Here is a 143,869-nt window from a genome sequence, read left to right as displayed (position 1 = left end):
AGAAAAATTTTCAGAAGACTGAACAATCTGGGAAGGAAAACATCATCTCTGTGGTTCTGACCTACAGAGAGATGCAGGAAGTGAGCATTGCTGGGATGGCTCAGGCACTCAGGATGTGGGAAAGCAGGATAAGGAGCCCTGCTCCAGGGAAACCAGCACCCAGACAGAGCTGCGCACCAGGGTCCATCCAAAGCGAAGCTCTAGCGTCGGTCTCTGTTGTCTTCATTTCTGTCAGTGCTCATTTGGCACCTGCCTCTTCAGACCTTGCTGTAGGACTAATTCGACTAGTTTTGCAGGGGGAATGTTAATGTCCCCACTGCGAACCATGCTCACTTTCGGTCATTCCTATCTGAGGGGACCATAGAGTGGGATGGATCAGAAGTTTGGCATGGAAATTGCTGTTTGCCCCTAGATCTATAACGTATTCGTTTCTTTGGAGATCCAGGGTGGATTTCAGAGGAGAATTTGGTATGGTATGAGGTGCCTATTAAAAACATACCCTAAACATTTAAACTCTCAGACAGTAGCATTACAGAACAAAGCATTATATTTCAAATCTGGATCAACAGTCACAAATACAGAAATTTCTCCGAACTCTTAGGGATGCTAGAGGAGGAATTAAAGTCATTTGACGCACGTCAGGTGGACTTCTGCTGAATTCAGAGTGTTGCATCTGGTTGACTGGCTACGTTTACTGAGGCTTATATCCATTTTTTCAGGAGGAAATGAATTGCTAAAGGGCAATTCAGTAGCTGGATCATCCTCTGGAACCTGTTTTCTTCATCGTTTTAAACAACAGATGTTTGCAACTTTAAGATCTCACTCCTGAGTTACTTGGGGGTACATCTTGAGATCAGGGTTTCTACAAATGATAACAATTATTTGGGAACTTTCTTTTTTTTCCATCTGGATTCTTTTATTCACAGTTGCATTCCTGACATATTTAGTAAGCACCTACTATATGCCAAGCAGTGTACTAAGTGCCAGGATAGAACAGTGAGCAAAAGCAGATATTACCCCTGCATCACAGGGCTATCAGTCAATTGGCAAAGACAGATGTCAGTCAAAGGATCACATGAATATATTAAATGACATCTGTGAAGAGGCAAAGAGGCAGAAGGGTATGGTGCTCTGAAGTCATACGATGATGGCTCATGTTTATTGTTTTTATGTTCTAGTACTATTGCTGTTATTGAGCCTCTCTAGTAATCCTGTATTACAGATGAGATAACAGAGGCACAGAAGGATCACACACCTAGTAAATACTAGAGCTTCAGTTCAGACCCAGACATTCTGACTGTGGAATCCTGGCCCTTAACTCATACTTGGAAGAATTGAGCCCTGGAGGTCCAGGAGCGCTTTTGTGATGAAGTGGCAATTGAGTCATGATCTGCAGAGCAACTTGGAGTTAATTAGATAAAGAGATGGAGTTCCAGGCAGAGGGAACACTATGTGCAAAGGCCCTGTGGTTGGAGGCCATACTGGAATGCCAAAAGCAAAGAGAAGGCTGGAGTGAGAAGAGGTTAGTGGGGAGAGACCATTCAAGACATTGACTTGTGTTCTCCTCCCAGTATTCTTCCAAATGGACTATGATTTTATGTTGGAAGCAGCCTTTGGAGAGTGCCAGGTGAGCTGTTTAACTTTCAGAGAGAGCAGAGTTCATGTGGCAACTACTTAACTCATAAAGGATTTCCTCCAGAGGTGGCCAGAAAAAGTAAAATCTATATTCTTTAGCAGGCTGAGATCTGTTGTAGAAATCATTGCTCTCAGTAGCCTAAGATGACAGAACTTCAGCCAGAAATGGCTGCATGATGGAGACAAAGACACTACAGGTAGGCTGAGAGAGAGGGCCCTGGCCATGCCCCCACAGAATTCTCATCTCTTCTCCTGGTGCTTATCTGTCAGTGGGAACAGTGGCATCTGCCATCCCAGAACATGTGCCCCTCACCTTTGCTTACACTGTCCCCTCCACCAGGGGTGCCATCTCCCACTTCCTACTCCAAATTCTGCTCATGAAATTCTACCTCTCTTCAAAGTGGTGCTAAGATGCAAGCTCCATGTGTCCTTCTCCTGGCCCTTAGCCAGAGGAAGGCTCTTACTCCTTGCATGTTAGCAGAATATTTTTATCCTCCTTTTGTAGCATTTATCACGTTTTTCCTTATATTTCTGTCACTCAAGCTCATGCCTCATCCCTCCTGAAAGACTGTAAACTCTGGGTCTCTGTGTGTGGGACCAAACGGTCCCAGTATCCCGTAGTCTGCCTAGCACAGTGCGAGGCACGGAGTTGATTTTCAGTAAATATTTGTTAGATGTTGTTAGCAGGCTTTGCCTCTTGTCCATCACATATTCAGCCCTTCTCTTTCTCAACTCTCAGTTGTGAATGAAAGAAAAACCAGGTCAAAAGCAAATGAGAGAATGTATTGGCCTATGTAGTGAGAAGATTGAGATCCCACTTTCAGGCATGGTGGGAACCAGGGGCTCAAATGATGTGGTTAGGACCTGATTTCTCTCCACCCTGTGCCTGTACTTTCCTGTATGTTGGTTACCTCCTCAGGCTCTACCTGGTAGCAAGATGGCCACCAGACATCATCCTTTCAGGTTCAGACTCCTTGGCAAAGAGAAAGCACCTCTCCTCCAATAGGCCAGCAAAACTCTCAGTTCACCTCACTTGATCTGACTGAGTCACTGTGGGCCAGGGACTGCTGTGCTGATTGGTCCAACTGAGTTGTCTGCTCTACAGCTGGAGCTGCGGGTGGAGCATGTGGACAGAAATGGAGGAGGTGGGAACTGGGCTACCTCCCTGGCGGTAAGGTAACTGGATGCCAAAAGGCAGAACCCCATTCTCCCTCTATTCTTCTAGAGGGCAATAATGGGACCCCATTTGAGAAGTTAGGTGGGAGAGTGAACCTCCCTGTTTTGAAAGAGTGGGAATAGCCAGAGAGGGAGAGGGAGGATGATTCAGTCCCTTATTTTAGGTCCTAACCCATCTCCCCAAAGACCTGCAAAGGAAATCCCCCAATTTTTAAAGCTGGACGAAGAGTGAGGAAATGGAGTTAAGTGAGTCCCTGAGGCTTCTTCCTTGCTCTTTCTCAGCCAAAATGAAAAATTTTGTCCTCTAAGGGAGGACTTCCATCCTCTGATTAAGAAGGCAGAGATTCCTCCTGTCCTGGGAATTTCTGCAGCTCTGTGTGGTCATCACTGTGACGGTCTCTGGGTGCTGTGAATTCTGGAGTGGGATTTGGGGGAAAGGCGTTCAGAGTTCCACAGGTCCTGGGACACAGTCACACTGAAATTGTTGAAAGGGCTGCCCCCCCTGCTGAAACCTTTCCTCTCTGACCTGCCTCCTCAGTGAATGGGGGACAATTTTAGGAACTCTGGGGGTCTTTACTGATGAAGGTACAGAAAGGCTGCCAGAGATACCCCAGGGCTGGGCTTGACTATCTGACAAATGCCTCTTCTCTGCCTGGCCCGTCTGCTTCCCGTGTGGCAGGGACCTTGCCAGCTTTGCTCGCTGTCGCCGATGCCTTGGGCTTCATCTCACTTAATTATCCCAATCTTTGAAGAAATTGAGATTCACTAAGTTTCACAACTTTGCCCAGGGTCACTCAGGTGACAACAGGTTGACCCCAGTTATCTGATCCTAGAACTTGTGCTCTTAACCATTTTGCTGGGCAGCCTAATCCATCTCTGAGGTATCTGTGATCCTCACCTCAAAATGTTATCACCTTGGGTACCCATTTCTCTTTCTAGAAGATGCTCTGGCTTTTGCTCTGGACTAATTTGAGAGGCTGGCTGCAATGAGATGCTGCTTCCTCAGGCAGATCTTGCTCAGAACTCAGCTTTGCTTGCAAGCCTCTCCCCTTCTTAATTTAAAGCTCAGATGTGCTCAAGCTGGAGTTGATAGTGTTTCTCCACCAGTCAAGACAATGAAAATGCATTTCTGGCATGGTTTGAATTAAAGGAGAATTTCCCGTTTTTCATAAACATTTACAGTAGTTGTGGATGCAGAGTTGAAAGGTTTAGGGTTTTGGTGTTTAATTAGAAACAAATGCCCGTTATGGTCCTGTTAGCAAGAACGGCAGGTCTCAGATTATTAGGATTATTACTATTATTTGTGCCTGCATTTTGATTTTTTTTCTTTTCCCTGCAGCATCCAGGGCAGGTTTCCCCAAGGTGGCTAGGTGTGGGGATTGGGGTGGGGGTTGGGATCCATAGAATCACGGCTGAAGTTTATGTCTGGGAGCCAGGGCTCTGGGCCGGCTTCAGGCCCCACTTTGCAGTGAGCCCAACGCTCCCTTCCTTCCTTTCCAAGGGTGGTATAAGCTGAAGGCTTAGTGGGCAGAGCAGCTGCAGCCTCTCTTGGGGCCTTGAGGACCCTGGTGCTCCAAGCTGAGGCTGCCTGTGCCCCCAGGCTCAGCCCTAACTTGATTTAAAAGGGCAGTCTGCAGCATGGGGCACGTGTGTGGAAACCCAGCTTCCTGGGAAGCAGCAGAGAAAATTCACAGCCATGCAATTTGCCAGTGGCTTTGTTTTGTCTTTGATGGAGATTCCAAGGCTGTTCCTGCAGGAGCAGGAAAAAGAAACAGCCAGTCATAGCAGCCTGAGACCCTTCATACCCCAGGAGAGGATGTCATCCATTTGGTATCTCCTGAAAACTGGCCTGTGTCTCCTGTCATAGTCCCTAAGAAGCTAGCTACAGCCTGGCTACTAATCCCTTGGGGCCCTCTGTGCATCTCGGTCTTGAAAAACTTAATAAAAGGATAGAAAATCCTTGAAAGTCCCTTCCACCTGTTAAGGATATCATGAGCTCCCATAAAACATTGTCTTTGAATATTTGGTGAGAAAGAGGCCATCTAGTTTATTCATAAGCAATTGAAAAGGTTATAGAAGTTTACAGGCAAAAAACTCTTGAAAGCATTTCAATCTATCAGTCCCATTTTACAGATGAGACAAGTGAGGCCCAGAGACAGGAAGTAGCTCACGCACATAATCACAGATGAGAAGTTGGATAGCCAGCCCAGTCTAGGTCCTCTGCATCCTGAAACACTGCATTCTGTCTCAATATACAAAGAGTTGGGCATATTTTGTATTATTTCCTCTCAGATACATTGAGACACTTTAGAGAAGATACTGTCTTCTTTTTACAGACCTAGGCAGGATTACATTATTTTCCCCACAAAACAGTTATAAAAGCACTATTGCATGATTCATTATAGAAACTCTGAAAATTTTAATCAAGTTTAAAGAAACTAAAAGTCGCCCAATATTCCAACCTCATTCAGACACTTTCATTACCATTAGTATGTCCTGGTCTCCTGTCCTCTTTTTTTAACTTGGAAAATTAGACTTTAAATGATGCAGAGGTTTGACTGTAAGGTTTAAGTCTCAGTGCTGTCATTTCCTAGCTGTGACCTGGGGCCGATTACTTAACCCCACAAAGCCTTTTTGTTCTCATGGGGTTTCATGATGAAGAAACAAAATTATTAATGTAGGGCATTTAGCACAGTGTTCAGTGTATTTTATAACTCGTTGTTATCATCATAAGAAAAATAGAAAAATCTGGAAGCCCCACAATCATAATAACACAAAATTATTAAGTTACAAAAGCCAAACAAAATGACGCTAAAGTAAAAGAATGATTACAAATTATTCAGCCACTCAAGAAAATAATTTAGTCGGTTGGTAGGTTTTTAACCCTAGTTCCTAAATCTGTTTGGACAATTAAAAAAAATTTTTTAAGGAAAATTATTAGAAAGCAGCATAAAATGAGCCCCTGTATCTCCTACTTTGAGGAAAACTCCATTCAAGTGTTTTTAAACTGACAGAAATGGTATGAATGTTGGTGTGGAATTATAGGACCTATATACCATTGGGACATGTTCAGGGGTCCCTTTCTTCTCTCTTTTTTTTTCCCCAAATTCTCAGCGTAGGGTTAGTTACACCAGGCAGTTTTAATAGAACAAAGCCATGTAATGAACTTTTCACATAAAGTGGATTTTTTCCATGATTCACTCACTGTACCTTGTTTATGAAGCTTGTAAATATGGTAGATTAAATGGGTCCCTTTCTCTAGTGTGCAAAAGTCCAAACCCCTCAAAGCCAGAGAAGAAGAATGAGGGGGAGGAAGAAAGGGAGGAGGAGAAAGGAGGAAGCAATAAACGATGGGGAGTGGGCAGGCCCAACATGAAAATGAAAATAATGTACGTACGGCTGTGGAAAAATAGAGAGTGATTTCCAGAGTAGAAGGTGCAAATCTTGCTACCTGCCCCCACCCCCACCCCCACCCTCAGCCCTGCCAAGGTCAATTTATGTGCAGACTTACTGGAGCATAGAGGAGACTTCTCACTAAGACCATGAAAATTGTCCTACAAATCAGACCTCACCTTTCAGGCAGTAGAGATTGGGCCCTGAGCCCTGGGCCTGTATGCATTTTGAGAGGCCAGATTGCTCTGAGTTGAAGAGGGGACCCCACTCTTTAGGGTGCAGGTGACACGGCATGCACTGTAGTTTAGAAAAGAAGGCTAGCTGAAGCAAATGCAGCAACTTCTTGATCATTGTTGAATCTGAATGATGGGCATGTGGAGGTAGTGATGCTTAATTTTACATGTCAACTTGTGTGGGCCATACTGCCCAGGTATTTTCAAACATTATTCTGGATGTTTCTATGAAGATCACTTTTTGATAAGATTAACATTTAAATCAGTGGACTTTGAATAAAGCAGATTATACTCCATGACATGGGTGGGCCTTGTCTAATCAGTTGAAGGCCTTAATAGAACAAAGACTGACCTCTAGTAAGCAAGAAGGAATTCTGGCAACAGATGGCCTTTGGACCCTGGACTAAGGTTTAGTGGGTTGCTAAAGCTGCAGAGGGAGCCCAGTGGGTGTCTACCATTCTCCAGGCTGCAAGAGTGATAGTCGCAGAGGCAGCTGCCGCCTTTTACCACTGTTAATCCTGCTACTGAAAATGAAATTTACCAAGGTGCTTCAGCTGCCTGAGTACTCACTGAGTACTCACTGGAAGGACTCTATACATTAAGCCTATATGTAGAAAGGTATGTCTTTTGCAAGCAGCTGGCCACCCAGAAAGGATAGCCATCTGGAAGTAGTCTAGGTCACAGGCTCTCTATCCTGTGCAACTTACTTCTTCTGGGACCTTGGCCCAGTCATTCTTATCTCTGAGTCTCAGTTTCCCCATCTGGAAAGTAATAATACCTGATCTAACAGCCTTGCAGGGCAGCTGTGAGTTTAGTGATATCAGAGCTCATGAATGTGGAATGACTTTGAAAAGTTACAAAAGCACTAGGGGAAAAAAAAAAAAGGTAAGGCGGTGTTTGCTCCGCATCTGGTTTCCATATTGTCTCAGGCATTTTGCTTTGGGAGAGCAGCCTCGCCACAGAGACGACTGCTTAGTTCCAGGTTTAGGCCTCAGGGTTCCCAGTGGTGAGAAGAATTTTTAGATAATGAGAATAGCCAGGGCATGGAACCCTACCCTTCATCAAGTCCTCCTGCGCAAGAGACCCTATTTAATCCTCACGCCACACTGCTGGGACAGAGGGACAGGTAATCTTGTTCCATTTCATAAATGAAGATCAGACACTGGAGGTGATGGCTGGTTTGAGTAAGTGGTGAATCCAGGACTCTCATGCAACCAAATTCAGCTCTCTGTTTTACACAGGCCGTGCTTTTCTGTAATACATGAGTATGGAGCATGGAGTTTTAAATCCAGGGTTACTTTAGAGATGAACAATTGGATTTTTTTTTAACCTGCATGTGTGGCATCTGAAACATCTGATTTTGTTGCCAAGATTTAAGAATTTGGTGGTTCCCATGAAAATTTAGGTTTTTAGATTCTCTTGAGAAATGGACAATCTGGCCACTGAAGATTTCCATGTCTGAAAAACAACATGGATTGGAACAAAGAGCTGGCTGCCCCCTCAGTTGGTGCAGGAATGCTCCCAGTTTGCCACTGTCCCTTTCACTCCCAAAAGAGGACTGTTGCCCCCCTAGTGCCTAAGCAAACACTGTACACTTGTGACTCCTAATTTGAACCAACCTTCTCATTTGCAAATGAGAAAACTGAGTACCAGGGAGGCTGAATGACCCACCCTAGGACACACAGCTTTGGGATGTTAGGATTGGAACGGAGGGAGAATTTGGCTGCCTTCACTCCCAGCTTTGACACACTTTGCAGATACATGTCTGTCAGGTCTATGAGAGAGGCTCCAGCACGACCATTTGTTTTTTGCTCTTTTTTTTTTCCCTCCCCAAAGGAGAGGGTTCAGGTGAGAGCAAGCATGGCAGATGGAGTGACAGGCAGATTAGGAGGAAGTGTGGAGACTCCTTTAGGGAAGAAAAGTCCATGTCACTTTTGCAAAGAAATCAATCAACTCTGTTTAACCCTTTTATCTCCTGCAACAATTGACAAAACAGTCAATTGGTAGAGTAGTTCCAAAATGATTTATTAGCACAAAGGTAATCTGAAAGGAGAAAAATAGCTGTATCTCCAGTAGTAGAGCGTTGCTGTGCTGGGTAGGACCTTCCCCGTGAGGCATGTCTGGGGAGGACCATGTCTTGCCCACAGTATTCACATCAGCTGGTAACCACCAGTGCCTGGGCTCCAGGGCATTTGAGCACAGGCATCTGAAATCCTTGTGTTTTCTATTTGGAGGAGGCCTCTGGCTGTCTGTGAAACTGGCCGCAAGCTGCTTCTCGGCCCGTCCTGCTGACCTATCAGAGCCTCATCAGGCATCCCCGGCCTTTGCCTAGGCCTGACAGCCTAGAGGAAGTCCCCTGGCCCTGGCTCATGGAGTCATCCAGAGCAGAAAGTTCTGGATGAAGACTCAGGAGAACTGGCTTCTGTTCCCAGCTCTGCTCCAACTAACCCAACTCTGCTGTCTGATCTTAGGTCTTTGATTTCTCTGGCTTGCAAATGTTTACTGAATGGCTTGTAGACTACCCTCTTCCAGAGCACAAATTCTTTGGCAATTTGGTTTGACAATTCTTTGAGAGGGCACGAGGAATCCAGCTCCATTGCCTGCGTCTGCAGGTTTCAGGATCCCCAGGCCTCACCTCTCCTTCTCCCTAGTAGAGGCTACACTGGCTTGTTTTTCTCCTCCAGTCTCTGAAACTTCCTGGGGACTGAGCATCTCCTGTGGCTGAGGGTTTGTGTGCTGCCCCAAGGAGGCAGCGCTCATCTTCATTATTTCCAAAGAGAAGCTGCCCGAACAACCCTGAGACATTTTATGAGAAAGAAGACCTTAAACTGGTTTTCATTAAATGTGGCTTGATGGAGGCGAACCGGAAACATCCACTGGAGCAATGGCAGCCTTTCAAAGCCCCCCTGCAGAAACGATAAGCTATAAAAACAAATGGCCCAGCAACAGAACAAAAAACAAGGCTCCAGGAACATTTGCTGGGCTGCAAACACGGCCCGCTGGGCCCTACCCCGCCTCTCAGAGGCTCAGCCGTCAGGACCTGGCTGCTTCAGAGGATAACAGGAGCCAGGGTGCTTCCTGCCCCAGGAGATTCAGCGATGGGGGAGCAGAACAGAAGCAGGGCAGGGCTGAGCAGGGAGTGGGTCTTAGGCATCAGCAGACCGTGGCATTCACTTTGTGCCGGGTATTGTCAGGGCTCTTTACATGCATCCTGGCTTCTCCCTGACTCCCCTGTTGAGATGCACTATGTCATTCCCATTTTGCAGCAGAGGAACAGAGGCTCAGAGATGCTGAGGATGTCCTAAGATCCCAGGGCTGAGTGAGAAAAGCAGGACCCAGACTCTCATTCTCCGAACCCCCGAGACTCCACCTCCCTTGAGGAAATGATCACAGACTTAAACTGGCTTTCAGACTTCCGGAGAGAAAGCCCTGGAAATCATGGAACCCAAGCTCCCTTTTTTCCATGTCAGTTGGAAGTGACACGGTTTGGGATGGGGAGGAGACTGCCCTCAGCTGTCAGAGAGACCCAGGCACACACACATATTCCTTCCTCACCACTTACTGGCTCTTTGCTTAGACAGTTCCCCACTCTCACTGAGCCTCAGTTTCCTTATCTGTGACAGGAAAAGAGCCACAACACATGGTTTTGATTAGTCTTATCACGATGGTTACATAAGATTCATTCAACAAACGTCTGAGCACATTCTATGTGCCAGGTACTGTGTTTGGCCCTAGAGATATAGCAAGGAACAAAATAGACTAAAATTCCAGCCCTTGTAGGGGCTGGATTCTGGTGGAGGAGACAAGAGAGACAATAAATATCATAAGGAAGTGATGCCGTGTGTCAGAAGATGATGTAAGTGCCTTGGAGAAAAATGCAGCCCAGAAGAAGGGGTGGAGTGTGAGGGTGAGGAACAGTTTAATAGGGTGGTCAGGGAGGGTCTCATTGGAATGTGATTTAGAGCAAAAACTTGACAGAGGTGAGGGAAGAGTGCTCCTGGCAGAGGGTACAGGGAGGGCGAAGGCTCTGAGGTGGAAGCAGGCCTGGTTTATGAAGGAACAGCCGCAAGGCCAGGGTGTCTGGAATGGAGACAATGGTTAAATGCCTTGCACAGTGCCTGGCTCCCCGTAACTGCTGCCTTTGTTCTTGTTTTCATTATATAAATTAACAATAGTCAGGAGTCTGGACTACCTCCCCATAGCCATCCGAAGCTTTTCCTAGGCTGCCTCTTACCTGCGTAGGTGCCGATGCTGCCTGGTTCTGGGCCACCGGGTCCTCACTTCCCACTCTCCCCTCCTTCCATCTAGTCACTTCTGGAACAACTACTGAGGGCCCCGATGTGTGCTGAGCCTGTGAATGCTCAGAGACCCCAGGGAAGGCACTGAAAATAGGATGAGGGGACCTGGGCACCCTAAATGCGGTTCTCTACCTCCTCTGCCCTTGGATTCCTCCAGGAACAGGGGAGTGCCTAGCTATGCAGCCACCCTCAGCCACACCCCAGAACTCTGCGCTATGCTTCTGACAACCCTGGCGGGAGGACCCCAGCCCAGTGGGCCATATCTTAGCACAGCCGGGGTAAGCACAGCTTGCCACCCTCTGTTTGCTTCTACCTTGGACTAGATTCTGTCCATCCCATCTTTTGTACTGTTTCTGCTCCATTGTGACACATACAGAAATTCCTTCCTGGAGGACAGAGGTTTGCCGATACTGAGTACTCCTTGTGGAAGAAAGTTGCCAATGGGAGCAGATTGTCCTTGGCAGTCCCACTGAGAGGATGATGAGCTGCTTCTCAGATGCTCAGGCCTGCCGCACCATGACCCATCCACCTGGTCCCACACTCAACGGCCCCAGTCCTTTTGCAGCTGTAGAAATTCAGTAGGACATCAGGGTTTGCTGAACATCCTCAGGTCTCCCTGCTTCTCACCACTCCATCCTTCCATCCCTCCCTCTGGAGTCATATCATCTGATCTGCCTCCTATAAGGAACCCTTTGGTTGCCATTTGGAGTTTGCAGTGCAGATGGGGAGGGTGCAGGGACTGGAGTCAGGGAGCTCTGTTAGGAAATCATGCGGGAGTCTAGGAGAGAGATGTGACAGCTGTGGCAGTGAGGATGGAAAATATACACTGATTTCCAGAGACAGTATGAAGATAAAAGCAGCAGGACTTGGTGACTGATGGGAGAGAACTCCTTTGGAGAAAGCACTCATAAAGCCACGAAAATGATAACCAACAATACAAATGAAGGTTCACTGTGACAGTAGAGAAAAGCAGGAGCTATTCTATGATATGTGAGTCATATAATAGTGATAACCAGAAAAGATGTGTACGTATACCTTTAGTAAAGACAAAAATGGACGTCAAATTCACATCTGGCACTAATCCCCAGACCTTGGGCAAAGTAGTTAAACTTTCTGGGACATATTTCTTCATCTGTTTCGTGGAGATAATAACGAATCCTTTTTCATGGAACTGTTTGAGGATGTGATGAGGTGACAGCATAGCACAGCGTCCAGCACACTGTGATGCTTTGTATATTTTTGTGTTGAATGATGGTGATTGTTGTCTCCCCCATCCCCCATGCACCCACTAGCCCCCTGGTAAGGGTCTCAGAAATGGTTCCTTGACTTTAAGCTGAATTCCTTAATAAATCCAAGGAATATCAAGCAAGGAACCAGCACTTGGCAAATATTTTGGAATTCAGATTTATCCTAAATGACTCTGATAAGTAAGAGGAAAATAAACAATCTCTTAGGAGATAATTTATAGAAGGATGCCCCTCGCTACCCCATCCATTGATACGGAGGTGGGGGAGGATTGGCCTCTTCACAGCCAGAAGCAAAGGGTAGATGTGGTAGAGTGGGGGGAGGGGAAGGGGAACAAATGGCAGATCCGTCACTGATAAAAGACTGTTGCTGAGACCCAATAAACCCTGTAGCCAGTCCCTGGGCCATATGTGTGAGTGGGAAGGTCACCTTCTTTTTCATCTTATGAGCCATCACCCAACCGAAAAGGGAGGGCCTTGGAGCTCAGGAGGGAGTCTAGCTCTAATGGGGAGGCTGAAACATGGAAGTTAGAGGACTGAATTACATGCTCAGACAGGGGAGTCCCAGTAGCTCTGGTGGTATCAAAGATCCATATCACTTTCTAAACCAGCCCCCTACTGCTGTCCATGGCTCCTACCACATAGGCAACCACGTGTAGGCCCAACTGCCTAGCCCTGCCCCAGCCATCACTGACTGGATGAGGGTGGGGCACCTGGTTGCGGACCTGTGTCTTCCAGGAACAAATGGGCCCATTAGGTTCTTATTCTTGGGATTCTGAATTGAGGGGTGGTCGAGTTGATTAGCCATGAGAGGTAAGGCTGCAAGGCTGGCAAAGCAAGAGAGGCCAGAGCAGCCACCACCTGCAAGCTGAAGCTGTGTGGATGCAGAAAGTGTGAGGAACCAGAAAAGGAGGTTCCACAGAGAGGATCCAATGGCACAGAGACAGCGCAGCCAGAGAGAGGAGTGTCGTGCTGCCCCAATCCTGACACTTGTCAGATCCTCTAGACCAGCAGAATGTGTCCCCAAACTCCCATTTTCTTGATTTAGCATAAGTGCCTCCTGATTCTTACAACCAAGGTTGACCACATGCTGTATGATCTGCATGTCCCACCTCCATGGTCTTCTCCCAGGGAAGGGAAACTGGAGGGTGGCCAGGCTCCAACCCGCCTGAGGCAGTGTAGCCTTGTTTATAACCCGCTGGAGCTGAGCTGGGGAAGCGCGGCAGTGACCTGACCGCTCACTCATCTTTATGAGAACATCCCCCACGTGGGAGCCTTCCCTTTTTCATGAGGATGTTTTTCTTGATGTCCAGCCGAAACAGTCCCATTTTTTATTTCTTCCTATTAGTCTAAGCTCTGGCCCTCAATATTACTGGCTGATACAAACCCCGTCTCCCTAAAGCTCTCCCTCCAAGTTCAGATATTCGACTGCTTACATGTGGATAGCCCTCCGCTACGGCTCCCCTCTCCAACAACTCCCTAACAGCCCTTGTTGTTTTTTCAGTCTTACTCCTCCAGTTCCCCCAGAGGTGAGGTCTGACGGAGTTCAGGGATGGATGGAAGGACAGATTAAAACACAGAGCATGAAGGAGGTGAGGAGGGCAGGCCAGGATAAGGGGTCCTCTCGGGCTTGCAGAGGAATACCAGGCATGCGGAAGTTTTGAGCAGATGCGGGACCTAGGAGACCACCCCAGCAGTCAGAGCTCCAGAGGGATCTCTAGAGAGTGTTCCCTCCGCTGAGGGACAGAAGCCAGGAATGACTAGACATGATTGTGTAGGAAAACTAGATGCCTTTCTGCATGGAGATAGGATGCAAAAGGAAGGTAAGTATGGGCCACAGTGAAATCTAGTAGAAGACTCAGAGAAGTCTTTGGACATTGTTTTTTGTGTTAGGCAAAAGAGATGTGATCTGCTGTTAGACAAGCTGTGGGTCACGTAGACAAAAATTTAGATGAAAAGGTGACTCAGATCAGCTGAGAAGGGACAGAGGGGAAATGATCAGGGTTTTTCATTTTTCTATGAAAGGAGATCACCATCATCTCTCTCTCTCTCTCTTTTTTTTTTTTCATACTGTTCTTGGCTTTTTTACTGCTAGAGTAATTCCCTGGGGGAGAAAAGTTTTGTGGAACGTGTCATGGAGTCACTGATGGTTGCCTTTTCAAGGCATGAGAGAAAGAGCAAGAACAAGATTGAGACAGGGAGATGAATTTTTGTTCTGATAGTATCCTGTAGTTCAGAGCAGAAAATAAATAATACAGGGGCCAATACTCTCCTCTTCCATGGCTGGTATCACCAGTACCGCTCAGCTTTCTTTTCACTGAGCCACGGTGAGTACAGCTCTCCAGGCAGCCATTAGCACTTTAATGAGACGTATTTGCCATGTTGGGCAGTGCTCTCTTTTTGATACAGTCTTCCATGGTCTTAGAATTTCGGTGTTAAAGTGGCAAAGGGAACGGTGACCACTGCTCTTCCTGTACTGAAAAGAACCAGAGCTAGCATCATTTGTAGAATATAGTGGAAGGAACCTAACTCTGCAGACTTGGGTTCAAATCCTGGCTTCATATACAAGTCCTGTGATCTTGGATACATTTTTAGGTTTTCTGAGTCTCAATTCCACCATCTATAAATTGGGATTTAAAATATGGACTGAACAGGATTGCTGTGAAGATTAAAGATGGTGCATGTCATTGCTTTTCACGGTGCCTGGAAAACAGTAGGTGCTCAATAAAGGGTAGCTTGACATGAAAACTGAGGAAACCCTTAAAACTCTTTCAAGTCTTTTCACTCAACGTAGTGTGTTTGAGGCTGAATTGATTCAAACAACATTGACTTGGCACTTAGCACATTGACGTGTCTATTTTCAGTGTTTATGAAACTAACCAGGGCAAACACATTCCTGCTTATATTATTATCTGGAATCAAATGACAGTCCTTGTCTGGCTTTCTAGACAGTCCATTTTGTGTAGACACTGAGCTGTACAATTTTTGGATTCTGTGGTATGTGCTGAGAAATGACCAATTTTTATGTTGGAGAAGGCAACATAAAGATTGTGAAAGTTGCTCTTGATGAATCGTTAAACTGTCCCATGGACTTTCCTTACCAGAGATAATCAGATGCACAAGGCAGATAAGAGCAGAGAATGGGAATGACCATTCCTAGCTTTTGTTTACAATGGAAAGTCAATGACTTTTCCTCTAGGATCCCCCAGCAGGGCTCTTGGCAGCTAGGATGCAGGGTCCAACCCTAGCAAGCACCAGTGGCACAACTTGACAATCTCAGACCTCTCATCAAAGCTGTGGTTTTGCTAGGACCTAAGGGAGAGTCAGACTGTTTTTGGCTGGTCCAGGGGCTTTGTAAAAGTAAGTTGTTTGTCGTCTTACTTTGTAAAAGCGTGGAATTTGAAGTTCTGGCCAAAAAAAATTAGCAACCTTGTACATTGCATGTAGCTTGCATAACACATGACAGTTTGGGAGGTTGATATTTTTCAAAACTTGGTAACTTCACGGCTTGATGTCCTGAATGAGGTTGTTTTCTCTCAGATAGCATTTCAGGAATGGGGACTTTTGATCAGGAGGAAGACCTGAGCTGAACCCAGACTTGGGACTTAACTTTTCTGAAATTTTATTACAAAGAAAACTTCATATATATATTGGCTTCTGCACATCTGCACCTCTTGCTTTTCTTCATAGAGTGGGAGCCAGACTATAACAAGAGAAGCTGTTATCTGAAAGTCCCTGCAGAGTAAGGAACAGCCAACTCTTCTTACAGGACTGCTCTGGGTGCCTCCCAGAAAAGGCATAAGCTTTGCATAAGCATTTGGTCTGTGGGGTGCTGGTCTGAACTGACCTTGCTCTTTAAAGGAACAAAGACAGTTCTTTCCCAGAGAAGAGGATTTTGACTTTAAAAGCAGCTATTCATGGTAGAGTCATTGTGCGAATGTGGCTTTGAATGTCACTCCCAGGAGAGTCTGATAAAGAACGTTAAAGCTGGGAGGGGCCTTCAAGATATGGGGTTCACCTCCCTCATTTTATAGATGGAGAATCTAAGACCTCAGATAAAAAGGCATGTCCTAAGCAAAAACAGCAAGTTAGTAGCCAAGCTTTCATTAAATCTTATATTTTCTTCTCCCAAGTGAGGATAGGCTACCTCCTACCCCTACCCCTGTGGCCAACCACCTCAGCATTCATATTTTGTGGCAAATGTCAGCCTGAAATACCACCATCCTAGTCCCCTAGCTCTCAATCTGGAACATCCCTACCACTCCAAGCTGTCATTAGCCAGAGTAGCAGAGCAAGTAGGAAATGATTCCCATGTAAGAAAGAGGCACTTCTTCTGATGAACTGGCCCCCCAGTCTCCCAAGTGCACATCACGTCAATTCCCCAAGTATGTCCTGTCTCTGGCTTAAAACGCACAATCTTTTGAGGATACTGCGGAGAGGCACGTTGACTTATTCCAATTATGGGCTTGAAGACCATCCATTCTGTCTCACTGCTGTATTCTCATCTCTCAGGTAGAGCAATGAGGTCCGATCCATAGGGCGCTGGCCTGGGAATATTGTGATCCACCCTTCTCTTCCTCCAAGGTCCCTGTAAGATGCTCTTTCTGGGACTTTGCTTATAAGGCACAGAATTCATCTAGCATTTTTCAAAGTGTATTCTGAGAAATTCAGGTTCCATAGGAGCATAAAAAGTTTACTTAGAAAAGAAATTCTCCCCAGGGTGTATTAAATCAACGTTATTTATTTAAAATATGTACTTTAAAATATCTTTAATTTATTTCAATAAAACATTACTTAAATAAGTATTCTTTCTATAAAATCACATAAATTTGGCCAATTTGGGACTAAATAAAATTAATATTTCGTTCATTGTAGAACTTAGCCAAACCTTCAATATAAAAAATATGCCTTAGAAAATCAGCAGACAGGCGTGAAATAGTCACTGTTTCTCAAACTAATGGTCTTGTTTAATCAAGTGCACTGCCTCAACTTGACAAATATGGGGCAGATGATCTCTCAAGCCATGTGGAGTCCTAGCACTGTGCTTCTGCCCTGCACTTGTCCTTGATACATCTAGTAGCTTTATTTTCTAAAATAATAGGTGGACCCACTTCCAGGTTTTTCTCTCTCATTATCAGGGTGATTCTGTTTGCGTTTTCTCAGCTTATGTTTTTTCAGATGCAGAAAATTATGTAATTAGCTGTGAGGTCTCAGGCCATCATTTGGGAAACATTTCCCACTTAAATTAAAGGCTCTGCACGCCCACCCAATCCGTAATTGTGTGGATCTTTCAAAACTCTCCGTTGGCTTCATTTAATTGTTAAACATTAATTTAGTAGGGGGAAATCTTCAAAGAAGGGGTAGAGGGATAGAGGAAGCGTGGCTGGTAGGACAAAATATTAATAGGCTGGTTAAAAGCAAAACAGTAATTCTTCCCGTCTAAGCTTGCAGCCTTTGGTCGGTGGAAAAGAAACAATTGGTTATTCCGGGATTATGTAGGTTTCATTGACTTAAAATGACCTAAAAGCAGCCAGAGGGGGATTTACTTTGTCTTTATTTTTTTGCCTGAGGAGACAGAAAGAAAAACAGGGTTTTGTTTTTTAAAATGTGTAAATGCAGTTTTCCACGACGGTTTCCAAAAGTGTTCGTTAAAGAACGCGATGCTATTCGACAAAGACCAGAATTAAAACGGAAAAATCCCATTTTGCCAGCAGTGTTGCTCTTATAGCTATTTAGCTCAGCAAACTCCAGCCCCGTCCCCAGTGCAGGGCAGGACTCGACACCTTCGTGGGCATCTGAGTTGAGGCCGGAGATGTGTGGGGTTGCCATGGTGATCCCTGTCAACAAAGGTTACCCCTGGTGGAACCTCTTTGGCCTCGTGACCCACACACAGAGTTGGAATAATAGACTCTGTAAGTGGCTTCTGCTCTGCAAATAGAGACAGGGCTGGAAATCAATTATTAATGAGCTGGGTGACATTGACATTCATCCACATTTAATAAGCACAGCCCGGCAACCAGAGGAGAGCTGAGTTTTGCCCAGTAAAGTCTCATGGGTTGGTGCGGAATTCTGAGAAAAAGAAAAAACTGAGGGCAGAAACCCAAAGAGAAAGAGATAATGTCTATAGCCACTAAACAGATTTCAGTTATTTAGATTTCTCTGCTTGACATTCCGTTTGATATCACTTTTTATCCTAAATGGACTCAAAGGATTTGACAGGCTGACCATACAGAACGTCTTCTCCGTGCTGCCTCCCGTATGCCTAACCAGAAAGAAAAACCGAAGGTGGTGGGCTTGTCCACAGTTTGGGGGTAGGGGGCGGTTTGCACGTTCTGATGGACTGAGAGGCAGCACCTTCATTTGTGATTCAAAAACTCTTTGCTTCATTTTTGGACTTCTTTGCAGAAAAGTAAAATGCTAATGTAACATTTGGGGGGGAAAAAAGATGTTGAAATATGTGTCCTCATTGCCTGTGTTCTCCATGCAGAATAAGCAGGACTTTGGTTTCTAAGGCTTTCTGCAGAAATTACTCTGGTTTGTGTTTTTAATTTCCTTCCAAGGCATCCTGCGATTTCTTTATATCTGAAATAGTGCAAAGAAAAGCTGCATTTGCGCTGAACTGGAGGCTGACCCAAACTACACATGCAGACTTTCTGAGAAGAAGGGCCTTGTTTTATTTAAAAACATGCTTCTGCTCTAAAGTGGGAGTAAGGGGCAGAGACACGGATAATTTTCTGGAACCACTTCACACATTGGTAAGCTAGGACCCAAAAGAATGAGCTGACTATGAAATTTGCTCAACTGAACTTCGAATTAAAAACGCCAGCCAGTCAGCCTCCCTTTGGCCCAGACTTTGTCAGGTGTTGGGCTTGGCATCTCACCTTTTGATACTCTAGTGTTTTCTAGTGGTTTTTCTGGAGTCTGTCACTTCAAGGTGGAGGATGGGACCATCATTCACCTCTATGCTCCAAAACTGTCCCAGCTTCTAGGACTGTTCTCTCAGCAGACTTGTCATTTCTAGACATTGATTGCTTGTGGCACCCAATGTGGCAGTGATGGGAGATTTCCCAGGGAAATGAGTCTGCTGGCCGCACCCGTCTGCAGAGAGTTACTGGGCCCGGTGAAGCCTGTCCCACAGCCCAGCATGCTGACAAAGGAGGCAAAGGTGCTCAGCAGAGACTGGAGTCAATTAAAGGCTACGACTTGGGAAAAGCCCTTCTTGCATCTCCCTTTTTAATCTGGACCCTTTACCTTTTGATATTCTAGACGCTTTTCTCTTGCCCTCTGTCAGCGCAGAATTTTTGAAGGTGACTGATGTCTCAGGCCAATAATTACATATGGCAAAAGTTCTTAAGCTACAGGTTTAGATGCCTCTAATTTCAAGGCAAAAGCTTGAGGTTTCACAGTCCCTTCCTGTCGGGCAGGGTGAGGCAATGGGCAGAGGGAGCTGGGAGGCCATCAGTGTGCTACTGAGAGCAGCCCAGGGCCTGCCCCACTTCAGCAGCGTCTCTTGATATCTGAGTTGGATGGTAGAGGCTCACCCACGTCGGCCATTGCCCACACCCTGTGTTTAGTTTCCTGGGAGTCAGGAAGTTCCGATTCATTACTACCAAAATCTTTTAAGTTTCAGCTTTTATTTTTCAGTCTGTCAGTTTATGACTTTAGTTCCTTAGACAGAGACTGACAAATTTGGATTTTGTCAGACCTTGCTTCAGGCCCTACATCAAGTCAGCTCAGTGGACCGAATATTTATTGGGCATATACTATGCTTCAGTCACAGTGCTTGGGCAGAGCTGTGGACTCTGTGGACAGGGTACCTGTTCCCATGGATGGGCAGTGTAATTGGGAAGCACCAGAAGGGGGTGTGTGGGTAGGGGCACCTTGGAAGCAAGGGCAAGGGTCATCTGACATAGACCAGGGGACTCAGGGAAGGCTTCCTGGAGGAGAAGCTGCTGTCTGACCTGAGCTGGAAGGGTGAATTTGACTTTATCAGGTGACGAGGAAAGGAGAGAGAGAGGTCAGAGAGCAGAAGCAGCTGGATGATGAAAGAAGCTGGAAGAAGTGAACTGGTCTTTCTCCTGAGAAGGCCAACGGGAGCTATGGAAGGGCCTTACACAAGGGAGGGGCTTAATCTCTTTCTGTTTTAATAAATTCACTGTGGATGCACTGGGGACAATAGATTGGAATTTGGGACTTAAAATTACTGTTCTGTTTGATAGCAAGAAATGGAAGCAGATCCCCGTAGGCTAGGGGAGATGGTCCCTCTCCTTCCCCAGATCACAGGGCAGGGAGAGGGCAGGGAGGGGGCAGAGACCTCCCCATTCATGTGCCTGAGCTTCACATCTATTTTAGCCCCTCTTTCCCACTGTCTGTGGCTCACCTTGTCACCAGACCCTCAGTTTCCCCAAATGCTTGTGTCCTGGGTGTAAATCTTTTGCTCCAGCATCACTCATCATTTGTGGCATGGGATAGACTTCCACTGTCTCCTCCCCCCTGCTCCCAGCCTTTCTTTCTAAAAATAATATCCCCTGGCCTGCACGGGCTCACACGTGCTTTTGGCCGTCGTTGGATTTGGAAGGCGGTTGGGTAGTAGAATTCCAGCAGGTTGGCTTAAGGTACCCATTTATTTTTGAAAAGTAGTTTCCTGCTTTCCAATATTCCAGAGGCTATTTCCCCTGTCATTTAGAAGCAGGGCCTGGTGAAATAACAAGTCAGGCATGATGGGGAATGTGTGTCAGCCCCACTCGGAAACCCGGGGAGGAAATGAAGCTCCAAGCCACGGAAATAACCTGGGGAACTCCCACGCGATGAAATACTACATCCTGATGCACTGGGGGTGAGTTACGGCCACACGTGCCCCAGGCTGTTTCAGATGCAAGACTCCAGCCGCTGCAGTCTTTGGGGACACTTCACCTCTCCACCACCAGGTCTCCCACTGACTGTAATGCTTAACTGTTTTCTCTTCAAAGCCATGGGGACCCCCACTGTGCTGTTGGGTCCTGGTTCTGAAATGACTGGAGAACCTTGTGCACCGTGCCTGGTGCAAACTTCAGATTCTACACTGACTCCGAGAATAAGAAGCAGAATTCAAAGGAGACTGAAAATAATGCTTCCTAGTGTTTACTGAGCTATTACTTTGTGCCAGGCTCCACAATAGGTTCTTTAGTCCATGTTCTCTGCAAATCCATCCAGCCAGTGAGGAGTTCGTCTTATCCTTTTATAACAGAAGAAATGGGCTTGGAGAGATGATTTAACTTGCCCAAGGCACCCAGCCAGTAAGTGGCAGAGCTGGGGTTCAAACCTGACACCTCTGATTGTAAAGGCCACATTATTAACTGGCTTATTGTGCCATCACTCACCCACTGGGTGGCCCCCTCCTCTCTGGGCCTCACTTTCTGTACATCATCAGGATGATATGGAAACTTTGGTTCCTAGGAAATCATATAAGGAACCTCAAAATGTAGAAGAGAGAAAATGCAGAGCTGTCCTGGATGAAGGGTGGCTGTATGAGAGTCAGGGGGTAAGAAGAGACAGGTCCTGAGACTCTCAGCAAGTCACCTCCCCCACAAGGGGCACACACGTTGCTGTCTTGTTGGCTCCAATCCTGACCTCCACACACCAGCCCAAATGGAAGAAACTGCCTCTGGGTTTCCTATCTGCTCCCCTCACCCAACTTCCTGTCTTACCCCCTCTCATTTTCTCTACCCTTCTTTGCGATCTTCTACCCTTTGGTTCCTTTGCCTCCTCTTGTCTGAGGTAAGAGTCATATAGAGAGTAGGATCAGGATTGGGATGGGATGGGAGTATTAACAGCTACCATACAGGATGGCGGTGAGGATTAAATGCCAAAATACACATCGTATACTCAGCCTGTTGGCTGCACAGGGCACTCAACAAGTGGTAGATCCTGGTATGATTAATTTGAATCCCATTATAAGAACGTAGAGGGGAGGTGTTGATGTGGGGACATTTGAAGGGTCATGAGCCCTGGTTAGAATCTGCAGTGCTGAGCTCCTCCCTCTGCCCCACCCCCGCCTCCAGAGTCACAGAAGCACTGAGAACCCTTCTTGGGCTCAGACCATGTGCCCAGGAGGCCTCTGCCTCTGCCTGGCCACTCCTTCCTGTGATGCCCCTGCCAGACTTCACTGTGTCCCCTGATGGATGCATCTTTTGCTGACCAAGAAAATACCCCTGTTAGGCGAGAAATGCACTTTGGGAAGAATCTTACTCTGAGCTGCTCCCAGCCGTGACTAGGGCTTTGCAGTTTAGCCTGTCCTGTCAACTGGGAAGACTTTTTCCAACTCATGCCCCAGGGTTCTAGGGACAAAGGAAGGGTTTAAAGGGATTTCGTTGGGAGAAGGGGTCTTTCCTGCCCCATCGTGAGCCCTGTGAGAGCAGCAACCCTGTATTTCCTGATCGCTGCCGTAGTCCCAGCAATGGGTCAGGCCCCCACGAGGGGTTCATTAAAATATTTGGGGATAAAAGGAAAGGTGAATTGATTGAGAGCACTGCACAAGTGAGGAAGGAGCCCCACACCACCGTTATGTCCTGGAGGTGGGAGTGCAGCTTGAGAGAGCCCTGCGGTCAGGCTGGGTTTGAACCTGGCTTCAGCACTTAATACCCATGAGATTCTTAGCAATGTTTTTGACCTGTTATGTCCTTGGTGTTCTCGTCTCTCAAACTAGGATGAAAAGAATATGTACTTAAGAGGAGCTTGAGGGGAATTGATGAGTTAAACATAGAAACAGCCTTAGAAACTGCACTTGACACCTGGCTTGCTCTCAGTATCATCATCATTATTATACACTTGTGATATTAGAGATGTTTGTGTGCTTTTTGTTTGAGGGCAGAGATGGGTCTTACTGAGTTTCCAGTCTCAGAACTAGCTCATGCCTAGCACATAATAGGAGCCCCTTTTGCTGGTGATGTTTGTAATGATAAAGGGAAGGTAGTCATACTGTGTTGGTCCTTAGGGCAGAGGGAGAGACCTGTACAGCTGGAGGGACCCTGATCAAAGCATTGAAAAGTTGAGCACCTTAACCCAGGTCTCCCTATGTCTTAATGTTGATGCCGGGACAAAGACGCAGGTCCAGGCAGGACTAGAAGTTAGCCCTGTGGTTTTTCCATACCTGTGGGGGTTTCTCGAAGTCACAGTTACTTTGAAATGGCCCTCACTATCTTTATACCACAAAAAAGATCTGAAACACCTATGGAGGGCATGTCTGCAGCTCCGGCAGAAATCTTTATGGCCCTGGAGTCGTGGTATGAAGCAGCCTGGGATATAGAATATCAGCATGGAAAGGCTGAAACCTGGAGGACAATCTCCCTGGGTTTCATTTGCCAGTCTTTTTACAACCATGATTAATGACTCTGAAATTTACAAGCCTCTCATTCAAACAAGTGAGAGGAGCCCCCCACCCCACCCCGCAGGTTTGCTTTGTGCCTTAAAACTCTTCCAGTATGTTGAAACTGGAAAGAGAAGAGGCATTCTGTTGTTACTGTTGGTGGCCCAGGGGAAGCCTAGCTTTCGAAGAATGTCAGCCAAGCAGGGGAGGCAGTTTTTATCACTGAGCTGGAAGCCTGAGCCTGGCTGAGAGTTCCCATCAGCAGGTTGAAATCAGGGGGAAGACTTACCTCCTCTCCTGACTAGATCATGAGTATCAGTGATTTGTGCATGCTGTTGTATGCCAAGCCACTCTTTATCATCTTTTTAAAGGGGACTGAGAATCTTTGGGGACCTCTCTGTGCTCTGACATTGTGCTAGCAGGAAGTCGAGAGGCATTACTATGAAAAATGGCAGCAAGGATGCAAATGCACATCAGGGGCAGATAGTGGGTTGAGCAAACACATTAATGTTCAAGGGGTAAGGGAGGAGTGGCCTGTCGTGTGGAGGGATCAGCTTCCTTTCTTGAGAAGCTACTCCCAATGACTGCTTTACAAGATGGGAAACTTTGTGCTTGCTTTGGCAGGGGTTCCTGCTTGCAATTCAAGGGTTGCATCGATTCATTCCAAGTGCTGTTGGTAAGGAATGGGAGTCTTGCCTTCTGGAGAATTACTGCTCCTTAAAGACATCCTTGCCAGCAAGCCCAGCTCAGGGAGTAGCAGGCCAAGGCCCCCAGGGTGGATTATTCACTTAATAATCAGGTCTTTCCTCCTGGTTCCTTGCATGACTCCCCTCCCCTCAGCCTATGCCTCTATCAAGGCAAACATCTAATCAAAAGAATGCAGGGGCAAAGGGAATTGGAAAAAATCAGAGAAGGGATCGGCACAGAAATGCAACATAATGAGGTTCTGAGAAGACTTCAAAAGGTCAGTTGGGCTCTGGAGCCCCATGTGATGACCTCACGATCAAACTATTCCTTCGTAGTCCTGTTAGAATCCAAATTGCTCACGTGTGAGCCGGAAAGGTGTTCCGGTGGGAGCAAAGCCCACCCCCACCTCCAACTGCTGCCTGCAGTAATTGGGCATCGTAACTCTTTTAACACTTGGATTTGATTTTCCAGGGAAGACAAGCCAAGTTCCCGTGCATGGGTGCTCTATTTCCATCCATCCCTTCTGTCTGATTTCCCTGCTCTTGAGGCCCCAGCCTAATGCAGGGAGGCAGTGTGGCTTTTGATGCCAATAATCTTGGAGATCTTTGCTCCTCAGCTGAAAACTGGGTAGAAGGACATTTCTATAGGCTCTGACTGCAGGAAGATGAGCCAAGGGAGAGATGGGGCTGTTATTGCAGATATTTCAGGAAGTGGCCGTGCTGTTCTCCAGGCCCAGATGCCAGAGATAGATCAAGATGAGGAGGATACATATCAGATGCTTTGACCGCACCAGGGCTGGCCGACCCATAGATCACAGCCAAATCCAGCTCCCGGCCTACTTTTGTTTTATTGGATCACAGCCACACCCATTCATTTACTTAGTGTCTACGGCTGCCTTCATGCCACAGTTGCAGAATTGAGTAGTTGTAGCCCTGACCGTTAAGATTCGCAAAGCCTAAAGTGTTTACTCTCTGACCCCTTACTATCTTGCCAACTCCTGGTCCACACTGTGGTTTTCATAAACCTGTAAATTCCATAAGTCCCAGAGTAAGTTATACTTACTTTGAGATCAAGTGAGATGGTAGCAGCAGCTTCATGCTCCAGTTGCAAGCATGCCCCACACGCATTCCTTGAATCATTCATTCAAGGAATGCTTGCCCTGAGATATTATCATCAATGTCATCATCTTCATAGCCCCTTCCCCTAAGGAACTCCCAGGCTATAGGTCACAACTACTGTGGAGAAGAGGAGGCTTCTGGAAAAATCATTATTAAAGCAAGATAAATCCTTTGTTCTCATCTAGTCCAGTGATCCAGTTTTACAGATGAGGAAGCTGAGTCTCAGTGAAGGAAAAGGTCTTGCTCCAGATCACATGGTGAGTTAATAGCACAGTTGGAACCAGAACCTACGTTTCCCAAGCCAGGGACCATAGATTCCAATAGATGGCCGAATTAATTCAGCCATGTCCTCTAAATTTGGTCAGTAGCAACCAGTGGCCTTGGCACCATTTTGGGGGGCAAAAGTTGACTGTGTGACTCAGCAGTTTCTTCTTCTAAAGAGAGTCGTGGTTCTTAAGTACGGCTGATTGCAGTGATTATTCACATAAATTGCACCTGTCACTCCTCTGCACAATGCCAGACCAGGGGTAACGTGAGCTCCTTGTAAAAAGAACCTGTTTTTTTCAGGGTGATTATAAATTAGATATGAATGTAGGCTTAGGATCCTGGCAGACACTCTCCCAGGGAATTCCTTATCTTGCATATATTTGCAGAGTAACCTTTGCAAAGGTTAGGCTACTCTTGGAACTGAAATGCAACTTTGAAGTTAAAAAATTCCAAGATATTTGGGAATATAATAATCCCAATTCTCTTTCCTATACAACTTTCTGTACAACCCCCACTGACTTACTGTTTAAGGAGTTGAAACATGAACTGGACTCCAAAGGGCCATCCAGAGCTTCATTGGAGAACTGACTTACAATATGTGAGTATGTCTTGGGGTCAGAGTGTTGGTTACTTAGTTTCCTCCATGTTTCAAGAATGAAATGTTTGTGACTGACGTGATTTGGCAGATAAGGAGAGAAAAAGCCAAAGAACCCGAAGGTACAGTTGAAGAGTGAACATGCATTGATAGCAAACAAGACAAGATCACAGTGGCTCTGGCCTTGGGATCCCACCGCTGGGATCTCCATAGGCAAAAACAGCTATATCAGCATCAGAGATCAGTTCTGGCTTCTGCTTCTTCTGACTCCCTTATTAGCTGTCCAACTCCCTTGGACATCACTTCTCTGAGATTCACATTTCTCATCTCTTTACTGAAGGCAGTAGTTCTCAACTGGGAACAATCCCATCCCCCACCCTCCAGGGGACATTTGGCAGAGTCCAGAGACATTTTTGGTTGTCAAACTAGGGTACTGCTGGCATCTATGTGAGTAGGAATGCTGTTAAACACCCTTACAATTCACAGGACAGCCCCTTTCCCCAACAAGGAATTATCAAAGAAGTATTGGCCCAAAAAGTCTGAGGTGCCGACGTTGAGAAACTTTGATTTACAGGAAGGGACTAGACCTTGTTCATCATTGTATCTGTCCCAGGCAGTACCATATCTGGCATACAGTGGCACACCCAAGAAATATCTGTTGAACAAATAAATATATGAAAATATACAAATACATGAATGATTGAATATTATACCTGCCTTATGAAAGTACTTAAAAATGTTTACCAAAAATAGAATCTATGCAGAGTTCCTGGCACATAGTAGGTATTCAGTAAATGGTAGCTCACGATGATGCCAATAACGTTTACCTGAATTTGCTTCATGCTCATTTTAAATAAAAATTCACTTGTTTTCATCCTTCGCCAAGATAATAGGCAGTCTGTGCAGGCAGAAAGCCCAGTGGGGCTTTTACAAATATTGGTTTACAAAGAATCTTTTTCATCTTGTGTTTTCCAGATAGGTAAGCCAAGGGCCACTTGGTTGTGCCTTCATTTCCGCTTGCTCTGGCAGCCTTTTCCTAGGCTGGGTTTTGTTTCTCTAAAATTATTGTTTCATTGCTTTGTTCTGAAGGAACCTGTTGGTTAATATTAATGCATTTTTATCTTGGGCCATTTCCTTCTGGTTCTCTTTTCTGATCTGCCATCATATTTTGCTTCATCCTTTTTAATATCAATGCTGCTTGCAGAGCACTTTTATGTACATCTCATATCTGAGCCTCAGAGAGCAAGACTGGGGGGGTATTATCATCCCCACTGGACAGATGGGGAAACTGAGGCTCAGGAAATTAAACAACTGCTAGTTAGTAGCTTCTGGTTCCTCCTTTTTGCCCCCGCCTACAATTTGAGAACTGCAAGAGATTTAGGGACAGAGGTCAGAGAAGGGGAGGTGACTTGCCCAGACACACACAGGAAGTGGTGTCCAGGCAGATCTCCTAACGCTCCATCTGTCTTTTTCGTCTCAGCTCTTACTACCCCCACCTATTCCTAAAGATCATTTTGCAGTTGCGTCTCTCATTCATTTATTCAGGGAGGAGTCATTGAATGCCTTTGTGCTCTGTCCTGATGTGATAGGAAAACTTCTGGGTTTGGATTTTGTTCTGCCACTTATCACTAGAAAGCATTTGCCTGAGTTACTTAACTGCTGTGAACTTTAGACTCTTATCAGAAGTGGAGATGACCACCCTTGACCTGTGTCACAGAGCTGGCATGACAGCCAGTAGTGATCAAGGCAATAGAAGGGGTTTGCAAAGTGAGATCTTAGGAGGATTTCTCCACCCTCTCTTCTCTTCCTCTGCCCCTCTCTCTACGTCTACAACTGGTCAATATTAATACTTCTGTTATACTGGCACATGACTGTTTAAAGAAAAATAATGATAAATTGTGGTGGCTAATATTTATTGAGCCCTTATTACTGTCAGCCACTCCACTGAGCACTTATCTCATGTAATCCTCCCAGCACTTCTGTATTTTTAGCATCTCTATTTCATAGATGAGGCAGCTGAAGCTCAGGATTGCACAGCTAACCATGTGCCAGGTCAGGTTTGAACTTAACTTCCCTTAGATTAAAAAGCTTATGATCTTCATTCATTTACTTACTCATTTCTTAAGAACCTTCTAGTGCCACGTACAGTCCTTGGCACTGAATAGCTCTGCAGATGCTTCCTGAATGCCCACCCTCACCCAGGCAGGACCAGGGGTGCAAGGCATCTTCTCCCACACGGGATGTAGGGACATGTGTGCTCCTGATGGCCTGGAGTCCCATCAGCTGTGTCAGCTGGTGTCCCTGGGAAGTGGATAACATTAGTGCTTCCAGCTGGGAACAGCTGATCAGCACAGAGGGCGGGCCCAGGAGGCTGAGCTGAACCACATGAGGAAGTCCTGCCTGCTGGCAGCACAAGCACAGCAATTGTCTGCAGATCCCCCCTGAAGACTCTGGCCCTGGGACTGTCGGTCCCCTTGAGCTTCCTGAGCCACCGCCTGCCAGAGCGTACTGTTAGGGACTTTCACCCCTCCTGGCTCATCTTCTGGGGTTTCTTCGGGACAAGGTTACTTCATGGCCTGAAGACCACACGTATTGATATGTCTGTAAAAACCTGTTGGAGCTTTCATAGTGCAAACACAACTGTTGCCTGTGCACAAATATTGACTTTTGGTGCTAACTCACAGATGGCCACCCTTGGGAGAGGCACAGTGCAGGCTGTCAAGCAGGTCAAAGGGCGCCAGAGTCAAGGGTAGATGCTTCTTAGATCTCTGATGACCCTCTCCCGCATGGACCCCAGTGCTCTCAGCACCCAGGCAGCTTGGAGTTCTGGTGTTGCTGGGAGCAGTACAGCAAGACTCCATTGTGACTCCTGTGTGAATTTGCTAGACCTGCTGTGACAAAGTGACACAGACTAGGTGGCTTAAAACAACAGAAGTTTATTCTCTCAAGGTTCTGGAGTCTAGAAGTCTAAAATCCAGGTGGCAGCAGGGCCACACTCTCTTTGAAGGCTCTTCCTAGTTTCTTGTGGTTGCTGGTTATCCTTGGCGTTCCTTGACTTATAGATGCATCACTCCAGTCTTGGCCTGCATCACCACATGCTGTCCTCCTTGTGTGTATTCTCTGTGTCTCTGTGTCCCAATTTCCCTTGTCTTCTAAGGACATCAGTCAGTGGATTAAGGCCTACCCTGATCCAGTGTAACCTCATCTTAATTTGATTACATCTACAAAGACCCTATTTCCAAATAAAGTCACACAGGTACCAGGGATTAGGACTTAAACATCTCCTTCTAGGGTACATAGTTCAACCCACCCATCGGGTTATTTTTCCCTTAAGGAAAGGATATGCACCTCCCCACAGCCTTACCAGCCACCTCCATCCAGCCTCCACGTGACCCAAAGGGACCCTCCTAAATCATGCATCTGGCCAGATCACTCCCCTTGCATGGTATCCCATAGTCCCAGGGAAGCATCCAATCCCCTGTGTGCCTAGACTTGCTTTCCTTAGTGCCTGTAACCACCGCTTCACCCTCTACATTCTGTGTTTGACTGTCCTTGGTACTTGCCATTCTCTGAGTAAGCCTTGGTCTGGCTCTCCTTCAGGCCTTTACATATACTGCCCCTTCAGTCAGAAAGCTCATCCTGCCCTCTTCTTCTGGTAACTCCCACTTCTTATTCCTCACGTCTCAGGCTGGAAGTCATCTCCTCCAGGGAGTCTTGGCTGACCCTGCCTGACACTGTATCAGGGGTTCCAGGCTGCCTCTGCACCCTGTTCCCCCACCCCCAATTGCCCACGTTAGCTCACACATCTCATTTACCTGGCTGTACCTCCAACTTAGCTGTCAGACTTTAAGATCAGGGTCTATGTCTTACTCTCCATTGAATCCCACTCATGGCCAGCAAAAATAAATGCTTCTTGAATTGAATAACCAATTGAATGAATGAATAAGAAAGAAAGCAGAAAGCAAAAATAATAATAATAGTCCAGCCACCTTCCTAATTTTGTGAAAATTAAAGGAGACTGTTTCACCTTTTTGCCAATGACTACCTGACACCAAATTTAAGCAGTGTCAAATGCTCAGAGAACTGATGGTCCAGAGACCATTATTATGGCAGGATTTGGTCAGGACTGAAGGTAAACCAGGAGGGCAGTTCCTAAGGGAATCTTGATTATTTGCTGGAGATGTCCAGCCTTTGGCTTTGCGGAAGGCAGCTGTAGTGCCGATGGCCACCTTTTGTGTTTTCGGCCCCATTTCCTTTCTCGGCAAAGGTGAAAGGCAGGATAAGTGGCTAAACTGAGCTAATTTCTCCTGCTTTGGCACACGTGTGGTGTAGCTTTTTTGCATGATTAAACATATTGGCCCTCTGAAGAATAAAAACTGTAATCGCCCCCCCCCACATTGTGTTTAGCCAAAACAAGCTGTGAAAGAATGTAAAGTATATCACTTTGTTGGCATCAGTTCATAAGTGAGTCAGTGAGCTCGCTCACATTTACCACTAAAATTGGATTCTAACCTCCCAAAAATTTATGACAACTGCTCCTTCTTGTGGCTTAAATGTTGACATATAATTAATTTAGGATTTCTTCCCGAGGCTTCCTGTCCAGGTTTGTACCTGCCACAGAAATATCCTTGAAAGTTTATCTAACAGCTGGAGTCATGAAAAAAACCCTCCTGAAGCTTTGTAAAGTGGGTGGGCTTTGCCAACAGGAAAGCCCAAGGAGAATGGGGGAGGCTGCCAACGTGGCTGGCTGCCGGAGCTGCTGCAGGTCCTAGGCAAGGAATTGGCAGTTTGGGGGAAGCGTTGGGTTCCTTCTGCCACTGTTCCTTCCAGGCCCCTCTAATGTGCTCCCTCTTGTCTCTGCATACTTCCTTGCATGAAGATGACCAGGTCCTGGTCCAGCCCATGAATAATAACCTGGGCACGAACACCCCAGGCTGGTGCTTTCCACACTCTGGATCAAGCTAGTCCTGGTGCCCATCTCTGTACACTGTAGGACCAGTGTAGAGGGGAAGGTGACAAGAACTACTGGCAACTGAACACCTGTTACATGTCAGGCACTGATCTAGGGGCTTTAGCAGCAAGCTCTATTTATTTAATGTATTTTTATTGAAGTGTAGTCAGTTTACAATGTAGTATCAATTTCTGGTGTACAGCACAATACTTCAGTCATATAGGAACATACATATATTCGATTTCTTACTCTTTTTCACCATAAGTTACTACAAGATATTGAATGTCATTCCCTGTGCTATATAGTATAAACTTGTTTATCTATTATATATATATATTAGTTAGTATCTGCAAATCTCAAACTCCCACGCTATCCCTTCCCACCCACTAACCTTGCTGGTAACTATAAGTTTGTTTTCTATGTCTGTGAGTTTGTTTCTGTTCTGTAAATACTTTTTTTTTATATATTCCACATATAAGTGATATCATATGGTATTTTTCTTTCTCTTTCTGGTTTACTTCACTTAAAATAACATTCTCCAGGTTCATCCATGTTGCTGTAAATGGCATTATTTTATTTTTTATGGCACAATAGTATTCCATTGTATAAATATACCACAACTTGTTTATCCAGTCATCTGTTGATGGACATTTAAGATGTTTCCATGTCTTAGCTATTGTAAATAGTGCTGCTATGAACTTTGGGGTGCATGTGTCTTTTTGGATTTATACCCTCTGGATGTATGCCCAGGAGTGGGATTGCTGGATGATGTGGTAAATCTGTTTTTAGTTTTTTTGAGGAATCCCCATACTGATTTCCATAATGGCTGCACCAAACTACATTTCTACCAACAGTGTAGGAAGGTTCCCTTTTCACCACACCCTCTCCAGCATTTATTGTTTGTGGACTTTTTAATGATGGCCATTCTGACTGGTGTGAGGTGATACCTCAATGTAGTTTTGATTTGCATTTCTCTGATAATTAGTGATATTGAGCAGTTTTTCATGTGCCTATTGGCCACTCATATATCTTCATTGGAGAATTGCTTGTTTAGGTCTTCCCATTTTTGGATTAGATTGTTTGCATTTTTCTTATTAAGTTTTATGAGCTGTTTATATATCCTGGAGATTAAGCCCTTGTCAGTCTCATCTTTCGTAAATATTTTCTCTCATTCTGTAGGTTGTCTTTTTGTTTTGCTTATGGTTTCCTGTGCTGTGCAAAAGCATTGTAAGTTTAATTAGGTCCCATTTGTTTATTTTTGCTTTTACTTCTATTGCCTGGGTAGACTGCCCTAGGAGAACATTGCTGAGATTTGTGTCGGATAATGTTTTGCCTGTGTTTTCTTCTAAGAGGTTTGTAGTGCCTTATCTTAGTTTAAGTCTTTAATCCATTTTGTGTTTATTTTTGTGTATGGTGTGAGGGAGTATTCTAACTTCATTGATTTATGTGCAGCTGTCCAGTTTTCCCATCACCATTTGCTGAGGAGATTGTCTTTACTCCACTGTATTTTCTTGCCTCCTTTGTCAAAGATTAATTGACCAAAAGTTTGTGGATTTATTTCTAGGCTCTCTATTGTGTTCCTTTGAGCCATATGTCTGTTTTTGTACCAATACCATGCTGTTTTGATTACTGTAGCTCTGTAGTATTGTCTGAAGTCCAGGAGGGTTATTCCTCCAGCTTCATTCTTTTTCTTTAGTAATGCTTTGGCAATTCCAGATCTTTTGTGATTCAATATAAATTTTAGGATTATTCTAATTCTGTGAAAAATGTCCTCGGTAATTTGATAGGGATTGCAGTAAATCTATAGATTGCTTTGGGTGGTATAGCCATTTTAACAGTATTAATTCTTCCAATCTAAGAACATGGGATATCTTTCCATCTCTTTAAGTCGTCTTTAACTTCTTTAGTGAATGTTTTGTAGTTCTCCACATATAAGTCTTCCTTCGTCAGATTTATTCCTAAGTATTTTATTTTGGATGCAATTTTAAAAAGGATTGTTTCTTTACTTTCCTTCTCTGATACTTCATTGTTAGTGTAAAGAAATGCCACTGATTTCTGTATGTTAATATTGTATCCTGCTACCTTGCCAAATTCTTTAATCAGCTCTAGTAGTTTTTGTGTGGAGCTTTTAGGATTTTCTATATATAGTATCATGTCATCCACATATAATGACAATTTTACTTCTTCTCTTCCAATTTGGATCCCTTTTATTTCTTTTTCTTGTCTAATTGCTATGGCTAGGACTTCCAGTATTATATTGAATAGAAGTGGTGAGATTGGGCATCCTTGTCTTGTTTCAGATTTCAGTAGAAAGGCTTTCAGCTTTTCACCATTGAGTATTATGCTGTCTGGGTTTCTCATAAATAGCTTTTATTATGTTGAGATATGTTCCCTCTGTACCCACTTTGGTGAGAGTTTTTATCATAAATGAGTGTTGAATTTATCAAATGCTTTTTCTGCATCTCTTGAGATGATCATGTGATTTTTGTCCTTTCTCTTGTTGATGTGGTATATCACTTTGTTTGATTTCCATATGTTGAACCATCCTTGTGTGTCTGGGATAAATCCAACTTGATCATGGTATATGCTCTTTTTTATGTGTTGTTGGATTCTGTTTGCTAATATTTTGTTGAGGATTTTTGCATCTGTATTCATCAACAATATTGGGCTATAGCTTTCTTTTTTGGTAGTATCTTTTCCTGACTTTGATATCAGGGTGATGGTGGCTTCATAGAATGAGTTTGGGAGTATTCCCTCCTCCTCAGTCTTTTGGAAGAGTTTGAGAAGGGTGCATATGAGCTCTTCTGTGTATGTTTGATAGAATTCCCCAGTGAAACCATCTGGTCTGTAACTTGTGTTTGCAGGGAGGTTTTTCTATTGCTGATTCTATTTCACTTCTAGTGATCTGTTCAGATGATCTATTCTTGATTCAGTTTTTGTGGACTACATATTTCTAGAAACTTGTCCATTTCTTCCAAGTTGTCCAATTTATTGCCATATAGTTGTTCATAGTATTCTCTTACGATTTTTATATTTCTGTGGTGTTGGTTGTAATCTCTCCATTTTCATGTGTTATTTTATTTACATGCTCTCTCTTTTCTTCTTGATGAGCCTGGCCAGAAGTTTGTCAGTTTTGTTTACTCTTTCAAAAAACCAGCTCCTGGTTTGATTGATTTTTTTCTATTTTTTTAATCTCTATTTTATTTATTTCCTCCCTGATCTTTATTATTTCTTTCTTTCTGCTCACCTTGGGTTTTGTTTTTCCTCTTTTTCTAATTCTTTTAGGTGGTAGATTAGGTTGTTTATTTGAGAGTGTTCTTTTCTGAGGATGGCCTGTATCGCTATGAACTTCCCTCTTAGGACTGCTTTTGCTGCATCCCGTAGATTTTGTGTCGTTGTGTTTTCATTGCCATTTGTCTCAAAGTATTTTTTAATTTCTTCCTTGATTTCATCATTGACTCATTGGTTTTTTTTTTTTTTTTTTTTTAGTAGCATGTTGTTTAGTCTCCATGCTGTCGGGTTTTTCTCCTTTGTTTTTCTATGGTTGATTTCTATCACATTGTGGTCAGAAAAGATGCTTGAAATGATTTCTATCCTCTTAAATATGTTGAGGCTTCTTTTGTGCCTGAGTATGTGGTCTATCCTAGAGAATGTTCCATGAGCACTTAAAAAGAATGTATATTCTGTTTTTGAAGATGTAATGTCCTAAAAATATCAACCAAGTCCAACTGTTCTATTGTGTCATTTAGTATCTCTGTTGCCTTAGGACTTTCTGTCTGGAAGACCTATCCAATGATGTTAGTGGGATGTTAAAGTCTCCTACTATTATTATATTCTCATCAATTTCTCCCTTTATGTCTGTTAGTATTTGTTTTATATATTTAGGTGCTCCTATAATGGGTGCATATATGTCAATGATTGTAATATCTTCAGCTTGTATTGCTCCTTTGAATATTATATAGTGTCCTTCTTTATCTCTCTTTATGGCCTTTGTTTTGAAGTCTATTTTGTTTGATATGAGTATTGCTACTCCTGCTTTCTTGTCATTTCCATGTGCATGAAATACCATTTTCCATCCTCTCACTTTCAGTCTATGTGTGTCCTTCATTCTAAAGTGGGTCTCTTGTAGGCAGCATATTGTAGGCTTTTGTTTTATTATCCAATCCACCACTCCATGTCTTTTGATTGGAGCATTTAGTCCATTGACATTTATAGTAATTATTGATAGATGTGTGTTTATAGCCATTTTGAACTTTGTTTTCCAGTTGACTTGATATTTCTTCTTTGTTCCTTTCTTTTCCTTTTTGTTTTTCTTCTTGTGGTTTGATAATTTTCTTTTGTATTAACTTAGTTTTTTTTTTTTGGTTTTTGTGACTCTATTTTATGCCTTTGATTTGTGGTTACCCTGTAGCAAGCTCATTTTATTTTATCTTCTCAACTACCAGGAGTGGTTAGAATTATCTTCACCTTGTAGATGAAAAAGCTGAGGCTCAGAGGATTAAGTGATTTTCCTATATCAAACTACAAAGGGGAAGAAGTGGTAGGCAGTTCACGTGTGCAGAGCTTCTTTTAGATCCTGTCTCGATGTAACCTCCTGAGCTAGACAGTGCTACCCCTACCATCCACCCTTAGATGGGAGGCCAAGGGTCCATGAATGGAGTCACTTGAATAGGTGCAAAAAGGTAAATGGTGCCCCAGCTTGTGCTGCTACTTAGCATGGCTGAACCAGTCCAGGGCTTACTCCCCACCATGCTGAGATGCAGGCAGACCCGGGTCTGAGTCCCGGCTTCCCTATTACATTCCAGCTAGCCTTCCACAGGCCTATGAGTGAGGTGCCTTTGACCTTATTTTGCTGGTTCCTGACAGCCTTGCTCCAGGAGGATCTGGACATCACTGGCCACTGACCCAAGAAACAGAAGCAGTCAGTGAACAAAAGATATGCAGCTACTTCCAGTCTATGAGTAGGCCTTCCATAAGCCCAGCCCCAGTAAAGGGTCCTAGTTTGGGACAGTCTGAAAAGGCAGCCCAGTTCTATGGCCAGGAAGCTTACTGGGTGTAGGTGAGAAAGACGATGTCTCAGTCTCACATTGACACCTCTCACCTATGTGACCTGGGGCCAGCCCTTTTCTCTTTCCAATACCTCTTTACATGGAGCAGCCGAACTTCCTGTGTCCCAGTTCTGTTAGTGTTGTGACTTTGGGCAAGTTACTTAACTTCTCTGGGCCTCTAACAGGAGGGGAATAATAGTGCCCAGTTAATGGGGTGATTGTGGAGATTAAGTGGGTTGGTATGTGTACATCAGTGGTTCTCAACAGGGAGTAGGTGTAGGGTTGCCCTCCCAGGAGGCTTTGGCAATATCTGGAGACATTTTGTATCGTCATGACTTGGGAAGGGGGTGCTTGCAACTGGCATCTGATGGCTACAGGACAGGGATGCTGCTAAACGTTGGCCAGAGCACAGGCAGCCCCCACAACAAAGAATCATCCAGTCAAAATATCAGTAGTGCCAAAGTTGATAATCACTTCTGTAAAGCAGTTAGGATTATTCCTGGCATGTAGTAGGCATTTGATAAACATTTGTTATCATCAAGGATTCACTTCTCCCCTTAATCCACTGACGTAGTTATTGGACACCCACTACATGGAAGGCAAATAAAAAAATACTGCATGGGCAAGACATGCACATTCTGTCCTCATGAAGGCAGCTGAGGTTATAGTCAGACATTAATCAAATACTAACCCAAATGCATGACACCATATTGTTTCAAAGCAGGAACACGTAGTGGGAGAGGTGAGAGAGTGCTGAGGGGAAGCTAAGCAAGGGGATTGAACCAGGAACCACAGTCAGGGAAGGCCCCCCCTCCGAAGAAGTGGCATTAAATGGACATCTAAGGACAAGCAGAAGGCAGCCAGGAAAAGGGTGACAGGGAGAGTACTCCAGGCTGAAGGAGCTGACCTGAAAAAACCCTGAACAGGGACCCAGCTGATTGCCTCCACCTGCGGTAGGAATCCGTATTCATAGATTGGTGCTGTCAATCAGGGATTTGCTGTGCTCTTGCAGGGGTTTGTAACATTGCATGGGGCTGAATCCTCAGGGAGTTCTCTGCAGAAAAGCCAAGGCTGCTGGTGGATCCCTGGATCCCCTGGGAACTGCTGGGGGACTTCGGAGTCCTGCCATATTGGGCTTTGGAAGTGGCCCCAAGGGATCCAGAATGTACTGATGTCATGCCTCAAGTGTCCCCTTTGTCATGTCCCAGCAGCTTGATCTCTCGCCCTGTTCTTCCCAGGGCATTTCCTGGCCTTCAGTCCTGGATGCCAGGCCTGTTTTGGAAGAGTTAAACCCAGCCCCCACTTGCCAGGACTTTGGGATTTAATAGGGAAACTTCCAGCTAGTTCATGTATTATGAAAATGCGTTTTCCCCTCTTTAATCTTCAAAGTGACCAGCAACAAAAGCAGCAGCACAGGAATTACCTCTCAGGGCACCTCCACATCTAAGTTGGAAACATTTGTGATAGCCAGAAGCCTTGTAACAGATGGGAGAATGGATCCATCTGAGGGGCCCACTGTTAATGCTCTTTCAATTACACTAGGAGCCCATATGTCCCAGTGCTGATTACAAAGTTCACTTATATCCCTGAGCAAGAGCTGGATATGGAAGACCCAGGGCTACAGCCATGATGGGCCTTGTGCTACGTGCAGACCTACAAGGGCAGAGTTTGGCATGGAATTTAAACATAAATTCAAACCAGAGAGCATGTCTGCTTTTTAGCACTGTGCAAATGTGATTGGCCTTAGATTCCCTCAGAAATAACCTCTGGTTTTCTCAAATGTTTCATTCTTTGGAGAGGATGTCATTGTTTCCCTATATGGTGGTCCACTGGGCAGTGGGCTTCCTGATCAAACTGTGCATGTGTATGTTTGTGGAGATGAATTGTGATTTTAGAGGCATCTTGTTCTGTGAATGTTTCTTAACACCTACACTGTGTAAAACATCGTAGGTACTCAGTTGGGATCTACCATTATGGAATACATACTTGGACTTGAGGATCATGTTTTTGTTGCCTGCTTCCACACATACATCTAGCACAAGGTCAGTGGTATTGTAGATACTACAAAAACCCTGTCCTTTTTGACAAAGCAGTTTTAGGTTAAATAGAAATCTCATGGATGAGAAGTCAAGTCCCACCAATGCCAATGGATTTCATGTCAGGATTTCCCCAGGCCTGTCAAGGTTACCCATGAGTCCTTGTGTGGGATGGAGGAATGGCAGTAACTCAGCAGCAGACATCCTGGCTATCACTGGGGGAAGCTCTGATGAGCAAGTCAAGCCTTGGAGTTCTACTTTGCTGGTAAAGGCAGAGCCCCTTCAGTAATCTTTTTAGCATCCTATTCCTTCAAAGACAACCTGGACCCCAAAGCCCTTGTGCAGCCAGAAGACATATGAATATCCCATCAGTTGCATAGAAGCAATAGGTTGGAATCCTCCAGATAGTTCACTCAATCTCAGAATGATAAATGATCAATCATTGCATTCCTCCTAAATAAAATTAAGATGTTAAGATATATTGCCTGGGGCTTCTGCATGGGATTTATCCAGTTGAATTTCCAACAGAAAATGTATTGCTTTGGAATTGCTGAGAAAGGGAGACATTCTGGGTCTATGTTAAAGCAAAACTTTTGACAATGGAGAAGAATGCTTCAGACATGTTAATTTTTTTCATATTTAAAAGTGATTAATCATCCCAAATACCATGAAGCTGGAAGGCCACAATACAAAGTCTTGAAAGGTAAGGAAGATCCATAGGCCTTGATACTCTGAACTGGGAGTTGTTGAGGGAGCCTGTAGGTGAGCTCATGTTGACAGACAAAAAGCCCAACTAAAAATTCATTTGAAAGGACAGAGAGTCTGGGCAAAACCCTAGGAATACATAGAAATCCACAGACTTACTTTTCAATTAGCACAGAGCAAAAGAAGAGAAGAAGGGGGAGAAAGAAGTAGAGGGGGAAGAGGAGGAAGAAGTTATCGAAGAAGTCATTCTCTACCTATAGGTAGTAGGCATATATACACCACCCGAGATACTACTTCCTTGGAAAGTCTTTCCAACTCTGTTGGCAGATCAGGTCAGGACCCCAGTTTGTTCCTGTAAACTGGGGATTTGATGTTCTAGTGTGTGCAGTTGTCCCCTGGGCCCACCGCCTACTAGCTGTGTGACGTTGACAGTGTAACTTTACCTCTCTGTGCCTGTTTCTAGAGCGGTATAATGGATTACAAATAGCAGCTTCTTCAGAGTGTGAAGACTGGATGCCAAACATCAGAAGTGCTGTGCTCAGTGCATGTTGGCAGGTCGTTCTTCCTCCTTGGTACTTAATGCAGTTTTAATTAATTAGTCACGTGTTAAGTTTAATTATTTGTTGAATGTAATGTCTGACATGTTCAATAGATGTTCCATGAAGTGAGAGCTAGTGCCTATCTCCTTCAGCCATATGTCCCCCGTACCTAGCGTGGTTCTTAGTAGATGCTTTCAAAATTGTGACAGAGACAAGGAATTAAGGAAGGATTCTTGTGCTTCTCATAAATATAGCTTGAAGACAATATAAAACCCGAACTGAATTTACCTTTGTGTCCCATCTAATAACCCATTTCACTTCCAACTCTTTGTATCAAAATGAGGTAGCTTTTTGCCTGTTCCTTCATTTGCAGAGGGATGTGGATTAGGGCCCAGAGGGTTCAGAGACCCTGAAAATCTCTGAAAGAGACTTCACTCAGCTGGTTGCTGCCTTGTGTTTACATATTTCCCTTTTCCCTTTTCACCTACCAAAATCTCCCCTCCCGTCAAGAAAGCTAGTTTCTTTCGTTGCAGGAAATTCTGATTTGGTGTTGCTTAGAAAACATAAAAAAGTTTGAAATAAGTTGAAATTAAAGTATAGTTATTCAAATGCAAAACTCCATTCAGCCCCTATCTGCCAAAAAGAAATAGTTTAAAAAATGATTTTCAGAATCACTGACAGTGCTGACTGTGTTTATGGCAGTGGGGTTGCCGGCCTTCGGCAGCCGTCCTTGCCGGTGTGCACCCTACATTCAGAAATTAAACAAAACCACATTGAACTTGCTGCATTAGCTGTTGCCACACAGGAACGCTGATGGGCTTAGTGAACACCACCAACCCAGGCCAGAGTGTGTCAACAGCTGAAGGACCGACCTAGTTCAGTTTGTGCTTTGCCCAAGTTGTTCCAAGTTTAATTCTTTGCAGCTTACTTTTCCTGCTGTTTTGGCCTCTCTCTCCTACACTATGTCTTAAAGAGCCTAACAGCCCACTCAGCCTCATCTGGCAAGGCCATGGGGGCCCAGGTTAGGGGTTGGCAGATGCAGACACCTAGTCTCTCTGGTCTGATGATCGGTTAGACTAGGGTTTCAGAAGGGCAATTGGCTGTCCTCTTCCTCTGCCTCCAGCTTTCTTTAGCTGGCTACTTCTAAAATTCCTTCCCAAACTAGCCCAACCTGAAGTAGATGCAAAGAGCTTCTTGATTCTCCACTCATCTGGAAAAGTGGAGTCTTTCTGCTCCCCTGCCCATACAGGAAAGCATGCTGCATAGTGTTTGCCGCTTGACTCTGAGTGCTTGCATCCTACCCGGGGCTTTGGCTCTTCCTGAGAAGTGAGGTCAACTGTCTGTGTTTCTGGGCAGATGAATTGAGCAGTGAGTTGCAGAACCTTGGTGGTGAAGAGGTTAAATTGCTTACCCAGCCGGATCTGGGTTTTCCTGCCCGCACTTGCTCCTGGCCTCAGGCGGTGCCTGCTGTTTGGGGAGGGGGAAAGGGAGGTCTCGCCTGGACCCAGGTGGCCGACAGGCCAACCATGTTATTAAGAAACAGGGATCGAAAAACCTTGATCTTCAAAAGAGACCCCTAATTAGTCACCAGCCCCAAGAGTAAATGGCATTCCACCTCAGCGAGGCAAGGCGGGAAGGGCGCCTTCAAATCCTGGGGACTAATTGCCATTATTGGCTCTACGAAGATCCTGTTGTAAACACTTGTCATCCGAGCCACTTCTGGTCGGCAAACTTGAGATATCAAATGGTTCCTTCATGTTTCAAATTCTCCCAAATGCCTTGCTGGGCCCTTTTTCTAGGAGGGCAGCTCACTCCTGCAGAGGGCAGCTCTCTCAGCACCCAGGCTGGAGCAAAGCCTCCTCCTCCCTCCGATGAGCTTTCCCAAAATCATCCTAAGGTGAAATCCTTGTCAATAAGGGATTTGAAAACCTATTTTATTCTCACTTGAATTTGAAAATGCAGTCTCAAAAATAACCTTTAATTGCAAACAGAAAGGATTTATCCTGAAGCTAATGGGGCATAAGCTTGGGACCCCTCAAGTACACAGACCTTTTTTCAGGCCCCGGGAAAGGCATTAGCAATGTGTTCTTGTGGCTATATAGTTTGGTCAAGTTTGAAACAGTCAACTATTTGTCAGTCTGTTTCTAAAAGGGGACCCGCCAAATGGTATAAAACCAAGATGTGCTCTGTAATGCTCCATGTTTCTTACCTTTTGCATTGTGCATTCTCATTGCTTCTGGAGATAAGTATTATCTCTCTGTTCTTAGACTTTTTGCTTCTTGGTCCTCTTTGGCATTCATGCAGGAAAAGGCACACTTCTTCAGGCCACGTGCCGGATAATAGGTTTTGTCTAAGTTTACTCTTGAACTAGGGAAGTGTTTCAAGACCCTGGATCCGTTCCCTTCAAGGGCAGCCTAGGTAACACCAAACTCAGACAGTGAAAGAGGTCAGCCTGGAGAGAGGTTTGGGGGCCATGGGGATTTGAGATTGTGGCTCCCTGGACCACTGGGATTCTATTATCCAGACACTCTCACGGCAGTAAGTATGTCAGAATGAGAGAAGGAGGAAGGAAGCAGTGAATACTTTCTGAATATTCTTGTGAAACATGAGTTTTCTTTTGACCTTTAAGATCGGCTTTTAGCAAGCATCTAAGGGCCCTGAGGTGCATTTCACCCGTACATCCACTGCAAACTACGGTGCAGGGCCAAATGTCATGTAACTTCAAATAGCTCCTTTCTCCAAAGCTGAGCTCCAGAACCATTTCTTGAGAGAGATAAGGCATCACCATTACTCAGCAATAATTCCTTTGTGTGAACAGTGCAGGGCGTGACAGGCAGGTGGAAGTTCTATACACAAGGCTTAGGATATTTGCTTATAGGATTCCACTGTCTCCATGATGAAAGCCAATGGTTTTCCCTCTATAGGTAACCTAATAACCTCAGACAACTGTGAGGACGCAGAGGTACTGGCCCTCCCCCGGTGAGGTTCTTCAGGATGACATGGGCGTTCCCCCAACCCCCGCTCTGGGGACAGGCCCTCTGTTTGTTGGCTCAGCCCTCACCCCTGATGCCAAGTGTAGCATCCCCAAAAGATTCCCAAAGTGTTATCTGAACCTGTATGTTTCACTGATTTGAGATGTTAGAAACTGTATGCCAAACTTTTGGTTATTTTAACTAGTTCAGGAAAGAAAGACTAACATGGGTTTTGACAACAAACAAAACCAGTTTTTGTTCTATCAGTTATGTTTAAAAGATTCCAATTTCAAACTAAACACAATGTGTGGTTATTCTGTCAGCAATTTATACAGCCACCGGGGCGCCACAACTACACACTGCATACATCATTGTATTTTTAAAATGTACTTAATGAACTTTTTTTTTCTTTTCTAGTAACTACTTCATTGCCTTAAATGAATGCATTCCAATAGAATTTGTAACAAATGACCACTTTGTGTTTGCATTAATGCCAAACACGTTTAACAAATTTTTAACAAGGAACCCTGGCAAAATGCCAAACTCCTAGAGGGACACTGAAGGAATGCTATAAATTTAAACTAGATTTTACCTTTTCACTTAGTTCAGCGAATGTCTTAGGTGTCTTGCTATCTCAGGATAGTGACATTTCTATTTCATGTCAGATAAGTTGTACATTTTCATTATTTTTATACCTTAGGCGATACCTATTTCCACAAGACTTTTAATTCCAGGCAGCGGTGTCTGAAGTAATATGATGGTAGCTTAGAAATAGATCTTTATTTCTGCAAATTGTTCCTATCTTTTGTGGGTTGATAGATACATGTATGCATATACATATCTTACCAAAACATCTTACAATATGTGATCATCTACATCTCCTACAATCCTTATCTTACACAGTCAACCAGTTAAATGCGGAAGCAATCGATTAGACCAATGGTTCTCAGATGGAAGCAATTTTGCCCCTCACCCCAGGGGAATTTGGCAATGTTTGGAGGTGTTCTTTCTGTCATGATTGAGGGAGGGAGTCATGCTATTGGCATCTAATGGACAGCAGCCAGGAATATTGCTAAACATCCCATCATACAGGACAGACCCCACAACAGAGAATTGTCCATCCCCAAGTGTCCATAGTATCAAGATCAAGAAATCCTGGAGTAGAGTGACAGACTTTTGGCATATAGGCAGTCTCTCAGGTGAAAAAAGGTATTATGTTAAGGAAAAATTACTACTAAAAGCACATTTCTACTCGACCAGTGCTTTTAACAATTACACAGGGTACCTACACTGATGTTGAGTGACAGATTTCTGATTTTTACTTCTGTTACCATCTTCCCTTGAAGAAAAGAGAAAAGAGAGACCATGGGAGCCAGGCATAAAGTGTTGACTGAGGTGGTGCTGGGGTGGTGGTGGCCCAAGTGTGGGGCGTGCGCAGGCCAGCCGACTGGAGCCAGAAGCTTCTCTGGAGAAGGCTGCCAGGGCCATGGAATGGTCTCCGAGGCAGGGCTCCAGGCAGGCAGTTAGTTTTAGGTGTTTCATGGGCAAGCACTTCTATCTTAATAGCTATGCAATTATTTTAAGGTTAAAAAAAAAGGTATATTAGTCAAATACTGGCTCCGCTATGTTATTAAAATAAATCATTGTTTAAGAGGAAATTTGGTTTTAGAAAACTTTTTAAGCAAAACTATGAATTCAGTGTGACAGGTGTTATGGAAACATTACAACCACTGGGACAGTAGAACACAAAGGCCTGAGGTTTAGGAAGTCCTAGCCTTACAGGAAAGAGAATGGGGTCTGGAGTTGAGAAGATATGGTTTTAGATCAGGCCCAGGAAGATGAGGATCTGACCAAAAGCATTCACTTCCTGTAAGCTTCAGTTTCCTCATCTGCTAAGGGACTGTTGGCCAGGTCAGCGTCACAGCACTGTCGGGCTTGTTGGAGCTAACTCATGCACAAGCACAGAGCGCCCACCGTGGCAGACAGCATGCACAAAACGTTAGCTGTGAATCATTCTGACCACAATGATAATGGTGAAAATAAATTCGAAGGAGGCACAGCAGTATATGTTGCCACTTTGATGGGCACATCTGAATCCATCTGAATCCCTTCATTTACAACCCCGTGGGTGATTTGCACCCCTGCACACAGAAACGGGAAGGGGAAGATGAAGATGAAATCTGGAGACTCTTGGGCCCCTCCCAGCCTGCAGGCTCTCCCAGCCCAACGGCAGTTTGCAGTCAGGAGCTGAGGCCTTGCTGGGCCCACCCCCATCCCTGGCCCTTTGGGCTCTGAAGTGTTACATTTTATTGCCCTATGGAGCTGCAGGAGGCCACTCGCCAGGTAACATGTTGCTCTCCACTCATATTTTTGAATTATGGTTTCAAGGTGGTTGCTCCTATCAAGAAAATTAAATGATTTAACATAATTTGTTGCCACTTTGATCACAACAATAATAAATAAATCTTCATGAGGAAAACGGGAAACCCATTCTGCCCCGTTTTAAAAGATGTTAAGTAATAACACAGATGGAGTTATAGATTTTTTTTTTTTGAGTAGAAACAACTCTACTGGGTTTTCCTGGGAGCAGAGTGCGTAGTGGAGTTGTTCTACGGGATGCCCGCTGCCCCCAGAACCAACAGCTCTTCTCTTCAGACCATTGTTAATTAGCTGATCAGGGGCTCACTTTTATGTGGGCACCATGTGCAGTGTCAGAGGCGTCCAGAGCCGCTGTGAATGTGTGTCTGTTTTTGTACCTGCGGGCACACTGCACACATTTGGAAAGCACATGGAGTGTAATGGACATTAACCCAGATGTCAAAAATAGCCTGCGTTTTACTACTGTTATTAAACAGTTTCCCCTTTAACCCCACCGTGTTTACCAAAGACCCCTTTCTCCCAGCCTGTTTCTGCAAATCACTACTGAAAGGGCAGGAGAAGAAAGCTGTAATCCGGCAGGTGTCTTTATTCCAAAGAAAAACAGTCCGAAAGAATATTTGTGAGATACCACACGCTTACAGCCTGCTCTCCTGAGGGTGCTTGTCCTGGGGCGGAATCTTACTCAGCTCACCCCACACCCCCTGCACCCCCACCCTTGCACACCAACTGCAGGATGTCCTTTGAAAAAACAAGTCGAGTATCAATCCCATCCAATTCTGATTTTTTTCACAATGGGAAATCACTGTGATACCAATAACACAGTCTCTGGTTTAAAAAATCCAAAATGTGCAACCAAAAAAAAAAAATTCTAAGGAAAATGTTAAAACACCGCCCAGAGATAATTATTAACAATATGCTGGTTTATGCATTTACAAGGGTTTATGTTTATGTGCATCAATGCAGAAATGAGATTGAACTACACATATGGAATTGCAATCTGCTTTTTTCACTGAAAAAGTGTGGACGTATTTCCATATCAAAAAAATAGATCAAAATTGTCATGTAGTCAATAACTCTTAAGCAGACCTATTACTGCTCCCTGTTAATTTCTTCCAGGCACAAATTTTTAAAGTTCTCATTTTCGTATTTACTTATGTATCTCTTTGTTGCCTGTCTTACTCCTGAAAATATGGGCCCCACAGAGCATACATAGATTTTTATCTGTCATTTTTACAATTACGTCCCTGGCACCAAGCATACTGCCTGGCACAGAAAGGAGCTGTATTAGCTTTCTATTGCTGTATAACAAATTACCACAAACTTAGTGGCTTAAAATAACATCCATTTATTATCTCATTGTTCTGTAGGTCAAAAGACCGGTCAGGCTCCGCTGGGTTCTCTCCTTAGTCTCCTAAAGCCAAAGTCAAGGTGTGGGCCAGGCTGGATTTAACCTGGAGGCACAGGAAGCACCCACCTCTGAGCTCATTCAACTTATGTTTCTTAGTTTCTTATGGTTGTAGGACTGAGGTCCTGTTTCCTTGTTGGCTGCTAGCTGCAGGCCGCTTTTGGATCCTACAAACAATCTCAGATCCTTGCCCTCAGCACAGCAAATCCCTCTCCTGTTTCAAATTTCTCTTTGTCTTCTGCTACCGGCAAGAGAAAAGTCTCTGCTATTAAAGGGCTCCCGTGATTAAATTAGGCCCACCCACTCTCTTTTGATTAACTTAAAGTCAACTGACTAGTAACCTTAATTATATCTATAAAGTAACATAATCATGGTGTGAGATGTTCACAGTCCCAGTGCCAAGGATTACAGCAGGAAATCTTGGAGTGGGAGTGGGGAGCTTACGGATTCTGCCTGCTTTAGGTGCTCTCTAATACTTATGGAAAGAGTGAGTGAATAAACTTGTTCTGTGAACTATGCATGGCTCAGGGGATGCCAAATGAGCAAGACTGGCCTGACCCTCATAGAGGTTGGAGCCTAGACAATGTTGTTCAGTAGAAATATATGGCAAGCCATATCTGTAGTTTTGAGTTTTCTAGTAGCCACATTTTAAAAGAGTAATAAGAAAGAGGTGAAATGAATTCTAGTACTATATTTAATTTTATCCAGTATATCCAAAATATCATTTTAATGTGAAATCAGCAGGGGAAAAAAAACTCAAATTCATACTAAATCTTTAACATCTATTGTGTATTTTACATTTATAGCACATCTCAAGTTGGACTAGCCATATTTCAAGTGCTGAGTTGCTACCATGTTGGACAGTAGAAGTCTAGGCAAGTCACCAGAAGGGGACAGCACAATACGTGTGAGACTTCCTGTGCCACTTCCCACACTCCGGAGGGTAAGGAAGGACCTCCAGGGAAGGAGTGACATCTAAACTGAGTCTGAAGAATAAGTAGGAATCGGTCAGGTCAAGGATTAGTGTGACTGCATGTCAGAAAGACAAGTTTGTGAAATGAGGAGGAAAGAAAGCTTTAGGACTGCAGAAGCAAGCTCAGCTCAGAGGGAACGTGAAGCATGGAGCAGGGGAGAGAGAGAGGGAGGCCAGCATGGCCAGGGGTCCATTCCGAGGGCCATGGGATTGTAAGTGAAGTCTGTAAAGAGGGAGTGCACTATGAAGCGGGTGGTGGTGTTGAAATGTTGGCTGCTCGGTGAGAGTACAGAGCAGGGGCTGTATGAGAGGACAGGTGGGGATGGCTAGGGCTGCCAGAACTGTCCAGGTGAGGGAGGGTCGGCCAGAGATTTTCTCACAGTGGGTGGCTGCCCAGATTGCCTCCTTGCTGGAAGCCATGATTCCTTATTCAATTTTTGTTTTAAATCTGTGCATATATTGGCCCCTGAACAAGGGATCATCTGCATTTCCAGCTGCTGCCAACGTGATCATTTGGTGAATGGACTGTCTGATTAAAGGAGTGGTGACAGTTTTTGAGAGTTCTCTTTTCCACAGCATAAGCCTTACCCCAAAGCAGTGCACGGCAGTCACGAGGCACTGTATTCTGCCCTGTGACCTGTTACTCAGCTGGAAATCTTTCTCTCCACTGAATAAATGATTGTTCTTTGCTACTTTATCTTGGAAAAACATCAAGGACATCGGACATGTGCTGTAATTGTTTTTCACTCATTTCCCCATCTGTAAAATAGGACCAGTGCATTTTAGTACTTCTTTGGGTTTCTCTTTCCCTTTTAATCATGTGGCCTATCAATATATTGGTCAGCTCTTTAAAAGGATGATTAAGAAATGCTTAATGCACAAAAGAATTAGAGCTATGCGCAGCTCATGAAGCAGAAAGCGTGCTCTGACTTACAATTTTCATACAAAGTTTGCAGAGATTTTATGTGCCAGAATGAGTAATATGATCTGCTCTAGGAACTCCCTAGCTTTCTGGCTCTGCAAAAGTCATTTTTTTGCCCCGATTCAAGTTTCTTAACCAGAAGGGTTACACCAAACTCCTCAGAGTATGAATTAGCAGAGTTCATCCAAGCCACATATTTCATTTGCACTGTTTAATGAGGGCTCAGAATAACTGCCTACCTGTGCAGACGTTGGGATCTTTGGTTCGCTCATTAGTCAGTGTGACTCGAGAAATGCTCTGTATCAAGCACTGAATCAGACAGCTCAGGCTAGATATAAAAAGTGGCTCACATGTGTGTGTGTGTGTGTGTGTGTGTGTGTATGTGTGTGTGTTTGATCTCTCCTCTCTCCGCCATAGTCCCCAGATAGCCGCCCTACTCCCATGTGCCTGGAAACTCCCAAACTGTTCAAAGGCCATATGTGAATGATAATGATGTAGGCACACAAAGTCGAGCATCAGTAGGGAAGAAAGTCATCATTCGAATGTTCGAGATGGGATGGTTCTCTCTTCTTACCCGATTTGCTGTTTCTTTCCAAGCTGCAGTTATATTCCACACCCAGGGACCCTGATGGGGACAGTGAGAAAACTTGGGGTGCTCCTGGATATGGATGACTGCTGCATTTATATTTAAGGCTAAACATATACACACATGCTATGGGATGTGGGGATGACAGCCAGCTTTGTTTCACTCTGTTCTCTTTAAGGAGATAGCCATATTATTTTTTAATTATGCTTTTATTGTGGTAAAAAATACATTTAAAATTTACCATTTTAGCCAGTTTAGGTGTACAATTCATTAGCATTAAATACATACACAGAATTATACAACTAACACTACTATCCATTTCCCATTCACTACCCCAGACAGAAACTCTATACCCATTCAAAGATAACTCTTCATTCCCCTCTCCCCTCGAGTCCCTGGTAGCCTCTAATTTATTTTCTACATCTTTGAATTTCTCCATTTTAGATACTTCATATAAGTGGCATCATACAGTATTTGTCCTTTGGTGACTGGCTTCTTTCACTCAGCATGATGTATTCGAGGATCATTCGCGTTGTAGCATGAATTAGAGCTTCATTTCTTTTTAGGGCTGACTAATAGCATGTTGTATGTCTGTACCACCTTTTGTTTATCCAGTCATCTGTTGATGGACACTTGAGAGTTTGTTCTGCCTGTGGTTATTGTAACTAATGCTGCTATGAGCGTTTATGTACAAGTTATCTGTTTGAGTATCTGTTTCCCACTCTTCTGGGCATATACCTGGGAGTGGAACTTTCAGTATTCTTTTAAATTGTTGCTCTTAGTTGGTTTGTAAGTGAATGTTAAGTTTTCTGGTGTCTTGACCATCTTTAACTCTCTAATGTCTACAAAGTCAAGTTTAAAAACCATACTCTTTGTAGAAAACTGGAGAGGAAAAACTTGACATACAGTCTGATTACATAGAAATAACCACTGGAACATTTTGGCTGATTTCCTTTTAATTTCTTTTTGCACATCAAGAGGCATCTACACCTGTATGTGAAATATTTTGAAAGTGGCCTCTTCTCAGATGTGTCTGCAGGACATAGCTGAACTTTCTGTTGACTTTATCATTCTTCTGCGCTTCTTCCCCATCACTGCCACCCGCAATCCCCATCAGCCCTGACCAAAGAGAGTGGTGGAGGGTTGGTGCAGGGGCAGGGGAGTGTCTGCCAGGATTATCTCTGAGATGCCTGCCCGTTACTTTCCCTGCTAAATTGTGTGCTTTCTTGTTGCAGCTATCAGAAGGGCTGACTAAAGGGGAAATGCAGCTCTGCAGCAATACTCTGATAATCTATTGCAGCACAGCTCCCATCACTGTCCATCACCACCTGGAATGCTCATCAGGACCGAAGAGGAATTTTTACTTTCATTATGAGCCCGATTCTTTTCGACTTGATATTTCCTTCATCACCTTATGTCCTTTCTCACGGATGCAGACCTGTTGGAAAGGAAGAAAGCACAGGAGGAGAAAATGGTGGAGCCTCCTTTTTTTTTTTTTTTTTTTTTTGGTCAGGATTTGGATATTTCAAATGCATTCATCTCTTCGGAATGTCATTATTTGATAACATTTTACTTACGTTACTTAAACATCACTGGATAAATTTGAACTCCATGGGATTTTTACTGTGGATTCAGCTTCAATTGGACAACTAGCTTCATCTCCTGTTTCTCTGCCGGTTCAGTCTAAGTAGTCATTCCTAATGCATTAGATTATCAAAAGGTGTAAATCCTGTGAGTGAGTGGTGTTGGCAGTGCTTGTATGCCAAGATGCATGGAGTGTTTGACAGAAAAACCAAAACACCAAAAATGGTGAGCCTTTACCCTCCTCTGTTTCTTTAACCCGCTGTGTGAAGAACTACATTTTGATGGTATAACCAGTAGTTACCTCTGGGCCAGGTTGGAAATGAAATCAATTTTTTAAACCACTAATACTTGCCAAGAAATCGCCTTATGAGAACATGGTTGTGTGTCTCTGACAATGCATGGCACATCTAAATTGATCATTCATAGTTCTATCTACCCTGTTTTGTACTGGGGAGTGGCCATAGCCTGAGGCACCTGCATATTTCTGCTCTGTGTGTTTCGTACATCTCCCGCGGCTGAGATTCGGCCGAGCCTCAGACTCTTACCATTCCCGTACATGCAGGTCTCCATGAAGAAGCTGGGGCTCATTCACATTCAAGATCCAAATGCTGTGCAAACAGTGTAAGCTTAGATCTTCTGTAAACGAAGGGTCATTTCTCATTTTTTGAAAATGTCTCCAATGTGGATTCCAAAACATTTTCAGCATCAAACATGAAAACATTGATGAATGAGGAATAATCACAAAAGCTGTGTATCTGTATATAGCTCTACACAACATTTTTGTGGTACAGAGTCATTTAAAGCACATGCCAGGGAAAGAGACCGAATTTTGCGGTCTTTTACATACAGTGACTTGGTACGAAGGAGAATTAAACTCCTACTGCTTCTTCCTCTGAAGATGAAAAAAAAAATTCAAGTTCTTATAACTTCATAAAACTCATGATCAAGTCTGGCAAACATGTGCAACTCTTATATTGATCCATTTTCTTGTTGATGGAAGAAAGCCTTCCACGTGTATGCAAGTGGGCGATGAAAATCTGCATTTTTAAAGGACAAACAGTGAATTTAAGCATGAGTGGCCTTAATATAGTTGTCTTTTTTTGCTGCTGTGGAAAGGATTCTAAGCAGATGTTCCTGAAGTCTTGCATTGATTTTAGTCACTATTATTACTTTTTAAAACGTTGGTGCAATTAATTCTGGACCTCTCCTGTGAGCCATAGAGATATTTAAAAGTCAGACACCTTATTTATCTATCGGGGAAGACACAACTGTGTCTGGGTTGCACTGTTCATCCTTGGTGCATTAGGAGTAATATATTCAAGCAGGTTTCTTGCTTCTGGCTTTGTTCTTGTTGTCAGTCAGTATCGCGAACTGTGTGAAGCTTTCGTGTTGCATAAGCAATCCAAATACATTCATGTTTAAAAAGTTTGTCCTTTAATTATCAAAGGGATCTAGGTCTTGATCGGAGAAATGAGCAGAGTTCTTCGCAAATGTATTTAGTACATTTTGGCATAAGGTCGCTCTGAAAACCCAGGCCACACAACTCGTCCCCATGAACAGTTTGGGTGTCCTCAACTAGGGGTGAGGTGGCCTCACTGCCTCCTACAGTCAGGTCCTCATCTGAACTCTGCCTCTGAATACTTGAAGTAGGAAATAAGAAATCCACTAGGGAATATAAGGTCCTAGAAACAGAAAAAGCAACCTACTGTGTATACTTAGCAATTTCCAAGTATGTGCCAATTTTGTCACAGCTGTTGTTTGGGGGGATCGTTTTTTGCCCCACGTTTGTTGGTTTAAAGTATTACCAATCTAAACTTTCTGGGAGCATATCATTTAGTCCCTTAAAAATTAAACTCTGTCTAACATAGCATCCTTTCTCATTTCATATAATATTCTCTCATTTGGGGTGGGGTGAGTTACCAAAAAAAAAATCCCTTTTTACATATTAAAAATAGTCTCTGTGTTTACGACAAACACTGTGATGTTGGGAAGACGTTTCCTTTGCGCAAACTTTAGCAGGTTTCCCCCTTAATCAGAATGAAGTTGAAAAAAAGTTGAGGCTAACGTTTAGGAGAAGTTGGTCTTCTTGCTTTGTGCAAAAGCAGGCTTGTACTTTATACCCCATTTGATTTCGATGTACAGTCTCGATTTTGTATTTAATGATTTTTGTGTATCTAGTATGCACGTTAACAGCGTGTCAACTTTCATTTGAAAGTGGGTTTCCATTTACTTTTTAAACAGTGTTTATGACGAGACCTCAAATGTGTTGACAAAAGCTCTATCTGAGATGTTTCTGTGTCGAGTGGCGTTTGAATGCTGCCAGGGGTCAGTGTATCTAATTCCCAGAGACCCTCGTTTGATAGTGCTTCTTGTAATATTTCTCCAAGTGAGTGGCATGTGGGTTGTGATATTGACCATGTGATTATGGACTTCGATATGAACAAAATAAATAAAACTAAGGAACCCTCAGAAACTACCAGTGGGCATGTAGTAGCCAGTCATTGTAACCTCGTGTCTAGTAGAAGTACAGCGTGCAAGGTATGTACAGTTCATAAATTTGTTATCACGTGTATGAAAAGTACTTTGTGCTGATCGCCTTATTTATATTCATCAAATAAACTTTGTTTCTTTCTGAAGTGAGTTCCTTCCATGTCAAACAAATGCTCCAATTGTGGTGGTTTCTAATCTCGTTTAGGTCATGGATCCCCATTTGAGGAACCCATGGACTTGAAGATAAAAGAAAGAAAAAGGGAAATGATGGACTGACTTTACTGGAAGAGCCAAGGTGTAAATCTCCCCTTAGGCACAGCTGGACCTAGAGCTTGTGCTGTACTAAGAAATTAAGCCATTGGTGGCATCCTTCCTCCTCCTCTACCTCTTTCCCTTCCCTTTTCATCTCTCTCACAATTCCTCCCTCTTTCTCCATCTCTCTTTATCCCTCCCTCTCTTCTTCCTTCCCACTTTTTCTCTCTTCCTTTTTTTCTCCCCCCCTCCTCCTCGCTTCCTCCTTGTTTACTCCTGCGCTTTCCATGAGGTTGATGTCAGTCCCTGCTAGTATCTGTCTACTTAGTGGCAAAGATGACCCCCAACAGCTTTGAGTATTCTTGGACTTTAGAGGAGAGATGCCTCTCTCTCCCAGCATCCATCTCAGCTCCCTGGAGGTCCGTTTTAGATCATACACCTGATTACCTTTTTCAAGGGAATTGGGAGGGGAATGTGTGATTGACAGCCTTACTGGATGTTGGAGGTGCAGTTTCCAAAGGAAAAAAAATGGATTCTAGGCTAGAAGTGAAAGACAAGGAAGCTGAGCAGGCAAACACAATAGCTAGTCCTGCCATCACTTGGATGCATGCACAGAATCATCCAGAAAAATACACAGACAAAATCATCCATGCAAGGGCTCCTCAGCTTTTGCAGCTTATCTGTGAATCACAGTGGAGAACCAGCTCCTGGTTTCTTTAGAAGTTTGAATTATACTCCAGGAAACAAATGATCAGTTCTTACCATTGTTGCAATTAAACAGTAATTGAGTATTAGTGCCAGAAAGTATGCTGAATGTCATGTAACCCAATATCCTCATTTTACAGATGGAGAAACTGAGGCCCAGTCAGAAATAACTGATCCAAGCGTACCTGGTAAGTTCATTGCAATCCAGGACTGTCCCCACAGCTCCTGAAATGGAAATATGTGTCCCTGAAGACCCTCTGGGGAGGAGGGGGTGGGACAGAATCTACCCTGAGTTGGCCCTTGACAACACAAGGGAAATAATCATTTGGTTTCTGTATATGATGGATTCCAAGCCACGGGATATGCAATTCTCTCACATTCAGGCACATTTTGGGCAACCTGCAAAGTCATTTGCCCTTTTCATTATGAATCCTTTTTTTGGGAAAAAAACTTTTGTTGGACAAGAATTTCTTACCTCACAGAACTTCCTGAAGGAGCCGGCTTGCCTTCAGGCTGGATTATAAGAGCCCAGCTGGCCAGATGGAGCTGCTGCTTCTTGACCCACAACCCAGTCCTTTTGGGAGGAGAGCTGCCGCCTCACACCCTGCTGCACCCCACGCAGGCCCACCCGTCCCTTTCATTCTGCTGAGGCACAGAGACTTAATTTTGGCCTAAGGTTCACCTTAAAAATCCGCCTTGACTGCTTCTGGTATCTGTAAACTGCTGTTACAAAAGATGGGAGAGACATTCTAATCTTGGGATCACTGATTTGTAATAATAAGGATTGATAACAAGGAAACAAAGATAAATATCATATTGAACGTTACTGAGCATTTGCTAGGAGCCAGGCCATGGCATGATGGACTTGTTTAAATGCATTTAAACCCACTCCTTCATTCTTGACTGCAGTCCCATGAGGTGGGTCCTGCCATGATCCACATTTCACAGTGAGGGGAACAGGGGCCCACAGAGATGACCAGGAACGGTGCATATTTATAGCGCATTTACTTGGTGCCAGTGTTGTGCTAAATGCTGTCCTTACGTGAGTTCATTTATCCTGATGGTAATCCCGTTAGGGAGGTATTATCCTCAGGTATTAATATTATCCTCACTTTACTGACAAGGAGAAGCAGGCCCGGAGAGCTCACATCCCTCATGCAGGATCCCCCAGAGGATATGCGGTGAGGCCAGGCTTCGCACCGGTGCTCAGCAAGCCCTCTGCTTCAGGGATGCATCAGGCCACAGGTCAGATGGGGGACGTGTGGGGCTGGGATTCAGATCCTGTTCCTACTCACCAGCAGTGCTTCCATGTTGCAAATTTGGTCTCCAGCACAGCTGTACAGCTCACAGGGCCTTCAAGGAGTTTCTTGCTTCATCAGTGCCACTGTCAGCCAAGAAGACGAGAGAATGGGAGTGTGGAGCCTAGAGGAATTCAGGCCACACGTGGAAGGAAGTCCCAGACAAAGCTCAGCACCTTGCATTTAAACCTGCTCTCCACGGGCCTCTCTTGTTTCTTCTAAGCCCTTGGTGTCTGGGCATCAGCATCTGATCTCCTAGGCATCCATGGATTTGCAAGGTGGAGCATCTGGTGACAGGAGACTGGACAGATGTCCCCAGGTGGGAGAGGGCCTTGAGTACCAGGCTGAGGGGTTGAGACCTAATCCTGTTGGCCATTGACTCTCAACTCCAGTAACTTGTGTGCTGCTTGCCTGATTCTTGCTATGTCTGAAGACAATACGTAGTCTGAATTAAGTACTTTCTTCAATAGGCTGTTTTATGTAAATAAATTTACTTTAAGTAAAAAGTACCACAGTCATAAATGAGGAAGTAGGATGATTTTCCATACATAGCCATCACCAAATATAAGAACAATCAACATAGTGAAAGTAAAAGCAATAAAGATAAATTATCAATAATCAAAACAGAGTTCTGAGTCTGAAGCTTTCTCTCTCTTTGTTGAAAAGGGAAACTGGCAAAGGTGAGAGATGTGTTTGTAGGGCTGAACAGAGTTTCTTTTCGTTGCTGAATCAGAAGGATTAAAAATGGTCCATGAAGGAAGATTTCACTCTCGCTCAGGGATATTTCAGACTGCCTGTGACCCCTGTAATCATTTCCAGGACCCACTTTGATCTCTGAATTTTAGGAAACCCTCCTGCAGGGACAAAAAACCAGAGGCGGATTTTTAAATAAACTTGATTTTTAGTAGGATTTATTTTTTTAGAACAGTCTTAGGTTTACAGAAAAATTGAGCAGATAGTAGGGAGAGTTCCCGTATAACCTCCCATCTGCACAGATGCAGTTTCCTCTACTATTGAGATCTTACACTCGTACGGTACATTTGTCACTAGGGGAACACACGTTAATGCATTGTTATTAACTCGAGCCTATTCTTCATTCAGATTTCTTTAGCTTTTACCTAATGTCCTTTCTCTGTTCCAGGAGCTCATCCGGAAACCACATTCCATTTAGTCGTCATGTCCCCTTAGGCTCCACCTGGCTGTGAGTTTTTCACACTCTCCTTGTTTTTTTGTTTTTTGTTTTTGTTTGTTTGTTTACAGCACAATGTCCCAGTCATGCATATATGTACCATATATTCGTTTTCATATTCTTTTTCATTAAGGATTATTACAGGATATTATTATAGCTCCCTGCGCTATACAGAAGAAACTTTTAAATTGGGTTATAGTCAGTTTACAATAAAAATATGGAATGCTTCACAAATTTGCATGTCATCCTTGTGCAGGGGCCATGCTAATCTTCTCTATCATTCTAATTTTAGTATACGTGCTGCCAAAGCAAGCACCAGAAGAAACTTTTTTAAAATCTATTTGTATATAGAATGGCTAACATTTGCAAATCTCAAACTCCCAAATTTATCCCTTCCCAGTGCCTTCCCCCTGGTAACCATAAGATTGTTTACTGTGTCTGCAAGTCAGTTTCTGTTCTGTAGATGAGTTGTTAGTATCCTCTTTTTTTTTTTTTTGGTTCCAAGTATGAGTAATATCATATGGCATTTTTCTTTCTCTTTCTGGCTTGCTTCACTTAGAATGATCTCCAGGTCCATCCATGTTGCTGCAAATGGCATTATTTTATTCTTTTTTATGGCTGAGTAGTATTCCATTGTATAAATATACCACATCTTCTTTATCCAGTCATCTGTCGATGGACATTTAGGTTGTTTCCAGGTCTTGGCTATTGTATATAGTGCTGCTGTGAACACTGGGGTACATGTATCTTTTTGAATTAGAGTTTCCTCCAGATATATGCTCAGGAATGGGACTGCTGAATCATATGGTAAGTCTAGTTTTAGTTTTTTGAGGAATCTCCATACTGTTTTCCATAGCGGCTGCACCAAACTATACCCCCACCAATGGTGTAGGAGGGTTCCCTTTTCTTCACACCCTCTCCGGCATTTATCATTTGTGAACTTTTTAGTGATGGCCGTTCTGACTGGTGTGAGGTGATGCCTCATTGTAGTTTTAATTTGCATTTCTCTGATAGTGATATTGAGCATTTTTTCATGTGCCTAGTGTCATTTGTATGTCTTCGTGATCTTGAAGTTTTGAGGACGACAGGTCAGGTATATTGGAGGCTGCCCCTTTTCTAGGAGGTGTCTGATCTTTTCTCATGATTAGACTGGGAATGTGGGTTATGGACAGAAGACTACAGAAGTAAAATGCCATTTTCATCACATCATATTAAGGGTGTATACTGTCAGTGTGGTTTTGGCTGTTGATGCTTACTTTGATCGATAACCTGGCTGAAGTAGTGTTCGTCAGGTTGCCCCGCTATAGTTACTCCTTCCCCCTACTTTATGATAGATGCATAAAGTGCAGAGATAAATGATTAGAGCTCTGTCTTAGATGGAACATTCTGCTGGCTGTGTAGAGGATGCACTGGCTAAAGGATAAAAAAAAATCCCCGAAGTCTTTCGGACCAAAATTGTCTAAAACAACAATCTATTGTTTGGTCTATTGCTTAGGCTATTTTTCTCTTCCAGGTGGAAATACCTTTGCCACCTGTAGCCGTGCCTTCCCCTGTGGGATTACTTCCATTATCTACGGCAGAAACAATCAGTGTGAGTGGCGTAGACCACTTTCCACGTGCAGGGCAAAGTCAGCATTTCTATGGTTTAAAAACAGATGTTGTCTGTGCTAACACTGTGACTTCACTCGGGAGAGAAACTGCATAAATTCAAGACAAAACCTCCATGTCTGCATAACTGCAGCTCACTGGTTAAGGAGGTTATGGCTATTTGAATTTGAGAGGAGAAATAGGAGTATTTATTTGAATAGGTATAACTGTTAGAATTCTTATCTTTTGCAAGTAGTCCCCTCCACCACCAAAGAAGAAAAGAACAAAACTGTAAGACAAGGCAACTTGAGCAAAAATAAATATATACACATACAGATACATTCACAAATATGGCTTCACGCAGTGAGCAGTTTAGAGGTAATGGGTTTCAGAAGTGGCTTGTCCCAGGGGCTCAAATGACTGCTCACCCTCCTTTTCTTTGTTCTGCTTCCTTCGTGGTAATCCATTCTTGAGCACTGTCAAGGTCTCAGGTGAGACCCCAGGCCCTACGTCCCTCTCCCTAGGGGAGGAGTCACGTTCTCTTCTCCACTAGGGATGGACGCGACCTCAGTCTTGCTGATTGAAAAGGGGGAAAGGTTATACACTCACATAAGAAGGAAAAATGGATGCTGAGAAGGCAAATGTCAAAGGCACATAGCAGTATGACACACTCACAGCAAAACATCGTTAGAGACTGGTTTGTTTTTCCTTTGAGTAGGGCCCTGACCCAGAAAGGAGCATCAGGACGTACGTTCAGGTGGAAACAGCAGTATATTGGCAATCACGACATCTCAGCCAAAATCTCAGTTTTATAAGAATTTTGCCACACTTGCTCTGTGGTCACATGCAGTCAGGTAGCTGCGTGCACCCTCTTTTTCTGAGTGTAACCAGTGGGAATAACATGATTCCTAACTACCTGACATGGGATGCAGGAACATAAAGTGAGACAATTGAGAAAATGTTTAGAAATCTTTTTTTCTGTTTCAGTTTTTTTTTTGTTTTAGCAATTGAAATATAATCTACAATGTTTCAGGTATACAGCAAAGTGATTCAGATATAGACAGACAGGCAGATACTCTTTTTCAGATTCTTTTCCTTTATAGGTTATTACAGGATATTGAATACCGTTCCCTGTGCTATGCAGTAGGATGTTGTTTATCTGTTTCGTATGTAGTCGTGTGTATCTGCTAATCGCAAATTCCTAAAAATATTTTAACAACAAAGCTCTCTTCATAACTCTAGCAAAGTCCTGAGTGACTTGGTTCAATTTTTAAGAACCTGTTTCCAGAGAAGGAAGTCTTCCTCCTTAGAGGCTCAGCTATAAAGGATTCAGGTGCATATACCAAGCAATAGATTTGAGGATAAAAGCTGTCGAGAAGGAACTATTGCTATTTGCCACAACATAGATGAATCTCACATAATATGAGGTGAATGCAGGGGGACACAAGAGGACACACTGTGTGACTCCATTTATATAAAGCTCAGAAACAGGCACATTTCATCCAAGAAAATGTTTCTGGGATGCTGGTGATACTCTGATTCTTGACCTGGAAGTTGGTTACATGGTTATGTTCGGTTTATGAAAATGTATCAAGCAGTATACTTAGGATTCGTGTACCTTTCTGTCTGTATATTATGTCTCATTGAAGAGGTTCATCCTAAAAAATGTCATTAGGCATGAATCCAGTTTCAAATTACAGAGGCTGGAAAACTAGGGACTGTGCTGACTTTGCCCTGCACTTGGAATGAATTTAGGCTTTGGATGTTTCATATCTGGCCAGTTCTGTGTCTTAAGGGATTTTTCCCAGGGCAGTAATGGTACGCTTGGAGCCTGGGGACTTGGGGAAGTGTTCAATATTTCTCCATTGTCCTTATTTCTCTCTAAAAGGCGACACCTGGCCAACTTCACCCAGGATGTTACCTATCTGATCCCAGAATGTGTATTCTCTGGGAAGGTTAAAATCCTGACTTCATCACAGCCCAAAAAATGACCCTGGCCTGGTTACTTAGTCTCTCTGTGTCTGTCTTCTAATCCTAAAACTATAATGCATTCCCAGAAAATTGTGATTTAAAAACAAAACAAAACACAAGGATCAAATGGGCACTTAACACAATGTCAGCCATGCAGTAGATTCTGAACAAATGGAACTGATAAATATTATTACTAGCAATATTATCACAAATAATAGAAATGTTTAATGAAATATATAATGGATGATCGCTTGTGTACTCCCAGCCATTGTCTCACTAGAATTGTTGCTGAGCTGGTCCTTGTTCAGATCCCATTTGCCATATCAGTGTTTTCTTCAACCACCTTTAACAACCAGTTACTAGATCTGGATGTTGGGGGCTGTAAATTTCCCTGGTAATTGTTGCCAATGGCAGGGAAGGAAAGACTTGTGTAATTACCACTTGTATTTCAACAAAACACGTGATCTCAAGTCAAAAGCAAAGGTTTTGGACAATAAAACACCAGAGTTTTAAAATGCAGGAAAGAGATGCCCAACCTGTATGATAAGAAATGTGTGCCTGGTTATAAAACAGAAAAAGGACTGATCCCAGTGTGGCAAAACACCATCAGAAGCCTTTGCACTGGCAGGACCATGTCCTCTTTGTCTCCCAAATGCTGCACACATCTGGACGGAGAATTTAGGCTTTAGGATTAGCCATGGGTTGGTTGGGAATCAGTACCTTGCCTCTGACCGCAATCCATGGCCTTGGTTTTCAGTGTTCCTTTGGTAATGTTGTTGCCTTTCTCAGTTTACCGTGGTTGTTTGAAAAGGATGCCAGGCTGTTCAACATCCCTCAGACAAGGTAGCTTAATGGTTTCCATGGCAATATCCTAAGACAGCAATATATTAGGACGTGTAAAAATGTTAAGACATCATAACTCCAATTGGAAATGCAGAAGATAGCCATTTGCAAGATGTTGGACTTAGACCCTGGACTCTAGTTGAAGATTCTTTGGTATCCGAGCATCATGTTTTCAGTTCATGAGAAAGGAAGTTAAGATGGGTTACAGGGAAAGAATTTCTTGCCTTTGGACTCGTCCAAAGTGTTTCGATTATTTAAGAAAGAAGTTAATGGATAAGCTTTATATTTTTTCCCCTGCAATGTCGGTATATTAGCAAGCTAGCGTTCTTGCAGTAGGCTTAGGTCATTTGTGTTTCGGAAGGAGCTGTCCACACCAGCACAGGACCAAGGAGGGTGAGAATATGTTGAGCAGGTCGAGCAGTGACAGGGGACAGAATTGGAATTTATTAGGATGGCCAGTCCCAAATCTCCTGGACTTCCAGAAATTATAAGATCATGGGAGAAGAATTTCTCCAAGAGTCTTATTTGGCTGGCCAGAGAAACTGAAATTCAACAAATCCAAAAGTGATCAGAGTGAATTCTTAAAGAACAAGCTCAGAGCATGGCACGTGGCCATTTCTAAAAGTGTAGATGTCCTTCTACCAAGTTAATGAAATGGGCCTGTTTTCCTTCTGACAACAGCGGTTTCATTGATATCTCATGTTGCCCCAGACCAATCAAAATTGGTAACAGAGTACTTGATCTCAAATAACCTAAGACTCAAGTAAGCAGAAGGAAATAAAAATTTGCTCCAGGTATTTATGGAGGGGCAGGGCCTTTTGCAAAATTGTTCAAGAAGAATCATTAAGAGCATTTTCTCCAGGAGACCAATTTTCTGTGCACATCTCCTTGCAATTGTTAGTAAAAGCATGGATTCTTCCTGGCTCACTGGAAGTCTTCTCTTTTCCTAAGCTGTGACTTTGGCTCATATAATATCACCTACTGTCAAAAGTATCCCGCTCAGAAGAGTCCGGGGCATTTGACTGAAGAGTGACAATAAGGGCAAATTGCAGTCCAGATTTTGTGCAGCTCCGAAATGGTTTATGTTCACCTTTTCTCAGTCTCAATATAGGAGTAAATTGCAAGATGCCCCCTAAACCTTTTTATGTGCTGCAGCTTATCTGTGAAGAAAAGAAAACACGAGCAGGACTGCTGTGTAGAACAATTCTCCCTTTATCCTACAAAGACGGCGCTTGTAGGTGTGATTGAATGTAACAGAGCAGGTAAAATAGATACCACGTTTGGAGCAAGGAGCTGTATTTTCCTTCAGCCAATATTTTTGACAAACCTGATGTCAGCTGGGACGTTGGTATGAACCCAGTCCATACAAATTCAGGCAAACACAGCTGCAGAAATCTCCTTTAAAAGCCAGTCATTTTGTGGTGAGGGCATCTAACTGGATGTTAGCACACAGTGGTAACTAGCCAGTCAGTCTGTATGTTTGATTGGAATTTCAGAAGATAATTGTTTCATTTCCAGGTCTGTCTCTAGGTCACCATTTGACCTTGGACTAATTGCTTAATCTCTCTTGGCTTCAGGTTTTCTATCTTGAAAGTGAGAAGAATAGTAACATCCAACTACCTGTCTCATCCGGGTATTGAGTGGATTAGTGGGGTCATGTTTGTAAGGTCCTGGAGAATTCCCTGGAGAGAAACTTCCACCACGTACTTGTTTCTGCCTGGTAATAGTTTAGAGCCATAGATGGGGAGGGCTGCATTTGTTGGGGCTGTTATTACAGACAGATGTTCTCTGCTTCCTTATAACTAAAGAATGGACACCTTTTGAAAGCAGAACTTTTCATGATTAGGAACATTACTGGTGCAGCAATCTGGAACCCCTGTGGTAAGCCAAGCCTTCTCCTCTAACTGAACAGTCTGCAGAGCTCCAGGGAGGGCACCATGGTTTAATGGCTGCTAGGAATGACCCAGAATATTTCTGCTTCAGTAATAGATAGGTTGCCTTTGGGGTCAAACAGATGGGTTTGGTCCTGCCTCTGCCACTTCCTGGCTGGGTGACCCTAAGCAAATCTTTCAACCTCCCTGGGCTTCAAGGCTGTTGGGAGCTTGACCTTTAGGTAAAAAGCTTAGCACCGTGTCCAGCATATGGTAGGCTCCCAGGAGCTATTACCTCTGTGAATAGTAAGTGTGACAGTGACTGCATGGATTCTCCAGTGCCAGGAAAGAGTGTAATGAGTACTAGTCCTCCATTAACCAGAACCTAACTCATCAGAGCTTGTGCTTAACCAGAGCCTGGCTCGTCATGGCTCTCTGCTAACAACACCCTCATTTTGTGATCACTTTAGATTTAGCAGCAAATTGAGGAATCTACAGAGAGAGATCAGCTATTTCAAATTTTATTCCTGATGGGCACAGGAAATGTAAGTTCCTTCTTTCTCTCTCCTGAGTATTTGAATTTAAAGGCTCAAATTAAGAATTTAATTTATTTAAACCATGAATGTTTACAAATGGAATTGCATTGGAGAGACCACAGAAACAGAGGGTCTACTTTTAAAAGACAGTTGCTGACTTCCGTACTGATAGTCCCAACTATGTCAAAGCCAGATGTCCTGTAGATGTGGACATAGGTTGCAGGCTGCACCATCATCACTCAGCCTCATAGTGTTTCATCTCTAAGAGAAAGCCCTCACGTCCTCTTTCCTGGCCTAGACCTCACAGCTTACCCTCAGAGTGTTCCCACAGTCCCCGCCTGACTCACATTTCTCCTCCCACTGCACACCATTCATTAATGCTCACTTGCGCTGGTTTCCTAGCCCAAAGATGTTCTGTCAGGAGGTGGAGCCAGCTCCACCAAAACTGGCTAGGCGGTGACTCCTCCAAGGAGGATCAAGTGTTCCTACCGGAGGAAGAAGGAATCCATGCTGGACAGGCCAGAGGTCTGTGTATCCAAACTCAGTGCCCCGCCTCCAGCGCTGACGTAATGTCCTCTTCCTTTGGTAATGTGTCTGCTTTTCCTCTTTGCTGTGGCTCCCCGTGCCCCACTGTGTATTAAGCTTTACGCCCATCGCTATTCCACGTGCCTAGACAGCCTGCTTTATGTGAGCCATTGTAAGCAGGAGCAGGGCTTACTCATTTCTGCATTCCAGGGCTTAGCAGCATTCCTGGCACACAGTAGGTATTTGGCAAAAGTCTGACCGAAAAAGGAAGAAATAGATGAATCACTTGGGAATTCAGCCCCTGGCTTGGGTGACACGGTTTAAAGGTATGGACGTTGTTCTACACCCACGTGAAAACTCTCCATCGTGAACAGGGACATTTGGAAGCAAACTGAAGAATGCACAGCTGGGTTCAAAACAAAAGAAAACAGATAAGAAGAGACCATCTAATTTTGGCCTTGTGACCACTTCATCAAGGACATGCAAATAATTACAGTTTTGATTTAAATATGGGTATTTGATATCCTGCAGGCTAATCCTCTGTAACCAAGGGTGGAGAGCAGATGTAATTCTTCCTCACCACTCTCCTGGGAGAATTGTCTCAGCACCTGTCTTTCTTCCCCATTTTGTTCTTCGTACCTTTCCTCCATCCTTCCCACCTCCGTCTTCCCCCACTGCTTCTTCCTTTCCATCCCTTCTGCCTCTTCTTTCTCCATCTTTGCCGTCTGCTTTTGCCCCTAGGGATCAGGGCTCTTGATCTGCAGGACTCATATTTAAATCCTGGCTGTGTGTCTTGGGGCAAGTTGCTTCACCACTCCATGCTTATGTCCCCTTCTGTAACATCAGGATAATGACAGCCTTCAGGTCAGTTTAGGTATTATGTATGTAAAATGCTTAGCACAGACTAGAGTGAGTGTTATAAGACAGAAGTGGAGGAACATTCTATTTTCTATGGGGTAGGTAGTCAAGATTGTAGAAAAGAGACTGTTTCTCTTACAAGCTCTGCCAACCTCAAATCAGCCTATCCTACAGGCGCCAGCGTGTGTCTGCTCTTTGAGACCACAGTGCTTGGGAGCCCTGGCAAAGACATGGCTATAGAGGGTTTGTCTTCTGATGGTGACCCGCTGGGCCAGAGTAAACGCCTCTCTCTTGCTGGACCCCCTTGGGACTTGTAGGGTGGCCAGCCAGCACAAGGAGGAATCACCAATGTTGAACTTGGTTTTTAAGCCCTTTAAGTGGATTCCAAACCCACTGACCTAAGAGGCCACGGGGCCAACTGCCCTCCCCTAAGCAACAGTAACATCCAGAATATATTTACAGACACCTTTGGGGGGCTTCCATCTCACTGATACATTTGAGATTTTATTCCAGAGCCTGTTGAGGTCTACCACTCAGTATAAATGCTGAAAAATTACTTGTTGACTAAAATGAAAAAACCAACATAACATGATCTGGCATGTACTGTACTAATGTGGTGAATGAATGAATGAATGGGTACGCCATAATGCTAGTTATATGAATCGTTGGTGAGCCACAGTAGATAATCCATGAGTACTGGCTGAACAAGCAAAGAATGAATGAATGGATGGATGAATGAATAGCCTATCAGTCATGCCTACAGCTGTGACTTTCCATATGCGTTAAGCTGATCTTTGATTTATTTTCTATAGCTCTAATTCAGTCCCAACAAACTGACTCTCTAAATTTATGACTTGTTTTTATTTTCTGCTGTTGAATTTTGGAACAGATGATGTTGTCATATGGGTTGAATTCCGTTTTCAAACAGCAAAGAAATCTTTTCCAACATTCTTGAATCAAGCATGCAAAGCGAGGGAGGGATGGCGCTAACGTACCCACTAATCTCTGTTATGACAAGTGTGCGTGACTGAGAGGATCATGCTCCCGGGGTTGAGAAAAGGAGGGTTGCCCACGAATGACACGTGAGTGGAGCCATCGTGTTCCTGTATATACTCGGTAGATATATGTACGGGTTGGAATAGGTAAACGTAATCCTTTGCCATTATTCATTTCACTTCCCTGAATTCTGTGGTATTTCCGAGGAGTGGCTGCTTTTCTTCTGGGTTAAGTAGAAATCTTTGCTTAAGTCAAAACCACTTACTTTAAATACATTCAGAGACATTAGGATCTTTTGCCCTGGGAGTGTTTCTCGTGTTTTTCAAAGTCAAAGAATTGTCACTTGACCTTAATGGACACTTACAGATCCCCGAATTAAGGATTAAAGTAAGTGGAGAAAAGATGCTTTTATCCAAAATTTACTGATTTATTGAGACAGATTTGAGAAGTCATAACAGTGTCACTTTATTGAGCATTGATGATTATTGTGGCAAAGTGTACAAAATTAAAAGGACTTGGGGTTTAATTCTGCTATTTAGAATTATTTGTGGTCCCTTTTAGGAGGTTGAATATTTGCAAAGAAGAAAAAAATCTTATTAAAGTCATTCCAGTTAAAATTAGTAAGATGTGAAATTGCTATGGTAAGTCAGAACATTCCTGAAAAGTTAGAAAATGCGTTTAGTTTCCTAGATGTTTTGTGCACAGGTTGGCATCAGGAAGACGAAATAACACTAAATGGTGAAATTCTGTCCTGTTCATTTAGAGATGTTGCTACTATGTATCTTTCTTGCTTAAAATTTTTCTCCAACATTTGTTTGGTGTCAAAAATTGTCACATAGCTGAAATTAGCAAGAAGAGCTATTCCTATTCTTAAGTAGTCCTGAGATGCCGAGATGCGCTTTTCTTCTTCAGGCAAAGTCCATTTGAATACTTGTCCAAATGTGTCCTCCAGGTAGGTTTTCCAGTTGGTCATGAAAGGAGGATTGTTTATTGCTTCTTATCTGGAAAGGGTAGACTTGAGCTATATTGGAATCTGGTCAGTATCAAATCTGCACATTATCAAGCCACTTTCTAATGAGATCGTATTCTTTTGCCAAACAGCTTCATTGCATGCCTACATTCAACAATTTTGAAAAATATTACGCTTTTCTAGATTTTCCTTCCAGAGAAAGGAAGTTTAGCCAAAGAATTTGAAAATCTGCTCTTACATACTCAGGAGTTTGGCAGGTAATGGGTGGTTTGGGAACAAAAGTCATTAGTGAGAGTAGCCAAATCAGATTTCCAAATCCTAATACACAGATTTAGGCACACAATATTGAAATTTGTGAACAACAAATAAATGAGACAAAATTTTAATTCCAGCTTCTTCTCCTGTCTCTGTGAAGAGAAAGTCAGCTTCTTCTGTGCTAATAAAGGGACTTGGGTTCCCCTGCAAATAGTGCACCTATATTCTCCTAATGCCCTGTGGCCCACATAGAACATGGAACAGGCAACAACACTGACCATGCCAGCTGCCTTTTAAAAGAAAATGCCGATTAAGAAAAAAACAGCCTTTCTGAAGAAACAATATGGCAAGAGGGGAAGTGAGGAAATGCTGTCCTTCTTCAGAGGAAAACTATTTCTCTTATCAGATTCTTTCCACTTAAGGTAAGTCTTGTGTGGGAGAGGCCCCGGGGGGAAGTGAGGGCACATCTGGGGAACCAAGAAAACATTAAAAAAATAGTTTTGCCTTTATTTATAGGTAAAGTATAGTGGTTAAGTCCCTGATATTTAGAGAAAGATTACCAAGGTTTAAACCCTTGCTTAGCAGTTTTGTGGCTATGGGCATGATCATTCATTCATTCATTCATTCATTCATTCTGAGGACTTTCTCTGGGCCAGTCACTGGAGGTTACAGCTCTGAATAGGACACATGAGACCCCTGCCTTCCTGCAGCTTACATTATAGTGAGGGGGAACAGAAAAGAAAGAAATATGCATGCTAATGAAATAAAATAATTGTTAAAAATGATGAAGAAAATTGTTCAGAGAATCATAAGCAGGGGACTCAGGAGCTCCAGTAGGTCACCAGGTACACTGAGGTGGTGACCTGAATGCAGTGAGGGCACCCAGATCGGAGGAACAACATTCTAGACAGAGGGAACAGCAAGTGCAAAGAATGCATGGTGATGAGCCTGGCAGGCAGGCCAACTTGTTTAGATTTGCCTGGTAAATGGAGGATTCTGTGCAGGACTTCAGGCAGGGGAGCGACAGGATGTGAGCTGCACTGGGGAGGGCAAACCCTCTTGTCCTTGTCCATCACTTCAGGGATAACACAGGAGGAGCCGTGACCAAGGAATTCAAAGGACACTGTCCAGACAAGTTCAGAATTCAAGGTGGACTGCTGGGTGTGAATGCTGTGGTTCCTGATGGTAGTGGTGAAATGAGGGCAGGGAAGCTATGGCTTCATCGTGGACCAGAGAATGAAATAAGGACAAATCTTTGACAGATCCATCGAGTTGAACTCGAATCAGGCATTCCTGGTGTCACTTATTCTGGTGGTAATCATGTTTGGGGCTTAATGAAGTGAATCCGAAGCTTTAAAGAAAGACTCCACTACCGTAAGCCTTGTGTGGGAGAGGCCAAGGGAAAAAGTAGGGGCACATTTGGGGAACCAGGGAGATACCTTAAAAAATAGTTTTCTCATTATTTATAGGTGAAATATGGTGCTAAGCTTCTGTTTTATTTAGAGTCAGATTACCAGGGTTCAAACCCAAGAGTTTGAACCCTAGAACAGCTTGGGTTTATGGAAGTTGTGACCTTTGAACCTTTTCTTTTCTCCATATCGTACGGATAATAGGATCTGCCTCTTGAAGTAGTAAGGATGAAACAAAGCAGTGAATATAAAGAGTTCAGATGGGGCTGAATGTAATCTGGCACATAATAAGAGCCCAATAAATGCTACCAGCAATTATTACTATTATTCATTACTCGTTATTATCTCAGCACTTATCAGCCTCATCCTTACAGAATTCTATCCTGCAGACACGGTGGATCTTCCTCTAATTGCCTCCCATATTTCTCTCCTCTTCCCAGACCTCTGCCCCTACCCTCCTCAGGCAACTCATTTGTCTCAGGATTTTACTCAGAGACCCATGGACAGATATTCCTAGTGTTGAAATCATCACAGAAGTTTTCTTCTCCATGGGCAGAGGCTAGAATGAGGCATTTTGGACATTATCTCTATTGCTGGAACATCCCTAATATATTCTAATTTACAAGTGAGGAAATCGGAGCTCAGAAAGGAAAGTGACCTCTGTAAGGCTCAGGTCTGTTTAACCATGATGTCCCTTAAAACTCAAAAATAAAGCATCCATTAAGCCCCCCCACCCCACCTCCCCCCACACACATAAAACACCATTGACTATAAAAAATAAAGAGGGCTCCAAGTTAGGAGAGCACTGTGATTAGGCCCAATGCAAGGAGAGCCTGAGGCTCTCAAAGAGACTCCTTGAGTCTGCCCAGTGTCTAAAATTGTCCTCTAACCTCAAAGGAACCTCTGTTCCCCACCCCCTATCCCCTAGGCCTGTGGCCGGTGGCAACACAATGTGACGGTATTACTTTGACTGTGGCCATGTGGTGGTGAGGAAGCCCTGACCCCCTTCCGGCCTCTTTGTCCTGTTTAGTGCTCCATCTGCAGCCCTCTCGCCAGCAGCCCGGCTGGTCTTGACTCTGAGGTGGAGGAGTAAACATCTTGGGAATCTTTATTAGTTTATTTCTGAAGATGGAGCCTGTTTGTCCCTGGGGCCCCTCCCTCTTTTATGGCCTCCAGCCCTTAACAAATTCTAGTGACTGGAGAGAAAACCGCTTTCTACAGCGGATCATTAAAACACCACCATAAACCCAGAGCCATAAAATATTATTTGCTGGGCATAAAAGGGGGGTAGATTTTCCCAGAATGACAACCCAGGCCCTGCTTTCTCCCACTGGGAAAGGCGGCACAGGGATGTGATCGTTCATAAATTCCTTATCTTGCACTCTGTTTTGTGAAATGACCCCTATTGGGAGAGCAGCCAAAAATATTGATTTATTTATTCCACAGACTCAAAGGCGTTTTTAATGAGTGGAGCATGGCGATGCCTTCCCAGTGTGTCTGCGGATGACTCAGTCTGTGTGCACACACCCAAATGCACACGTGGTTTGCGAGGAGAAATTGTGGAGTTCCAAAAATTGGAGGTCTGTCAAATAAGAATCTTCAAAGATGGAGATGAAGAGGTAACAATTTCCCTCCTCCCAAACTGCTCACCTCCCAGCCAAATTAGCCAATACCCATGGTGGGACTGGCTCTTACAACTGAGCCTGGCTTTCCAGAGCAGAACCTGATTGCAGGTTCAAAGTGGATTTCCAGTTGGTTCCCCTAAACATTTTCCTCTGGAAATAATCCCATCCTCCATGCATGCATCCATTTGGCCATTCAACAAAACTGCTGAGCACTTACTAAGTGCCGGCCGGGCACTGTTCTGAGCACTGGAGTGAAGCCATGAAAGACACTTGTCACAGAGCTTACTGCATCCTTGTGGAGTGTCGTTTCAGCACACCCATTATTCGTATCATCAGATAAAATTCACAATCTTTCATCAGAGTCCTTGGGGCCAGATAGGTTTGTCAGAAATTTTGGAATTTTTTTAAGGATAAAATGGGGCATATGATTATTTAGTTTGCAAAGAGCCCCAGTGAGGTCTGGGGAAGTACCCAGTAACCCAACACCGTTCATATTTCTTCTGTGAAAAGTATGAACATTCACTCCAACTGGGATAAATTAAGACTATAAATGGTCTTGTCATGTGAGGTCCAGCTTGGCCACCAAAAGAGCCTGAAAACGTATTTTCAGAGCTGCCTTTTGTAGAGCAGGTATGGCATGCCCAGTGCATGCCAAGTTCTCCTCCATCCTCGCAGTACATTCCCACCCTACTCCTGATTTTCAAGGTCACCTGTTTCATTTTCACTGCTCTCCTACCAGGTAGGTCATTATATTTCTGTTTTTCTCTGTTGTGTGGTGAGGTCATTATATTTCTCTGGGGTTTTTTCATTTGCATTGTAACAAAAATCGGTATTTTTGTTACTGTTGTAGTATGTGTGTGTTTAAGAGGATCTTGAGCTACTGAGAGGCTAAATGACTTGTGTAAGGTTTCGCAGCTAGAGAGTGGCAGATTTGGAATTGGAACTCCAGCTTTCAGAGTTCACAGTCTTAACCATAACCTAACACCAGTTTCCACCAGAGGAAAGATAGCACAGAAAAATAAAACTATTGGGGCTATGTCTACTCACACAAAGGCAGTCTGAGAGAAGCAGGCAATTATCCAGATAATTCAGAATAGAGCAATTGAAAAAAAGAAGGTTTGTGGTTGGGTGGCTAGTGTTTCTGGACTGGCTGTATGGGTGGAGCAAATTTTCAGGTCAATGGCTCTGCTTTTCACAGGAATAGGCTCCTATTAAGTGCCCACCTCCCGTCACTCATCACTCGGGTTATGCCGAGGCTTCAGCACCCTTTGGGAGCTCCATTCTTAGCCAGCTTACTTCCTGCCACTTCTCAGTGCCTAAGCTCTGAACTGGGTGCGCGGAACGAATGCCGCAGAGCCTCTCTAGGGTGCCTGAGAAGGGTGTGCTCCCCATGGCCCAGAGACTCCCAGGCTGCAGCCGCTGGGCAGAACAGAGCTGGGGAGAGGGAATTGCGGAGGGACGCTGCCCAGGGGCGATTCGCTAGATGGAGACCCTTCTTTGTTTAGCCCCTCCCTCCTGAGGGCAGATCTAAGGCTAGATTGGAAAACTGGAAAATGCCCGCGGGTCGTTAAATGGTCAAGGCCTAGAGAGGGTGAGGAGGAAGGGGACTCAGGTGAGTGGGTGATGTCCCAAGGGGAGCTGTGATAACCTTGGGTTCCCTCTCCTTCAGGCTGCGTGCACACCTGGTAAAAGAGAGCGCGGAAGGAGCAAGGGCTTTTCTTGCAGTTTCTGGGAAGTCCATACTGCCATTCTGGTAAGCCCTGCAAAGGAGGCTAAGACTGTGGAGGGGTACAGTCAGCTGGGACAAGTAAGGGCCAGGAAGGGACTTGTGAAGGGTGAGACAGCGTCGTTGGAGCCTCTCCTCTTGCGCCCTAGGGTGGTAAGCCAGGGATGGGAGTGGGGGACCGAAGGAACAGAACAGAACAGCCACGGCCCGGAAGTACCCAAGCTACGGATTTTGCGCCTTAAGGTCAAGTGTATGCCAGATGTATGGCGGAAATTGAATCGTGTGTGTGTGTGTGTGTGTGTACAAGAATTGCACTCCAGTGTGACGCACAGTTTGGAGGTGGCGCCCCTGACATGGAGGAGGTGGGGGATATGTGTGTCCCAACCCCGCCCAGCCTGGGTCCGCAAGACCACCGGTGTCTGTAGTGCCTAGAAGTTGCAGTGCCTCGGTGGAACCCGGTTTTGCCGAACTTCTTAGGCTTCTCACCTGAGACCAGTCAAGATCCACCCCGCAGGACCATGCGACACGTTACAGCCAGATGCTCAATCGTGCACCCCAGAACCCAAATCTACACTGGGGGCGTTGCAGGATGTATACGCCTACCCTATTCTCCAGCCCCCAGGCTTAGTGACCCTCCCTCAGAGGTACAAATGGGGAGGTGGTCCCACTAGAGGTTCCGTGGCATGGCTGCAGCTCTCGTGCACCCCTAGTGCGAGCTCAGGGGTCCGGTCCGGGAAGTTGGGGTTCAGCTTTCATCGGGTAAGCGGCTTTGGAAGGAGAGAAGAGCGCTGGGCGGCGGTCAGGCAGCAGATGCGAAGTGGACCTCTCTCTTTCAGCAGATGCCTGGGGGATGGGGAGCCGAGAGAAGGGGGCTAGAGCAGGGAATGTATTCCACTCCCCCTGCACCCCAGCTCGTGGTACGGCTTTAAAATCCTGCGGAGTTTGTCATAGGTCGGCCTCACCACGCATGCGCATAGGCAAAGTTGAGGGTTTTTTTCTCCCCTCCAACCCCCCCCCCTTCTGTTTCCAGCCGCTTTTGGTTCTGTAACTTAAAAAAAAAAAATTTTTTTTTCCCTTTGAGAACACCAGGGGAAAGAGGAGTCCGGAGAGAGGGAGGGAGAGAGGGAGGCAGTTGGCCAGGAAGGCCGGGGGGTGGGTGGGGGGGACGCGGTCCCTGCGGTCGGTCAGTCTGTCTGCGGGGCGCAGGATCGCGTGGAAGGCTGCTGCAAGTTCCGAAGCGCCGCAGAGTCCGGTTCGGTGAGGCCGCTGCCGAGCGAGCTCCTCCCGCCGCCGCCGCCGCCGCCGCCGCCGCCCGTGCCCCGACCACCCGCTGCCCGCCTGCTTGCTCTCCTGCCCCTCCGGCCCCGGCACCAAAAGAGGAGGTGGGCAGCCGCGCCGGCCATGGACCGCCGGAGCTGAACAGCCGCCGCGGAGCCCCTCGCCCTCGCCCCTCCCCAGCCCCACGGCCGCGGTGCCCTCGCAGCTCCTCGCCCTTCGCCCTGGAAAGGCGGGGGAAAGAGGGGGATTAACCAGAAGAGAGTAAGAAGTGGGTGGGGAGGGGGGAGCCAGTGTCTCCCTTGGGGCAATCGCCCATCGTCTCCCGAACCCACTGGAGGCAGAACGAGGACGTCGAGGACGACTTTTACCCAGTTTGCGACCCCCCCCCCCGCCTTTGCCAAACCCTAAAATGAAAGGACAAAAGTTGGCGCCGACTCTTGCAGCTCGGATGGCGACTTGTGCGTTTTCAGCGGCATCTCTCGGAGAAAAAAACGTGCGCGTTTGATTGTTCTGTGGACCCCAGGCTGCAGTGCGTGTGGGTGGGTGTGTTTGGGTGTGTGTCTGTGTGTGTACACAGACTTCACAAACTCATTCGCGGCCACAGGATCAGCGCCTGGAAGCAGACGTTTCGGCCACAGACTTGGAGAGGAGGAGCTGGAGATCAGGAGGCGTGAGCCGCCAGGAGTCTGTTGAATCCGTGGTGTGAATGAACTGGGAGCACCTGGGCGCACGGGTCGCCTCCCCCACTCCCCGCCCCGGGGCCAGAGTTGACTTGTGGGGCATTTTTTTCACCATCTTGTGAAGATTTTTTTTATTATTATTTGTTGTAAAGTCTTTTGCACAATCACGCCCACATTTGGGGTTGGAAAGCCCTAATTACCGCCGTCGCTGATGGACGTTGGAGAGGGAGCGCCTCGCTGCGGAGCAGTCGCCTGCGCGCCCTCTCTGGACCCGCGGCTCCCTTGTTGCTCGCCGGCCCAGCCCTGTTTCTGCTGCTGGCCGGCGGGTTTCGGCGCCCCCTCGGTTCTCGGGCGCATCCTAAGGCTGCTCCGGCTCAGGCACCCACACTCGGGCTCCAGTAACTGCTTGGGCTCCGATTCACTGAGCCTGCCGGACGCTCCCAGAAGGAGCCCGCAGCTCCGCACTGGATCGTCCCCCCAGGCTTAACCCGGCCGCTCCGCTCGGATTCCTTGGCTGCCCTCGCTCCGGTGGCGACTTCCTCCCCGCGCCCCCTCCCCCTCGCCATGAAGGTAGGTGTTCTGTGCGCCGCCGAGGCTCGCTACTTTTTTTTTCTTTACTTTTTTTTTTCTTCTGGAAGTTAACCTAATCTCCCCCCTTCTGCCCCCACCTCTTCCTATCCCTCCATTTCTCCTTCTGCCTGGAGAGGCTAGAACTCCCGCGTAGCCGGCAGGGACCCATACCTCTTCACCCCCGCCACCCCCCACGTACTGTCTCTGTCTCCCGGGAGACCTCTTGTTCCACCAAATGTTCTGCAAACTTTTTAGACTTTGGAGAAAAAGTGGGGAAGACAGGCAGAAAAACAAAAAGCTTCACGGACGACTTTCCTTTTGCCCCGAGAAACTCAAGTGTAATTTACTATGTATATTTCAGTAACAGCATAATGATTCAATTCAACAAATATTTACCAAGTGCCCACTGCGCGGGCACCAAGAGGGTGTGTGGCCGAGGCTCAGAAAGGGTAAGGGGACCCCTTGTTTGAGAGACCGTGATGCCAGACAACAGGCCGATTACCCCAGAGCAGCGCACCCCCAGCCTGCCGCAGCCGGAGGCCAGGTTGCAGGCTCGTCGTGGCTGGGGAACTCAAGCGCTGCAGGCCCTGTGCCTTTAAGAGCGCCTGGCGGGGGGCCAGCGCGCACCCCGGAGCGGGGAGCAGGGTCGCATTATTAGCATTATTAGCCGCCACTGGGTGAGCTCCGCACTTCGCAGCGGTGATGGGGGCGGGGAGTGCTGGCAGTGGTGGCTCTAATCCTGTCCGCTGGGAGAGCGCGCCCCGGCCCCCTGCGCGGAATCTGCCTAGTCCTTTAGAAACATTTGGGCCTCCGCGTTGGGAGAGCAGGCGGGGGGCAGTTTGTGAACTCTTGTTTGTTTTAATTGTCAGTTGTATGTTAAAGCCGAGTCACACACTCCGAGGGTCACCGAGAGTTCACTTTTACAAAAAGTTAACATTTCTTCCTGCAATATAATTTGCTATTTTCCAAACAACTTTTCTTCTCTGTTCTCCAAGCTTCGGTCTTTATTTTCATTTTTCTTGATCTTTCTCCTTTTCAGTTTTCTAGAAAATAAGGTTGGGATGGAAATTAAGATGTTTCCTAAAGCAATTACCCTCTTCCCCTCAAAAAGATTTTTTAAAAAAAGCCAAACTTGGAGATCCCGGCCTTGTTTTACTTTACAGTCGCAGTCTGGCATCGGGGCCCCTTCTCTCTCGCATTTCTTTAAGTGGACAACTGTTTAGAAGTCCCTAGGAGCCAGCAGTGGGATCGCAGCTCCTCAGCCCCTGCCCTCCCGCCAACGTTCAAAGCTGCTCTAAGCCAGATGCGGAGATTTTGTTTCTAGGTAGCCTCTGCCAGAGGAGTTCCGAGGGGGAAATGGTGAAAGCGCTCAAGCGACGGGAAGGCATTGGAAATTGTGTCCGAGTGTGTGAATCTGTGCCCTAAGTCTTGTGTATGTGCGTTGGGGGTGGGGGAGTAAAGGGTCAGTTGTTCTCTGGTCTTGGGTATACTAGCCTTAGCCCAGCCCAGTGTCACAAAGGAGGACCCTCCCCAGGAGGTCCGGCGTGAGAGTCCCTTGCTTTTTCCCTCCGCTCGGCGGAGCGCTCCGGTGCACAAGGGGTTAGCACTGTGCGCGCAGGGCTCAGTTCGTCCCGCTGCCTTTTCTTCCTCGCGGTACGGTGCCGGCTGCCCCCTGTTGACCGCCTTGAGGTAGGACGTCTCAGAGTCTCCGTTCCTTGGGGCGGGCGGGCAGCTGCTTGCCTCTTCCTTTCACCTCTGGCTCTGCACATCACTTGGCGATCACCGGTCCTACTCTCTCCGGAGGGCCCCTCGGAGGCCCACTCGGAGGCCCACAAAGGACAAGCTGCTCTGCGTGGCCGCTGCAATACGGAAGGGACCAAGGGTCCGACCCAGCAAATGGCTCGGGCAAGTGGAGGGTTGGTACCTCCTCTCCAGGGTGTAGAAACGGGAGCATCGCCCTAAGAGGCCTCTGGTTTGCCCTTGGCGCTCTCACCAGTTCTCTCTGTGGTTGAGGACAAGTGGTACTTTATCTCGGCCTCAGTTTCTTCGTCTATAAGTGGAGTTGAGGCTGCCTCTGAAGAGTCGGGGTTGAACTGTGCTTTAATTTTTTTTCTCCTTCCTCCGACATTCAGCTCTTCTGGACAGAGTTGAGAGCCTGTGTCTAGAGAGAGCTAGACATCTTGTATGAGAAGGTGTAAGTGGTACTTGTGTGTGAGGGAGAGCGAGAGCGAATGAATTGTCTTGCAATCTGGAGAGCCGTGTCGGGGTGCATGCGGGGAGGAGGGAACAGAACTAGACTTGGCCGCCATTCTTCCCTTGGAGACTCCCTGTTACTGGACCTGCTGTCAGATCCGAGTTGGAGCAATCAGAAGCTGCACACCTTATTTACACTGATTTGGACTCCAGGAATTCCCTCCTCCACCTTCTCTCTCCTCTCCCCCACCCTCCCCAACATGCAGTGATGTGGACACATTCCGGTGGTACGGAGCAGTCGCTACTCCCTTGTGCCCATGCTAGAGGTGTAGGGGAGCTCCTGCTGCTTGTCAGCTCCACCAAAGTGGACCTCCTATCATCTTGGGCCAGTCCATCCTTCATAGTCCCTTCCGCTTCTCTCGGCGTTCCCGGGGGCAGGACGTCCTAATTTTGTGGCTGCAACCAAGTTTTTCAACCGCAGTTTTCTCCATCTCTTTCCTTGATGTAGGAAGATAAAGCAGTGGGGGAAAAAGTTTATTTCTCACCAAGAGCTGAGATTCTTGGAGCGTCGTATGCTTTTCTCCACCACGAGTCCAGGTCAATCTAATTTCTTCCTTCCAGAGATTTCCGCTCATCATTTCCGCTCACAGAGATTTGGAGGGCGGGGAGGGTGGATGGCAAGAGCCTAGTGAAAATGGAAGGGGATGCCCAGACCTTAGTGAGGTAGCGCCAGTGGCCGAGGGCCTTCGCCTTCTTTGCGGAATTTCTCTTTAGAGGCCTCGGACTAGGGTGCTTCGTGGGTTTGCATGCGCATTCTGAACCTTTTTGCCGCCTTCGAACGTCCTCTAAGCTAGCGTGACGGTTTCCTCCCTCACGCCCCTCATCGCTCTCGGCTTGTTCGCTAGTTGATAACGTAGAGTTAAGGAACACTTTTAACGCGAAGGCTTTGGAGGAGAGACAGAATAAGCAGCCTCTACGTCCGTCTGTTCTGGGCTGGAAACAAGGGCGCACAAACGCCCTACCCCCACCTCACCCTCCCCTGCGCTTGAACGTCTCATATGCCCCCAAGCCCTCCTCCCCATCGCACACTGGGAACAGATTCCAAGGATCCTTACAAAGTCAGCTTCCTAGGGCTGTGAAACTGTTCAAAAACCTTTAGCCCGTTCTCTGGTAAACTCAAGCTTCTGCCCAGAACTTTTGTTTTACCCTCGGTTTGACAGTCTCCGAAGAGGTCTCGTTTCGTGCTTTTTTCGGATCGTATCTCTTGGTAAACAAGCAGGGATGTTTACCCTAGAGTCTGTGTATTTATTAATGAGTTTGCTGTGGATTCCTTCAGTCTTTCAAACTTGTGGGGCCTTTTCTGGGTTGCACGGAGATTGGAGTGGGAAGAGGGCCAAGGTGTTTCCGGGCGAGCGCACGGGGTTAAGTGGAGACGAGACTCGCGGGGCTCTCCCGCCCGATCCCCTTGGGGGCACCTCCGGCCTACCCTCAGCCCTGAGCAGAGACCCGAGTCGCGGAAACCAAATGGCCCGCTCCCAGTTGGCGCCAGCTCTGTGAACGGGTGGACTCTCCCCGGGGTCGCTGGGCCGAGAGGGGGTTCGGTTTGTGTGGCTTCGCCTCTAACAAAGAGATCCGCAGTAATCCGCCGAATCTGTTATCAATTTCTCAGCTGCCCGCGCCCCGCCCTGCGCGCCCCGCCTGTCGGGAAGCTCGGAAAGTGCGCGCAGTCGGCCACGATCTCCGCAGCCGCCTCGGAAGCACGTCGGAGCGTGTGTGTGTTTGTGTGTGTGTGCACGCGTGAGTGTGTGAATGTGCGCGCGCGCGTGTGTGTGTGCGCGCGTGCACGCGTGGCCTTGGCCGCCGCTGGGGAGAGACTTTGCAGCCGGGCCTTGCGTAAAGGCAGCCTTTGCAGCCTACCCCCTCCCCTGAAGGAAACTTGACACTTGGGGCGGGGGTGGGGAGGGAGACCAAACCTTCTCTCTTTGGCTGGGGAAACCCCAGGTTTCTATGCTCTGGGATGCGGCCCCAGCTTTGTGGCGTTTGGGGGGACGAGTGGGCCATAGGCGCGGATCCCTGGGTAGATGGCACTAGGACCACATAAGCATTTCCTCTCGAGAAGCCCCGAGGAGTCCGGGCCAAAAGGGCAGCTGGCAGGGAAAGGCCATGGCGCGTTCCTGAGCCCATTTGCGTTTCCACCTCTGCCTAGGTCCCGTCAGTCTCTTTTCCGGCGCAGGTTCCGGGCCAGGCCCTTCTGCAGCCTGGGGAAGGTTCACCTTTCCTTTTCCGAGGAAGGGGCTCCCTTGGGGGCTGCGGGCGGCGCAGTGCGCCGGGTTACTCTTATCAGAGATGTAAAAAGAGATTTTGGAAACCCGCTCCTCCCACTCGCACCCGCCACTGCCTCGTTCCACCGCCGCCTGCAGGTGGAGAAGTCACCAGTGGGGAGGACCGGCTTCGAAAGCTTCCAAGGCCACCCCTTGCCCCCGAAATTCTTCACAACGGGGGTGTTCGCCGCCGCCGGGGCTCTCTGCGCCCTGGAATCCAGGGGCTCAGCCGTGGTGCGGGAGCCAGTACACCTCTGGCTCCGCCGGGGACTTGCTCGCACGGGCTCTGGCCTCGCCCTGCACCTTCACGTTTCGGGACTGACCCAACCGAGTCTGAACTGGGCTGGAGGGTGGGGTAGCGGTGTTCGGAGACCAGGCTCACGGTGCCACGATGGCGAAGTGGTCAACAGACCAGGACCAAAAGGAAACTGGAGTCCTCCTTTGCTTCCTTTTCCCTTCGTGGCAGCTGCCAGGAGTGGGGACAGGAGGGGCCGATAGGGAGACTGAAAAATCAGAACGAGGGGGGCGGTTGTGGGGAGGGCAGAGCAGCGATCCCCTCTCTGGAATCCAGAACTCCTTCTTTCCTCTGGGGTGTATCCCTTCTCTGGGGTACACTGCATCCAAGGAGGATGAGGCCGAAGGCAGGGAGAGGGCACTATGTTGCGGTCTCCTTGGTTGGGAGAGCCGCTCTCTGCCCCCATTATCTTCTGTGCCCCCCACTTCCTTCTCCCCACTTCAGTCTGGCTGAAGAGCATCCTAAGGAAACCCAGGCTGCCCTTCCTCCCCCTCTGGAAGTGGCTGGCCCCAAAGCTGGCGTAAACTGATTATAAAACAGACGATGTTAATTCCGAGCCGCATTTCCCAGCTGGGTACTCTTGCGCGCCCTGCTCCCGGGGGCCTCGCCCCCCACCCCCTGCCCTTCCCTCCCGCGTCCTGCCCCCACCCCCCACCCCTGCGCCGGCCACCCCGCCTCCTCTGCAGCCACCGGCGGCGCGCTCCACTCGCTCTTACTCGCCTTCTCGCTCCTCTCGCCCATGGAATTAATTCCGGCTCCACTTGTTGCTCGGCCCAGGTCGGGGAGAGGACGAGGGTGGCGGCGGGTTCCCGAGTGAATTTCCGAGGAGGGACCGAGCACGGCGCGAACTAGAGGGGAGCGAGGGGGTGCGGGACGCGAGCAAGCAGGAAGGAGGCAGCGCCTGGCACCGGGGCTTTGACTCAACAGCATTGAGACATGTTTGTAATCGCTGGCGTGCCCCGCGCGCAGGATCCCAGCAAAATCAGATTTCCTGGTGAGGTTGCGTGGGTGGATTAATTTGGAAAAAGAAACTGCCTATATCTTGCCATCAAAAACTCAAAACGGAGGAGAAGTGCAGTCAATCAGCAGTAAACTTAAGAGACCCCGGATGCTTCCGTTGTTTAAACTTGTATGCTTGAAAATTATCTGAGAGGCAATAAACATCTGCTCCTTTCTTCCCTCTCCAGAAGTCGATTGGAATAGTAAGCCCAGGAGTTGCTTTGGGGACGGCTGGAAGGGCAATGTCTTCCAAGTTCTTCCTAATGGCTTTGGCCATATTTATCTCCTTCGCCCAGGTTGTAATAGAAGCCAATTCTTGGTGGTAAGTTCGTTCTATGTGCATATTAATTTTTTAAAAAAGATTCAGTTGTATGATGCTGCAGTATTTAAAGCTGAACCGTGAGTTCGGGTGCATTCATCTAATATGTGTGTAATGTATTTTATTTATGTATACCTTTAAATCAGAATTTTCTTTTAATTTGCTAACACTGTGAAGCTTATCTAGCTCTATAGGGAATCAGGACCTAGAAATGTAGACCTTTTTCTGTGAGGCCCTTGGTCAGATGTATGCTTGTAGTACAGCATGGAATAAAAAGGAACTGAAATTCGCTTCTCTAATAGTTGTAAGCCTATCTATAAAATTTACTTTTTGCCACCTCTAGGTAGTAAAAATGAGTTCCAACGTTTATTTTCTGTCATTTGAGGTTATTAAACTTCAGGGTCTGAAGCAGGCAGGGTTCTAGGAAGACAGCTAAACTCCAAGTGGGGAGGTATTTGGGGCTTGAAATTTGATCAAAAGGAGGTTCACTTGAAGTAGTCAAATGTCCCAAAACGAGGGTTTCTTTCCGGTAGGGGCCTTGAGGAGAGACTGCAGTATATCCAGAGGATTATTTTTGACGGTGTTCTGGATATTTTTTCGCTGTAAATGAACAGCATTTTTCTGACTGTCAGACATGACTTCTGTTCACTGGATACCCCATCTTGGGTCCTTCACAATCGCATAAGGAGCCCTTTTAAAATGTCCAGGATGGGGGAATTTTCTTTAGCCTATATACTTGTCCCACTGTTCTTCCCTCAGTCAGAAGGAACTGTTATCTCCTACCCAAGTCTAATTGTGTCTCCTTTCAGCATTTATACATTTTTAAGGCAGATCAGTCCAATTTGTGGGGCAAAGTGTGTCACTTTCTCCAGTGTCAGAGGCCCATCCCCTAGACTGCCATTTCCCCCCTTTCCGTGTGGATGTCAGAAATTTTGGTTCAGGTACGTGGCAACAAGGGGCAAGGAAGGGAGTGAAAACTCTGAAGAGCCAGATGGTGGGATGGGGGCTACACAATACCTCCGTTTTCTGAGCAGAGTTTAAACAGAGGAGTTTTATGAAGCCCGTCTCATACTTTGTCATGAGGACAAGCAGGAGAGAAAAAGCATCTGTGTGCTTAAAACTCTGTATTGCTGACATGTCTTCAGGGGGCCCACCTTGAGAGCTCACGTAAATCTTGAATGCACATCTCCCCCCCTTTTCAGGTCGCTAGGTATGAATAACCCTGTTCAGATGTCAGAAGTATATATCATAGGAGCGCAGCCTCTCTGCAGCCAACTGGCAGGACTTTCTCAAGGACAAAAGAAACTGTGCCACTTGTATCAGGACCACATGCAGTACATCGGAGAGGGTGCGAAGACAGGCATCAAAGAGTGCCAGTATCAATTCCGACACCGGCGGTGGAACTGCAGCACCGTGGATAACACCTCTGTCTTTGGCAGGGTCATGCAGATAGGTAGGAAACCACTTCACGTATTTTTAACTGTGTGTATAAACTTTTCTCCTAGGAGAAGTCCTTAGTGTTATTTAGAAGCCTGGTGAGGAGGGACTCGTCCATCAGGGTGGTGGCTTGAGGATTTTGTCATTATAGCTACTTGTGTTCTTTCCTGTCCTCACACCTAATTATATGTTTTGGTCAAATCAGGAGGTGGGGGCATCAAAGATGCATCCATTTTTTCTGCACACCTAATTTTTTTTTCTAGAACGCATTTTGTTTAAAATGGTAGCAGAACCCTTATTTTGGTTTCTTAAAAGTGGATGAGGAAAGCTGAGTCATTTATAGCCTTTTAATCTTCAAGATGCTTTAAGTGTTAGAAGTTTCCTAACTTAAGCCACAATTCAAATGGCCCAAGTACTGAACTGTCATCTTTCAGAACACTGAATGTGTTGGTAGCATATAAGGTTTTCACTTTTCTAATATAAGGAAAGATTTCCTAAGGCCATGGAGATATAGATGTATGTAAATATATCTTATCTTATATAAAGCTTTATTTTTAGTCCTAGAAACAATTTTAATTAGAAGTGATCCAATTTACATTTGTGATGGTCACTGATATAAGAGCACATGCTTCAGATCTCAACTTAGAAACAAAAAAATTTTAGTGTCTCACTCACCGTCTAATTCTTTATTTTCTTTATTTTAAATGTGTTTTTGAACTTGTTAGTCCATTCAGGGAGGAGGTGGCATTAAAACTGGGCTGAAGGCAAAGAATTTGGAAAATCACTTTGCCCCCGGTTTGGTTGAACAGCATAGGACACAATCTGACAGATGTGGTCCTGTGTGTTTTCTAGTGAGTATTTTCAGTCTCTCTACTTTTATGCAAACAAGCCCTTATAATTAATATGACTGCAGTGACTCCTAAAATAAGCAGCAGTTTTTCAAAGCAATTAACTATTTATACTGACTGAAGATAAAAAGTTGGCTTAATATCCGTCACGGATGGATAAAATGCTTTTTTAGAAACCTGAAAAGTGCATTCATTGAGAACAAAAAAAGAGTTGTCAGTGGATGTTTGAGCCAAGTGGCTTCCCAAACTAAAATAATACAGGACTGGAAGCTGTTCCTCTAATTGAATGGGGAAATGGTCTGCAGCTTCAGCCTGCACAGTTTCATAGGGCTTTGTCCTTCCTGTTAATGATTAAAATGTGCTAATGTATATACTGGGATCTGAATCTAGGAGCTGAGCTTCAGGGACACCAGGACTTTTTCCCTGAACACGGGCTGCCTTATGTAGTTAACTGGGGGTGGAGTGGCGGTTTCATTCTCCTGCATTTTGAGATTGAGTCAATATAACTGCTTTTTAGCTATATTAGGATGGTGACCTGTCGGCCTTTCGCCCTCACCTTCGCCTTTATCTGTTCCCCTAAACTGTCCTCCTCTCCAACTGTGGAAGCACTTTTTCACATGTATCTGGGTTAGTGAAGAACCATACACCTCTGATGCTAAACCAGGAAGGGAAATGGTGCTGGGAACTGTGTTTCTGTGTAGTCACTGGAACACAGCTTTAAAATCGTCTTCATTCGTAGCCTGTTTGTTTGGGGCCAAAATGTTTGCTAAGGGATTTGAGTTCTGCTGAACATTTACTTAAAATGTGGTCCAAAGAGCCTGCTTCCTCAGGGAACAAGTAGAACCCTGGGGACAAAGGCTTGTATTTAATTGTCTCCTGTAAGTACACTCCGTGGTCCTCAGCTGTGTGGCACTGCCGTCTGGGTTGATGGGAGGTAGGCGGGAGTGGAGCCCTCCTGGATCCTACCATCAAGTCAGCTGAGGTCCTGGGAGGATGAAAACACCTCTCTTGCCACATGTTCCTTAGGTGCCTGAGGTCTGAGAGCAGAATGCTGGTGGGGACTTCTCTTTGCTATTTACAAAACACATGGAGAGACGAAAAACAAACAGAATAGGTTTTTATAGATGAGGAACATGGACCCAACTGTGGAAAAGTTCCTTAACTTTCAGTTTTCTATTTAGGGTATATCTGAAGAGAATGAGAAAAGGGAACACTGAAAACACCTTTGATGCTAGAAGGTGTGTGTGTGCCTGCTCCAGAGCACCTGGGACACCAGGGACGTGGAGGATAGTCCTTGTCTCTGAGGATCTGACCCTGTGATGGGGCCAGTGTCTGGCAAACTCAGGTGCCACCTCCAACCCTCACCGTCTTCCTGGAGGCCAATCGAGGCACTGTACACAATCACCTCATGAAGTGTCCGCCCTTCCTTTTGGAAACTTTCTCATTTTGCATGCATGCTACCCCTTTCCTTCCCGCTTTTGTCTCCATCTTGTCTTGTCTTTGTTTCCACGCTGTTAAAAAAAAAAAAAGTGTAAGAAAAGGCGCCATTTTGAAGGAGGGTGAGGATGGGAGGAGATGTAGAATTCACAGGGGAGATGGAACTGGACGGGTAGTATCCATCCAGGGCAGCTGTAGCTCCAGGCTGTTAGCCAGAGAGCACTTTTTCAAGCTGACGTTGTCCCTGCAATGACCAATTAGCTTAGAGATTTCTACCAGGTTTGTATTCCTGGACAGAAAAGGAACTGGTCAAGATAGACTGATGAAAAAAGCAGTGTGGTTATGTTTTGTATAAAAGCCCTTTTATGCTCTAGATCCTCACAGGACAGCGTTTGATTTCTCCTATCGCCAGAGGATTGTTTATCTCTCTTCCTCTGGCTACCTCTTCATTCTACAAATCTCTCATCCTGGGACAGCATTTTCTGTATTATCAGCGGTAATCCTCCAAGCACTCCCGAGAATGCCTGCTCTCTTTTCCCTCCACTCCCCCAATGCTCTCTGCCTCTCTGATTCAAGCTAGATAGAGGTCATACCCCACAGGAACTTTCTGGATCCTCTTGCCAACCACCAGCACACTCCTCAAGTTATTCATTTTTCAAAATGTGGGAGGGAAGGTCTGGTAATTCAGAACCATCGCCATTCCTGGAAGGGAATCACAGATGGCTGTGGATTGAAGTTGTGGAACAGGAATCCAAGACCAGGGCAGCCTGCGGGCCACAGGAATTGGCATGGCCGCCCCCCTGCAGGATGGCCCTTCTGGGTGGGGCTGAGTCCTGTTGTCAGCTGTTCTTGTTCTGCCCCCCACCCCCTCGCCGCTCCACAAGAGATTGTTAGCAAGCTCTTTTAATAGAGGTGAAACTGATTCTGGTATTCCAGGGCCAGAAGGGGCCTTTTTTCCCCCTGGGCATCTAGTTCAATACACTTATTCTATAGTTGAGGAAAGTTAGGCCCCCCTCATCCTGCCCCCAAGACCCAGCCTCAGCTGGCCAGGTGTTAACCCTTTCTCGCTCTAAAGTGTTGTTACTGAATCAAGTGACTTCTTGCTACACATAGAAATGTCTCCACATAAAAGCGGAGATTTAAATAGTCCAGGATCCCCTCCATTTTTCTCCTTACAAATAGAGCTCCTGTAGAGCCCTTTTACAGGAAGACAGTATTCTTTACAAATTTTAGGGAAGGGGAAAACATGTTTCCCCTAGGCTTGTAGCTTGTATATTCTTTTCAAGTTTCAGGAAGAATTTTTTCTTTTCCCCTTCTTGCTATTATCCCAACACTTTGAGGTAAACGCTGCGGGGGAGCTGCAGAAGTGACGTTAAAGAACAGCAAACAGCAGCCCATTTGAAAAGGAGACCTCATCCTCAGGAGTGAGAAATATTCAGGCCAGTCAGCTCGGGCTTTAAGAAGAGGCAAATTTCATTTCTAGCTCTCTAGGAGGCAGTTTAGAAACGTCCTCTGGGGTTGTCGGGAGCTTGTTCCGAGACAAGACTTCGTGCTGCAGGTGGAGGAGGGGGAAGCCAGGCTCCCTTGCCTGTGGCCACGCGGGGTGGAGAGGGGCAGCTGCGGGGTCTGGCTCCCCTTGGGCCTAAGACTTTGAGAGGCTCTGAGCCTAGTGAATTCTGTGCTCCTGCCCAGTAGGTAACTCGGAATGAAAATAGGAAAGTGAGTGGGAAGAAGCCTACCCCAGTGCCGCGTCTTCCCTCAGTGACTTCTTTCGTGGGCATCTGGGGAAAGAAGAAGTTTGTAATCATTTGCAGAAGAGGTATAGAGACAATCAGTGCAGCACTGCTGAGAAGCCTGCCTTGGGCTCTGAAATGTCAGAGCAAGGCTATCAGGGATCTGCTGCTCTGTCATGTGTTGCTTTTTCGTGTTTGGGGGGGGGGGATGTCTCACGGCTTCCCCTCCAGGTGGGCCTGGGGTGGCAGGGGGTCCTCCCTGCTCCCCATCCAGGAGGGCGGGGGCCGCGGCGTTGGCGCCCCCGCTGACCTGTCCTCGCCCGCAGGCAGCCGCGAGACGGCCTTCACGTACGCGGTGAGCGCCGCGGGGGTGGTCAACGCCATGAGCCGCGCGTGCCGGGAGGGCGAGCTGTCCACCTGCGGCTGCAGCCGCGCCGCGCGCCCCAAGGACCTGCCGCGGGACTGGCTGTGGGGTGGCTGCGGCGACAACATCGACTACGGCTACCGCTTCGCCAAGGAGTTTGTGGACGCGCGCGAGCGGGAGCGCATCCACGCCAAGGGCTCCTACGAGAGCGCGCGCATCCTCATGAACCTGCACAACAACGAGGCCGGCCGCCGGGTGAGTGTCCCCGTACAGGGTCCCTCGTGGTGGGGTGGGGAGTGTCCCCGTCTCCGTCTTCCTCTCTTCCTGCCTCTGTCTCCGCCTCCCATCCTAGCTTTTCTGGTGTCAATCCCCGTCTCCCTGCTTCTGTCTCTTTCTCTTCACCCCTGACCCCTTCCTGCCACTACACACAGGCCCTCCCCACCGAGGCCTGCGGGAGGGGACGCATCCCTCCGCGGCCATTCCAGCCAAGGTGCTCCTTCAGTGGCCTGAGAAAGATCTTTCTCTTCCTTTTTAATTAGTCCCCAGTGCAATTGGCCAGCCCAGCTCTGAAATCAAAATATTGGTAACATTCACTCTCCTCCCTGGAACAACTCTGTGGTTGGGGGGTTGGGCTTCAGTTGGGGAGAGGGACTTACTTATCCCAGTAGGTGCACAGCTGAGAAAGCCCCACCCCAGCTTCCAGGGTTAACTCCCCCCCCTTCTTTCCTCCGTGCCCCTCCTCGTGTCATCAGATAGCAGGCCTGATGGACTGAGGGTTTTTTAAAAAGAGTTTTTCTAGGAAAATGAGGAGCATTTTTAGCAGTGTGGAATTTTATAGGTCTGACCATCAGGCCAGTCAAGGGTAGCCCTGGAGAGAAGAGAGAGCCCCTCAGAAGTGTCCAGAAAGTCCTTGCAAGGCAGCCCCAGCCTCCCTGTTCCAGTCTCTCCTTCCCCTGGTGGGGATGGGAAAAGCTCCCCCACAATAGTTAAAAAGACCCTTTTTTCCCTGCGGTTAAACACATGGCACTTTATGGCTGCTTTAAAATGAAGGGGTGAAAACTTTTCCTAACTTTGGCAGCACTGAAAACCAGGGCCATTATTTTTTCACAGAACCCAAGGTAGGTGCCAGGAACTTTCTGGTCAGAGATTTCACTCTTCTGTATTTTGGGGTGAGGAAAAGGGATGATAATCACAGAGTAAAATCTAAAGGACTGGAAGGGGCCTTCCAGCCTTCTGGCTGCACACTCTCATTTTGAAGATTGGGAAACTGAGGCTAGAGGATCATTTCGGGTCCTGAAGGACAATTAATGGATTGAGATGTAAGCCCAGGTGTTTTTGTAGAAAACTCATGCATCGTGGCTCGGGAGTAAAGGGCTATAGGTTTTGAGATTAAAAGAATCTAGGTTAAAATCCCATTTTGTTTATTCCTTCCTGTTTCTGAGCCTCAGTTTCCACATTTGCACATCTGTCAAATGGACATTAGCACTTGGGGGTTACTGTAAGGACTCACTGGGATCATATAGATTGAACCTTATGAAATTACCAATATTTGACCATATCTGACCTACCAAGTAACAATTTCGTAAGGTTCAATCGAAGGGCTGAGTACAGTGTTGACCAGTAGTAGTAAGTGCTTGATAAACGAGTGACTAAACATTATGACGCAAAGGGCACAGGGAAGCCAAGATTATCTAGATCACGCCAGCTAACCTATTTCTTCTCAAATTGGATCATAAATATTTGGCAGTGTAGGGGAAAGACTAAGCTCTGCAGAAATTTACCTGTGGTGCCTCAAGGGGTCAGATAAATTGCTCCAGGGGAGCTGGCCTCTCTTTTCTGAAGCCTCCCATTGCTGCTGTGTGGACTGTCCCTCCTCATGGCAGCACCGACACCACAGTGGGCTGCCTGCCCTGCTCTCTGGGAGCCTCGGACCTCGGTCCTGTCCTCGCCAGGGGCCCATTACCTTACTCTGTGCCTGTGCACAAGGTGCCCAGCACCTCGGACCAGAAACACCTCCAGGACAGGTGTGGCTGACTCTTCTGTGCCCCACTGGTGCCCCTGTGTGGTGCTTTCATTCATCTTTGGGGAGTTCTTAGGCTTCTCACATGGTGAGAAATCTGCAGGGCCCCCAGCAACCAAGAAGAACGGGTTAAGGGATTTCCGGTCCGAGTGGAGGGAGGGGATTTTGGAGTGGGAAAAGCACCTTTAATATAAATTCATTTAACATCTGCATTTTTAAATAGGTTTCTTTGTTGTTGGCAGTTTTATAATTGGAGCAATGAACTGTGCTTGGATCCTGATGGATGGGACTACATGGAAGACCGTTTCTCTCCAGGAGTGGGGGGTGCAGGCAGGAAAGTTAGACATTCTGCCAGGAAATCATATTAGAATCTCCAAGGGACACTAGCTCTGGATTTTCCTCCAAGGGGAGTGAAGGTTAAATATATTTGCAAAACCCTTCCTCAGACTTGCTGAGGGCCTGAAACACTACGTCAAGGGAGTACACTTTAGGCCCCCTTTCAAGAAAGCCCCTTATGCCTCCCTGGTGGAAGCAGCCTCCTCACTCACTCCAGCCTCCAGGTTCCTGACAAGCCCTCTGCCGTGTGCCCACACTGTGCCAGCTCTGCTGGGTCGCTGGCACAGGAACTGTGGGCAGTCAGCACTGTAACTAGGCAGCCAGCAGCTCCCAGGCTGCCAGGCCCAGTGCTGTGGGGCCAGACCCATGGGTGCTGCCACTGTGAGGCCAGGGTGACTGGCCCAGGACTAACATCCAGATGCCCTGCCCTCACCACCCTGAACATTGGATTTACCGATTGGATCCTGCCTGCTAAGTCCTTTCATGCATCTCCTGATTTTATCCTCGTAACAATGCTGTGAGGTTGGTACCATCACAGATGGAAGACAGAGGCTCAGAGAGGTGCAGCCAGTTGCCAGAATTCAGGGACAGAGTCAGGACAGAACTGTGGGTGCTCTTAGCCCCAGCAGTGGGGGTGGAGGGTAGGGACTGCGCAGGAAGGAGTGAGAGCACCTGAGATCCAGGCCCAGTTCTCCCACACTGAAGCTGTGTGACCCGCGAGGGCCACTTCCCCTCTGTGCATCACCAGGCCATCCTCTGATCCAGCCGGGGTTACAACCTTGCCGGCAGGACAAGGGTGTATATAGGCTCTTACCACAGTCCCCATACACAGCAGTGGTGATAGTAAGAGTGAGGAAAGACTGAACTCACCCGGCCTGGGCTGGACACCCTCCCAGCCCTACCCCTTACCAGCGGGGTGTCCATGGCCAAGCCGCTGAGCATGAGCTTGGAGCCCACCTGCCTGGGCTCCATTCCTGGCTCCCCTCCTTCCCAGTGGTCGGGGAAGGAACTCACCTGCCTGGGCCTCACTGTCCTTCCCTGAAATGGGGATGAAACAGCTCTGCCCTCAGAGGCGGGTGGTGGGGATGAATCCAGATGACGCAGATGGGGAATGGAGAACAATCTCTGGGATGAGTGTTCGAGGTATAGGAGTTGCTGCTAATGTCGTTTTCCTGAAAAAAAAGAAAAGCAGATGTTACAATTTTTTTCTGTTCCCCTTCAAAACCTGTGGTCACGATGATGATGGTGTGTAACGAGGGGCTGAGAGCATCTTTATTTTGCAGACTTTTAAAGATGGCAGCACAAGGCTGGTGGTGGTGGAGAAAGAGGGGGAAGTAGCCCAGGCCCCTGGTGACCTTGGCTCCGTCTAGAAGGGGAGCTTTGTTCCCCAGCCCGGGCTCCTGGTGACTGTGTGTCTGCTGACCGTCCCCTTCTCCCCACAGACGGTGTACAACCTGGCTGACGTGGCCTGCAAGTGCCATGGGGTGTCGGGCTCGTGCAGCCTCAAGACGTGTTGGCTGCAGCTGGCCGACTTCCGCAAGGTGGGCGACGCCCTGAAGGAGAAGTACGACAGCGCGGCGGCCATGCGGCTCAACAGCCGGGGCAAGCTGGTGCAGGTCAACAGCCGCTTCAACTCGCCCACCACACAGGACCTGGTCTACATCGACCCCAGCCCCGACTACTGCGTGCGCAACGAGAGCACCGGCTCGCTGGGCACACAGGGCCGCCTGTGCAACAAGACGTCCGAGGGCATGGACGGCTGCGAGCTCATGTGCTGCGGCCGTGGCTACGACCAGTTCAAGACGGTGCAGACCGAGCGCTGCCACTGCAAGTTCCACTGGTGCTGCTACGTCAAGTGCAAGAAGTGCACGGAGATCGTGGACCAGTTCGTGTGCAAATAGTGGGCGCCCCGCCGCCTGCCCATCACCCTGCCCGACTCCCAGGACCCACTTATTTATAGAAAGTACAGTGATTTTTTTTTAAATATTGGATTTGTTTCTTCCCCAGGAATTGCAACGGAACCATTTTTCTCTGTTCCCATCTGAGAATTCTGTGGTTTATTATTATTATAATTATTATTTGGCAATAATGGGGGGTGGGAATCAAGAAAATATTTATTTTGTGGATCTTTGAAAAGGTAAGACAAGACTTCTTTCGAAGGTATAGGATGAGGGGGGAATAACACAAACCTTTACTTAGGTGTGCGCACATCTGGAAGGTAAAGGAGATTCTCCGTTTCCTTTGTCTCAACCATGGGGTCATATGGGACAGGTCCATCCAGCTGGAGGAGGGTGGCACAAATCTACGCACGATTTAGTGTCTGTGGCCAGAAGGACTGGTCAGCGCTCTGGTGTAAGCTGAAAGGTCTTGAGGGACAACAGCAAAAAAGTGAGACCCCCACCCCCGACCTCTTTCCCAGGGGCTGCCAGCCTGAAAACATTTTCAAAGTGGTAATTTAAAATATAAGAGCAAGGATCTCATATCCCTTGAAGAAAAAGGTTTACCTTGTATCTCACTGTCCTCAAACATTCCACCTGCAGATGGTCCTATTCTAATAGCTACTGAAAACAGGGAGCAGGGAGGGGAAGCCCTAGAAGATAAAATTAAACTTAATTCCTTTAAGTCAGTGATTTGAAGCTGTTTTAGAAATCAGGTCATCCGATTGGAAAAGGACCCGAGTGATTCTGGGTACTTGAGCTTTTGTTTGGAGAAGGGCAGGGGAGGTTGGCTTGACTAAAAGGAAAACATACTGCCATTTTATTAGGGATACTTGGTTAATAAATGGTAACAATGAAAATAATAAATGAATTCCATTCACTGCACCCAAGCCGAAAACCTCTCGGGGGGGGGGGGGAAGGTGAAAGCCGCCCTCCCTGCTGGACCCCAAGGCCTCTGATTCCTCCGTGCCTTGCTGCCATGTGACGCCGGCCACGTTTCCAAACAGCAGCTCCACTGGGTCCCCTTTGATGGTAGGGCAGGAAATGAAACATTAGGAGCTCCACTTGGAAAACAGTTTGCTACTTGGGGATTTTTTTTCCCCTTAAAGCATTTATTTTGAGGAGCAGTTTTCTATGTTTTCATGACATTACTTGGTACATGGACTTCAAAGGTGTGGCAGTGTTTCCCTGTTATGATCCTGTGTTTAGACTCCACTCATTTTCCTATTATTCTGCAGGTGTACCCTAAAACTGTTCCTCGTGTACTTGAACAGTTGCATTCAGAAGGGAGGTAATGTGGTTTCATGGTGCCTGATAACTCAGTCTTTTGTATATAACATATATATATACATATATAAATATAAATATAATTATATCTCAGTGCAGCCCGTGATTTAGATTTACAGTTTATCTGGGGTTATTTTTCGGTCTAGAGCCTTGTTGTCCTTCACTGCAGTCCAACTGGGATTTTTCCAAACGGCTTCTGAGTTGCACTGTGGCCCAGATGCCCTCATACCCTGAGCACCATGAAGCAGCCTTATTTCTGAGGAATCTGGAAGGTCTTACTGATACGCACGTAGGTTTTGCGGATTTATCTTCCCTGCCCTACCCCTGTTCTCAGCCTCTTTTCCGTACCGTTTCTGGAGAGGGCATTACTTGTTCTTGTTCGTTGTAGACGTGGGAATAGAGAGAAAGTCAAGCATTGTCAGTGTCTCTTTCCTTCGTTCATTTTGCCGAGTGGAAACCGGAGCCCGTTAGATCTAACAGTACCTATTTGAGTCCCTAAGGAAATTTAAAAATTTGTTCTAAACCAGGACACCTCCTTTTTCCAAAGAGTGCCATCCAATGTGTTATTTCAAACTTCTACTGTTTTAAAAGTTTGGAAAGATACACATCTCCTGCAACCCTCGTGGGCTTGGTGGCCTTCCTATCACCTCAGCCACCTGTGGCTCCTAACTTATTGCACAAGGATATTCACTCCCCCTCTGATGCAGTGAGTTGCAAGCAAAAGATCTTGAAATGAAAAAGCACTAATTAGTTTAAAATGTCACTTTTTTGGTTTTTATTATACAAAAACCATGAAGTAATTTTTTATTTGCTAAACCAGATTTTGTTCCTTTTTAGTGATTCATGTTTATGAAGAGAGTTGAGTTTAACAATCCTAGGTTTTAAAAGAAACTATTTAATGTAAAATATTCTACTTGTCATTCAGATATTATGTATATCTTCTATGGCCTTTATCCTGTACTTTTAATGTACATATTTCTGTCTTGCTGTGATTTGTATATTTCACTGGTTCAAAAAACAAACCGAAAGGCTTATGCCAAATGGAAGATAGAATATAAAATAAAATGTTACTTGTATATTGGTAAGTGGTTTCAATTGTCCTTCAGATACTTCATGTGGAGATTTTTTGAGAAAACACGAGGGATAGTTTAGGGGTGACTACATGTCAGGATAATAGAAGAACAGAGAGTTTTACCAAAACCAAACTATTTGGAAGCTTCAAAAGAGTTCTATATGTAACCGAACAGAAGGGGAATTCTCTTTTCCTGTGTACGTTCCTCAAAAAAGGAAATCTAGCAGATGGCTTAAAGCTGGTTATAGGAATGCTCATTCTTGGAGCACTGTGCATGTAACTTAATTGTTTTACAGCATGATGGTGTTGTAACATCTCAGAGAAGAACCGAAAAGGCACATGCTTCTAACCATGAGCAGTATTTTAGTCCAAAAAAGGTATCAGTGTTCACCACTGCAGCTAGCGTGCCTCTGTATTTGAAGTTACTATGGATGGAGAGTCTCTTTTGCCCCTCGGAAGGTAGTTTTATGAAAAGCCAGCCTCAATCTGCAGAGAATGAGGACTCTCTGGAAACTGAAGGTTTGTTGTGTTAAGTGCAGTTAATACGAGCTCTTGTGCTGCTCGAAAATGGGCAGCAGAGTCTGGCCTGTGACATGCGCAGATTGATACGTTAGTCTTTTGCTTTTTTTCTTTCAGGATAACCTTGTAACATATTGAAACCTTTTAAGGATGCCAAGAATGCATTATTCCACAAAAAAACAGTAGACCAACATATAGAGTGTTTAAAATAGCATTTCTGGGCAAATTCAAACGCTTGTGGTTCTAGGACTCACATCTGTTTCAGTTTTTCCTCAGTTGTATATTGACCAGTATTCTTTATTGCAAAAACATATACTCGATTTAGGAGCGTCAGCATATTTTTTTCCTTCTCATCCTGGAGTGCATTTAAGATCTTCCCAATACAGGAAAATTAACAAAAAATTTATATATAGCCAGCGGTGAACAGAGCCATGTTCAAAATAGTAATTATGGGCTCAAATGAAAAGAAGACTCTTTAAATCTTTAGGCCCATGTATCTTTTCAGTTCTTTGAGCCGCTGACCTCCTGAGACCGCGCTGCTTTAGTATCCCTTGCACACCCTTTCTCGTACGATTTGCCAATACAATTTTCAGTTTGTTTTTGCAAAACGTTATCCAAGCCACCAGAATCATCAAATATGACACTCTAACAGGGCAAGTGCTCCACATAAGAGATTGGTGCTGGCTTTTAGAGGTCATTAGCAAAACGGCCCCCAAAGCCTGAGTGATCTAGAATTTAAACAGAGACAGCTAGAAAGGCACTTGTAACTTGAAGCATAGGATACAAATACACAATGAGGCACAGGTCTAACATACTGCATCATCGCTGCGAAGTGGACATCTAAACTATTTCTTTAAAAAAGTATTTGGTAATCTCCCCTCTGTGAAATGGTGAAAACCAGATGCCAATGCTTTGAAAGTAAGATGATGAAATGCATTTTTAATACAGTAAACATTCGGCAAGGCAGGAATTAAAACTTAGGAAAGTAAGTCTTCCAATTTACCTATTTACACAGATTTTACATTTAACTCTGACGATTAGATATTTTAGTGAAACATTTTGCTAGCCAACTTTAAGTGGATGTGGAATGATTAAAGATTGGTAGATTTTTTTTAAAAAAGTATCTATTTTAATCTAGAAGATTAAATTAATGTGCTGTCTCAGTATTTCAAAAGCAAAAATCGAATGAGGAAAATTGCATTTTAGACCAGTTTTACATGCCGTGTACAATTTGCTGGGCTAGAAATAATCTTTATCTTATTTATTTTGGTTATACCTTGTACTACTTTTCTATTAAAATCATTTTATGAAATCAGCGCAGTCATGTGCGTGTTTAGCAGCACTGGTACTCGTGGCAGTTGAAGTTTGATGAGGGACTGCGTGATTATGGCTTAGGGAATCAGGAAAAAAAATTCCCATTTCAGGCACGTAGATGATGTTATGGTTGAATCTCAAGGATCTATGGTGCATTTTAATGCTCATCTTCTTGTGCTTCTTGCTGTTTTTCCCCACTTGTTATGCTGCTACTAATGTATAAGAGAATTGTACTGGGAGATGATTATTCAGTGTAGGCTTTTTTTTTTGCACAGTGACTGGGGATTCTGAAGGAATTCCAGGGCAAGAGAAGAAAGACAAGACTAATTTGGGGAGAGGAAAGAAAAGTCCTAGCTAAACAGACAGAATCACCTGGAACACTGCGCTGTCTGCCTTCGGCATGTCGCCGTGGTGGCCAGCCCCGGTGTCTAGCCGAGGTTTCTCCACCTCAGCGCCGCTGGCGTTTGGAGTTGATGGTTCTCTGCTGTGGTGGCTTGTCCTATGCGGTGCTGAGCAGCATCGCTAGCCTCTTCCCGCTAGATGCCAGTAGCACCCCCCATCTTGACAGGCAAAACTCAAAAACGTCTCCAGACGTCACAGAATGTACCCCAGGTAGCAGAATCAGCCCCAGGGGAGAGGCAGGGCTTTAGACGGTGGGGCTGAGGTTCTGAGCACCTGGGGACCGCAGGCTGACCACAGAGTGGACTGTGCTTGCCTTGGTTGACTGATGAGCCTGAGAAGTGTCCCTTACCAGCTTCCCCATGGACAGAATGGAGATGTCATATCCTTCACAGGGCAGCCTGGCTCAGTGGTTAAGAACAAAAGGTCTGGGGCCAGGCTGCCTGGGTTCAAATCCTGGTACTGCCATCAGCTCGGTCACCTTGGGAACATTGTATACCTCTCTGAGCATTTGTTTTTAAAATGCGAGACAGAATCACACTGGAGGGTTCTTGTGAACATAAAATGAATTAACATGCCGGGAGTGCTTACAGCAGGTTCGAATACACAGCAAGGGCTCACTGTATGTCAGCCCAGGAGGATGGAGTAAGTCTGAAGACTGAACCCAGGAAGCTTGGGCTTGTGTCATTTAAAACACCGGCCAGCTCAGTGCCAGGAAGGCCCCATCCATGCTTGGGGGAGGTTGCAAACTGCGGCCCTCTGTCTTTGTCTCATTTCCAGATGTGTTTTGTTTGACTGGCAAAGCATTAAAAACATTCTCAAATAGTTGCAGCACTTAAAGGATGAGTATTTTCACATTCAAATCTGGATTTCTGGCTTGAAAAATGGGAAGAGCTGGCCACCTGGATACCAGGTATCACAGGCCACCTGCAGCGCCCCAAGCAGCCACGGCCCCTTAGAGATGGGAGACAAGGCTAGGCACGAATGAGCCGTCTGTCTGCGTCACCTGATGACCCCCGAAGGCTCATGCACCCGCCATGGTTTTCCCGGATAGTCAGTTTCTCCACCTCACTTTCATTGACATTTGGGGCTGGATGACTCTCTGTCGTGAGGGGTTACTGTGTGCGTCGTACCCCACCACGGCTCTTGCCTCAGAGGCCCTGACCATAGCTGCTCACAACAACAGTTACCCCTTGATGCCCATGCTGCCAACTCCACTCCGTGCTAGATTCAAGAGGCCTGAGAGTCACAGACTTCATCTCACTCTTCCAGGCAAGCTTATCCACACGGATATGAGTATCACCCCCATTTTACAGATGAGGACACTGAGGCCGGGAGAAATTAAGTCACTTTATCAGTTGTCTACTACTGAATATCACACCATACTCATGCCAAAAAATTAGTGGCTTAAAACAATAACCACTGTATTTGCTTAGGATCCTGTGGGTCAGCGATAGGGGCTGGGGTAGCTGTGGTGCGGCACGCCCTGCTGCTGCTCTTACACGAGGCCTGGCAGATGCGGGGGGCTGTGCCTCGATGGCCTCACGCACACTTCATGGCCCATTCTGGCCACTGGCTCGGCCTCTCTCTCCATGTGGTCTGTCTTCAGGAATAAGGGCTAGCCTGGCTCTTTCACACTGTGGTACCATATGCCATGAAGGGGACACCGGAAGCTTCAAAGCCTCTTGAGGCCTGAAATCCAAAGTTACACGACAACCACAGACACAGAGGGCCGACTATGGGACTTGAGCATTCCTGGATTCTGGTATCCCCGGCGGGTCCTCAAACCAACCCCCACAGACAAGAAGGAATGACTATTTGTCACTTTTGCTGCATTTACTGGCCAGAGCAAGCAAGCCCAAGGACAGCCCAGATTCAAAGAGATGAAGAACTAGACTCCACACCTCCATGAGAGGAGCGGCAAAGCTGCATTGCAACTGAGTTCTGTAGAGATTGGGAGAAGCTGCTGAAGTGTCCTTCCAACAGGACCCCCTGGGCCAAGATTCCACAGTGTTTGAGCGGTACTCCACCCCCCACCCCCATCTCCTGTGACAGTACCTGCAGTAGGATGCCCGTCTCTCACTCCCAGAAACCCACCGTAAGCATGGTACAGAGGGTAGGACAGAGGATTTGGAGCCAAGAAAACCTGATTCCAAGCTTTGTTTCTATTAGCTGTGTGTCCTTTGACCACTTACTTGATCTTTCTGGGCTTCATTCAGTTTTCCTAGGTGTAACATAAGGATATGTGGGAGGGAGTAGGTAAGGACTGTTAATCATGGAAGTAAAGGGCCCAGCCCCAAGTAGGACCTCAAGCAGTGGTAGGGATGGCGGTGGTGGTGATCACTGGCATGGGGAGAAGCCAGCCACATTCCCATCACCAGCTCTTGATGACTCATGAGCCTCCCTGATTCAGCAAATTGCAGGGCGCTCCCTTCGAGGCACTAGGAGGGGGCTCCTGAAGATTCTCGATCAGGCTCAGGCTGGGGAAGCAAAGGGTGGGGAGTCGGAGGATGGGCTCAGGCTCAGCTCAGACATGCCAAGTCCTCCCCCATCCCTGGGAAACTCTGCGGAATGTTTTCCCATGTCTCAGGAGAGACCTATGACATGAGCAGGGTGGGGACCTACCTCCTCTTTACAGAGCAAGATTCTGAGCCTGAGAAGAGCAGCCCTGGGCTCCTGAATCCTCAGCACACCTGCACCACACCCCACTTTGCTCCCTGTGGGTCGCCAGCTGCGCCCCCGTGGACAAGCCCCTGTGCTTCCTCTGGGCCTCAGTTTCCTCGTGTACAAATAATAAGACCTGTGCAACTCACAGCACAGATTTACTAGCAACTGTTCCCACTTACTGAACACATGTCCTAGGTGGGGTTTTCTGTGCGGTTTTTTGTGGGGTATTTTTCATTACATTATTTTGTTTGATCTCATGGCATCCAACAAAAAGGGTTACTCTTTCCATTTTACAGAAGAAAGAGAAGCTCCAGAAGATTAAGTGTCTTTCCCAAAACTATAGAGCTGGTCAGAAGCAAAGCCAGGTCTCTGATTACAGAGCCCTCGTTTTTCTCCTCTAGATGACAGTGCCTCAGGGTTAGTGGGAAGAGAAAAATGGAAGGCTAAGAACACTAGAAACCTAACATTTCATTCCTGACCCAGTCATTTGTCCCACTTTTCGAGCTGAGACCACCTCAGAGTTCCTCCTCTAAGCTCTCACACTTGTGCCGGGGAAGCCCCAGTGGGCATCAGACAAGGTGCACTCTGCACACGAACCAGGCCTTAGAGTCCCAGACCCCAGCTTTACGACCTGCCCGACAGAGCTTTCACTGTCTGGACAGTGGTCGTACTATGGCCACCACTTTGCTGTGTGACTTTCAGCAAATCCCTTCCCTTTTTGGGGGCCTTATTCCCTGACATGTGCACAACGGTTTGGATGGGTTCCCAGGAGTGAGTCCCATTTCCTGTTCTGCAACATTGTGTCCCAGGAAATTGATGGTATACAGAGGTGGAGAACCGGATCTGAAACCCTGATATTTGGGAATAAAAGGAATACAAATGAAACCCGGCCTCTGCTGCTTTGGCCCAGCAATGCTGTGATGTCAGGAAAGCATCTCTTTGGTACATCCCTCTCCTGCACGCACCCTCACACCCACCACGTCCTGTCCAGGTGCCCCATCCAGCACGAGGTAGAGGCTCACGGAAACTGTGAGCTTTGGAATCAGAAACACCTGCACAATCTTAGGAAAGTTTTAAACTTTTCTGAGCTTTCATTCACTGTGCAAGGGGCAAACCCTCCTTGTGGTGCAGGGGTTGGTGAGATTACACAGGAAAGGGTTCCTGCAGTGACGGGCACATGATCACCACTTGGTAAATGGAGGCTATCATGTCCTTATCTTAATCTGCAAGCCTGGACCCCTTCTGCCCTGGAGAGAGAAGCCTGATAAATTATTTAGTGGCTGATCACTCATAGTTAATCCCATATACTCCCTGAGCACATTGTCTCATGAGTGTTTTCTGGAAGAAGAGACTGAAAGGGGCAATTTTTACCCCCACCCCCCAACTCTCCCCCCAGCAGTCTTTCGAGAGGAATTTCTGGTGTCATCAAGGTGAATTTCCCCTCCCAGGGCCTCCCCTGACTTCTATAATCAGGCTATGCCTGGAGGCTGGCTGCTTCTACTCCTTCACTCCACCTGCCGCAACGACGCATGTTCTACGAAGCGCAGAAAAGTAAGACCCTTTGGTGCCTCAAGCTGCTCCAGGTCTACCTCAAGGTCTACTAGGAGGTGCACCGGGGGAGCTGGGGATGTGGTCGGGACGCTGAATCCCAGGGAGCCTCCCTGCGCTGGCCGAGAAACCCCACTCCACACAGGTTCTCAAGGAGCAGTTTAAAGCACTTGAAGCCGGGTCTCCCAAACCAAGAAACCAGTTCTGAGTGTTTTCACCTCTCCCACTGCTTCGTCCTCAATTTCATTAGGGCAGTTTGTACATCCACTTAGAGTGTAATGTGATTGAAATGGTGACGTAACTGAAATGCAGTTCCTCAGCGTGCAGAGCGGGAGGGGAACGCGGGGACATTGCCAGCCCCGCAGGAGGGTTCAAGGCCGTCAGCTGTGCTGTCTGGCCCGGCGGGGTGGGAGGGACTCCTCTTGGCCCCCTTCCCTCCTCACCCCACAGTCACTTTTCCTCCTGGACACTAAGCTCTCGCGGAGTCTTCGGCTGCAATAAGACACACTTGACCACAAGGCTCCAAGTGCAGCCAGGGCGCGGGAGGAAAAAGCCAAGCCCGTTGGCCGCCATCTGCACGGCTGGGTGGAGCTGATAGTGTGCGACCTGCTTTGTGGCTTTCCTTTTTGTTTTGGCTTTGTAACTAAAACAGAGCTGATGCCTCAGAGATGGGGTGTTCGGTTTCAGTTTATCCACTATCAGTGTTCCCCGCACATTTTGTGTGTGTGTGTGTGTGCGCACGTGCACGCATTTGTGTGTTGGGGGTTTGTGTCTGAATGCTCACCATGTCTCACTAGGTGACCTCAGGCATGTCATTTTCAAGTATCACTCTCCTTATGTGTTAACACTAAGCTGGTGTTCCTGCCTTGCATAATTAATTAGGCGATGTATCTAGATGTATCTACACGGCCCAATACAGGAGCCATTGGCCACATATGGCTATTTAAATTTAAGTTAATAAATAAAATAAAATTTGTGGTCCCTCAGTTGCACTTGCCACATCTCACATGCTCAGTAGCCACATTTCAAAAGTTGACAGTGTAGCTCCAAGACCTTCCAGCCTGGAAGCACTGGTCCAGAACCGCGCCTGTTCCCATCAGATGCTCAGGAGGTACCTACGGGAGGAATGGCGGCCTCCATGGTCTTTAACCAGCACCACCACCAGTGATCAAGAGGGGGCTGAATTAAATCAGAGAAACATCTTACCGAGAGCGGTTCCCCCCCAGAATTTAGAATTTGAAACTCACAGAATGGCCGTCTTGTTCTGAGGACCCTGTTTCTTGTGTGTGTAATGTCCAAACGTGGGAAACGCTCCACAGAAAGGCAGCTGCCACCCAAGAACAGCAAAGACTGCAAAACGCAACGAAGAGGCTGTAACATGGCAGGTGTTCAGAGCGCCAACGGGTCTGGACCATGTTAGGTAAGGCTCTCATGACTGCAGTCAGAGAACCCATCTCCAGCTGGAGGAGACAACAACTTGTTGGAAGATGCTACAAGGTCTCCTGGAAGCCAAGGAGGTCTCAAGCCACTGGGGCGGCTCTGGGGACCTCAGATCAGAAATGTGTGAATTTGCCCTCTGCTGTGCTTTCCAAATTGACAGAGCTCCTGAACCAACTAGGACATTCATTATGTACAGAGCCCAGGGTCCTCCCTTGGACGTGCAGATTCCTTACGCTTGGAGGGAGTCCTGGGATCTGCTCTTTCCTAGGCTCCTCCAGTAAGACTGAAGCAGTCCTCCGGGAACCTGTGCTCCAGATCTGCGCTCCCAGCCCTCCTAATCTGTGCTTCTAGGAATCTCACTGCCAGGTTGAATGCTACGATTCAGAGTGAGGATCCGATTAGCCCACTTGTCTGTCAGCACAGTTGTGGGCTTGGGAGGAAGGGGAGTGGCGTTTCTTGGCTCAAGACTGACTCCTGGGGTCTAAATTCCTAGAACTACCAAATGACCGGGCAATCCCACTTCTGGGTCTTTATCCAAAAGAATTAGAACCGGGATCTCAAAGAGGCATCTGCACTCCCATATTCACTGCAGCACTATTCACAATAGCCAAGATCTGAAAACAGCCGCAACATCCATCAAACAGATGAACAGATGATGAAAATGTGGAATATACACAAATATTATTCAGCTTTTTTTTTTAAAGAAGAGGAAATCCTGCCACACACGCCAACATAGATGAAACTGGAAGACAGACGTTATGCTAAGTGAGATAAGCCAGTCACAGAAGGAGGGATACTGCATGATTCCGCTTACAAGGAGGCACCCACAATCATCAAACTCATAGAAACACAGACTGGATGGGGGCTTGCCCAGGGAAGGAGTCGGGGAGGGGAGACAGGGCGTTGCTGTTCAACGGGTATAAAGTTTCAGTCACGCAAGAAGAATAAATTCTGGAGATCTGCTGCACAACACTGCGCCTGTAGTTAACAATACTGTACTGTGCACTGAAAATTTTGTTAAGAGGTAGCTCTCATGTTAAGTGTTCTTACCACAATTTAAAAAAAAGAAAGAAAAAGAATGGAGAGAATTTTGATGAGGTGTTCAGAGAGCGCAGACACCGCTCCTGAGGGGGAAGTGCCATTTCAGGGCTCTGTTTTGTGCCGTCTGGGGTGGTAAGGCAGTCTGTCCTGCCGTCATAGATAATAGTACAAAGAGCTGTATTTTCTTTTCTTTGAGGGGAATCCTTTGAAGAAAACATTTCTCTTACTGTTTAATGTGTGTGCTGTTGCTTTTGCAGCTTTTCAGTGACAAACTTAAGTCTGGAGAACATGTGATTTTTAAAGGGTGCTTCACGTGCCTGACTTAGTGACATCCAAGGAGCTGCACTGCATCTCCTTTTTGCCCTTAGACTAAATGTTTGATTTCATTATGGAAACGAATGGGTAAAACTATCTGCGTGTGCATGTATCTGTGCGTATGGAAAAGTCTGAACTGAACAGCAGTGCACTGAAGTGTTCGCAGTGACAGTTTTTCATTTTATTCATCTTTTCGTTCTAAGTTTTCTATGATGAAAATGAATTTTTTGCAATAATTAAAGGTCACTTTAAAATATAAAAATGGATTCATGAAATAATGGTTGACATACGTGTCAGTCTCTCGTAAAAAGTGTGGAAAAGGATCTCTGAGGGCTCCCTTCATGCTTGAAGCTGAGAGAAGTTTCAGTTTTCAAGGGTGGAGAATTGCTCCGGAGCTTGGCAACTGATACCACCCTCCTCCCTCCCAGGTGACGGGAGCAGGATCTGCTAGGCTAGATCCCGGGAGTCTGATTCTCAGGGAGTTTTTTCTTTGTACCTGGGACAGTGCTCAGTGCTAACAATTATCGACAAGTGTTGAAGCAACGAATGAAGAAGGAATTGAAATCAGACTTGCATGGTGAATGAAGCTTGGGGAGGAGGGAGAATCAGAAGATGTTTACCTGACACAGGGCATCTGGGTTCGTTTAGGTTTCTGACCTGGGGCTGGAAGAGCAAGGGGCTGCTGACATGTGGCCACCCTTGGCATCCAGTGGGGGCACTGGAGGAAGCGTGCCCAAGGGCAGCAGCAGTCGGCCCCCTCAGCCAGCGGGGAAGGGAAGGGAAGCCGCGGTAAGCTTCAGAGGATCCTCCTGTTTGAGGCAGGAGGCAAAGGGGATGGCACGCGCCCAGCGTGGTGCTGCATCCTCAGTCGGGGGGGGTGCACCCCCTTGCTTTCATCAGAGCTGCCCCTTTCTGTGGATGGGTTTTCTCAATGACTTGAAGACAAATGAATTGATGGCATCTTACTCATTTCTTCACTTGCTACCTTGCTGGCAAATGGAAACTTTTATTATTATATAGAGTCTCAATCTATACCAAATAACATTTTTCCCCACAAAGTCTGTTGGGTTTGGCGTCAGTGTGGCTACCGTCATCTCCTTTTGGCTGGTACTTATTTCTTTCAATCCTTTTATTCAACTGCTTTGCAGCTTTAGATTTTGAGTGTTTCTTTTAAATATTCAGAATTGGATTTTTTTTTTAACTCTGACATTTTGTTTGTTTGTTTTGCTTCTTTGGTGGGGGGAGGAGGTAATTAGATTTATGAGAAGTCCAGCCTTTAGAAGTTCTTTTAGTGAGTTGGTGGGAATAGTCTTAGTTCGAAAAGTTTTCTTGGGTATGAAATGATAATTATTCATCCATTCTATTGACTCACAAAATATTATGATTACCAAGCTGTGTTCTAGACACTGAGGACTCAGGTACGAGCCAGGGTAGACTCTTATTTCTGTTCTTGTGGGATTAACCAGACAGTTGGAAAATCAGACAGTCAAACCATTACACAAATAAATGTGAAAGTGTAATTGTTGCTGACATGAAAGGTTCATGGTGCTCTCAGAGTTTATAATAGGGACCTTGACCCAATTAGAGGAATCAGGGAAGGTTTCCCTCAAAGAGACAGAAATTGAGCCAGGGATTAAACTCAAAACTTGGTGAGTAAGCAGGGTGTATCTTGGGCAAAGGCAGGGCTGGAAAGAATGTAGCCAGGGAAGAGTATTCCAGGCATAAGAAACAGCACATGCAAAGGCCCGATGGTGGTCTGGCATCCGTGAGAAGCTGAAAGATGGCCAATGTGGCCAGATGACCAAGAACGAACGAATGGCGGCCAACTGGGCTGAGAAGCTCAGCTGGGGTTATGAAGAGCTTGTAGATTCTACTGAAAAATTTGGGCTTTCTACTAAAGTGATCTATTTCTATTTGTAATTCATAGCAGAGAAGTTGAAGGAAGGAGAGAAGGAAAGAGGAAAGGCAGCCAGCCAGACAGGTTGATTCCCAAGGAAAAGACAAGACCCACTGTAAAGCACAAGGCACTTGCTATCAAAGTCCTCCCTCCAGCAGTCTGTGGCCAGACCATCTAAGCTCCTTGTCTGGGGGATTCTTGAAATGGATACACCTTGCTAAAGCTCATTTTATCAAAAGGAGACAGATGGAAAATCAACTGCTTCTTGACTAATTTTTCAAAATATTTGGTAAGAAGTAATAAAGTTAGTGTCAGCAATCTCCTGTTCCATTCTCCACTCAGGTCCCTGCTCTGTCCCTTCCCAAACATACAATAGAGAGAAGACAGTCCGTGGTGCTGGGAAAACTGGACAGCTGCATGTAAATCAACGAAGCTAGAACACTCCCTCACACCATACACAAAAATAAACTCCAAATGGCTTTAAGACTTAAATATAAGACATGATACCATAAAACTCCTAGAAGAGAACATAAGCAAAATATTTTGACATACTTTGAAGCAGTTTTTTTTTTTTTGGTCTTCCAAGGGAATATAAATAAAAGCAAAAATAAACAAGTGGGAACTAATCAAACTTACAAGCTTTTGAACAAAGGAAACCATAAACAAACTAAAGGACAACCTATGGAGTGGGAGAAAATATTTGCAAATGATGCGACAGAAAAGGGATTAATTTTCAAAATATACAGACAGCTCATAAAATAGACTTTACAAGCTCAATAACAAAAAACAAGCAAACAGCCCTTTCAAAAAATGGGCGGAAAACTTAAATAGACATTTCTTCAAAAAAGACATACAGATGGCCAACAGGCACATGAAATGATGCTCAACATCACTAATTATCGGAGAAATGCACATCAAAACTACAATGAGATATGAATGCACACCAGTCAGAATGGCCATCATTAAAAAGTCTACTAATAATAAATGCTGGAGAGGGTGTGGAGAAAAGAGAATCCTCTTACACTGCTGGTGCAAATGTAAATTGGTGCAGCCACTATGGAAAACTCCATTTAGGTTCTTTAAAAACCTAAAACTACAGTTGCCATATGATCCAGCAATTCCATTCCTGTGCACATATTTGGAGAAAACTCTTAACTAAACAACACATGCACCCCAATGTTCATAGCAGCACCATTTACAATAGCCAAGGCATGGAAGCAACCTAAATGTCTGTTGACAGATGAGTGGATAAAGAATGTGATGTCTGTGTGTCTATACACACACACACACACACACACACACACACACACACACACACACACGATGGAATACTACTCAGCCATAAAAAAGAATGAAGAAATGCCATTTGTAGCAACATGCATGGACTTAGAGAATATCATACTAAGTGAAGAGAGCCAGAAAAAGACAAATATTGTATGATATAATTTATATGTGGAATCTAAAACATGATACAAATTAACTTATTTACAAAACAGAAACAGACTCAGACACAGGAAACAAAATTATGGTTACCAAAGGGGAAGAGGGTGAGGGGAGAGAGAATTTAGGAGTTTGGGATTAGCAGATACGAACTACTACATATAAAATATTTATTTATTTTATGGAAGTACTGGGGAATCCCCCTAGAACCTCCATACTTGAACCAGGACCTTGCACATGCTAGGCATGCACTCTACCACTGAGCGATACCCTACCCACCCATGTATAAAACAGATGAACAACAAGATCCTACTGTACAGCACAGGGAACTACATTCAGTGTCTTGCAGGGAGAGATCAAGATGGCAGAACAGAAAGACAAAGACCTCACCTCCTCCCACAAATACATCAAAAATACATCTACATGAAGAACAATTCTCACAGAACACCGATTGAACACTGGCAGAAGATCACATACAACCACAACTGTAAGAAAGACCACCACATAACTGGGTGGGACAGAAAAAAAAAAAAAAGAATCGAGATGGGACGTGAACCCCTGGGAGAGAGCTGTGATAAGAGGCAAGGCTTCCTTACCCTGGGAACCCTCTTCAGCTGCTGGGAAGTCAGGCAGGACAGGCAGGGAGCTTCAGAGGCTCAGAGGACAGTGCAGCAGCCAGCTCGCAACCCGCAGAACAGTGAGAGTCTAGCACAGACTGTCCTGGCCACGTCGCTGCAGTCCCCAGCCAGAAACATGCATCTGCTGGTGTGTGCAGGGGCTGGGCGCTGCAACTTGTGGGGGAAGATTAGGGTTGGCTGTGTGAAGACAGCCCAAAGGGGATAAAGTGTGGCCTGGGCAACAAACTGGGGGTATACGCAGGATGGGAGCTGGGTCCACCACTGAAGCCCCATTGTTAATGTGCCCGGGAAGGGTGGGTGGGGCCCAGACACCAGCCTCACTCTCTGTGTGCTCACATTCGGCCTGGCTCTGCCTCAGTGGGCGCTGGGAGCGTGCAAGCGCCAGCGGGCTGCACTCATGTGGAGGCGTGTCCCGGAGACTTGAGGATTTACAGCCCCAGTGCCCCTGTAAGCTCAGTGCCTGTGGGGCATTAGAGTGTATTACTGGTACTCCCCTGGCTAGGCAGTTCCGGTGTTAGTGGCTGCGGGCTTTGTGGACACGTGCATGCAGAGAGGCGACCAGGGTTGGGGTTGGCCCCACAGCTCCCATGGCAGATCCAGGTGCGGGGCTCTGAGGTTCCCAGGCCCTGACTTAGCAGATCTGCTCCATTTGATCTGCAGGGGTGCCTTTTGAGCACAGTGGGCCAAGGGAAGTGCCAACAATAGTGTACTCTGCGTGCGTGCACAACAGGTGACTGGCAACACCACAGAGTGCACTTCCCGGTGGACAGCTCCTATGTAGGAAGACTCAGAGGCTCCCCTCCCAGTGGGAGCCCTGCAGTTCCATCTACCTCACAGCACAGCTCAGAAAGGGACCAGGGGGCTTCTACTGCAACAACTAGGGAGCCGCCCCCCGCCCCCCTCGAGGGCTGTGACAACCACAGAGCAAAGAGGAGGCCCCACTCAACATCCAGTGCAGGCTCTGGTCACTGCAGCCCCAACTGCACCCTGTATCGGGGGATAACGGCCTGTACACGCGGAGGAAAGACGGGGCAACCATCCACAAACAGCCCTGTCATCAAAAGTACAAGACTCACACAGGCTACACACAGAAACAGCTCTTCAAGACTACAGTAGATAACTCTTCTCAAATCACAGAGTCAGAAAAGTATGAGCAAAATGAAGAAGCAGAGGAACCACTCCCAAATAAAAGAACAAATAATGAAACAAACCTCTCCAGTCTACCAGACCCTGCATTCAAAAAGGAGGTGATAAAAACACTGAAGGAGTTAAGAAAGGCTATTGATGAAGACTACAGGTCACTGTAACAAGGAACTAGAAACTATAAAGAGGAGCCAATTAAACTCAGAAAACCCATTTGCTGAGACAAAAGTCGACCTAAAGGCAAAAAATAGTAAACCGACACAGAAGAACAAATAAGTGATGTAGGAAACAGAACAGCAGGAATCACCCAATCAGAGCAGACAGGACAAATTTTAAAAGTGAAAGTAATTTTAAAAAATGAAAGCAACATAAAAGACCTATGGGGCAACACAGTGCATGACAAATTATGCATAATAGGGGTCCCAGAAGGACAAGAAAGAGAAAAGGGGATCAAAAATGTATTTGAACAGACTGGCAGCCAAGATGATGGAGTAGAAGGAACTGGAGCTCCCCTCCTCTCATAGACACACCAAGATCACAACTAACTGCAGAATAACTATCAATAAAAATAGACTGGAAGCTACTAGAAATGATCGTCTATAGCTAAAAACTTAAGAAATCACCATGAGACAAATAGGAGGGTTGGACTCAGGGCATAATCAGGTCCCATACCCTCCCACCACCGGTGGGCAACCCACAAACTGGAGAATAATTATATTGCAGTTTCTTCCATGTGAGAGCTCTGAGTCCCATGTCAGGCTCCCCAGCCTGGGGGCCTGGCACTGGGAAGAGGAAGCCCCAAAGTGTTGGGCCTTGAAGGCCAGTGGGGCTTGATTACAGGAGCTCAGTGGGACTTGGGGAAACAGAGACTTTACACTGAAGGGTGGCACAGAAAATCTCATGCTCAATGGGCCCAAGCACAAAATCAGTAATTTCACAGGAACCTGGGCCAGACCTACCTGCTAGTCTTGGGGGTCTTCTAGTGAGGTGTGGGGTGGCTGTGGCTCACCTTGGGGACATAGACATGGTGGTAGACATTCGAGGGTTTTCACCTGAATGAACTCTCCTTCCAGGGGGGCTGACATCGTGTTTGGACATTAGCACAGAGCCTTGACCCCACTCAACAGCCTTTAGGCTCCAGTGCTAGGATGCCTCAAGCCAAACAACTAACTAGGTGGGGATATATCCCCCCATCAGCAGACAGACTGCATAAGGCTGACTCACAGCTGCCTCCAGACACAGCATTGCCAAGGCATTACCAAAGGGCCAAGACCCAGCTCCACCCATCAGAGGGAAGATATCAGAAGCTAAACACTTTGATGTCACAACCTGCAAAACAAGTCTGCAAACACAGGCCAGAATCTACCCTGGGACCAGCTGGCCATGGGCCCCTGGGACAAGGGGGGAGTGCACTGCTGGGATGCATATAATGTCTCCTCAGAGGTCCACTTCTTCAAGGTCAAGAAACATAACTAACCTACCGTACACAAAAAAATACAAATAGAAATTTAAACAAAATGAGGCGACAGAGGAATACTTCCAAGATAAAAGAATAAGACAGAACCCCAGAAAAAAAACTAAGAGATGTGGAGATGATAGGCAAGCCACTCAAGGACAATAAAAGATCTTGGGAGGAGGACGAATGAACAGAGCAGGAAGACAGAAGTTCTTGGCAAAGAGAAAAAAATGAAGAGCAGTAAAGAGACATGAAGGATACAATAACCAAAATGAAAAATACACTAGAAGGAACCAATAGCAGACTAAATAAGGCAGAAGAATGAGTCAGTGAGCTGGAAGACAGAACAGCGGAAATCACTGAAACAGAATGGAAAAAAGAAACAAGAACAAAAGGAAACGCAGACAGTTTAAGAGACTTCTGGGACAATATAAAGCATACTAACATGCACATTACAGGGGTCCCAGAAGGAGAAGAAAGAGACAGAGCCTGAAAAAATACCTGAAGAGATAATAGCTGAAAACTTCCCTAACCTGGGGAAGGAAGCAGTCACTCAAATCAAGTAAGTGCAGAGTCCCATACAGGATTAAAAGGAGTATACCAAGACATATTATAATTAAAATGCCAAAAATTAAGGACAAAGAGACAGTATTAAAAGCATCAAGGTAAAAGCCACTAGTAATATATACGGGAATTCCCATAAGACTATCAGCCTATTCTTCAGCAGAAACTCTGCAGGCCAGAATGGAGTGCCACGATATAAAGTGATGAAAGGGAAAAACTTACAACCAAGAATATTCTATCCAGCAAGGCTCTCATTCAGATTTGATGAAGAAATCTTAAGCTTTACAGACAAGCAAAAGCTAAAAGAATTCAGCACCATTAAACTAGCTTTACAACAAATGCTAAAACAACTTTTCTAGGAAGAAAAGAAAAGGCCAAGACTAGAAACAAGAATATTCCAAAATGGAAAAGTTCACTGGTAAAGGCACACATACAGTAAAGACAGGAAATCATTCTCGCACAAACTGGTAGAAAGGGTAAAAGACAACAGTAGCAAAATCATCTGTATCCACAATAAGCAGTTAAGAGATACACAAAACAAAGGTAAAATATGGTATTGAAATCAGCAATTGTGAGGGGAGAAGAGTACAAATGCAGGATACTTAGAATCCTTTTGAAAATAAGAGATCAGCAACTTAAAAGAAATCATGTATATATACAGAATGCTACACCAAACCTACTACACCAGTATGCTTACTAAAAATCTCCAATAGATAAACAAACAAAAAAGAAAAAGGAATCAAAACATAACATTAAACAAAGTCACTAAATCATAAGAGAAGAGAAAAAGGAAAAAGAGATCTACAAAATGGCAATAAGAACATATATATTGATCATTACCTTAAATATAAACGGCCTAAATGTTTCAACCAAAAGACCCTCTGGCTGAATGGATACAAAAACAAGACCCATGTATTTGCTGCCTACAAGAGACCCACTTCAGATCTAGAAACATACAGACTGAAAGTGAGAGGATGGAAAGCTATTCCACACAAATAAGGAAAAAAGAAAAAGAAAAAGTTGCAACCCTTATGTCAGACAAAATAGACTTTAAAATAAAGACTGTTACAAGAGACAAAGAAGGACACTATCTAATGCTAAAAGGATCAATCTGAGAAGATGTAACAATTGTAAATTTATACGCACTCAACACAGGTGCACCTCAGTAAGGCAACTGATAACAGACATAAAAATGGAAATTGACAATAACACAGTAATAGAAACTTTAAAATCCCACTTGCATCAACGGGCAGATCATCCAGACAGAAAATCAGTAAGGAAACACAGACATTAAATGACATGTTAGACCAGATAGACTTAATTGATATTTATAAAGCATTCCATCTGAAAGTAGCAGAATAAACATTCTTCTAAAGTGCACATGGAACATTATCCAGGACAGACCACATGTTGGACACCAAAGAAAGCCTTGGTAAATTTAAGAAAACTGAAATCTTATGAAGCATCTTTTCTAACTACAACACTATGAGATTAGAAATCAACTACAAGAAAAAAAAAACTGCAAAAACCACAAATCTCCCAAGACTGAATTAGGAAGAAATAGAAAATATGAACAGATCGATTATCAGCACTGAAATTTAATCTGTAATTAAACTCCCAACAAACAGAAATCCAGGACTAGATGGCTTCACAAGGGAATTCTACCAAATATTTAGAGAAAAATTGAAGAGGAAAGAATTCATCCAAACTCATTCTATGAAGCCACCATCACCCTGATACCAAAACCAGACAAAGATATCACAAAAAAGAAAATTACAGGCCAATCTCACTTATGAATATAGATGTAAAAATCCTTAACAAAATGCTAGTAAACTGACTCCAACAATGCATTAAAAATATCATGCATCATGCATCGCAAGGATGTAAGGATTTTTGAATACCCACAAGTTAAATAATATGATGCACCACATTAACAAATTGAAGAATAAAAACCATATAATCACCTCAATAGGTGTAGGAAAAGCTTTTGATAAAATTCACCATCGCTTTATGATAAAATCTCTCCAGAAAATGGGCAGAGGGAAGATATCTCAATATGATAAAGGCCATAATATATGACAAACCCACAGCTATCATCATATTCAGTGGTGAAAAGCTGAAAGCATTTCCTCTAAGATTAGAAACAAGGCAAGGATGCCCACTCTCACTTTTATTCAACATAGTTTTGGAAGTTCTAGGCACAGCAATCAGAAGAAAAATACATTTGGAAGAAAAATTCAAATTGGCAAAGTCAAACTGTCACCGTTTGCAGATAACATGACACTGTACATAAAAAACTCCTAAAGAGACTGCCAGAAAACTACTACAGCTCATCAATGAATTCAGTTAAGCTGCAGGACATAAAATTAATATACAGAAATCAGTCGCATTTCTATACACTAACAACAAATTATCAGAGAAAGAAATTAAGGAAACAATTTCATTTATCATCCCATCAAAAACAATAAATAACTAAGAATAAACCTACCTAAGGAGGTAAAGGACCTGTACTCCAAAACTTTAAGACACTGATAAAAGAAAATGAAGACGAACAGAGGGAAAGATACACCATGATCTTGGATCGGAAGAATCAATGTTATTAAAATGGCCATACAACCCAAAGCAATATACAGATTCAATGCAATCCACAAAGTACCAATGCTATTTTTCACAGAATTGGAACAAAATTTTTTTTACATTTCTATGAAAATACTAAAGACTCAAAAGGGCCAAAACAATCTTGAGAAAGAAGAAAAGAGTTGGAGGAATAACAATCCCTGTCTTTGGAATATACTACAAAGTTATAGTAATCAGAACAGTATGGTAATGTCACATCAATGGAACAGGATAAAGTCCAGAAATTAAGATCCACACACTTATGGTCAATTAATCTACAACAAAGGAGGCAAGAATATACAATGGAGAAAAGACAGTCTCTTCAATAAGTGGTGTTGGGAAAACTGGTCAGCTACATGTAAAAGAATTAAGTTAGAACATCTTCTAACATCACATACAAAAATAAATCCCTAATGGATTAAAGATCTAAATATAAGACTGGATATTATAAAACTCCTACAGAAAAACATAGGCATAACATGTTTTGACACAAATTGCAGCAATTTTTTTGAACCAGTCCCTAGAGTAATGAAAATAAAAGCAAAAATAAACAAATGGGACCTAATTCAACATTAAAGTTTTTGCACAGCAAAGGAAACTATCAACAAAACAAAAAAATAACCTACAGAATGGCAGAAAATATTGGAAAATGATGCAACCAACAAGGGATTAATTTCCAAAATATACAATCAGCTCATACAGCTTAGTATAAAAAAAAAACAATCTAAAAATTGGCAAAAGACCTAAACAGACATTTCTGCAAAGAACACATCCAGATGGCCACCAGGCACATGAAAAGATGCTCAATATCACTAATTATTAGAGAACTATAAATCAGAACTATAATGAAATATCACCTCATACCAGTCAGAATGGCTATCATTTAAAGGCCACCAATGATAAATGCTAGAGAGGGTGTGGAGAAAAGGAAACCTTCCTACACTATTGGTGGGAATGTAAATTGGTGGAGCCACTATGGAATACAGTATGAAGTTTTCTTAAACTAAAAATAAAGTTACCCTATGATCCATCATTCCCCCTCTGGGGCATATATCTGGAGAAAATTCTAAATTGAAAATATATATGCACCCCAATGTTCAGAGCAGCACTACTGATATAGATAAGATATGAAAACAACTTAAATGTCTATTGACACACACACACAAACATACATGTACACAAACACAATGGAATATTACTCAGCCATAAAAAACAATAAATTAATGCCATCTGCAGCAACATAGATGGACCTGGAGAATATCATATTAAGTGAAGTAAGTCAGACAGATAAAACAAATATATATAATATCACTTTTATGTGTAATGTAACAAATGATACAAATTTTATTTATAAACCAAAAATGGACTCACAGACATAGAAAACAAACTATGGTTACCAAAGGGGAAAGGTAGGGGAGGGATAAATTAGGAGCTTTGGATTCATAGATACACATTAGTATATATAATACAAATAAACAACAAGGACCACAGGAAAGCAGATAGCACAGTGAACCATATTCAATTTCTTGTAATAAAATATAATGGAAAAGAATCTGAAAGAAATATGTACATGTATGTATAACTGAATCGCTTTGCTGTACACCTGAAGCTAACACTGTGACTCAACTACACTTCATTAAAAAATAAAATTAAAAAAAAAAGGAAAACATATTTAAAAGAAATTATGGCTAAAATTTTCCCAAACCTAAAGAAGGAAACAGATATCCAGGTACAGGAAGCACAGAAGGTCCCAAACAAGATGATGCAAACAGACCTATATCAAGATATTATAATTAAAATGGCAAAATTTAAAAGATAAAGGGGAATCTAAAGGCAGCAAGAGAAAAACAAAAAGTTAGTTACAAGGGAACCCCCATAAGGCTATCAGATGATTTCTCTACAGAAACATTGCAGGGCAGAAGGGAGTGACAAAATATATTCAAAGTCCTGAAACCTGAAAGGGAAAAACCTGCAACCTCTACCCAGCAAGATTTATCATTTACTATAAAAGAAAGAATTTCTCAAAGGAGCAAAAACTAAAAGGAATACAGCAATACTAAACCTATCCTAAAACAAATACTGAATGGCCTTCTCTAAATAGAAAATAATAATTTATAGAAAAGAAAAACTCACAATTGGAAATGTGATAACTACAATGAATAAAAAGTGAATAAACATGCATATGTAAAAGAGAACATCAAAATCATAAAATATGGGGCAGGAAAGCAAGAAAATATAGGGGATATTGTTTTTAGAATGCATTTGAGCCTATATGACTACCAGTCTAAGGCAATTAGATATAGTAACAGGTTAACATAATGGAAAAACAGGGCAATGACACATCAAAAACATACAGTCACAAAAACAAGAAGAGAATTCAAGCATAATACAAAAGAAAGTATCAAACCACAAGAGGAAAAAGAAAAGAAGAAGAAGTACAAAATCAACTGGAAAACAAGGTTTAAAATGGCAATAAAAACATATTTATCAATAATTACCTTAAATGCAAAAGGATTTAATGATCCAATCAAGAGACAGAGTGGCAGATTAGATAATAAAACAAGAGCCTACAACATGCTGCCTGAAAGAAACTCACCTTAGGGCAAAGGATATAAAGACTAAAAGTGAGGGGATGAAAAAAGATATTTCATACAAATAGAAATGACAAGAAAGCTGGGGTATCAATACTCTTACCAGACAAAATAGACTTTAAAACAAAGGCCATAAAGAAAGATAAAGAAGAACACTATATAATGGTAAAAGAATCAATACAAGAAGATGCTTTTACACTCATTAACATACATAGGAGCACCGAAACACAAAAACAAATACTAAACGGCATAAAGGGAGAAATTGATGGCAGTACAATAAGAGAATTTAACACCTCACTAACATCCCACTGACATCAATGATCAGACGTTCCAGACAGAACATCAATAAGGCAACAGAGATCCTAAATGATACAATAGAAAAGTTAGAGTTAACTGATATTTTTCAAGACATTATATATATAAATATATAAATATACATGTGTGTGTATGTGTATATATATACATATAAAGAAACTCCCAAAACAGACATTCAAGTGCACATGGAACATCGTCTAGGGTAGACCACACACTCAGACACAAAACAATTCTCAACAAATTTAAAAGGATAGGAATTATTTCAACCATCTTTTCTGACCACAACACCGTGAAATTAGAAATCAACCAAAGAAAGTGAAACGAGAAAAAAAAACAAGCAAAAACGACTGCACTAAGACTAAACAACATGCTATTAAAAAAACAATGGGACAATGATGAAATCAAGGAAGAAATTAAAAAAAATACCTTAAGACAAATGACAATGCAAACACAACCACACAAAATCTATAGGACATAGCAAAAGCAGTCCTAATAGGGAAGTTCATAGTGATACAAGCCTCCCTCAAAAAACAAGAAAAATCTCAAACAACATAACCTACCACCTAAAAGAACTAGAAAAAGAAAAAAACTGAACCTAAAGTCAGCAGAAGGATAAAAATAAGGATCAGTGATGAAACAGATTAGCAAAACAACAGAAAGTAATAAAATCAAGAGCTGGTTTTTTGAAAGAGTAAATAAAACTGAAAACCTCTGGCAAAGCTCACCAAAAAGGAAAGAGAGAGAGGACCCAAATAAAATAAGAAATGGAAGAGGAGAAATAACAACCAATACTGCAGAAATGCAAAAAAACTATCAGAATACTCTGAACAATTATATTGGAACAAACTGTACAACCTAGAAGAAATGGACAAGTTTCTAGAAATATATAGTCCACCAAAACTGAATCAAGAATAAATAAATAGTTTGAAGAAACTGATTTCAGGAAGTGGGGCAGGATCAGTAGCAGTAGCAGTAGCGGTGGTGGTGGTGGTGGTGGTAGTAGTAGTAGTAATAATAGTAATAGTAATAATAATAATAATAATAAACCTCCCTGCAAACAAAAGTCCAGGACAACATTGCTCCACTGGGGAATTCTACCAAACATACAGAGAAGAACTCACACCAATCCTTCTCAAACTCTTCCGAAAGATTAAAGAGGAGGGAGCACTCCTAAACACATTCTATGAAGCCACCATCACCCAGATACTAAAGCCAGACAAACACTACCAAAAAATAAAGTTACAGGCTAATATTTTTGATGATCATAGATGCAAAAATTCTCAACAAAATATTAGCTAATCAAATCCAGCAACATATAAAAAAGATCAAGTTGGATTCATCCCAGAAACACAGGATGGTTCAACATACACAAATGAAATAGTCATCAATCACATAGTTATCAACAGATGCAGAAAAAGCATTTGATAAAATTCAATATACATTCATAATAAAAACTCTAACCAACGTCTTTATAGAGGGAACATATCTCAATATAATAAAAGCTATTTATGACAAACCTACAGCCAACATAATACTTAATGGTGAAACGTTAAAAGTCTGCCTCCCCAAAAATGGAATAATACAAGGATGCCCACTCTCACTGCTTCTATTCAACACAGTACTCGAAGTTCTAGTCACAGAAATCAGAGAAGAAATAAAAGGGATCCAAATTGGAAGGGAAGAGGTAAAACTGTCACTATATTCAGATGACATGATAGTATATACAAAAAACCCTAAAGACTACACACAAGAACTACTAGGGCTAATAAATTAATTCAGCAAGGTAACAGGATACGAGATTAACATACAGTAATCTGTTACATTTCTTTATACTAACAATGAAATACCAGAAAAGGAAAGTAAAAACCAAAATAATCCTTTTAAAAATCACATCAAAAAATAAAATTAAATACTTAGGAATAAATCTGACCAAGGAGGTGACAGACTTACATAATGAGAACTATAAAACACCGATGAAGGAAATTAAAGTACATATAAAGAAATGAGAAGATTTCTCATGCTCTTGGATTGGAGAATTAATATTGTTAAAACGGCCATTGTACCCAAAGCAATCTACATATTTAATGTGATCTTTATCAAGTTACCCAGGACATTTTCCCCAGAACTATAATAAATAATCCTAAAATTTATAATTACTAAAGACCAAGAACTGCCAAAGGAATACTGAGGAAAAATAAAGCTAGACTTTAGACAATACTACAAAGCTACAATAATAAAAAACAGCATGGCACTGGCACAAACATAGACATATGGATCAATGACACAGAACAGAGAGACAAGGAATAAACCCACACACCTACAGTCAATTTTTGACAAAGGGAGGCAAGATATATAAGGGAGAAAAGACAGTCTCTTCGCAGGTGGTCCTGAGAAAGCTGGACATCCACATGTAAATCAATAAAGTTAGAACCTCACATCATATACAAAAATAAACTCAGTATCTCTTAAAGACTTTAAGATATAATAGCATAAAAACCCTAGAAGAGAACATAGGCAAAATATCTTCTAATATAAAATACAGCAATGTTCTCTTAGGGCAGTTTAACAAGGCAATAAAAATGAAAATGAAAATGAACCACTGGGACCTAAATGTCTTATCAAGCCTTTGCAAGGCAAAGGACGCTATAAACAAAATGAAAAGACAACCTACAGAAAGTGAGAAAATACTTGCAAATGAAGCAACTGACAAGTGCTTAATTCACAGAATATACATACAGCTCATATAACTCAACAAAAAAGCCCCCACAAATAACCCAAACAATGAGCAGACCTAAACAAACATTTCTCCAAAGAAGACATCCAGATGGCCAATGGGAACATGAAAATAACACTCAACATCATTGATTATCAGAGAAATGCAAATCAAAACTACAATTATGTATTGATTACCTTACAGGGTCAGAATGGCCATCATTAAAAAGTCTACAAATGATAAATGCTGGAAGGGGTGTGGAGAAAAAGGAACCCCACCCTACACTGTTGGTGGGAATTTAAATTGGTACAGCCACTATGGAAAACAGTAAGGGAGTTCCTTAAAAAACTAAAAATAGAGTTACCATAAGATCCAGCAATCCCACTCCTGGGCATATATTTGGAGAAAACTCTAATTTGAAAAGATAAATGCACCCCAATATCCATAGCAGCACTATTTACAATAGCCCAAACACAGAAGCAACCTAAATGTCCATCAATAGATGACTGGCTAAAGATGCGGTATACACAGATGGACCTGGAGATTGTCATACTAAGTGAAGTAAGCCAGAAAGAGAAAGAAAAATGCCATATGATATCACTTACATGTGGAATCTAAAAAAAAAATGACCCAAATGAACTTATTAACAAAACAGAAACAGACTCAGACACAGAAAACAAATTTATGGTTACCAGTGGGGGATGTGGGTGGGGAGGGATAAATTGGGAGTTGGAGATTTGCAGATACAAACTACTACAGGAGAAACAGATAAACATGGCTGCCCTTTTTGCTCCCTCATCTTCGGAGACAGCCTGCACTCTGCCTATGGAGTGTGTATCTATCTACTTTTACCCTAACCTGAGCACCCAACTCCCACACCTCATGGCCTTTCTCTGGCCTTCTGAAACAGCCTACACTCTATGCGCTATGTATCTCTCTCAACGAATCTACCTTTACTCAACTGTGGATCACTGTTGAATTCTTTCCTGTGCGAAGCCAGGGACCCACACCTGGCAGGGCACATCCCAGGAGCTCCACTGAGACCTGGGACATGGCCCTCCTCACACCCCACATTCATTTTTCCTGCATCATCTCTCTGGCAACCAACATGGGGCATTTACATAAAGAAACGTGGCTCAAAGGGCATAATCTCGATCCGCCTATTGGGCTATGGCTCCCCTCTCTTTGGAGGGTGGCAGGGGGTTTCTCCTGCACCGTGCAGATTCAAGTAGTCCTTTAGGTGGCGGCTGACGCTGCCTGCAGGATCTGGCAGAGGCCAGCTCTCTAGCCGTGAAGGAGCCTGCCGAGCCCAAGGCTTTTCTCCCCTCGACTTTTTCTCATTCTCTCTCACTCTATCTCTTCGGACTCGAGAAGATCCACCAAGGTGACCGCCTGGACATCCAAATTAAGACCAAGTGGCAAGTAACTGGCAAGATTTCCCTCTGTGGTTCCTTGAGCCCAATTCCTTGTCTCAACTCAGTCCTAGTCTTAGTCCAATTCTGGTTCCAGGATGCCGGAACTGCAAAAGGGGGCCCAAATTAGGGGACTCTGGGAATTCTCCTTTAAAAATTTGCGGTCCAGCCCTCCCTGAGTGCCCTACAGCATCACTGCATCTGTAGGCAGGAGTTGTGGGCAGGCACTCCCTTTACGGATCAGTTTCTTGCATCCCTAAGCAAGAGTTGCAGGCAAGGACTCTCTTCACTGGTCACGGGTTTCTTGCACCCCTGGGCGGGGCTGCGGATTTTTGCACCCCTGCATGGGAATCGCGGGCAAGTATTCCCTTCATGGGTCACGGTTTTCACACCCCTCCCGGAGTTGCAGTTTCATTATACCACTGAGTGGGAATTGCTTGCAGGCGGGCACTCCCTCTGTGGGAGTAAGGATCTCTGGTCTAGGAAGCGTCATAGCTTTAGCATTCCCTTTTTGTCCTAGATTTCTACCTTTCGATGCTAGTTTTCTCCCCTTTCACAAAAGGTAATCTGCTTAGTTGACTCAGGACCTAGGTCTCCTCCTTCCCTCTGAAGGATTTAGACCCTGGGACTCCAGTCACCTTTTCTCCCGCTGGCCCTTGCTCCTTTCCTTGACTAGTCCAAAAGAGCCACCTCAGGCTCATGGACAGGACATCCTAACCAAGATGGGGACAACTACAAGTATCCCAAAGGACTCCCCATTAGGATGCATATTAATTAATTGGGGAAAGTGTAAACAGTATAGTTTGAGGAAAAAGAATTAATTTTCCTTTGCAATGGAAATGCATGACCCCTATATACACTAGGGGACCAAGAGGTCTGGCCAAAGAATGGGTCATTAAATTACAACACCATCTTGCAGCCAGCCCTATTTTGTAAAAGAGGAGGTGAACAGTGGGGGAAATCCCATATGTCCAAATGTTCCTGTCCCTATCCCAAGACCCAGGTCTAGGGAACTCCTGCCAGGTATGCCTGGGTTGCGTCCCCCTCCGCCCCCCACAGGAGCTTGATGTTCTGGATGACCCCCTTATGGGTCCAGCTCCCCAAGGCCCACAGCCAGGGACTCCTACTTCTCCCAACCCTGAAGGGGAACAGTCTCCCCTACCATCTCCTTCACCGCAGGAATGTCCTGCCAGTGCTACTCGAAGTCGGGCCACCTATCAACCTCCTACTACCAAACTCCGCCCCTTAAGGGAAGTGCCAGCCAGTGATGGAGAAACAGAGTTCATGTCCCCTTTCCTATGACTGATTTGGCTACTTGCAAGGAGAAATCTGGATGTTTCTCTGAGGACCCCAGTAGGTTCATAAAGGAATTTGCGAGGCTGACAATGGCCTATGAGCTTACCTGGGGGGTAGGCAGGTCCTCCTTTCAACCTGCTGCACTTCTGAGGAAAAAAGCTGGATCCTCAGTGCAGCCCGGATGTATGCCAACGAACTGGCTGCCCGCAACCAGGGACATATTATCTACCTTACCGGGGGTGGGGGATGCAATTCCTGACCAAGACCCCCACTGGAACTACCAACAGGGAGGTAGAGGGCCTGAACCATATGGTAACTTGCCTCAGAGGGGATGAAAAAGTGTTGTTAAGCCCGTCAACTATGACATAGTCAGAAAAGTTTAACACAGGGAAAAGATAAAAATCCAGCCCTCTCCAAGGGCCACTTAGTGGAAGCCTTTAAAAAGTATACTAATGTTAACCCCGAGACCCCTGAGGGGAATGTGCTGGTAAATACCCATTTTATCACTCAGTTGGCCCCAGACATTAGGAGAAAATTATGAAAGGCAGCTGTGGGACCCCGGACCCCCATGAATCAGCTCACAGATCTGGCATTAGGAGTATTTAACAATAGACACAGGGTTGAAGAGGCAAGAAGGATTCAGGGACAACAGCGAAAGGCACAATTCTTAGCAGCAACCTTAATCCCTGCACCACCTCGGTTACCCTCCACAAAGACCCATGTCAAGGACAGGATCCAGGACGCCTGGATCAGAGCCACTGTCTCGCCAAAAAGGCACCTGTGTTAAGAGCAGCCAGGAGGGCCAGTGGAAGGACAAATGCCCCATGTTTGGGAACAGTCCACCACCTGCCCAATATGCAAACAAAAAGGCCACTGGAAGTAACAGTATCCCCAGTCTCGAAGGGGACTTGGGGCTCCCAAACCAATGATGGCCGAGATGACTAAAGACTGATGGAACACAGGACCCTCCCTGGCTCCCACAGGACACCTGGTCATTTCTCTGAAGGAACCTCGGGTAACCCTTGACAAGGCAGGAAAGTTATTTTTGTTTTATTGAATGCGGGGACTGCCTACACTGTGCTGACTAACTTTCTGGTCCTCCCAATCCTGTGTAATAATGGGGATCAATAGAAAACTCCAAAGTGCTTACTAGAAAATTTATTTTTGCACATCCGTTTCTGCTGGTGGCTGAGCGCCCCATCCCCTGGTTGGGAAGGGACTTATTTGCTCACCAAATTCCAGGCAATAATCCAATTCAGAGACCCTAACATAAAAGACACCCACCAAACAAAAAAAAAAAAAGACTACACAGGTTTGGAAGCCTGCCTCATTTTCAAGCCAGAGGAGGTCTCCCTCCCACCCTGAGGAAAAACAAAACTCTTTGTTTTACAAATCTAGTCTTTATAGGACCAGAAGTGTGGCTCTAGAAATAATACAAACCCCACCAATCGTTTTACCATTCACTAAACCTCCCCTACTATCTTAAGAGTCAAGTTTCGAGAAAAGATTTTTTTCTGGCCTTAAGGCAACAAAGTCTTTCTAGGAGAAACTTGCTTTCCTATGCCTTTGAGATACAAATATTCTACCTCCAGGAACTACTCCAGGAACTCTGATCTCACCACCTTTTTTAAAAAATGCAAGTCTCAAGAAAAGAGGAATAATTAATTTTAAACTTAACTTGTTAAAGACAAATTAATATTTTGTCTCTTTTTCTTAAATACTGGTAAAAAGGTTTAGCCATTTAGATGGGCAACTGTGACTTGCTCTATCTGGTAAAAACCCAATTTAAATCCAATTTCTTTTGTAGCTAATGGATTTTACTTTGTTGTATCTGTTTCATTGCTAAAATTTTGAAATAAAAGAAGGTCTCTGTTTTGTATGTTTGTATGTCATAAATTATGATACTGACAAAATTAAATGGTGAGAGAGCTCTAATTTAGTTGGCTTAAAGGAAATTAAGTGCTTATATAAATACTCAAAAATATTAAAGGAAACTGGCCAAAATGAGTTTCAGGTTCACATTATCTAAAAATATTCAGTACTGGTATTGGTACTGAAGCTAGCTTAAGCCTGTTGTTTTAATCAATATAAACATGTCTTTAGAGCCATCAGTGTTAAGTGTAACACTTCTGTTGAGCCTAGGCTCACTGGAGGTCAGATAAGACTTTACTTTATCTGCTACAAATTTGTCAACAAGAAAAGTAACTCAAGGTAAAAATATGAAAATGAATATATATATATATATATATACACCTGAATCACTTTGCTGTTGAGATATTAACATAGCATTGTAAATCAGTTATACTTCAATAAATAGAATAAGATAATTTTAAAAAGAAGACAATTTGAACAGACTAATTGCTAGAATTGAAATGGAATCTGTAATAATAATAACAACAATAAACTCCCTGCAAAGGAAAGTCCAGGGCCAGATGGCATCACTGAGGAATTCTACCAAATACATGAAGAGGCACTCGCACCAATCCATCTCAAACTCCTCCAAAAGACTGAAGAGGATGGAACACTCCTAAACACATTCTATGAAGCCACCATTACCCTGATACCAAAACAAGACAAAGACACTATCAAAAAGAAAATTACAGGCCAATATCTTTGATGAATATAGATGCAAAAGTTCACAAGAAAGTATTTGCAAAGTGAAACCAACAACACACACACAAAAACCATACGACTTGATCAAGCTGGATTCATCCCAGAGCCACAAGGATGGTTCAACATGTGCAAATCAATGTGATACACCACATTAACTGAAGAAAGGAAAGAGGAAAAAAAATGATCATATCAATAGATGGAGAAAAAGCATTTGATAAAATTCAACATCTATTCATGATAAAAACTCTTACCAAAGTGTGTATAGAGGCAACATATCTCAACCTAATAAAAGCCATTTATGACAAACCTACAGCCAACGTAATACTTAATGGCAAAAAGTTGAAAGCCATTCCACTAACATCTGGAACAAGACAAGGATGAACACTCTCACCACTTCTATTTAACATAGTATTGGAAGTCCTAGCTACAGAAATCAGAGAAGAAATAAAAGGGATCCAGATTGGACGGGTAGAGGTAAAATTGTCACTCTATGAAGATGACATAATAGTATAAATAGAAAACACCGAAGACTCCACACAAAACCTACCAGAGCTGATAAACGAATTTAGCAAGTTAGCAGGATACCAGATTAACAGAAATCAGTTGCATTTCTTTACACTAATAATGAAATATCAGGAAGGGAAAGCAAAAAAAAAAAAAAAACCTTTTAAAATCACATAAAAAAAAAGTACTCAGGAATATACCTGACCAAGGAAGTGAAAGACTTAAGACGCTGAGAACTATAAAACCCTGATGAAGGAAATTAAAGGTGATTTAGGGAACTGGAAAGATATTCCATGTTTCTCTGACTAGAATAATTAATATTGTCATAATGGCCATAGTACCTAAAGCAATCTGTATATTTAATGTGATCCCTATCAAATTACCCAGGACATGTTTCACAGGACTAGAACAAATAATCTTACAATTTAAATGGAACCACAGAAGACGCAGAATTGCCAAAGCGATACTGAGGAAAAAATAACTAAGCTGGAGGAATAACCCCGAGACTTCAGACAATACTACACAGCTACAGTAAGTAATCAATACAGCATGGTATAGGCACAAAAACAGCCATGTGCATCAGTGGAACAGCTCAGAGAGCGTAGAAATACAACCCATACACCTATGGTCAATTAATCTTTGACAAAGGAGGCAAGATATACAACAGGGAAAAGACAGTCCCTTAGGCAAGTGGTGCTGGGAAAGCTGGACAGCTGCATGTAAATCAGTGATGTTACAACACTCCCTCACACCATACACAAAAATAAACTCAAAATGGCTTAAAAGAAACTATAAACAAAACGAAAAGACTGACTATGAGAAAATGTCTGCAAATAAGGTGACTGACAAGGGCTTAATTTCCAAAATACACAAACAGCACATGCAACTCAATAACAGAAAAACAAACAATCCCATGAAAAACTCGGCAGACAACCTAAACAAACATTTCTCCAAAGACGACATACAAATGGCCAGTGGGAGCATGAAAAAAAAAACACTCAACATCATTGATTATCAGAGAAATGCAAATCAAAGCTACAATGAGGTATCACCTCACAGGGTCAGAATGGCCACTGCTATAAAGTTGACAAATGATAAATATCACAGGGGGAGTGGAGAAAAGGGAAACCCCTCCTACCTACACTGTTCGTGGGAACATAAATTAGTGCAGCCACTATGGAAAACAGTTATGGGGGTCCCTTAAAAAAACTAGAGTTACCATATGATCCAGCAATCCCACTCCTATCTGGCATATATTCAGACAAAACTAATTCAAAAAGATACATGCACCCCAACGTTCATAGCAGCACTATTTACAATAGCCAAGACACAGAAGCAACTTAAATGTCCATCAAGAGATAAATGGATAAAGATGTGACATAAATATATCATATCTCATTATATATTATATATTATGTATATTATTATATTAGATGGATATTATGTATAATGGAATATTACTTAGCCATAAAGAGAAAGACAATGCCATTGGCAGCAACATGGATGGACCTGGAGATTATCATACTAAGCCAGATAGACAAAAACCATATGGTATCACTTATACATGGAATCTAAAATATACAAATGAACTTATTTATAAAACAAGAACAGACTCACAGACATAGAAAATAAACTTATGGTTACCAAAGGGGAAAGCAGGTGAGGGGTTGATAAAGCAGGAGCTTGGGATAAGCTTATATACAAAATAGATAAACAACAAGGTCCTACTGTATAGCACAGGGAAGTATATTCAATATCCTGTAATAACTATCATGGAAAAGAACATGAAAAGGAATGAATATAATATATATATATATATTATATATATATATATATCACTTTGCTTTACACCAGAAACAACACAACATTTTGAATCAACTATACTTCAATTTAAAATTTAAAAAAATCAAGAAAAAAACAAACTACCCCCATCAAACTACCAACAGGTCTGTCTTCCCAACACTAGTGTTTTCCATCTCCCAAATGCAACTTCAAACCACACGAATTAACTCTGATTTGCAACACCACCAAATCATTTCAGAGAAATAAATTTTCCTTTTTATGACCCAGTGTTTTATCAGGTTTGGTATACTGTAATCAGGTTCATGTCCTGCAGTGATTCGAGATGTCATAAACCACTTACAACCTTAAAATATTCATTTAAAAATTTTTTAGCCTTCTTTTAGAATTCTTAATTAACACACATTCATTCTTTTTGGACTTTTCCCCCACTTAACTTCCATATACATTTTTAGGAATATAGTATGTACAAATGTATGAGACTATTTGTGATTTACTGACGTTTTCGAGGTGATGTTAAATGAGGGAGGTGTTTTCCTCCTATTCCATGGGGAAAAGTTTGCTGATGATCTATTAATGTAAGCAAACTGAATGGGCTATTTTATCCTCTGTAAGAAAGCTGGCCTGACTAAGCCACGCATTAGTCACGTTGCAACCTGGGGGAGAAGGAACGTGGACGCTGGAGCCAACAGACTTGGGTTTGAATCCTGGCTGCACAGCTACTCCTGAGTGATCTGAGTCACTTACAAAACCTCTCAGTCTTAGTCTCCTTATCAATGGAACTAGGGATAACATTATTTCGTAGGATTTAAGAGTTAATATGGTATTGCATGTGAAGAACAGGTTACTTGGAACTACTCAGTAAGTACTGGTATTTGCTTCCCCTTTTGCTTATCTGTTTCATAAACCTGGGCTTTTCAAACCGTCCCATTATTTCTTTTGTTAGCCACAAGTTAGAATCACAAATTGCAGTTAAACATACTAATAATATTCCATTTCCTGAAAACAAATGTCTAATTTCAGCCAGCGTCAAATCCAGTAGAACATTTCTCCTACTTTTTTCCCCAGCACCAAACTTTGTTTCATATCCTCCACAGCACACCAATATCCCAGGAACGTAAAAGCATCCATCTAGAAGCCTATTCCTTTTCTCCCAAATCAAGGAGATGTAAAAGCAGCGAAGAGAAGACTTGCACAACTTAACCATGGCACTTGGTCACTGGTAACAACCAGCTCCCGTTTCAAATTCAGCCTCCCCTGCCCTCAGCTGTAGCTCTCAAATACCAACAGATTCAGGGTTAGGACTTCAAAATATGAATTTGGGGGGCATAGAAACATTTAGTTCAACTTACCTGCATTCACCTGGATCTCTCTGTCATCATCACAGTACTTTCAAAACCATCACTGGAGAGTAGGGTCACGAGGATGGGAATGGTCCAGGACACATCTCTCATACTCCAGGAGCTCACAGCCTAGTGGAGAGCAAGATTGGGTATTCATATCAACAGCTACCATTTATTGAGCACTTACTTTATGGTACCCATAGGCACTGCTTTAAATGCAAACCCTGCACCAACTTAATCCTCAAGATACCTCTGAGATGATCACTGCCATTTTACAAATGAGGAAACTGAGGCACAGTGGGTTTAAGAAGCTTGCATGGACCTCAAACTTACAAGCTTTTGCATAGCAAAGGAAACCATAAATAAAAGAAGAACCTACAGTGAGAAAATATTTGAAAATGATGTGACCATTAATGGCTTAATTTCCAAAATATACAAACAGCACATACAACTCAGTAACAAAAAAAACAATCCAATCAAAAAATGGGCAGAAGATCTAAACAAACATTTCTCCAAAGACGACATCCAGATGGCCAACAAGCACATGAAAAGATGCTCAACATCATTAATTGTCAGAGAAAAGCAAATCAAAACTACATTGAGGGTCAGAATGGCCATCATTAAAAATATCTACAAATGATAAATGCTGGAAAGGGTGTGGAGAAAAGGGAACCCTCCTACACTGTTGGTGGGAACATAAATTGGTGCTGCCACTATGGAAAACAGTATAGAAGTTCTCCTTAAGAACCTAGAGTTACCATATGATCCAGCAATCCCACTCCTGGGCATATATTTGGAGAAAACTCTTAATTCAAAAACATACATGCACCCCAATGTTCACAGCAGCACTATGTACAATAGCCAAGACATGGAAGCAACCTAGATGTCTTGTTGACAGATGAATGGATAAAGAAAATGTGGCATATACACACATACACAATGGAACACTATTCAGCCATGTGAAAAATGCTACTTGCAGCAACATTGGGTGTATCTAGAGATTATCATATTAAGTGAAGTAAGCCAGAAAGAGAAAGACAAATACCACATATCACTCATATATGGAATCTTAAAAAAATGACCCAAATGAACTTATTTACAAAACAGAAACAGACTCACAGACATAGAAAACAAACTTATGTATGGTTACCATGGGGGAAAGGATGAGGGGAGGGATAGATTGGGAGTTTGGGATTAGCTTTAAAAAAAAAAAAAAGGAGCTTGCAGTCACAGCCGTTGAAAATGATAAAGCTGGGATTCAAACCTTGGTCCATCTTTGCTCTTCCTGCAACACTATGGAGCGTAGAGGCTGCAATATCGACTTCTCGGCTTCAGAGCCTGGCTCCACAGGATACTGAGCAAGTTCCTCTTTCACTCTGAGTCTGTTTCTTCATTTGTGAAATGGGCCTGATTGCCACCACGTGGAATTGCTGCGGGGATTAAACGCTACAGGTGAATGTGCTTAGTGATTATCAAAGGACTGCAGAGCACGCGGGGACTTCTTTCTGCCCCAGCAGTAAGTGCTTTCGGAGTTCTAAGAGAAGACCTCATGCTTGGTTGAGCTGAAGGAAGGAAAGCCTGGGGGTGGAGGGAGAGGGCTTCTGCAGGAGGCAAAGCCCGAGTTCTTAGAGGAAGGGTGGTCAGGGAGAAGAGCTCCCAGGGAGGGGAGAGCAGTCACTGTTGCTCTGCCCCGGTGTCAGTGCCCAACAAGTGTGCAGCCCGGGGCCAGAGGCTGGGCTTGATGGGCACACACCTGTTGGGCATGTGCGATCGGGGAGGTCGGGCAGCAACTGGCTCTAGATGGAGGGCAAGCCCGGGCCTATGTTCCCCGCACCCCAGGAGCCAGGAGCTCATTAAAGAGGAGGGAAAGAGCAATTACCTGCAAACTTCAGAAGTATAAGACCACGAGGAGCGGGGGCAGGAGAGTTAGTTCTCTACCTGGGGCCGGGGCAGGGCAGTGTGCCTGGGAAGGCGGAGGGGATGAAAGGAGGATGGAGACAGCTTCCGGGGTCACTGGCTGAGGTCAGGTCAGGGCCAGTGAATCAACCAGGGTGGCCCGGAAGGTCTGGGGAGAGCGGCTTAGGCTTGATGTGACCTTTCAAGGGGAGCCCTGCCGAGCTCTGGAGCAAGGCGGGGGCAGACCTCACAGGGCGGAAGTGCTGCTAGTGACTGAACCCGTGGGGCTTGAGCGGGGAGAAAGGAACACCAGGGCGGTGCTGTCAAATAGAAATATTATGCCCACCCCCTGTGTAATTTAAAATTGTCTCCGAGTCCATTAGAAACAGTAAAAAGAGGTGCAATTAACTCTGTTAATATGTTTAACCCAATATATCAGAAATATTTATCATTTCAACATGTAATATCAAGCAACGTAAACATCGCTGCCGAGATCACTCACATTTTTCTTGTGCTAAGTCGGGAGATCTAGCGTGTATTTCACGCAGGCCATCCGGATTCAGACCAGCCGCAGTCCGGGTCACAGGTGGCTCGTGGCTGCCGTATGGGACAACGCAGGTCCAGACCGAGAAAAAGTGTCGGTGAAGTTGACGGCAGGCTTCCCTCGTCCCCTTTTGAGCACCGCCACCAGCTCGGGCCTCGGGCCGTGCTGTCCTGTGACCGCGGGGCGCGAGCAGGGAAGGGCCGGGCCGGCCCCCGCTCTGCCCCCGCTCTGCTCTGCGGAGCCCTGCCTGGGCTCCACCGCACGCCCCACGTCCAACATGAGCCCGGGCCTTCTCAGGGCTAGTCCAAGCGAAAGATTTCAGCTGTTTTTTCGACGACTACTTTCTCCCTAAGGCGAAGTGTTCCCGTCTTCCGAGGGCCGGGTGGACGGAGGAAGCGCGTGCTGAGCCCGCGGTAGCTGCTCTCCCGCGGTCAACTCTCGCGTGAAGGCGGCGTTAGAAATTTAATCTGGGAGCGACAGCTGAGGGCAGGGGCGGTTGAATTTGAAACAGGAGCTTCTTGTTACAGGTACCCAGGTGTCACGGATAATAAGTTTTCCTCTGCTTTCTAGCGCCTTCTCTTAGCTGCTGCATCTCCTTGATTTGGGGGAAAAGGAAGTAGCTTCCAGACGGATTCTTTCATCTTACCTGGGATATGCGTGTGCTGTGAGGGTGTGAAACAAATTTTGGTGCTAGACAACCCTGGATTTGAGTTTCAACCTTACAACCCTGAGAGAGTTGGGTCATCTTCCTGCCTCTCAGTTTCCCTGTCTGTGAAGTGGGAACAGGAATACATATGATTTGAGGATTTATTCAAAGGATAAAATGGGAGAATGTGTGTGAAGCTCTTCACCTGGGACATGTGAGCTCAAGAGAAGGGAAATGATTTATGGGTTCTGATTACTGTCATGACCATTATTATTCATGGAGCAGGGCCTGGGTTGTGTTAAGTTTGTGGTCTGGGTCAGGAGAAGGAAAATGGGGAAAGGACAGGCACACAGGGATGTCTCCTTACCAAAGCAAGTCTGAAAAGGGGTCTCTGAGGGATGAAGGTGGAGCCAGATAGGTAGGGCCTGAGCTGCGGAGGCCCAGAGGGCCTGTCCTGGACTGGTGGGCATGCAGCTCTCCAGCCATAACTGTGAACTCTGTCTGGGGGTCATGTTCTTTCCCACAGGTTTCCAGCTCCACCTCCCATGTCCAGAGTTACCCAAACATTTTCCAAACCAGTCTGACCCCTTTCTAATGTGTTCCAGATGCATCTGCAAGAAACTGGAGAAATGCAGAGCCAAGTGGGAAGTTGCACATTGACACCACCATGCTGAGCCCCAAAGATTTTGCCCCATGGGTGCCCAGTTTCAGGGGATAAGTTGCCTTCATTCCTCCTCCTCCCTCATCTACCCCTGGAGGCATCTTCCACAGCCCCTTCCCAAGGGCAGAATTTAGCGTGTGTGTGTGTGTAGGTTCTTGGTGAGGGAGGGGGTTTGTCTCAGGAATGTACAGTGACACTCATACCCATCAGGAGGGCTTTGGTTTACTTAATTTTTGAATATTTATTAAGCACCTACTATGATTTGCTTTGTGTATTCTTTTTTTTAATTGAAATAAAACTGACATATAATATTGTATTCACTTGAAGTGTACTGTGTATTTTCTTCATGATTAAATATTTATAATAACAGTTTTGATCTCACAAACTCCCTGAAAAGGCCTAAGGGACCTCCCGGGAGGGAGTCCAGGGATCACACTTTGGGAACTACTTCTCTAAAGGAAAACTGCAGGGGGCCATGAGAGCTTAAAACAAGGCAACCTGACCAGGTTAGGGGACAGAAGACTAGATTAAAAAGGAGGACATTCGAAAATGTTTAAGATGTGGGAAAAGTATGTATAAAGGCCCAGTGGTGAGGGAGAGCATGGTACCCTAGAGGAACTAGAAGAAGTGCTGATGAATCCTCTGCCTGGGGCATACTGGGGCAGCTGCAAGTCCTCCCACCCCTTAAATTTGTGCCACTAAAAATTTATTGAGATGCTGTGACATGTCAAGTACAGAGCTCATCTCTTCCCTCTTGGAGCTGACGGTCTGGAAGACATCAGACGGGGAAGTTGGGTTTGACAAGTGTGCAGGCAGGAGGGGCACAAACGTCAGATTTGGAAGGCCAAGGTGGCGAGGAGGTCTCAGTTCAGTCTGGAATGGTGAGTAGGGGTGATCCAGGCAAGGGGAGTGGTGTGTGTACCAAGCTGAAGGACAGGAGGGCTCAAAGGTCTGGAAGCAACAGACAGCACAGGCTTTGGCGGGCATGGGAAGGGTGCGTCACGGGGCAGGGGAAGGCTGGGAAGGGCGATCACCATCCACTGCAGAGTGTGGACCAGACCAGTTGGCTCTGAGCTCTAAACCCAGTGTGGTTTCTTGTTGAGATCACAGGCTGGATTCTAAGCCATGACTCCGTATCTTGTGGGCAGGTCACTTCACTGCTTTGGGCCACCTTAGAGAGGCTATACTGGTTGGAGTTTAAGAACACAGACACTGGAGTCTATCTGCCTGGGCTCAGATCCCAGCTCTGCTATAAACTACCTGTGTATCCTTGGATCAGTCTCTCAATCTCTCTGTGACTCAGCTTCCTCCTCTCTATAATAGGAATAATACTAGTACCTACCACATACGATTATTGTAGGGAATCAATGAGTTACATGTACAGTTATAGGACTGAAGTATTATTATTGACCAACTCCTCACCCCAAGAGGGATGCTCATCCCAACTTACCCACTTCAGATGACGCTGTAGGAGGCATGGGGTCTTACCATTTGCAGCAGCCCTGGAGGTTTATCTGGCTCAAAGTCCCATGTGATTCAGGTGACCTCCAGCATCCCTATCCATCTGAGCATCCTGGACAAGTGGCTACTCAGGCTATGCTCATGCATGCCCTATGATTCTTGGTGAAGAAACCGGGGGGGAAAAGATAAAGTCAGGAAAGTGCAAATCTAACATCTGTACCCCTTTCTTCCACTTTAGGGAAAGTGATGCAAGCATGTTTCAACTGATAAAGAGAAGACCTTCCTACAGTTCTCGACTCTCTTTGTTCTCTAAAGTACACTGCTGAGCAAGAGCCTGAGCAGCTCAGCAACGAGAATGGAATAAACTGGAAGGCCAGCCACAACACAGTCCAGCTTCAAAAAAGGGAACCACCACCAGATGGAAGGTAAGTAACGCAGATGCGGTGGTCAAGCTCAGTTGCTCTAAATGATGCTGGCCTTGTAGCTTCAGAGCACACAGCTGACACTGACAGTGCAGCGGGCTGACCCCTCCTAACCCCGCCTGCCCCTGGGCTGAGGCCCAGGATGGACTTAGCCTTTCCAAATCCAGTAAAACTTGCTTCTGTGGGATTTGCAAAAGGGGGGCCCTTCCCAGACGTTTGGCCATGTTGCTCACCCAACTCACTTTTCCCTGAGCAGGTTTGGCCAACAATGGATTGTGGAATGAGGGGCCAGGCCTCTTCTTAGTGGCCTTCTGGGCTGCTGAGACCCCTGGGCAGGGATGCTTTTAGTCCTCCATCTGCCCTGAGGATGCTGCTTCCTGCCTCCCCGCACAGAGTGACCCACCTTCCATGGCGTCTTTCCTTGCTCATCCCCACAGATTTATTTCCAAGGACCACCCTGCTATGTGGTGGGAAGAATGCCTACTGTGCTTTCCTGAGGCCTGTTTTACTACAACACTGAGTGCAGGTGCAGACAGAACAGCTTGGCAAAGAAGAAGGTTGGGCGTCTGGAGCTGGATTGCGTAAGTTTGAATCCTGCCTTCATCAGTTCACAGCTAAGCAATTGGGGTGAGTGACTTACCCAGAATATGCTCATCTGAAAAGTGGGACAGTACGACCTACCCAGTGGGTCATGAAGAAGGTTAAAAGCAGCTGGAATAGCAGGTCCTCAATAGGTACTTGCAAGGGCTGCTGCGTGTCAGGCAGCGTGCTCAACCCACTGTGTATGTCAGGGTCTCACAGAGGCTCGCAATAGCCTGATGAGGGCGCCACTGCAGTTGATCCCATTTGTAGGTGTCAGGTCAACTGCCTAAGGTCACAGAGCCAGGAAGGTCCACATCCAACTCCCAATGATTCCAAAGCCCATGCTCTCAAGTGGTTTCCATGTTACTTCAGCAATAAATGGTTTCCAGTCCTCACATCACTACTTCCTGGCTGGGGGCCCTTGGTTAAGCTGGGTCCTTCATCTGAGCCCCCGTTTCCTCCATTAAAAGATAATACAAAGCCTGAGATGTGCAGTGGAGAAGAATGTGACCATGAGGTTGGACTTCCACTGAGACCTGGGTGTGGCTCTCCTGCTCATTCTTGGAGAAACTTTGACCAAGTCATTTCACTGTTCCCTGCCTCAGTCTCCTCCACCTGTAAGAATGAAATAATTTGCCTTGATGGCTTCTGAGGCTCCTCCTATATTGGACACTCTGGGCTGCTTCTAGGGAAGCTGAAAGCGGCAGACCTGACAAGGCAGCCAGGGGCCTCCACCCCTGGGCTTGCTGGAAGTTGACACTGGAATCACAGGATGAGCCTTCTCTGGAAGCCGTACCTGACTGAGGGGCCTTTCAAGTGTTGAAGAGTGAGAGCACCAGAATTCAGCCCGCCTGGGATCGAGTCCTGGCATTGTCTCTTACTTGCTGTGTACGCAACCTTGTTGGGTGAGTCTCTTACTCTAAACTTCAGTTTCCCCATCGTTAAAATGGGGGTAGTAAAGCCTCCTTCACAGAACGGCTGAGGGAAATGATGTCCTTTGTGTAATGTGCATATCACTGATCGCAAGTACAGCACGTAAGGTGCTGACCATGGCCCTCTTCCTTGTGCCTGACCCAGTTTATACCCTAGTCTCCTTGAGGGCAGGTACCTGTCTGCCATAACCTGTATCCCCAGGGCCTAGCACAGCAACTGCCCGCACTCATCACTTGCCTCTGACACAGGGAATAAGGTCCCTCCTGTTACAGCTGTGGAGTCTAAGGCCCAGAGGGGGGACAGCCTGTGCCCAAACAGCCAACTGTTGGAGACAGCAGTACAGGAACCCCAGCTTCGGGATTTGAGCCAATGGTGCATCCACAGCAGTGCACAAAACCTTGAATTTTCTCAAGACAGTCACCTTAAGGTTTTGCTGGTCCTTGAAATGTCATCACTTACTGCCGTGGAGTCGGGGTTGGGGACAGAATGCCTTTGGGTCTTCCCTGGACCTTGGGAGCTGGTAAACACTTCTATAAAACTGATTTTGGGAGGTCCTCACAGCCTGGAAGTACACAGAGGGGGTCTCTAGGGGTACAAACTGGGTAATTTTATGCTTGCACATTTATAGGATGGGGCTCGCCAAGGAGATGCAGAGCTGGTGCCAGTGTCGCCTGAGAGGTGACCTTGCTAATAGTTTTTCAGTGACTCAAGCAAGTCCAAAAGCTCGCAGAAGTCCATGAGCCCTCCTGTCTACCTAACCACCCTGGCATTTCCAAGCTAAGCACTCCTGCTGAAAGCAGGAGGTGGGTTTTCACAGGTCCACAGTTGCTTCAAGTTGAGCAGGAAACATTTTTCATGAGTCCTGTATTATGAGGTGTGGTGACCTCTTGTAATGAAAACTGGTCCTCCCGCTAGGAACCTTGCTTCACTCCAAAGGATAGCAGGCAGTGATGGACGTGTGTGACTTGGGGAGATAATGGGACTAAAAAGACGCTCATAAATGTTTGTCAGATGGCCAAATGGATGTGCACAGAGCACCCCTCTGGTTTGGAGGGGTGGAGGTGCTGGAAGCCGGAGCAGCTCCTGGCCTGTGGGCAGAGAAGCGGCAGACTCACTAGTAGTTACCTTCAGGGTGAGTCTTTCGAAATACATAGTCTCAGAGAGCAGGCTTCTAAGGTTTCCTGTCTCCATCCCCACCCTCTCCCCTGAGTTCCAGACTCTTAGATCCAACTCCCTATTTGACATTTTTTTCTTGGGCGTCTTAAGGGGAAGTTCTCTACTTTCCCCCAACTCCTGTGCAAACTGTAACTCACAGTCCTCTCTGTCCCGGCAATGGTATCACCAAATGTCTAGTTTAAGACAGACATCCAGTCCCCACCCTAACTTTTCCTTTTCCCCACATCCAATGCAGCACTAAGTTCTGTGTAAGTTCTGTGGGCTTCACCTCCAAAGTATATGTTGACTCTACCCAGGATCTGCATTTGCACACCACTACTTTGGTCTGAGCATCTTCATGTCTCTCCCAGGCTCTGGAAGAGTCAGCCACCCTCTGCTTCCAGTCTTGTTCCTGTGGGGTCAGAGTGAACAGGTCCTGTCTGTCTTATCTCATCAGCCTCCCCCCCCACTTCCATGCCCACTTGCCCCAGCAAAGGCTGGTTTTCTGAATCTTCCTGCCTCAGGATCTTTGCACTTGCTATTTCTATTGCATGCAATTGTCTTTCTTCATGGCCCTTCACAAGCTATGGTTTATAGCTTGGGGTCCTTGGGGTCTCAATTCAAATCACATCTTTCTGGTGACACCTTCCCTGACCCTGGCTGTCAGTGCCTCCCCTGCATCTCACCCCAATGGTGTCCTCTCCGTGTCTTGCTTAGTCTGTAATCATTTTATTTTCCTGTTTAGTCTGCCTTCTAGAACAGCAAGCCTTTTCAGTAAAGGGCCAGAGAGAAAATATTTTAAGCTCTGTGGCCATACGGTTTCTGTCACAGATTCAATTCTGCCATTTTAGGGTGAAAGAGCGCAGTTAGACAATATGTAAGTAAATGTACGTGGCTGTGTTCCAACACTTTGTCTACGACACTGAGATTTGAAATTTATGTAATTTTCACATGTCATGAAATATTCTCCTTTTGATTTAAAAAAATCTTCAAAATTATAAAAACTATTCTTAGCTCCTGGATCTTACAGAAACATGCAGTGGTACAGATCTAGCCTGCAGGTTTAGTTTGCCAACCTCTGTTTTAGAATGTAGGCTCCGTGAGGCCAGGGTCCTGTCTGTCTTGTCCATCACAGTATCCCAGCTGTGTAACAGTTCTTGGCACACAAAAGATGCTCACTAAATATATGGGAATAAATGAAGGAAGAGCAGGCTTTATCTGGAGTGAAGTAGACATACCTCAACATGGGACCATCATGTTTCTGAAAACAAGGAGTAAAGGAACAAGGATGAAAAAGAAGGACAATCATGAGACAGGCATCTGAAGACCTGGCAACAGGAATCTCTGGCCATCAAGTCCACCCTTCTGCCTCTGGCCTAGACAACAGCCGATCATCCACGATCTGTATTTTGTAGGCCCAGAGATTCCTCCAAATCAAGCAAGAAGCCATTGAACCCTGTGAACAATCCTCTGAACTCAGCCAGGCTGTTAGAATTCTAACCCGTGGAAATGTCATGGAAATTTTGTCCTGGCACAGGGAGTTTTACCATCTGAATAAATTAATATTTATGTGCTTGTATGAGGGAAGTTATTCTTGATCTTTAAAAATGAGAATCAATCTTTCAACCCAACCCAGCATGTGTACCTTTTAGTTCTCACCTTGCCCAATGACTCAGAATAAATATTTCTCTGGTTTGTTTTCTAATAGCATTTGTCCCCCTGCCATAGCTTTGAGATAAATCCTTTCCTTAATAACACTCTCCGAGAGAAAATATTTGGCTCTCTCCTCCATAATTTTTGATGGAACCTGTTTATTGCCTTGTGGTCATCCCACTGGCGGTCATTTGATGCTTTGGATGGCCAAACAAGGCCCCGTTTGGGCTGTGTCTCTGGACACCAGTAGAAACATTTGGAAAGTTTAAAGAAAACTCACAGAGTTGGTTGCACTGGGAAAAAAATAACTATAACTATAACTATAACTATAAAAATAACCTCATATTAAAATCCTGAATGAGTTAAAGATTTAAACAAGGAGAAAAGGCAGATAAACATTTAAACCATAAAATTTTGGGGATATGAATGTCTCTAAACATGTTACTGAAGGCAGAAACAGAAATATAAAGACAACATCTGTGAGCGTGGTAAGAACTGACTGAATAGTGGATAACAAAGCGAATACAGAGATGTATACCAAGGACGTGAGAGTGTTCTGAGCAGCCAGACATTGAAGACCTTCTCCATGCTCATTAGCAGTGTCACTTAAGTCTATCTACAGTCTAGGTTGCCAAATGTCCAGTAGGGTAACCAATCACCTAACAGCTGGTTGACTGAACTGATATGAATTCAGTCCCAATGATGCCTTGGGGGAGGGGTGTATGCTGTGTTTCTGTTCCATCAAGTGTCCATGCCAGGGACACTGTTGTTACTTCCTTACTGAATTGGAGCCTAAGCATATGAAATACTTTCTATGTTAAAGGGTTAAATGTATTTACGATCACCCACTTCTGGACTTTTAAAGTGTAAATGTGCCTTTCTTCCAGCCTCCTCTGGGGTCAAGACTTTGTAGAAAATACTGTCCTCTATTTTACCAGCACCACATACACATGTAAGCTAGACTTCAGTCCTGGAGTTAACGCCACTATCAAAAACCTTGGAGAATAACATTCCTGCTTGAGGCAATCTAATTAAACTTCTGTCAACTTGAAGTGGCCCCCAATGGACAGATCAAACCTATTTTTAGGTTCCAAGTGTTATAAGAAGAAATATTTAATTAGAATGGGGGATGTTTAAAATAGCTTTCTCTCTTAACATCGGTGCCTGCTGGCTTGTTTTTCCCTGATGTCATTAATCACCAGTGAATGGACGTCAGAATTCACAGCTTTAACTCCTGTCCGAATCTGCCTTCTTTGGGTAGTTTGTCCCATAACTCAAAATGCCACGTCTTTCCAGATTTTGACACTTTTTCTGCAAGCCAGTGGCACTGAGAGCTTTAGACTCTTGAATTTTGAGCATTTCTTTAGAATAAGAGCTCCAAGCAGGGAATTCTCCATGGAGCGCTGTGTTTCTTGGCATCAGTGGGGAGATGGTCATGCTCAGACTGAGGAGATAGAGAATGTTCCATGGTCCTGGGACCAAGGAGGACTGGATGCTGCCTTGGCACCTATGTGAAGAACTGAGCTATGCAGAACGTGATGGAAGGGAGATGACAACTCGAGTTCCATTAGAGCTCAAAACTAACTTGGGGCATTCCTTTACAATTTTTCTGGATCAACAAGTTAAAATCTACTTTAGAAAGTGGCAAATTAGGTTTACTCTGCTATCCAGAAAGTTATAGAAATTAGACTTTATTTTTTAAAAATTCACATGGGTACGCAATAAAGGCAGGAAAGTGCTTTAGGTGTTTTTAACTCACCTAGTCACTATGACAGCCCTTTGAGGTTGGTAGTTTTATTATTCCCATTTGACAGATGAGGAAACCAAGGCACAGAGAGGATGAATAACTTTCCCAAAGCCACTCTCTAGTGGGTGGCAGAACCAGGATTAAAACACGGTCAGTCTGGTTCTAGAGTTGGGTGCTTAGCCGTGTCTTCTGTTTTATTACTTTGTGATTAATATGGAGTTTCTTTATTCCTGGTAAATTTTAAGTGACATATGCCTCCTACAACTTCACTTTTCGGCTTCCTACAAATTGTTGTCCTTCTTCTAAACTCAAAGACTGTTAGAAAGTCATTATTTGTGAGAGGAAAAGGCACTTCTATATGGCACTTGTGGGAGCACAAATTAACATCTGTTTGACCCTTTAGTCCAATGTCTCTACTTCTAGAAATGGATCTAAGGAAATAATCTAAGATGTACATAGAGAAATCTGTTTAAAGTTTGTCTATCTTGTTCCTAGTATCATGAGCCTCCAGAACAGTTTCTGGCACATAGATGACATTTGGCAAACAATTATTAAATGAACACACTGCAAAGTATAAACAAATAAAAAACAAAGATAAAAACAAAACATCAATGTCCACCCAGAGGATGAAATAACTTTATATCTATTGATAGTATGCTATATAAACCTTAGACATCATGTTTGTAGAAGAAATCCCATTAATGGTAGCCTTTAAATAATCCATTAGTGAGTAAATCAAGCACCAAAGGATTAGGGACATTATTTTCTCAGATTCCTGCAGTCCAATAACAACCACTCCTAGCAGCAAAATGGTGTTTATAGTTTTTCAATTCATAAATCATTTATTCACTGTAAGAGCCATGTTTAAAATGTAAAATTCACATTTTACACTCTATTGTTTTAATGTGTGTTTATAGTTTTAAGCTATAATCTGGTCAAATTCATTTCAAAACATCATTAGTAGTTATCTGTGGTTGGCAAGTGGTGAATGGTTTTTAGTCTATCCTTTGGATTTGGAATGTTTCTCACCTTTTTTTGCAATAAATCCATGTACTTTTGTAATCAGAAGAAATAAATACTTAAAATTTTAATCTTCTGTGGGGTCATAAGTATTTACAAAAGGAAGGAACAAAGATAACTAAGGATAGAAAAACAAGTGTTGACAGGAAAAATGCCAAAAAATTAATAGTGGTTGTATTTACCTGGTGGTGTTAAGATCAGCATTTCACTTCTTTTAATTTATCTATGTTTTTCAGTTATTTAATAATGAACATATATTATTTGGACACTATAACATTCATTCTTTTAATGAAAAAAGTAGAGTCTGAGTGTGGGAGTTTTAAAATTGGCTGCCACTGTTCAGGGAATTTCATTCTGGTCTCCACATATGACACCTCCCTCTCCTGCCCGCCCTGTCCTTATGACCCTGGGCCATCTTGCTGACCAGTTGGGGACCATCATGCCTCCAGGGCCCTGGTACATAGTAGACGTTCATAAGTTTGTTTAATGACTGAACTAAATAGCTGTGGAGTAAATTGTTAACTGAGTATTTAAAACTGTGTTATGTTTGCTTTATAAGGCTTGGTTTTCCCACAGTGTCACTCACCTCAAATAATCCCTTGTCTCCAGCGTTGGTCATCCATTTCCTGGTGGCTTTCGGGTTGTTGTGCATTCTGTCCTCTTCAGGCACCAAGGGTGTCCGGAGAATCAGCAATCCCTGTGTAGAGAGCAGACTTTGAGCCCCCTGAGGATGGAGGCTTGCCTGGGAGGCATCACTGTTAGGCTCAGACCCCTACCTCCTGATGATGTTGAGCCATCTAGGCTGGAATTTTTTGGTAATGGGGTTGGGGGTAACAGTTAAGGCTTAAGAACAGTCACAAAGCTCAGAATGGCCACTGGGGGTCAGTCTTATGCATGGGAGGTGCCATGGTCCCCAGCACCTCTCCTCCCCCAGTATCTTCCCAGTTCACAAACTGGTCACTGAGATTCTGCCACAAGAGATACATCTTTTTAGTTTAAGACTTCTGGCATGGCTAATATTTAAATATTGTCAAACATTTATATTTCAATGTGACCGAGGTTCTGAAAGCACATTGAGTAGGAAAAGGCTGGAAATGGCCCATGGCCTGTTCTTTGCTAGGTTTTGTGTTAGGAGCTGTATTTATGGGGTGATCATAGAATTTACCCTCCAAACTGGGATGCTTTTGAGAGTGAAAGGAGGTGCTAATTGGATGGATGGATTGCCAGGGCAACATGCAAAAGCTGGGAGTGTCTTGTATCAACAAGACTGCATGGTCTGCATGGCCTTCTTGCATATGGGTATGTCTTGTTGTGCTTGTAGCAATGATAAATGATCCTGCTCATTTTATGGATGAGGAAACTAAGGCTCAGAGAGGTCAAGAAACATGTCCAAAGGCCCTGGTTTCAAAGTTTGTGCTCTGCTATCCCCTTAAGGCTCAAGGTCAGTGGGCTCCTAAAGTCAACACGGTAGGGACATCACTGAGGGGAGAGGCCTTGAATGGGGTAAAATGAGGAACAACCCAATGGTACTTTAACTGCATGATTTTTCCAGGACCAACCCTGGATGCAGTCTGGAAGGTATCTAGGGTGAGGCTCATGGCTGAAAAAGTCCTCTGACCTACTGCTGTTTTGCCTCAAATGTGGCTCCTCACCCAGCATTAGGCCACATATGCAGGAACTGTGAGTCCCTCTCTTGGGCTGTGCGTGTGGCCTGCATGGAGGCCAGAGCCCTGCTCCCTCTGTGTTATTTTACGACCAGGCCCTTGCCTTTCTGTCTCATAGACTCTGTCAAGGGAGGGTCTCTCACACAGCTTGTGTGAGAGTTTAGGGTTTCTCTCACGTTGCCAGGTTTTGAAAATTTCCCTGGACTTTGCCTTATGAACGAGGGAAAGAGAGGAATTTGTTTCATGTCCTGGAAAGGCTTTTGTCACAGACAGCCACAGAGGATTTGAGGCACCCGTGCTTCATTCCACAGCCTGGGATTCCAGGGGAGGAACCAGGGTGCTCCGCGTTTATCTCATATGCTAGGCTAGGACTTTCCCTGAGTGGGGAGCACACTTCCTCCCGTGACAAGTCAGTAACCACCTCCCTACTTCCCCATACGAGGACTCCATCCCAGGTAAGTCCTACCAACAGAGCCATGTTCGTCTGGTGGATTCATTCCACAAGGAGTAAGAACGATCCTTTTCAATTTCCATTTCTTCATGGCTATTCACATAACATTGGTCTTCATGCCTTGGCCTCCTCCCCCTGAAGTGGTCATCAGGGCTGGGCCTGAAATCTCACCTGGAGATTCTGGGACATCCCAAGGGGATACTCTGGCAAGAAGAGGCCTCCCTGCCACTCATCACCAAAGAGACAGTCACTGTGACCCAAGAGCCCCTGACTGCACTAGACCAGATGACAGCTCCCTGTGCACCTTCTGAGAAAGCCCAAAGCTCTCTCAGACACCTTGGTTCTTTCCCAGGGGCTATCTTTCTCAAGGTCACCTCTAGACCTAAGCCCCTTCTTCTTTTGAATTTATTTTCTAAATGTATTGTCTCACTATCCTGCCTTTTCTCAGTGCCTCATTATGCTCTAGGTGAAACCAGGTGTGGGGCTCACCCATTTCCTTGATTTCCACCAAAAAACAAAACCAAACCCAAGTCTAGGTTCTGGGAAAGTGGCATCATTTTTAATGTCTCCAAATTTCTATGTACAAAAAGGACAGCTGGGTAGCAAGGCCTAAAACCAGTGGTCAAGATTTACCAAACATCTCAACTGCCTCCCCCTGAACCAAGGCATTTCTACAAACTCCCAAATGGCAGGAGTAAGGACAAACTGTCAAGAACCACAAGACTCACCCGGAATCAGCGTCTATGCAGCAGAAGCAGAGGGAAGCAACAGGGCGTCTGAAGGGCATGAGAACAGGGGAACCTAAAAACGTCCCACAGGTCTTTCCTGGGCTGCACGATTGGCCAATTCAGGGTCAGTGGTTGAACCTGGCGGCAGGGCGTGCTCGCTGATCACATGTGAGGGCAGTGCTCTCAGCAAGGTGAAAAGGGGCAGGAGCAGCCGGGGCCCGATGAACTCCAGGAACCAATCTGCTCAAAAACATCAATGGCCCCTTATTGTTTAGAGTGTTAATCCTAACTTCTGTTCCCCAACTTCTCGGGTCTGGAATTGCCCTTAGCCATTATGGTATGGTTTGGGTGAATTCTGCATAGCATTGCTGAAACATGCAGGCTCAAGACACAGTGGGTGGCTCTCAGGTAACTTTTGGCACTTGATTTTTATAAATCCAAATTCCTTCTGGAAGAGAATACTGGCCAGACGAAGTTCACTCAGTTCCACAAACAACATCAGGACTCCTGTCACTACAGTTCTTGGTACAACACACTCGTCTCCCTTGGCTTTCTAGTAATTTAAAATAATTAATGTTTTTATTTAAAAATTCATCCCACATTTCCAAAAAGGCTAACAGGCATTTGCTTGATTTTTGAAATGATGATTGGGCATTTCCTCTTGCCCAGAGAACGCCAGCCAAGTTCAAGCGCCACACAAGGTGCTATGGAGACGTTGCTGGCACTGCTAACCACTTTGGAAGATTCCTCGGGGAAATGAGTGCCTGTCCAGAAGGCTCGGGACAGTACACATGATGTCAAGGGTCCTCCTGGTGACTCTGGCTGTACCGTGTGCCCTGACCCCATGGAATGTGAACAGAACTGCTCTTTTTGAGAGAGGGCATGGATGCAATATTTTCCATTCTTTCCACCGTATGTGAGTGTGTGGTAGGAGGAAGATTTTGATATGCAGAATCCCACCACGTCCTCAGAGAAACAGATGTACCATATGATTTTGAGTGTGGCACCCAGGATTTGGGTCTAGTTCAAGCACACAGCTCATAAAAGCCCAGACGATAAAAAGTGAAGATGTAAAAGATAAAAGGGTTGCTTTCAGATGCCATAAAATATTGTTTAAAACCACTCTTAACCATAGCATTCTAACCTTTACATTTCCATTTTTATGCATGGAAGAAAGGACTGCTCAGTATTTGTACTAACCAAGCCTCAGGAAACGAGCATCTTCTGACCATTAAAAGCAGGTTCTACTAGTTCGGTCACGGCATCTGAATCACTCTCCTTGTGGTGCTGGGCTTCTTGCCGTCATACGTTGGAATGCATTCATTTCCTTGTGCTCCGGACCCTGCTGATGCTTTAATTCCTGTAGGTAAATCCTGTGGGAGAAAGCAATACTGCATCTGAATTTCTGAAAAAATTATAGGCAAGTTTTTTTTTTAATAACTTGAGAGGTCTTCTGTAACTGATTGAAAGTAGCAACGATTGTGGAGACCTCTTGAATATAATTATGGTTAGACTTGAAACTCTAAACATTTAGCTAATGCTATTTTCTAGGTATCATTTAAATTAACAGCAAAATAATAATGAAACAAACAATAGCTTACAAAAATTAAACATTTTGTATGGATGAAACCCTATGCTCTTTGAATTTTTCCAGCATGTCTGGGGCAGGCACTGATGGGCAGCTCAATTCTCCAGGTAACTTGCCCGAGGTCAAACATTGCCAGAGTTAAATTCCAAATCTGTCTGGCTCAAAAGCTTAGTTTCTTAATCACTTTTGATGTACTGTATTTTGCCCACTTAAAATTTTTATGAAATGCAGAATAAAGTTTCTTAAGACCAGAAACCATGTTTAAAATATAAAACCATCCTCCTTTCGACCCTTAAGTTGGGGGACCACATTGTTCCCTTTGTGAAGGCCGTGTGGTCACAAGAAGTAGTTTCGTCACCTAGGTTTTAGTTTAGCAAAGCTCTGCAGGATCCGTGTATGTTCTTGGCACGTAGGCTCATTGTCTGGCACAAAAATAGCAATTGATAAGTATTTGCTGAGTGAACAACTGTACTCTCCTCCCTCCCAAGGAAGTAACAGACTGCAGGTTTCTCCCCCAGTATATCAGTGAGCCCTCTGGAACTGGAAGGGAGGAACTGGACAGAATGTCATGGCTTGAAGGAGAAACAGCAGCTTCCCATCAGCAGCTTGACTATCTTTTTGGCCTTATCAGCCCAATAAGAGAAAGAAAAGGAGTTTTGTAACCTAGTGGACCTCGACCAATGTGCAGTTCCCACTCTAAAACTAAAAGGGTGTTTAGAGTCTTTTCAAGTTTGTGTCTAATTTTCTCCTGAATTTGAAGTCCTGAAGTCTGCTTTCCTTATTGAAAAATCTCCTGGTATAAAAAGAGAGGC

The 143,869-nt window shown here is 44.8% G+C and overlaps 2 protein-coding genes, 2 long non-coding RNA genes and 1 other non-coding gene across 12 annotated transcripts in view; 3 read left to right on the top strand and 2 right to left on the bottom strand.

Annotated features, from left to right (window-relative positions):
* Window positions 1-54,440, top strand: part of ERC2 (ELKS/RAB6-interacting/CAST family member 2) — an 874,625-nt gene extending 820,185 nt beyond the window's left edge. Inside the window, exons 19-21 of one of the 3 annotated variants that reach the window (XM_072941512.1) lie at window positions 52,786-52,875; window positions 53,678-53,725; window positions 54,020-54,440. Coding sequence is in view for 1 of the 3 variants with exons in the window: in XM_072941511.1 (XP_072797612.1) it covers window positions 46,832-46,900 (69 nt within the window). In the remaining 2 variants the exon portion in view is untranslated. Of the gene's footprint in view, window positions 1-46,831; window positions 46,969-49,741; window positions 49,827-52,785; window positions 52,876-53,677; window positions 53,726-54,019 lie in introns of those variants that run through there. The other 2 variants (XM_072941511.1, XM_072941513.1) reach the window with 2 other exon arrangements.
* Window positions 54,441-56,235: 1,795 nt separating this feature from the next.
* LOC116284046 (U6 spliceosomal RNA) lies at window positions 56,236-56,340 on the bottom strand. Its single transcript, XR_004193832.1, has one exon. It is a non-coding gene; the product is annotated as a U6 spliceosomal RNA (small nuclear RNA).
* Window positions 56,341-69,293: 12,953 nt separating this feature from the next.
* On the top strand, window positions 69,294-92,326 carry WNT5A (Wnt family member 5A). Of its 4 annotated transcripts, XM_072941517.1 has the most exons (6): window positions 69,294-69,464; window positions 71,140-71,223; window positions 79,721-79,854; window positions 81,054-81,304; window positions 85,633-85,925; window positions 89,469-92,326. In XM_072941517.1, exons 1-6 carry the CDS (start codon window positions 69,309-69,311, stop codon window positions 89,925-89,927), a joined length of 1,377 nt encoding a protein of 458 aa, XP_072797618.1. In that variant the 5' UTR covers window positions 69,294-69,308; the 3' UTR covers window positions 89,928-92,326. The 4 variants fall into 4 exon arrangements, with proteins under 4 accessions (XP_072797618.1, XP_015091623.1, XP_031542268.2 ...); XM_015236137.3 differs by lacking the exons at window positions 69,294-69,464; window positions 71,140-71,223 and adding an exon at window positions 72,362-73,724; XM_031686408.2 differs by lacking the exons at window positions 69,294-69,464; window positions 71,140-71,223 and adding an exon at window positions 79,208-79,310.
* LOC107033211 (uncharacterized) lies at window positions 83,237-128,505 on the bottom strand. Of its 3 annotated transcripts, XR_012060675.1 has the most exons (7): window positions 128,305-128,505; window positions 127,171-127,336; window positions 125,916-126,035; window positions 89,041-89,198; window positions 85,313-85,354; window positions 84,167-84,275; window positions 83,237-83,647 (listed from the first exon to the last, which is right to left on the bottom strand). It is a non-coding gene; the product is annotated as an uncharacterized lncRNA (long non-coding RNA). The 3 variants fall into 3 exon arrangements; XR_012060674.1 differs by having other exon boundaries at window positions 84,167-85,354; XR_012060676.1 differs by lacking the exon at window positions 128,305-128,505 and adding an exon at window positions 127,786-127,872 and having other exon boundaries at window positions 84,167-85,354.
* A 125-nt stretch (window positions 128,506-128,630) lies between these two features.
* LOC140686577 (uncharacterized) lies at window positions 128,631-129,969 on the top strand. The gene is made up of 2 exons (XR_012060407.1): window positions 128,631-128,873; window positions 129,598-129,969. It is a non-coding gene; the product is annotated as an uncharacterized lncRNA (long non-coding RNA).
* Window positions 129,970-143,869: the final 13,900 nt, after the last annotated feature.

This window comes from Vicugna pacos, chromosome 17 (assembly GCF_048564905.1).
Source record: "Vicugna pacos chromosome 17, VicPac4, whole genome shotgun sequence".
NCBI classification, from domain to species: domain Eukaryota; kingdom Metazoa; phylum Chordata; class Mammalia; order Artiodactyla; family Camelidae; genus Vicugna; species Vicugna pacos.
This window is presented reverse-complemented; position numbering and strand designations above follow the sequence as displayed.

What these genes read in the sequence shown, in the direction of transcription:
- WNT5A (XM_072941517.1), top strand. Translation starts at nt 69,309, where the DNA reads ATGAGTGGAGCATGGCGATGCCTTCCCAGTGTGTCTGCGGATGACTCA. An exon ending in AAGTCCATACTGCCATTCTG is followed by an intron (nt 71,224 to 79,720) that starts GTAAGCCCTGCA and finishes TTCCCTCTCCAG; the next exon opens with AAGTCGATTGGAATAGTAAG. An exon ending in TGGCAGGGTCATGCAGATAG is followed by an intron (nt 81,305 to 85,632) that starts GTAGGAAACCAC and finishes CCTCGCCCGCAG; the next exon opens with GCAGCCGCGAGACGGCCTTC.